This window comes from Colossoma macropomum, unplaced genomic scaffold, assembly GCF_904425465.1.
Source record: "Colossoma macropomum unplaced genomic scaffold, Colossoma_macropomum, whole genome shotgun sequence".
Classification (NCBI taxonomy): domain Eukaryota; kingdom Metazoa; phylum Chordata; class Actinopteri; order Characiformes; family Serrasalmidae; genus Colossoma; species Colossoma macropomum.
The window spans coordinates 31,160,197-31,263,551 of NW_023494795.1; the positions used below are offsets into that span (position 1 = coordinate 31,160,197).

The 103,355-nt window shown below is 38.2% G+C and overlaps 2 protein-coding genes across 4 annotated transcripts; one reads left to right on the plus strand and one right to left on the minus strand.

Moving 5' to 3' along the window:
* Positions 1-231: 231 nt before the first annotated feature.
* kif13bb (kinesin family member 13Bb) lies at positions 232-54,729 on the minus strand. Of its 3 annotated transcripts, none has more exons than XM_036582181.1 (43): positions 54,152-54,729; positions 53,964-54,057; positions 49,951-50,044; positions 40,135-40,147; positions 38,588-38,648; positions 38,061-38,153; positions 36,383-36,563; positions 34,848-34,935; positions 33,433-33,567; positions 32,022-32,134; positions 31,149-31,260; positions 30,508-30,720; positions 29,113-29,223; positions 28,478-28,612; positions 27,923-28,053; positions 27,023-27,109; positions 26,604-26,791; positions 25,733-25,946; positions 24,517-24,679; positions 23,551-23,697; positions 23,289-23,438; positions 21,566-21,688; positions 20,544-20,720; positions 19,294-19,451; positions 17,380-17,512; positions 16,601-16,723; positions 15,725-15,754; positions 15,445-15,544; positions 14,854-14,980; positions 14,708-14,763; positions 14,429-14,547; positions 14,070-14,246; positions 12,807-12,899; positions 11,570-11,719; positions 10,441-10,518; positions 10,288-10,341; positions 9,466-9,565; positions 7,900-8,000; positions 6,980-7,057; positions 6,342-6,404; positions 5,561-5,716; positions 1,483-2,770; positions 232-697 (listed from the first exon to the last, which is right to left on the minus strand). In XM_036582181.1, exons 2-43 carry the CDS (start codon positions 54,031-54,033, stop codon positions 459-461), a joined length of 6,222 nt encoding a protein of 2,073 aa, XP_036438074.1. In that variant the 5' UTR covers positions 54,034-54,057; positions 54,152-54,729; the 3' UTR covers positions 232-458. The 3 variants fall into 3 exon arrangements, with proteins under 3 accessions (XP_036438074.1, XP_036438073.1, XP_036438075.1); XM_036582180.1 differs by having other exon boundaries at positions 7,900-8,036; XM_036582182.1 differs by lacking the exon at positions 6,980-7,057 and having other exon boundaries at positions 7,900-8,036.
* A 4,451-nt stretch (positions 54,730-59,180) lies between these two features.
* Positions 59,181-93,939, plus strand: ints9 (integrator complex subunit 9). Its single transcript, XM_036582188.1, has 17 exons — positions 59,181-59,281; positions 61,015-61,142; positions 61,340-61,400; positions 61,514-61,576; positions 62,138-62,277; positions 63,708-63,794; positions 63,905-64,025; positions 65,733-65,867; positions 67,788-67,899; positions 68,437-68,617; positions 69,923-69,983; positions 71,742-71,913; positions 72,954-73,078; positions 74,229-74,396; positions 75,817-75,915; positions 78,807-78,944; positions 92,272-93,939. Exons 1-17 carry the CDS (start codon positions 59,273-59,275, stop codon positions 92,446-92,448), a joined length of 1,977 nt encoding a protein of 658 aa, XP_036438081.1. The 5' UTR covers positions 59,181-59,272; the 3' UTR covers positions 92,449-93,939.
* The last annotated feature ends 9,416 nt before the right edge of the window (positions 93,940-103,355 follow it).

Sequence of the window (103,355 nt, forward strand, 5' to 3'; positions counted from 1 at the left end):
CATGTTTGCACATACGCCACTACAACGGGTTCAAGCCTAATCCTAATCCATATCTGGGAAAACAGCCCATACAGTTTAACATACTGCACAAACCCCAAAAACAACATCCAGCGGTCATTCTGACTCCTGTAATAATCATGATCCATCTGAAACGTCCCTGAGATGAACCAAAAAGCTGATATGTAAATGATGCAAACAGCCATCATTTAAGGCACTTTCTGTAGTAATTGAGCAGTGCAGCAATATTTGACAAAAAACATTCATCATCAGGACAGAGCCGGCACACAAGGCACCACGGTTTGATATGTAATACCGCGCTAGTAGCTTGTTGCGTTTAACAGCGTATTACACCCATTCAGTGTAGTGACCTGCCAAACTCATGGGAAGCAGCATGTAGCCATTAAAACAGAAACAGTAGTGAGGACTGATGGAAAAAGCAGTTCTGTTCAGCTTTTTGTTCAGCTGTTCCAGGACTTCCTGTTTTCTCCTTTGCGTGCCCCTCCAGGACCCTCACCTTTGGCCAGCGCAGTCAGGGCTGCCAGGTTGGGGCTGGAGCCAGAGAGGTTCTGCTTGCGTTTCTGTCGTCGTCGTTTAGCCGTGCCTGAAGCACGAGAGACTCTGTCCGGCCTCACTAGAACACCATAGCCGGGGTTACAGTGGAAATAATGGCGGCCGCCCACTGAGCCATCGTTTTTACCTGATAAAGAGCGTGTCGTTAGCCAATGTACATAAAATAGTATTTGTCAATATTTCTTTTTTTGGGGGGGGACAACAACAAGTTGTTATTAAATGGTAAATAATTTACTCTAACGACATTTACTTTCTTGAAAGTTATTATCCATCTTAAAATTTGATTACCATTTTTTTAAATATGAAACATTCTTTATATACAAAAATAGAAAAATAGTTCATTATAAACATTAGTTTTGAAGAAAAAATACTGGATTATTACTGATATCAGTTGATACTCAAGGCATAAATATAGGTATCGGAATCAGAAAAGAAAAAGTGGTATGGTGCCATCTCTAATTAAAAACAGTGATTCCAAACTTTTGAATGGTGCTTGCCAACACATTAGTGGTAGTACACAGTCATATGCAAAAGTCTAAACACCCTCAGTCAAATTATACATTGACTTTCTAGGTGAAAATATGTTTTCATATCCTCTACAGAGAACACACTTAAATATGGCATTTATCTGCACATTGTAGTGCACAATGTCTATTTATTTGCTGGGTTCAATACATTGGAAAATAATAAAACAGAATATAAAATGTGTCTAACTTTTGCACAAGCCACATTTTACATTCTGAACATAATGAAAAAAAATAATTTGGCAAATAGACAGTAATTGTGCATTACAATGTACCGAAGTGTGTTCAACAAAACGCCATTTGACTGGAGGTGCTCAAACTTTTGCATACGACTGTGTATAAAAGGTGTTAAGGCATAGAAACGAGTAAAGAAAAGAAGCACACATACCTGCTGGGACATCGAGTTCCACACCGACCCAGATGCCGTCTGCAAAGTCAGTCGGCCCAATGTAGCGCACTGTGCCGTTTTTGTTGTTGCCTACTGTCACATATTCATCCTCCTTCAGCCAGTCGGGGATGGGACCTTCCTCATGGACTTCCTCCGTATCGGACAGGATCTCCAGCTTTTCCAAAGGGTCACTCAAACCTGACAGTGGATCGATGGTTTCTTTGACCTCTTCTTCCTCCACCTCATGAATGATCCCTTTAAAGGACTTCAGGCCTGAAGCCTTTACCTTCTGGATTTTGAATGGGTTTGATGCGGAGGTCTGGGTCTGAAGACTCTGCGCCAGTGGCTGAACTGGCTGCTCTTGCTTTACTGATGGTGCTGGTGATGGGTTTACTTCAGGACTGGGGCTTGGAGTCTTTATTTGGGCCAAGGATTCTGTGGCCCTGGTTTGGGCATCTGCATCAGGAGCTGAGGCTGGTGAGTCAGCCAGGAGTACCTGAGAAGCAGCTTGGTTAGATGGTTGCGCTACGGGGGGCAGGTCAGCCAGGAGTACCTGAGAAGCTGGTTGGTTAGATGGTGCTGCTACAGGGGGCAAGTCAGCTAGGAGTGCCTGAGAAGCAGGCTGGCTGGATGGTGGTGATATGGGGGGCAAGTCAGCTAGGAGTGCCTGAGAAGCAGGCTGGCTGGATGGTGGTGATATGGGGGGCAAGTCAGCTAGGAGTGCCTGAGAAGCAGGTTGGCTAGATGGTGGTGACACAGGTTTTTGTTGAGGCTCTTCGGAAGCAATGGAATCCTTGGTGTGAGCTGAAGGCTCATAAGGCTGATCAGATAGAGATGAAGATGTTATTTCTGATGGTGAAGTAGTTGTTTTTTCTGCAGAAGTGAGGATGGAAATAGTAGAGCTTTCTTGAGTAACAAACTTTGGGATTGCCTGGTCAGACATCTTGGCTATTTCAGATTGTTCCTCTTTAAGGCTGGCATGTTCTGCCCCATGCTGTGGAGTGATGTTGATCTTTACAGTGGCATCACTGCCTTTCTCTGGTTCCATTTCATCCGCAGTTTCAGGAGTTTCCTGTGGTTCTGGTGACTCCAAGCTGAACTCACATGGTAGATCTGTATTTGAGACCAGTGTTTCTGAGAGAGTTGCTGTGGAGATGCTGGTGGAGATGTAGCCGCTAGATGCAGTGCTAACAGGGCTGTGAGTGGAGTTTTCAGTCTCAGACTGAACGTGAGTGGAAACCTCCACAAACTCGGGCAGGTCATCTGTTTGACTTTCTGTGACTGGGGTCTGCACAATCAGAACAAAGAGGAGATTCAGTTAAGGGTGGGCAATATGGCAAAAACGTATCATCTTGATTTCTGAAGACAAGTACAATGATTTTTTATAATTCAACAATTGTAAACATAAAATAAATAAATGACAATAGAATAACAAGCAACTGCTCATTACTATGCAGCCTATGTAGTTACTAGTTGTTGCTTAGAGGTTCTCTAAAATCTGTCTTTTCTAAGCTACATGCAGTTGTTGAGTTCTAGAAGTATTAACCTGTCAAACTTATTTTCAGATTTACTATTTTATCATCATCATCATCTTCATCACATATAAAAACACGTGTAGGGTCACTGATGGCTTTGGATAGTACAACCCCATTTCCAAAAAAGTTGGGACACTGTGCCGAATGTAAATAAAAATAGAATGCAATGATATGCAAATCATGTAAACCATATTTTTAAAGGACAATACTACAAAGACAACATATCACATGTTGAAACTGAGAAATTTTATTGTTTTTTGAAAAATATATGGCCATTTTGAGTTTGATGCCAACAACACATTCCATAAAAATTTGGGACAGGGGCCTGTTCACCACTGTGTTTCATCACCTCTTCTTTTAACAACACTCTGTAAGCGTTTGGGAACTGAGGAGACCAACTGCTGTAGTTTTGAAAGTGAAATGTTTTCCTGTTCTGGTTTGATATAGGATTTCAGCTGCTCATCAGTTCAGGGTCTCCTTTGTCATATTTTCCATTTCACAATGCGCCAAATGTTTTCAGTGGGTGACAGGTCTGGACTGCAGGCAGGTCAGTTTAGCGCCCGGACTCTTTTAATACAGAGATGGATGCAGAATGTGGTTTATCATTGTCTTGCTGAAATAATCAAGGCCTGAAAAAGACGTCATCTGGATGGAAGCATATGTTGCCAAAACATGTATCTATTGTCCAGCATTAATGGTGCCTTCACAGATGTGCAGGTCACCCATACCATGTGCACTAATGCACCTCTATACCATCATGAATACTGGCTTTTCAACTGTGCAGGGATAACAAGCTGAGTGGTCTTTAGTCCGGAGGACGGAGTGTCCATGATTTCCAAAAAGAATTTCAAAGGTTCGTCGGACCACAAGACACGTTTTCCACTCAGTCCATTTTAAATGAGCTCAGGCCCAGAGAAGGTGGCAGCGTTTCTGGATCCTGTTTATGTACGGTTTCTTCTTTGTGTTTTAGAGTTTAAATTAGCATTTATGGATGCAGCGACGAACTGTGTTCACAGACAGTGGTTTTCAGAAATGTTCCTGAGCCCATGCAGTGATTTCCACTACAGAATCATGTCTGTTTTTAATGCAGTGCCATCTGAGGGCCCCAAAGATCATGGCCAGCAAATAATGGTTTTTGGCCTTGTCCATTGCATACAGAGATTTCTCCAGTTTCTTTGAATCTTTTAATGTTATTATGTACTGTAGGTGATGAAGAGCAAAAGTTATTTTTTATTTTACATTGAGAAATGTTATTCTTGAACTGTTGATCATGCAGTCTTTCACAGAGTGGTGACCCCCTCCCCATCTTTACTTCTGAAAGATTCAGCCTCTCTGGGATGCTCTTTTATACCCAATCATGTTACTGAGCTGTTGTCAATCAACCACCAGGTGTTTTTTTAGCATTACAAAAACAAAAACAATAAAATATCTCAGTTTAAACATTTGATATGTTGCCTTTGTACATATTTTCAATGAAATATAGGGGTTAAAGGATTAGCACATGAGTGTATTTTGTTTTTGTTTACATTTTGCACAGTGTCCCAACTTTTTTGTGTTGTAGACATTGTGACCCCTGGTTCCCATCACCACCACTGTAAAGATATGTGATACATAACAATGTAATGTCTCTACAATGAACCATTTTCACATTAAACCACTCAATGAAATTGTTTACATCTCAACAATTAAATTATGTTGATATTTGGAAAAATCAATGTTCGCCTTTAACCAACCTGATCTGTTCTGGTATCTACCTAACATTTTCCCCCATATGTTACACTACCACTCAAGATTTTGCAAACACTGGTCTGGTTTTTTGCTGTTTTTTTATTAAGTGATAACTTATACAGTGCAGATTGAAATGCTATTAGCTAGACACTAGAAGGTATTTTAAGATGTTTTGTTCTATATTTCAAGCTTGTTGGGAACATCCAACAGTTACTGTTCATAGTTATTTTTTAAAAAGTTATTTTTAAGAATTTTTTTATTAAAAGTTTAAAATATGAGGCATTCTTGATTTTAATTACTCGTTTATCTACATTCTTAATGTTATACAGCTTCCTCAGTCATTAATGAATCTTCTACAAATCTGTTTGTTCATTCTAGTCAAAACTATTGTTTTTTCACAGCTTCCTAATAATTATTGAAATATGTGAAACTGTAGAAACGTTATAATCATTTCATACATTTATCTGCAACTTTTTTGAAAACAGGGGTCCCAAAGTTTTGCACACTAGTGGAGATATAAGCAAACGTCTGTGGTCTAACTGGCCACTAAAAGCAAGTTGCATTTAGAAAACTAAAAGGAATTACATACCATTGACTGCAGAAACTGTCCTTTACTCCAACATTACAAAAGGGTAAATGTCAGTGACAAAGCGCAACCTCAGATTAAAATCGCTTTAGAAGTTCCTACATGTAATTATGACTTGATGGGATGTTCATGTACATTTCTTACATTGAGAACTCATAACAATTCTGAGGCAATCGTGAAATCAGCAAAAGTGAAGTTGCAGGAGATAGAATAAAAAAATAACTGTTACCTGGACATCAGGTGTCTTTTCTGTGCAGACATCTGACCCCTCAGTCACCTGCACTGTTGCTGAGTTTTGCTCCTTGTGTGAAGAAGATGATGAAGCAGAAAATACTGCAGTTTCCATGTTCTCGGCTGCGAACCGTTGTGAATTTTCCTCAGGAGCCTGTGGACACCAAACCAATTTAGAGCTGTCTATAATAACACACATTTCAATACTACATGTGTTTGTGACACCATTAACCCTTGTGTGGTTCTCTTGTTTCTGGTACTCAGTGGTCTGGTGGACCCACCGCATTGTTGTTTTTTTAAATCAATACAGCTGTAACAATTTATGTAAAAATACCAGATGTTTAAAATATTACAAGTGACCAGGGTAGGGTTCATTTTTAGCAGCTGTAGCCAATCAGCAGCTGCAGCCAGTCAGCAGCCTGTCTTTGTTGTCCACCCTCACACACACACACATACATATATACAAACACATACAGACACACACTAACAGCAGGCCATGTATGAGGAGAGCAACGTAAAGGGACACAGCACCTCCACACTTTTATTCCCTGTGGGTTCACCCAACACCACATGTGTAATATAAATGTGTGGGGGGTGAACAGTGTGAAGTCATAGAAAATGTGTTATTACATATGTTCTTCACAGAAAATGAGCAAAGGCCAAGGAATCTGGGTTTGAAATAATAATAAATCGCATAATTTCTTCTTTTGGTAAACACTAAAAATGGGTCCTACAGACCTGAACAGCACACAAGGATTGAAGTGACAGAATAAACGTACCAGTTTAGGAGTCCTGAGGTTTTCCTCTAGACTCGCAGACTGGACTATAATACGGGGAACATTCTGTGAAGGGTTTAGCAAAAGAGTTTGTTTACACATCATAATGCAACACTTTCATGAACTTCCTAAAATATCAACAGAATGTCAAATTACTCAAATTTGTCTCTCAAATTATGCTCCATCTCTTATGATTTCTCAACATATACCTGTAAAACCTGTGATCATTTCTGAAATCCACAATCAAATAAATAATTATAAACAAGGGTTTAACCCCTTAAACTGCAGGTTTTGTATTCAGCTCTTAATCTTATTAGACTTCTTATTTAGTGTCTATCACAAAACTAATAAGTTAGGTAATTATGAGGCAGAGAAATTATGTGGGTCTACATGTGCTTCCTTGCAGTTTAAGGGGCTAAAAAGATTGTTGAGCAGATTTACTAGACACTATTTATGTATTTTAGATTTTTTTTTTTTTACATTTTTTTCAGAATTTATCTTGAGGCCAGCAAAACAAATGCATGAAAAATTCCTTGTACTTAGCAGATAAAACTAATGGTACAATATTCTGATTTAGGTGCATCTTCAAAATTTCAAACAAAACAGCATTTTGATTTAAGTATTGTGAAGCCAACACCTACTGAACCTCCCCCAAACAGGTCAAACACTACTACTCTGCCCCTCTCAGGCTCCTCCTTATCCACCTCAGAGAACATCACCTGTAAAAGAACCACTATCACCTCTCCAAGCCAGAATATAGACCTTTTGATACTTATCTCCTTACAATGTACTATGAAACTAATATGAAAGTTCTACAGTTCTGAAAGTGAGAAACTGAACCACCCATGGTTCTTTGGAGTAACTCAGAAGAGCTTATGGGTGTTTATTTCCCGCAGAGTATGGACGTCTGGAGAGGCCAAGAGGTAGTTATAATTTTCTGGGTTGTTATCTTGAGATAACAAGTTAACTATCTTGTGATCTCATAATAATGTTATCTTGAGATAAAGAGTTAATTATCTTGTGATCTCAGGACAACAAAGTTGTTAAGACAAAGAGTTAATTATCTTGTGATCTCAAGACAACAAAGTTGTTATTTTAAGATAACAAGTTAACTATCTTGTGATCTCAAGATAACAATCTAGAAGATTACAGCAACAGCTCTTGGCCTCTCCAGACTTCTGTAACAGAGAGAAAGCACTTTTGAGATTCATGTGTGTGAAATTCTTTTCTGAACATAATGAAGAACAATTACATTAATCAGTATTGAAGATGTTAACTTTCTGGTACAGTATGTTTACTAGGATGCTTAAAACATATTGTCACAGTGGTAAAAACCTTCAAAAAGGTAGAAAATATCAGACTTTATAAGTTTAACATATGTTAATGTAAGAATCTACTAAAAGGTAGTTAGCAGTATTAATAGGTACTAAATCTGAATTTTAATTGAGGTCATTTCAGACTATTTCTGTTGGTCAATTCATCATGAAATGTTCACACAATGCAAAGGGCAGCTTACGTTTTCAAAGGTCTACAGTATGCAGTACATGTAAGGGAGCCTTACCTGCTGCTGTAAGAGAGGAGGGGCACTCAGGTCTTTCTTCTCTTCTTTTTTAGGGAACAGGGACTTTAGCATTTTGGGCATTGGTGTCACCAGAGCTTTAACTGGGGAGAAATAAGAAGCAGCCAGTCCTGAAAGTCCTGTGAGGATGGTGGGAAGAGTCAGAGAGTGGCAGAGAGCAGGGAGAGTTTGCAGAGAGAGTAAGAGAGCAGAGACCCGATTTAGGGAAAACCAAAAGAAGAAACCAACACAAAGATGCAAGAACATGACCAAAAAAGGACCCAGACAGACCACAGCAGAGAAACAGAGCACCATAAAACTGAAGATTTTATTACTGACCTGATAAAGCAATATCAAAGAGTAGAACAAACTTCCCCAAGTAAAAAAAAATCATTCCTACAACTGTCTCCTACCTCAAACACTCAAACATAAGCACTCAGCTACTTTTACACTTGAGCTACGAAGCTAATATTGCTAATACATAATGGAAGTTTATAATCTTCACACGCCTGCCTCAAACTGCCTGCCATTACTGTTGTTCAGTAATCTGTGAAAACCTGCTTTAATTGGCTTCTGACTCTGTGTGACACTGTTATCTATAACGAGTCTAGTAAGCTGGCACCTCACAATTTGATTTCAGGCAACATGCAATTATAAAACAATTCTTGATTTTTTTAAATCATACAGTATGGTGTTCACTGTATACGCCATTAATGAGGAGTGGTAGCTTAGCTTAAGTTGTTAAAGCTATAGACCATTTTCACAAAATAAGAAAAAAAGAACCTACATTTTCATACATTTTTATGTGACCGTTTTGTTTTTGCTTATAGAAATGTTGGATGAAATACTACATATATAAGATACACACACACACAGTCATTTGCAGAGGTTTGGTCAAATGACATGTTCTGCTGATTTTTAAGGGAAACACATCCTCAATAGAGAACACACTTCTGCACATTTTAATGTACTATTACTTTTTATTTACTGAATCTAACATTTTGGAAAAAAATAAAAAATAAAATGTGGCCTGTGCAAAAGTTTTATTTTATATTTTATGTTTTATTTTTTTCCAACATGTTAAACTCAACAAATAAACAGAAATTGTGCACTAAAATTGGCAGATAAATGCCATATTTAACTTTGTTTCCTGTAGAGGATGCATTAACTTATTTTCACAAAACAGATGTTCAAACTTTTGCATATGACTGTACAGCAGTGTTTTGTTAGTTTTCAATGCTGAGCCTGTATAAAAGTCCAACTATGGCATTTTATATTCGGGCGACAAACTTTCAGAATAAATCTTTCCCCCCAATTCTAATGTCTTAGTGCTGACAGATGGCTATAAACTAACTGTAGCTCCAGTGCAAAATTAAACATGCAAGCTTTGGACACTAACACCCATCTTGGCTGATCGTCTGCTTTTGTGTGGGATTAACCTCTACCATCTGAACACAAACCATAAAAATGAAGATAAAGTGAATTGGAAAAAAGTGCAGACAGGCACTGAAGTGCAGCCCTCAAGCTCAGTGAACAGGTTTATCGTGGGAGGTGGATAAAGTGGGTTACCTGGCTCTGGGTTCTGGCTTTGGGACAGTTCAGAATGAGATGTTGTGCTTTTTATAGATGGATGTGCTGCAGAAATATCCTGGTATTTCTCCCAAACACCCTGAAGGCAGAGACCATGAAGAATATCAAGAACATCAAGAGAATAAACTGCTATTTTTGAATATTTTGGTATGATTCAGAATCATTCATAAAGATAAACTGAATAAACAAATGTGACTGAATGGCTTATTTACACAGTTGTGGTATATATATATAGTAGAAACACACACCATACATTTATTTTTTATTTTATATTTGAAAATAGCCTGACAGTTTTAGATGCCAAACTAAACATCTAGATTGCTCAGGAAGATCCAGAAAAAGGTAAAATGATCCAACAAAAAACCATGAAGGAGCTCTTTGGTAGGGAATACTGTAATGAGTAGTGGAAAAAACAAGGCACTTTTGTAACCAAAAAGTGAAAATGCTTATTTTCCACATAGAAAATCTAAAAATAAGAGCAGGTGCCTCACACAAGCGCCCTTAAGAAGGCTTTGTTGCTGCTATGCTTAGCCTGAACATCCTTTAACACATCATGCACCCGTCCTTTTTTTAGATGTAATAAATAAAGCATTTTCATTTCTTGGTTAGATAAGTGCCTTGTGTTTTTCACATTATTCAGCTTGATGATTTTATTTTTGATGCATAGTTTATTGAAAATTATTACAAGTGATTATAAGTAACAATCCATTTGATCCATCAAGTTGATGCACTGTGATTTTTAGCTTCTAAAATTGCTAAGATGGGCTTCTTTCTTTTAAAAATTACTTCACAAAGTCTTACTTTATTGACACCAGGCTCATGGTTGAAGGAAAGATCTTGCTTGCTTCCAGACAGCTGGAGACAGTACAGAAGAGGTAAGATATTACTGTTGTGTTGGATGTGCCTAGTTAGACCCTTATAAATGATCCAGTTTTACAGATGGTAATCACTCACCCTGTGTACATTAGGGGAACTCAGACAGCGCCTGCGATTTTTCCCTTTGCTAGCAAGCTGTTCCTTCACAGTCACCTCCTGCACACATACACATACATACATGCATACATACATAAAGTGTGTTAAAACATGAAAAGGCTTGGACCTTTTTGCTGGTCTTCACTTGAAAAAGTCCTGTTTTCACCACAAATTCTTTTTATAGGGTAAGGATTTAGGTGTAGTACTACTTTTATTATTGCAGTTTATTACAGTAAAACAATTAAGTATTCAGACCTTAGATTTTTAAAAGGATTATGTTATGAAATATAACATTATTTTAAATAGTAAAACGGTTAATATATACAAAATCATTAATTACACGATTCTTTCATCAGTCCTATCAGTGAAAATAATACTTAATAATAATTAAGTATTTAAAAGGCTCCTGAGGAATAATAATAATTTTTTGCACTTTTTTCCAGCGTTGTTTTTAAAAGATTTTTAAACATTTTTTAAGTGAAGTTGAAAGATCTAGATTTATCATGAGTTTAGTTTAAAAGAAAAACATTATTCCTAAAATGCTATCCTACATTTACATGTTACTACCAAAACACAAAGTTTTAGACTGTAGGCAGAGCCTTATTTCAGCCACGCCCTTGCATTTCAGAGCAGGAAGTGAGACTGCATCCCTGTCCCTCATGGCCACATGGTGAGCAGTTAGATCTCATTGTTTTGAAGTAAATGTGTCCCAAAGTCTAAAATTCGGTGTGGAACATTAAAAACTTTCACTACCGAAACACAAATTTTCTGCAATTAAGTAATCATTTTTGTGTTTTAATAAAAATATCATGATTTTATGTGTGTACAGCTGTTCAAAGCTGTGTTTGCTAGTCCTGTACTGGCTAGCGTTTTTGAATTCTGCTCAAAATGAGCAAAAAAGTCACTACTGAAACATTTGGTAAAGTTTTGGTAGTGTTGTGCTTGTTTTGATAGTGACAAAATAGAATGTTCAATCATTTATTTAAACAAACTAAACATAATCAAGCAGCAGGATTTTAGTCTAAAGTCCAAGTCAGTTAAAAGTACGAAATATGTTTTGAACTCTGACTCTGAACCAGTTTGGTAGAATGATTCATATGAGTGCCCGTGCCTGTCTGAGTCGGTCCAGAGTGAGGATATTTTCCACAGCCAGAACACTGTGCAGGTACTTCTCTATGGCTGCCTCACTGTCCTCCGCTGGTTTTTCTGTGCTGGCCGCCAGCCTGGCCAGCATCTCAGTGTCCTCCGGACCCTGCATGTCCTACAAGAACAATAATTATTTATGCACCAAAATGCCAAATCATTACCGAAACTGAAATTCAGGACACACAGCTGAAAACTGAACCTGAAAGAAAGTTCATTAATATATAATTTGATGTTTTCTATATGCCTATGAATGACGTAATAATGCTGACGATACTTCAAATGTGATAACAGCCACGTTGGGCACGAGAGATGAGACAACTAATTTCATTTTAAACAGCTTCCTGAAATAATTTAATTATTTAAAGTTGTAAAATTATGAAAATATAATTTTTCATGGTTTCCAAAAAACATCTAAAGCTGACGAGTGCCTCCACTATAACAACAGAAAGCACCTCACTTTTTAAAGGGCTCTCGTCGAATTTTTTTTTTCTCACTTATTGTGAAAAAAAATATTATGTTGTATGTAAATGCGGTTAAAGTTTCAAAGCATAACTTCACATCCTAGTCCATGCAGTCCATACATGAAATCTAGGCTGCAAAAATAGCCAGTTCATCTCTGCTCAAGTAAAGAGTTCTAGCCTGAATGAGGCACAATGCAGGGCAACCAATCAGAACAGAGCTCATTTACATATATTAGCCTTAAAGATATAGTATCAAAACAGTCTGTTAAATTCTAAGGGATAAAGAGAGGATGAAAATGGTGATGTAAAATGAATTATGAAATGACTTTAATAAACCTTGTACCTTAAAACAAATTTGGTTCTTAAAAGTGTAAAAAACTCTTGACTAGCACTCTTTTAGAGAAGAAACAGGCATGAACCTCAGCATGTTTACATTAACAACTTTAAAAACAAGAGGGAAAAAATTTATTACCAAAAGATCCTGAGTTACTCAGTGTTATTCATGTGATTTCTATAAAGCAGAGTCTAAAAATAGAACTTGCTCTTATTACAGCAGTGTACCGTCAGCTGTCCTTTCTAACCAAGTTATCTGAGATAAATATAATTTAAAACTACCAAAATTGTCTCAGTGTCCTCACGTGGAGAATCAGTGCCCTCCAGCAGTTACAATAAACAAGCCCCTAAGGCACGTGTTAGTCACAGGACAGGAGCTCATAACAGAGAGAAATCAGAGAGCAGTACCCCTGGTATGTTGGAGACGACTTCGAAGGTGACCCCACAGCCAGGGATGGTGCTCCGCTGAGACATCCGTTTCAGCAAGCTTTTAGCAAATCCCTGCAGCAGAAAGCAAAATGTTACCACTCAAACATGCTAATTGAGAAGCCCTATCTGTATGGGTTTGTGATGGGTGTCTGAGAAGCTCTGCCCACACAGCTTCACAAATTGTCTGATGTATATTTTACGCTGAGATAGCCTCAATTATCATTACATTCATTGGCTATCATACATGTTTATCAAGCTAAATACTAGCTAGTCACCAGAAGCAAGCAACTGCCTGCTTTGCTCCACCCGAGCCTCTCAGAGATACAGTCTACAGTTCACTACAGTTCACAGTCTTCAAAAGATATTCAAACTCACGTTACCAACACATTATTTTCCAGTGGCCGCTGAACTGCACTCTTAAAAAAAAGATTGATTCTTTAAGGATTCTTCAGTAAAGATATTCTATATAGCACCCAAAAAGGGTTCTTCTGTTGTATACAAGCTTGATATTGTAATAATAGAAAAACCCTTTTGGATGCTATATTAAACCGTTTTCAAAAAGGTTCTCTATATAGCACACTCGCCATCAATCTGAAGAACCCCTTCATGATGCAAAGGGTTCTTTGAGTATTCATGGTTCTATATAGGACCATTTTCTTTACTACAGAGCCCTTAAAGAACCATCATTCAAATCCAGGAATTTCACCGAAGGGCAACAAGTTGGTTAATGATGTGACTGGAGGTGGCGAGTGTTACTACTATCTTTTTAAAGAGTGTACTGTATACTACATTGTTTTACCTGGGTCTGTTGTTGCTATTGGACTGTTTTGACAAATGAGCCCCTACAACGAAAAAGCCAAATATGAATCATTCCACCTTTTTTGCATTATCACTTATTTTGTTTTCTATTTTATTTTGTACAACCTTTTTTCATTAAAAGCCAAACTCATGGCATCAAACAATGCAATGCTATGCTTATATGATTTTTACAAAATTTGATTATTATACTGTTTTACGTTGCAAGGGCTCAATTGTTTGCCCAAACATGTGGAGCATGGTTGGTTGGTTTGTCAGTCAAACGGCCCCTTCCTGTCAAAGTAGGCGGTTCTTACCTATGGATGAAAGAGAGATGAAACATACCAAACTCTATAATGATAGACGCAAGTCTGGCTTGCTAGACTACAGGCAAACATGTGTAGGGCAAAGACCAGCATGATGTCCCTAGCTGACAATATGACTGACCTGTCGTGCGGTGAGGTTGACGCAGATGCGTTTGCGCAGGACTAGCTGCATCTGAGCTGGGTGGCTGAGGAGGACGACCACACGCACTGTGAGATACACACGCTGCTCCGGACCCCCACCACGACTCAGCTCAGCACACTCATGCACCGTACAGTCCCATGAAGCCTCCGCCTTCACCTGCACACAATGTAGCATGTAAACTGGATGTGTCATAGTATATAATTATGTTATTACACATAAATAATAATCATTTGTGTGTGGTAAACTGTTAAACAGCTACGATTAACAGCATATATTTTTTAGTAAATTGCAGAATGGTACAGTATGGCAAGTCTGTAATATTACGTTGGTCTGCTTACTGCTGTATCGTGCTGCTTTACAATCTGTAGCTCAAAGAAGTCGTCATCATCCTCTCCACTCAGAATTGCGTCCAAACCTCCAGCCAGCGGAACGGACACACCATCATAAAAATCATCAGCTGCGGATACACAACAGAAGAACAGGGTCTTAAAATAGGGGTCTGGACAGCCACAGCACTGCAGGGTTTAGTGTTTCCTTTTAACGCAAAGGACTGTATATTATGCATATGCACTAATGAACTACCACTTTAACTTGTTTGTAATTAAGCCTGAACCCACCACTAAGACCCAGGAAGAGGACAGGAATGTGTGTCTCCATTCCAGGCACAGGGACCCTGCAGGAAACAGATCATTAGCTATTCAGGAACGCTGAGTTCAGGTTCTGAGATGTATTTGCTCTACTGTATTTATATTGCAGCACTGACCACTGTGCAGGAGATCCAGGAATGCCGCTGCCAGCAGAGGGCACCAGCACTGCGTTCCTCTCCTCAGTCAGAGTCAAACGACACTCTAACAACTGAGACTCCCTCTCTACATCATCCTCAGACTTATCTACAGAGAGAGAGAGAGAGAGAGAACAGAGTAAGAGAAAGAGAACAGAGAGAGCAGAGAAGAGAAAGAAGGAGAGATGATATGTAAAGAAAGTTAGAGACGAGAGAGAGATGAAGAGAGGAGAGAAAAAGAAGGGAAGATTGGGGATAATGAGAGGAAAAAGAAAAAAATCAAGGAGAAGGATCAGGAACAAAAAAATCTGCATTCATCAGACAAACTTCAGTCTGCTGTTAATATCAACAGTTAACAATAGCCGTTTTAAAGAAATGGTTCACTAAAAACGAGTTTATGATAAATAAAAAAACATTGAATTTGAAAATATTTTAAGTGTTTTCTCTGTAAGTTCAATTAGAAAATCAACAAAAACAAGTAATCTGACTGGGACTGCTCACACTTCTGCATACGAGAGTCTAAATAAGCCTGACTTGACTGTGTTTCTCAGTGTTGAGTCTGTAATCACTTACCTGGTTTGGAGACGAGTTTCTGTAGATGCTGGTCCAGATACTCCTGTCTTTTAGTGAGAGCTGCCAGCCACTGACTTCTCAGTCGCTCCAAATCCTTCTCCTAGAGATATCAGAATCCAGAAAACATCAGAAAACATCCAGAACACACCCAGAAAACATCAGAGAACATCCAGAACACATGAGAAAACATCCAGAACACATCAGCATCACTATGAAATCCTTGCTTCACATGTAGACTAGAGTCATTCCATAAAGACATCATTCTCCACATTAACGTTACCTGATAGCTGTCCATTTCTTCATCTCCCACCTACATGGAAAGAATCAGAACATTGGTCAAAAACGCTTCTACAAAGAATATGTCTGGGTGAAATGTGTGTCTAATTTAGAATATGTAAACCTGTGCCGTTTTAGTTCATTTAGTTCACTTTTAAATCATACTTTTATTTTGCATCTATTTATCTATTATTTGCAATGTATGAATATGACGATATTTCTCCAGCATGTCCGTCTACTGCTTAAGGCTTCAGGCTTTTTAATGTGTTATTAATGATTCTTCTGATTGTCTCTATCCATCTTGCTGTATGTCCTCCTCCTGTTTTACCTTCAGCTGTTCCATTCATCACTGTTTTCCAATGAACCGATTCTTCTAAGAATATGTCCAAGATAAGAGATTCAGGTCAGTTATATGGGCTTTAAGTGTGAGGTGAGACTAGTGGTGGGCAATATGACGACTGTGACATTTTTCTGTCATGAAAAAGGTTTATGGTGGATCATTCTCAGCACTGCAGTAACACTGATGTGGTGGTGGTGTGTTACTGTGTGTTGCACTGGTCTGAGTGGATCAGACACAGCAGTGCTGCTGGAGTTTTTAAACACCTCAGTGTCACTGCTGGACTGAGAATAGTCCACCAACCAAAAATATCCAGTGGGCAGCGTCCTGTGACCACTGATGAAGGACTAGAGGATGACCAACACAAACTGCGCAGCAGCGGTGGTCATAATGTTATGCCTGATCGGTGTATATACAAAGTTTGGGAACCACTGCTCTACAGAAATAAATATAAATGACAGCGATTGAAACAGAAGTGTGTGTGTTGTGCTGAACATCTAGGCAGTGAGTGAAGAGGGTGATGAGTGTGAGATGGTGTCTCACCCTGGGAACCGGGCGGACCTCCACATTGCCCACAGACACATTGTGAACACAGTCCACCATGAGGGGCATGGTACCTGAGTCGTGCATCGAGCGCACCTCCACCTGGATACGCCGAGACTGACCCTGCGTACACACAAACAGAACATTCACAGTTGTGCACAAATTCGCACACAGACTAATTTACATGACAAAACGTTTGAAGCCATAAAGCCAAATTTGACATTTTTTAAAATATATTTTACATAAAATTTATATATTTAAAATTTTATATATATAAATTATCCAACAAGTAAATGCCATTCATTCATGCTTGGTATGCTTGTGACACAAAATGTTACATATAAAATATTTAAAAAGTAGAAATGGACAAATATCAGGACATTTAAGATAATTAGATAAGAGTTAGTATCAGTACTTGTATCTGCCAATACTTAGGGATCAGGTATTGGTATCAGAAGGACAACAAAGTGGTACTGGTGCATTCCTAATGCTAAGCAAGCCACAACTACCAGGATTTTGTCAATCCCATTCTGACTGGCTATCCTCCAGTTTGTTGTATGCGGTTCCGCACAACGTTTTCAATCTGTCTGATACTGAAACACAGTTATGTGAACAGTAAGCTCACTCTACACACCATGACTAGTGTTTTTGACCAAAATATAGTCACAGGAATGCATGAGAAAGTCACAGCATTACACCTATTATAACGTCTATCACTGGTTACCAGATTCAGAGTCAGGCTTGCGAGTGTGAACTACAGCAGAGTGGAGCACACACACCTGTTTGAGCTGGAAGACTCCTCCTGTGCGAACGTCTTTAGCAGGAACGACTTCCACAGGAACAAACTCTCCACCCTCATTCAGCTCCAGTATCTGCACCCACAGCTCCAGCTTCCTCATCACCTCACTCCACCTGGAACACCAGCAGCACAGTCACCCACATACAGATACACACAGGTTCTTTGACATCATCACTTACTCTAAACTGCAGGAAGTGCTACATAAATATGTTTATTACAGATTTTTTAGAATGATTCTATTATTGTACAAAGTTTTAATCATTTTTTGCTGTCAGTCACATAATAATAATGATAATAATGTTAATACTACTATGACATTTATATTATTATTCTTAACATAATATCAATATGACATATAGTTTCAAGTAATACAACCCCATTTCCAAAAAAGTTGTGATGCTGTGCAGAATGTAAATAAAAACTAAATGCAATGATGTGCAAATCATGTAAACCATATTTTTAAAGGAAAATACTACAAAGACAACTTATCAAATGTTGAAACTGAGAAATTGTATTGTTTTGTGAAAAATATTTCCCCATTTTGAATTTGATGCCAACAACACGCTCCAAAGAAGTGTTTCATCACCTTTTCTTTTAATAACACTCTGTAAGTGTTTAGGAACTGAGGAGACCAATTGCTGAAGTTTTGAAAGTGTAATGTTTTCCTGCTGTTGCTTAATATTAGATTTCAGCTGCTCAACAGTTCGGGGTCTCCTTGTTGTATTTTTCATTTCATAACGCGCCAAATGTTTTCAGTGGTGACAGATCTGGACTGCAGGCAGGTCAGTTTAGCACTCAGACTCTTAATACGGAGCAATCCTGCTGTAATACATGCAGAATGTGGTTTGACATTGTCTGCTGAAATGAGCAAGACCTTCCCTGAAAAAGACGTCGTCTTTATGGCAGCATGTTGCCAAAACATGTATATATCATTCAGCATTATTGGTGCCTTTACAGATGTGCACATCATGAATACTGGCTTTTGAACTGTGCAGGGATAACAAGCTCAGTGGTCTTTAGCCCGGAGGACACAGTGTCCATGATTTCCAAAAAAAATTTCAAATGTTGACTCGTTAGACAACAGGACACTTTTCCACTTCCACTCAGTCCATTTTAAATGAGCTCAGGCCCAGAGAAGGTGGCAGCATTTCTGGATCCTGTTTATATACGCTTTCTTCTTTGGGTTTTAGAGTTTTGACTTGCATTTGTGGATGCAGCGACAAACTGTGTTCACAGACAGTGGTTTTCAGAAGTGTTCCTGAGCCCATGCAGTGATTTCCACTACAGAATCATGTCTGTTTTTAATGCAGTGCCGTCTGAGGGCCTAAAGATCACGGCCAGCAAATACTGGTTTTTGACCTTGTCCCTTGCATACAGAGATTTCTCCAGATTCTCTGAATCTTTTAATGTTATTATGTATTGAAGATGATGAAAAGCAAAAATTCTTTGTTATTTTATGTTGAAAAACATTATTCTTGAATTGTTGCACTACTTTCCTGCGCAGTCTTTCACAGAGTGGTGACCCCCTCCCCATCTTTACTTCTGAAAGACTCCGCCTCTCTGAGATGTTTTTTTATACCCAATCATATTACTGACCTGTTGCCAATTAACTACCAGGTGTTTTTTTATGCTTCAAAAAACAATAACATTTCTTAGTTTCAACATTTGATATGTTGTCTTTGTACTATTTTCAATGAAATATAGGGATTTAATTGATTTGTATATCATTGCATTTTGTTTTTGTTTACATTTTGCACAGCATCCCAACTTTTTTGGAAATGGGGTTGTGGAATTGTCAATACAATGTTAACTAATTGTTGAATTATTAATAATAATAATTGTTATATAACAATTATTATTATAAACTCTCCTGCTCAGGGTCATAACTGTGTACCTCTCTCTGAGGGAGCGGGTTTTGGCCTGGATCACCCCCAAGTCCCACAGAGCCAGGTTTCGGCGGGGGTTGGCCAGTTTGTGCCCATAAACCTCTATAGCCACGGCTCCCTCAGCCAGGAACTCTATCAGATCTTCAGTTACCATCACCTCCAGATCCTAATGAGGCCAGGAGACACAGCTGCCCTGAGAACTTTACTTATAACAAACATTTTTACACCAATGACAGTTCTGGTGTTGCTACTATCTACTGACTGCTGGATCAATGTCAGTGCACTCAACTGTGCTTATGCACTGAACATTTTACTGTTAACACTCTGCATAAAGTTCATTTCTGTTTTTAATGCAAAAGTGAAAAATCAAGTTTGCTTCCTTAGTTAGCACTTTAGCTACAAGGCTAAGGCAGCTAACATGTAATGGAAGCTTAGTACTGTGCTAACTGTAAGCCCAAATAATTACACTCTCATTTCAAACCGTGTCTCATTGTCAATTTTTCTCTTACAGTCTTGTTTCTTTTGGTTTCTGACATTGTAAATGACTCATGGAACACTGCAGCTCCAGCGCTAAACCAAAGAAGCAATCTTCAAACACCAAATATTTGTGATATGAGACAAATTATGTAATAGTAATTTTTTACAAAGCTGTTGCTTTATAGCATTTATCAATTTGTCACATATTCCCAACGAAGGATGCAAAATTATGGAAAATCCTTTTGACCGATAACTGACCATCATTAGTCATGATTAAACATTAAGCCTAAAATCATGAACGCATCCCGTCAAAATATGAATTGTAACAGGTTCTGAAATCTGATGGTCTATGTAAAAATATCTGATATACACACATATGAGTGCACACATCAACTGAATTCTGTATTAATGCAACAAGATATTACAAAGTGTTCCTCCTATGGGCTGTGGAACATTTTATTTTTTGCTGCACACATAATGTTTTAGTTTTTTAGCTTATCTAGCAGAACCAGTTACCAGCAGTGCCCTTGTGCATACACTTGAGAAAATAAACACACCTATTCAAATAGGAACTGCTGTTCACTGGAAATAAAATAAAATTGTTCTTTTTTTTAACCGTATTGGTTAAACAATCGTTTATTTGTCAGTTAACAGTTAATCGGTTAATTATTTACATCTCTGTTACAAACATCAATATCCTTAGAAAAGCACGATAAAGCTCTGAATAATAGTACTGATACCAGGATGCTAAAAGCTGCTCTATTAGAGACGTTTTACTAACTTTACAGCTGTCGAACACCACCAGGCACTGGGGGTCTTTGCTGCTTGGAGTGGATGGGACGGACAGGTCCACCTCTGGGGCAATAAACACCGGCTCTGCTTGACCCCAGAAATGATACTGACAGAACACGAAGTTGGACAGATGCTGAGGCAGCCCGGTGGCCTGAGACACCTTTATCTGAACACACAACACAGAGAGAGAGAGAGAGAGAGAGAGAGAGAGAGAGAGAGAGAGAGAGAGAGAGAGAGAGAGAGAGAGCAACAGTCACACACTCAAAAAGCGTTTACTAACAACAAACATCGTTTCTTTATGAAACACAAATGACAACTTTGTGTCAGTTAATGAACATGACACACAGGGAATATGGTGACAATGAGAGATGCTTGACTAGGACAGCAGCCAGTATCCAATCATCAGCAGCGATATATAAGATTTCAGTAGTATGAATGTAAAGCAATGAGAACACAAAAGAAAGATGGGTTGACTGAAATTAATAGATAATAATTAATAGTTGATAAAAGCAAAAGAAAATCCACACTTCCAAAAATGTTATTGATCATCCAAAGTATGTTCAGTATCCAAGGTTTGCTTCTTTGGTTATGGCTAATACCCCACCAATTACCTTCCTCATATGCTAATACACACCAACTAGCACTCTCATTTGCATCAACTCTGGTTGAGATATTAGGTGCGCTCAAAAAAACTTACTTATTGCTGTATGATATACTTTTATCTACAAAAAGGCACTCGATGGCTGATACTACTGTCTTTTGTTCAACATGTATATGATACATTAGAGCAACAATAGCCTCGTAGCTCCAGTGCAAAAATAACGACGCAAACTTCAGACACCAAGCATGTCTTTGTGGATCGACTACATTTGGCATAACCAAATAATCATAATATAAAATATTGTACAATTTATTATTAGTATTGTAACTTCATGACATATATTTTATGCAGATAGAGCATTGATTTGTGTAAAACAGTGGTGCTTTGGTGATGGTGACGTAGTGTTTTACCCTGCAGGTTAGTTTGCGTTCATGTGTTTCTCCCTCGGGGCTGCGGTCAGTCTCCTCTCCTCCTGCTTCTGCCTCCAGCGTCCCACTCACCCTCTCTACCTCCACATGTAGACGCCCCGCCACCTGACCACACACACACACAGATACACAGAACTTACAGCATGATGCCAGCCTACAAACTGTACAAATTCCAAATGAGTACATCAGTTGTATATTTTGCTCATTTTATAACGCTTATTTTATTATGTTCTATTTTATTGTAAGGACCACTAACCATGTAAGATCTATGTGAGATCATGTAAGGCTATTTCTGCCTTTTAATCTATTCTTCTCCATTAGTCAGATCATTTCTCGGCAACGTTGCATATACAGGGTGATTCAAAAAGATTAATCCGATTTCAAAGCACCATATTTTTTCCAACCGTGAGGCACCTATCACCTACCAATTGACGGAGGGGGTCATAGAGTTTATGACTGTCACCGGAAGTTGGCTCCCTTCAGTCTGAGAGGAGATGGCGACCCCAGAGCAGAAAGCGTTTTGCGTTCTCTACTTCGCATTAAAAGAGCCGTGAGTGCAGTGACACCCAATGTGCTCAATCAAGTACGAGATGGATTTGACTATCGTGTTGATGTTGTCCATACAGCTGAATGACGTCATATTGAGCACTTGTAAAATTACATAATTACATGTTCACTTAAACCATTTACAATTTACTGCATTGCTCTGTAATAATTTAGAAGTGAAATAAATCATTTTGAAATTGGATGAATCTTTTTGAATCACCCTGTATTTGCGATTGCAGTATTTCATGTGATTAAAAGAGAGACAGCTTTCGCACAAGTCATGGTTGGCCACAGCTACGCTGTACATAGCAGAGTTTTCTTTCTCTAACAGCTTGTTCGCTACCCAGCTCACGTCTCCTGTCTCACTCACACTCAGGAGCTGCTCCCTGCCCGTCCCCCAACCATAAGGGTCAATAGCAAAATAAACCCGGTAAATAAATGCTGAAGAACACAAACCTAAAACTAACATGTAAACATTTTTTGAAAACGCTAAAATATGTGAAAAAAAAAAAATGTGTTCTAACAAAGATGAAAAATTGTGTATTTTTATTTTGCTTGTGTCACCAACTACTTAAAAAATACATAAAGAGAAACAGAGATTACTGGTAGCATTTTATTGTTACTCTGATTGGACAAAATTATAATTAGCTCTTACAGATCCAAACTGAGTTTTGAATGAGCTTGTGTGCTTGTTCGGAAAAAATTACAGGTCATCCAACAATTTGGGATACCTCATGCATCTTTTATAAGATATAGCAAACACAGTAACACACAGAAAGCTTTATTTCTACACGCTAATATGTTTTCTATGTGGACATGCAACTCTTCTGCCACAGATTTGAATGAGTGTAAGGGACCATCTTCAAATGTTATCAATGGATCGCCAGGGACACATTCAGCTCCATAGGGTAATCTTATTTAACACGGGCAATGCGGTCAGCCTTTATCATAAAGTGTTATTCTGTTGGAATTACACAACTGGAGTCAAAGATGCTGTGTTTTTGTGGCCTGATCCAAAAACAGCTAAAATACTGATTATTTTCAATTAAAAAAAGGCCGTTGTTAATTAACACCATTTCTGAGACTGCATAATCCAATTTCACAATGTGTTAAATTGCTCTTACTTTATGTTTTGTTTTGTTTTATTTTTTGCACTCACCTCCCCCTTCTGGTTGATGATGGGTACTGCATACTGGAGCTTAACGTCAAAGAACAGACAGGCCAGGAAGACGTTAGCTACACCAATCAGACTGTGGTTCTCCTGCTCATCAAAGAATGGATCAGCCCTCTTAAAGTAGGAACGCATCACCTGCAGGAAACAGAAACAGAGAGTGTAAGGATCTGGGTTCATTCCTACCCACACAGCCTTTGAAATTTATCCATGTTATTAGTGAACAGCAGAAAATGTAATGTCACTGTACAGGATTGTCCTCATCATAGTCCTTCCACTCCTGATAGAGCTCCCTCATGTCCACGAGTCTGTTCTCCATCTTTTCCATCGCCCAGATCTGCTTCCCTTTCCCTTTCCGTCTCACCTGAATGGCAGGCTCACTCAGCACAGCATCTCTCTGAACACAAACCACCAGAGCAACACCTTTTACATTCACTAAGTTACAAGATAACACCCCTCTGATATGTGTAATCTGTCAGAATCAAAAGGCTGTACATTACTGCATTAGCTTTGTGTAGCGTACTGCATCATTTTAATTAGATTTTGAACAGGCCAATAACTATATGTTTCTTATATTAATGAACATTCAGACTAATTCTGTCACGGTGGGCATTTCATATAAAAATGGAAAACATTGCAATGGTGTCTATATACATTACTGTGCAACAGGCACTGTTTAATCTGAGTAGTAAGTGTTTATTTGCCAAGGAAAGCACTAACATTAGAACAAACACAAATAACATTAATATAATAAGTAGTGATTTTATATATGTTGGTGTGTTTGTTTAACCATTTCCAAATTTCCTCTGAGGAAGCCTAGCATAAGTTGTAGTTTCCATACTGTACATGGTTTAATCAATATTTCTTTAATTAAATCAAGTGTGCTGGTGAATGATTTGAACAAATCCATGTAATGGCTGCAAGCATCCTGGATCTGGAACCAAATTTTGTTCTTCAAACTGACTCACAAGACATCATCTACTTTTTTAAAAGAAATACTTGCTACTTTTCACTGTTTTTATGTTTATTTCCATTCATTCTAATGATAAATAGTGATTTTACCAGCACAAACAAAATTACTGCAAAGAATGATTTTCACACATTTTTTGAGCGGAAATAAGCTTTGCCAAGATTTGCACGAAAATGTACCGTTTTAAAGATCCTAATAAAAAAAAAAACACCACACACTGAGCTGGCTGGTAGTGGCTGTGCTGACCTTGCGGTTGGCGTTGAGGTTTGCTGCGGGGATCTGCAGGGTGACAATGTATTCTGTTTTCTTGTTGAGCTCCTCAGCGATGAAGCTGGCCTCCTGCACCAGCAGGTTCGCTCTGACAATCTGTTCTCTGAGCTTTCTCAGACTGCGGGCCAACACCGCCTCTCTGACCCAGCAACACAACACACACCACATTAGACTCTATATACAACAATTCACAGGAACGCAGCAGAATATACATGCAGAAAAAACTTGATGTTATTTTTACATGTATGTGTCATTTAACTATTTACTTGTATACACTGCAGTTCAAAAGTTTAGTACAAATGTTTATTAATTATATTAACAACTGTTAATTTTACCATATCAAATCTTACCTGTACCATACCTTTTATAATTTTATTTCCAATTATAGCTCATACAGCACCAATTTAAATATGAGAAAGTAAACACATGTATTTTAGTTTTCATTTCTTAGATTTTATGAACAAAACGTTTTTAAATAATAGACAATATATTTCATTTATCTATTTACAATATTTTTTGTAGTCATCTTTCAAGAGATTTATTTTTAAAACGGTATTCTGGACATTATTTTTTTTCTTACTTAAGAATATTAATTTTATTATTACTTAATTCTGAAGTTCTGAATAGTCATTTTATTCTAGCTTTATTCTGGGTATTACTTTTATTATGACTTTATTCTGGTTAAACTGTATTGAAAGTTCAATCTGGATATTAATTTAATTAGAACTTCTTTCTGGATATTAATCTTATTAGAACTTCATTTTGTACATTAATCTCTTCAGAACTTCATTCTGGATATAAATGTTGTTAGACGTTCATTCTTTATGTGTCATTTTTATTTACAGCTTCATAGAGTTCCACTAATTATTTGAAACCACTGAGTTTGTACAGAAGGAGCATTTTCCTGCAGTTTAATACATTTATCTGCAATCAAATTGGTTTTATACTGTTGCAAACATAGATCACAAACTTTTCAAATGGTAATGTATGGCAGCCACCCTCCTCCTGAAGATTTACATCCTCGTAGAGTTTAGTTCCACCCCCAAACAAACAAACCTGATCCTCCTAATCACCATTTTCAGAAGGCAGATTTTCTGGATCAGGGTTAGATTAGGGCTGAGGCTGAACTCTACAGGAAGGCAGATCTCCAGTAGTGAGGTTAGTAATCCTGGTAGCAGATGCTGTAACAGACCTGTCATCACTAGCCTGGCGGAGGTGGCTCTCTGAGGTGTGGGAGGAGTTCAGAGGGATGACCCCACTGCCTCTCTGCATCATTCTTTCCGTGCCCAAGCTCCGGCGCAGGCGCTCTAACTCCTCCTCGTACTGAAGCCGCTGACGCTCCAGAGCAGAACGCTTCTCCTCCTCGTGCCTCCGCTCCAGGGACTGCAGCACACACTGCAGCGGGTCTGTCCGGGGATGGAGAGAGAGGGATTACAACAGAGATAGAGAAAAAACAAGAATGTGCCAGGGAATGGTGGCTATTACATTATATAAGCAATTCCAAGCTTCTGAAAGCTTTCAGGCTTCTTAATTCACTTGTGTAGTTGGGTAAATATAGTCCATGTAGTGCAGAGCAACTTAAAGGCTGAGCTTCAAAAAATGTGGACATTAATGATAAAATTCAACAATCATGACTGATGACAGGTCATGACCTTGAAATAGGTGTATTTTCTCAGTTATCAATCTTAAGACTTTATTAATAAGAATCTACTTTTACAAATTACTCAGTAAATAATATTAATTATTAAGTAACTCCCATGAATTATTCAGAATCTACTATGAACTATTCTGTAACTACTGTATTACTGTATATTCAGTAACTACTAATGAGAGCAAGTGCAGATTGAAGAGTAGACTCAAATACAGACCCTTTGAGTATGACCTCAAGCTTTCAAAAATCAGTAGTTACTGAAGTATCATGAAGTTGCAGAGCCTGGGATTTCCTGCAGTCATTCTTGTTAAAGTATATAAACTCTAAAGCTGAACAGAGGAACATTAACACATGCCATTCAGTTTACTCTCTTTCCTGTTAACTCCATAACCATAACTCCCAGCGCTCTCACCGTCGCTGCCCAAGGCCTTCATCATGACCTCAGTCTGGGCGTACTCGTAGTTGAAGCTGACCTCACTGGAGCCCTGACTCACTCTGTCCAGATCCACATCCAGCTGCTCCACACTCAGAGCAGCCTTCATCCCCCCACCCTCCTCTACCTCAGCTCCAGCACGAGACCGAGTTTTCGGCAGGTTTATTCTGGGAGAGGAACAAAGGAACGACACAGGACAGAAGAAACCAAATCAGAGAGATTTACTGGCTAACAGTAGTCGGCAAAAATCTGAGTATTTCTCTACCATATTTGTATGAGTTCTTTTAGACCATTCCTTCCTTCCTTCCTTCCTTCCTACCTACCTACCTACCTAAATCTTAACACAAACCAGTAGATGTGGAGTCTGGAGGTGTTTATGACAAAGTTTATGAACAAACCTGAAGAAGTGGTTGTTGCCCCACAGGATGCGGTCGCCATGGTGAAGCTGGACTGGAGCTGAGATAAGAGAGCCGTTCACACAGGTACTAAAAACACACACACACAAAAATACACACACACACATTTACATGTCTACTGCCTGTTTCACATAAACAGTCATTGTTTTACAATACATTTCATTGCTGTCGGAAAAAAAACCTCGTATCTCCAAAATGATAACTTTACAGGAGAAGGAAAAAACTTACTTTACTTTTAATGTAAGTCAATCGAACCAGACTTTTTCCAAGTCATTTTGGGTCGTTTCTTTTAGTCCAATCGTCATGAAATGTACACACAATATAAAGGACAACAGATATTTTCAAATTATGTCAAAAACTGAAAAATCCTACGTTCTGATGGAAAACAGATCAAATGATTTTTTTGAAAATTTTATTAGTGATGTGCAACGCTAATGTTATCGTTCTTATTTTTCCGCCAACAAAAATGCTTGCAAACTTGTACAGCTTTCAAGATATTAATACCGAACCAGCTTTGGAATGTTTGGACTGATCGGGTATGGCTGGCTTGTATGCAACTTTTTTAATTGGATGTACAGTTTCGACAACTTTTTTTCCACAGAAAAAATGGCATAATTTTGTGGCCAAAGGTTTGTACACAGCTCTTATGTCACCATGAAAGAAGTACACTAGCAACACCCTGGTAAGCACCTGGAACACCACAGCAACTACTTAGCAGCACCCTAGCAACCACCTGGGATACCGTAGCAACCATTTAGCAACAACCTTGCAACCACCTGGAATACCATAGCAATTGCCTAGCAACCACCTGGGAAACCATAGCAACCATATTGCAACACCATGGCAACCACTTGGAACAAGTGAGAGTGTATGTGTGATTACCGAGCATTTCTCTTTGGAGTGAGCACCACTCCTGACTCTGAAGTGATGTCAATGATGCAGTGTTGTGGATTAATAGCCATTCCACATAGTTGGATGTCCTGAGAGTCCGCTGAGCCCACCAAAGTGTGATCCTGCATGGATACACACACATTTAGTTATTTTGTTCTTGTTTGTACTCATTTATTGCTTTACACTATTAGGTCTCAGTTGTGGGTTCTATATTGAAAACAGTCACTTTTTCTGTAGACACTTGTCTTAATACCTAACAATCAAATGCAAGGGATCATTTTCATCAGTGTTTTATAAATAATACAGCTCTTAAAACTATACACCCAGTGCAGTGGGCTGCTATGTAGTGACATCATCATACAGTTTTATTAGACATAACACATAAAGATGTGGGGAAAAAGAGACTTTTATTTATTTTCTTTATTTTTTTAATATACACAATATATATAATTCCTGTTTCTGGTCCTGAGGACTAGCTTGTTTTTGTAACTGTTAAACAAAATACAAGTTAAAAATATGACCACATCCAGGATAATATTGGCACACCTTTAAGTAATAGACCAGTAGCTCATTGAGTGCTGGATCTGCGTTGAGGTTCACCAGGAAGCACTTATCCTCCACCATCCTGATACCAGATGACTGGAGAGAAATGCCCAAACTCTCCAGCTGCTTCTGTCTCTCCTGCAAAACATACAGTGATGCAGTTACTGCTAGTGATGACAAAATCATGGTGCAATTATCTATGAATTACTTCTCACTCTTAGCTCTTTCAAAGAAGTGGAGAAAAGTGCATATTTTCAATCCATATCACATTTTCGCTTGTCGGTAAAAAAAAGGAGATATTCTATTCTGATTTGACTTTGAATAAAAATTATTTTTGTAGTACAGTGTTTATGGAAAGAAGAAACATTCTTTATATTTTTGCCAAGTTTTTGTAATTTTCTGAACATCAAAACAAATCAAAGTGCTCAATCGAATCTGTCTACACCAATGGGTTTTAACTTGTGGGCCATGAATTACCTTTTACTGAAAGCAATCAGATAATAGTGTAATTAATTATGTAATTATGAAATAACAAATAATAATGTAATGTAAATCTAATGCATAGCCGAATGACTAGTATCTCTTCATATCTAACGGTTAACTTCTGCCTCACTTTGTGTTGTGTTTATGTGTTCTACCTGTGCAATCTCCTCTGTCTTCCTGAGTTTTTCCTCCCATGAGACCGTCATTTCCTTGATCAGTTTTTCAGACTCTTCCAGCCTCTCCTTCAGCTCTGGAGCCTTCATGGACTGAGAAAATGGTAGGCAGGTTAATGTAGGGACAACATGTAAAAACAAGAGTATGACTGGACACCTAAAGATTTTGCAGTAGATCATTCTCACAACTGAGACTTGCTGCAATACAGAGGCAAAGTCATAAAGGGCACACATTACATAAAAAACTGGTCTATAAACCAAAACACATAATTTATGCACCTAGTACGTCAAAATGCATTTGCCCATACACATGCATTTAAATGGCGTCACGCAAAATGAAAGTATTGGACAAAAATGGGTGGAGCTATTGTAAATAAAGCTGAAGTCTGGGCAACCAGCATGGAAAGTCTTAAAGCCAGGTGTAAATTAGCATCAACATCACAAAGGTGCATTGTCAGGAGACTTCCTTTAACAATGGAAGCAGTCATAGCAGCAACAATGATGATAATAATAATAATAGTAATAATAATAATAATAATACTCTTTATTTATCTGGCATTTTTCAATCCTGGTGGAAGCTCAAAATGCTGTACAGACAGGTGGTAACGTTTAACGGTAATGCAAGAAATTAAGGGTACTAATTAAAAATCATTCTAAAAAAATGGAGGAATGAAAAGAATGTCTACTAATTTACCAACAAAAAACACTCTTTTTACTCTCAAGATCAGATGTGTGTAAAAAAATGTAGCACAAAATTTGCCATAACGTGTAATGTAGCCGGAACATGTGCTCATAGTACATGTTATTGTTTCCAAAACTGTATTTTCTCAAACTTGAGTACAATTCTCTACTGAATGCTATTGAACTTTCATTTTCTCGTTTGTCCCGTCACAGCTCCGTTCCACTGCGCCTTTCAAACCCTGTGCCTCACTGTACAATAAGTAGGCGGTGCTGTGTGCAGTTTGTGTGATCAGTTACAGCTGTAGTAAATCCAATGCTACTTTCAGAAATATTGCAAGGGCATACAAATCCCATTTTCCTGTCTTTGTGTATGATTCACTGCACTGTGTGATCTTACCGTTCCTAGTCATAACTTTGTGGACAGAGGCCTTGGTCTTATTAGAAATAAACAGTGGCATCTTGTGTTTTTAGACAAGAGATCTCATAAGTAGAGCCTAAGTTTGAGCCCCAGTGAGATATATATAGTGGTCACAAACCCTCCAGTAAAGTTTAGTTCCAACCTGCATCTAAAATCCTGCCTCCCTTTCCCTAACTATGATGCAGCCATTCAAGGACTTCTGTTAATTAGATGAAGCAGGTGTGGCAGATTGCGGTTGGAACTAAACCAGTGACCACTGACTTAAATTAAAGGGTTACCTCAGCCTCAGTGAGCTGCTCTCGGAGTTTCTCCACCTCCTCCCTCAGCTCACGGATGATCCTGGCGTTCGGGTCCTCATTCACCACTGCATGATTTACAATACTCTTGGCTCGATCAGCGTAGCGCAGAGTGGACAGAGTCTCGTCATAGTTATCAGCGGCAGGACTGACCGTGGCCACCATGGCTGTGCGACTGTTACCACCCAGACTGTCCTGAAACACACGCCAAGGAAAACATTAGCTTGACTTTGGCGAGTGCCGCAGTGTCAGACACAGGACACGCTATAGGTTCACACTGATTAGGAATATTCAGATCTTCTAAATGTCTTAATACTAATGAAAATGGGGTTTAATCTGTGCTTTTAACAATAGTTTTGAAAAGGACACTGTCACATATTAATTACTGATTACATGCTCTTCATACCAAAGAAGATATCTGGATGAAACTGAGTGTTGACGATAAATACGCCTAAATGTTTAACACAAAGCTGCTTTATGATTACTTATCTGAAAAGTAACAGTGAAAAACTTTAAATTTAATTCAGTTTAAAAGAATAAAACTGTGATGGACATGTACAATATTGTGCAAAAGTGCGTAAGTAAAGCAGCGGTAGTTTTTGCATGTGGGAGTGTGGGAGAACCTTCAGTAGCCATGTGAGTACAGAGTCTCTATAAGGCACAAATTTACTCCGGTTCTTTCCAGCTCCCTGATCTGCCAGTGCTGAAATCACCAGACCTAGAGTAGTGAGAGACCTGAACACAAACACATCATCGTCATTAGTCATATCAGAAATAAATGCTCACACAGACCATCAATGTCCTATTTACCAGCTATCATGCAAAACAGGAATATTTGCTTGCATACTTTCGAACTTAAGAATCTTGAACACAACAATTTCTTCATACATTTTGCTATTTCCACCATTTCTATCAAAGATTTTGGAGAAAGTTTTTGCCCACCAGTTGTGTTCTTTTTTTAAGCAAGTAAAACAAGCATACATTATTTCACTCTGGCTTTTGGAAATATCATAGTACAGAGTCAGCTCTGACTAGCGTGGTCAATAATTTCTAGGTTACTGCTAGATTTGAATGTAGCCTTCGATACCATCAATATGAATGTTTTAATAGACACACTTGAAAACACGGTTGGTTTAGACAGACAAGTTCCTGTCCGTGTAAAGATGTGTTTCCAAACACAGAAAAGCGCAATATGGTGTCCCACAAGGCTCTGTTTCAGGGCCCTTACTGTTCTCCCTTTATTTACTTCTCACATAATTTGTAAAACACATAATGCACAAACACAATGAAAGACTGTGTTAAAAACATAAAAGCCTGGATGACTAACAACTTACTCTTGCTAAACTCAGAAGCACTGCTGTTGGGATTTAAGTCTCAAGAGTTTAAGTGCTCAAAATATGGTCACAGTCTTATTCAGTTTACACTGGCCATCATCATCATCATCACAGCTCAACAGCTGAAGTGCATGTTTGTTGTAGCTGAAGTGTTTTACTGACTTATTGATGTTGCTGCCCTCTTTCAGCCTGTCTCCGGCAGCTCCAGTTTTAGCTGCTCTCTCACTGCCTGCCAGGTCCACCAAACTCAGCTTACTGACCTTCTCCCCACTTGTCTACACACACAGAGAAAAGAACACACAATCATAACTTTCAGCAACACAAAATATTCCAGAGATACATACAAAATATAAAAAAATAAAAATATAGATGTAATAGGAGTATGGACAGGAGTATATGAGAGTATGAGAAGATATATGATACAGTATAGTATACTTAAGCAAACGAATATGATGTTGATTGAGCATTCTATTGCTTAATTTGCCTCTTTACCACAGTTCTGCAAATTAAAATAAAAAGGAGAGAAGCCCTAAACATTGCTTAATATTGAAAATTCCTTCCACCAAAAAAGTAGTACCCTTCTGCGTTACAGACAGAGCCATAAAACTGCCACAATACCAGGTTCGGTGTTTACCAGATAAACCTGGTTTTGTTTCAGCCAGTCTGTAAATAATTTCATTATATCTTATAGAAGGTACACTAAATGTCAAAAAGTATCCAAACAGCCCTTCTACCTAGTACATTCAGCTACTTTAAGGTCACCCATTGCTGACACAGGCATTCAATTACGCACACACAGCTTATTTAATCTCCACAGAAAAAGCATTGACCGAAGGCATGGGAAGCTCTGGAGCAGCCACACATGTGTCTAAGGACACCATGCCCAATGCCAGGCATTGGACAGAGGAGTATAAAGCCCCCCAACACTGAGCTGTGAAGCAGTGGAACTGCAGTCTCTGGAGGGATGGAGCTCCATCCAGTACCACTGGGATGAGCTGAACTGATCCAGAACTGATCATCCAACATCAGTGCTTGACCTCACTAATGCTCTTGTGGCTGAATGCAATCAAATCCTCACCGCAATGTTATAACATCTAGTGTAAAGCCTCCCCAGAAGAGTAGAGACTGTTACTGCAGCAAAGGAGAACAAACTCACCATTAATACCCTTGATTTCAGAAGAAATGCTGGAGGAGCAGGTGTCTACAAACTTTTGGACATAGAGTGTATCTAGTATATCCATGTTCTGTGTTTGTATGCGTTACAGTAGAAACTCACTAACAGTTATCTGCAGCCTTCAGCAAGTGGTTCCTCACCGACTGGTGCTCTGATAGTTACTTTTAAAAAACATACTGTTATATCAATTAACATCACGAGTAGAAAACTCAACCAATGAGACTGTGCCGTCAGAATTGACTGTTGTTTAAAGTATATTACTGAGTGATGTCTCATCTCACATCTCAAAACATACCAAACTATGTCAAAAAACTGGTTTTGAGCTTTTAATTTCATCTGTTTTTTCAGTGTCGCTGCATACATGCTGCTGAAAGATGAGTGAAGGAGTGTGCATCTCACCCCAGACTGCAGGTCTCGCAGTGTGTGTGTGAGGATGAGTTTGAAGACAGCGTGTGAGCGGCTGCTTTCCTCGTTCATGTTGGTGGCCGCCACAGTGCGGGATTTATTACCCTCAGACATCAATGACTCGATGTCCTGAAAATAAAGTATGGGAAATAAACAAAGGCTTGTCAGAAGAGAGTTTAATTAACTGTAATTATGACTATTTTAAAGGGACATTCTGGTCAAAATGAAAAATATAACCATCATTACATCTGTTGTAAACATGCCACAGTAGTCTCTAGAGTGAGATTTAAAAACTGCTTCAGGGTGGATTTTTGGCAGTGGGCTGGTTTTAGTATTTGGTTTCAATAGCTAGAAATCAATGTTACTGCTAGGAAACCAAATATCTTATTGCAGCATGACTGTAGTGGCTGTCTTTAAAGGGTCTGTATCCTCCATTTTTCTTGTACTGAGCTCCACTTATGACATTTGTGCGCTTTTATGTACAAAAAAGAGTCTTAATTCATTTTTTCATGGCAATTTTTCCAACCCCGATTCATCCCTATTTTGCAGGCTGTTTTTCGTTACTGTGCCTGTATGACTGACATACGTAAATGACCTCAGCTGTAATGACTACACACACATAGGCAAATGTATTGGTTTTTATGACATCTCAAAAACAATTAATTCAAAATGAGCTGTTTTTGCAGCTTAGTTTCCATTTATGGACTGTATTGGCTGGAAAGTGAACAGTATGTTTTGAAAGTTTAACAGTGTTTACATATTACATCACACATTTATTTCAAAGAAGGAGGAAAAATCAGTTTTCCATGATACGGGCCCTTTAAATAACCATCATACTGCACAGAATGGATTACTCAGACGAGAGAAATGACTCGTCAGACATGGAGGTTGGCTAGCTAAAAGCTATGGTTAGCAACCAAATCTATCTAGATACCTTACCTCAGCTTTCGTTCTCTTCTCTGACTGAAAGACTGAAAAACTCTGTTGTCTGTCCAACGCTGTATAAAGACAGAATCCATCTTTTCTTTATGACTGTCTTTAACAATCGAGGAAAGACTTACACTGATGCTACCTTGCATTATTTAGGCTATAGCTCATTGGTTAGGCTAGCAGTCAGGATTGGTTGAGCACCACAGGGAGCAACATTTATCACCCTTTACGGTTCAACAGTATTTGCATGATGTATTTGTGTAATGCATGCTGGGGATCGTAGTGAGAGAACATTGATGCCAAAAATCTGAAAACGATATAAAACTGTAAACTCCCTCAAACTGATGAGGCTGAGGGATACAATGCTGTGCTACAGAGTATTATATAACACAATAAATAACATACAGAACTCTAATTTTATACCAGAATGCCCCTTTAGTCAATTAACTGAGACAAAGCATGAAGCTGTTGTGCAGAACCTTATAGCTGGTCACAGCCAGACGGGACAGGCCATCAACATACGGACCCAACACCTTATGTTCTCTCACTCGCAATGCCTGAGAACTCCTGAGAAGAGAAGGTTTAAAGCAAAAGTACACTGAAAAAATGAATTACAGTTTACTTTCTTACCCAAATGTAGTCTCTAAATTCATCATCCTAACATGTTTAGTGTTTGAAGTTTGTCTCTGTAGTTTTGCACTGGAGCTACAAGGCTAATGTAGCTTACAAGCACTGGAACCTTACAGTCACCAATTAGTATTAAGCCTAAATCATCACTTTCTGGCCTCAAACTGTGTTTAGTTGTTAAATAATCTCTAATAGACCTGCTTCTGGAGTTTTGGGACAGTGGCTGTGTTTATATGCAATAATTTTTGCCAATCTGATTGAATACATTCCGATAATAAATTATGACTGAGGTGTTTAAGCTCACTCTACTCAACAATCTGATGGAAAATCTCCCTTTACATGCACACTACAAGTAATTGGATCCAAAATTACGTGCATGTGTAGAGAACCACTTAGTGTAGACGTTACCATGATAACAAGCATCACGTGAGTCCAGTCAGAGTGAGACGAGCAGCAGTAAGCAGTGCTTGAGTTTTTAATTCCTTTAAATACATACTCTCACATGTGCTTATTACAGAAGGGTGAGAGGAAGACATCATGTCCTGAGACACATAAACTGGACGCCCGTCCCACCGCCGTCTTTTAAATTTCAAAGCATAAACTTCGTCTCCTCTGCAGACCAGTTTCTGCTCCCGCCATGCTGAACATTCTAAACTTTCACTATGACGTGACGCACATGCGCCAAACATATTTACGCATTCTGATTGGGAATGTAATCAGATACAAGCGTTTACATGGATATTATTCTTCTATTTAACAGATTATTTACAGGATTACCCACCTCCTTCAATCGGATAGAAATTGTATTCCGAATGGCCTCAACTGGACTAATCTATTCCGACTGAGGTGTTTGCATGGACTTAATCTATTCCGACTGAGCTATTAGTCAGATTATTAAAGGATTATTAGGCTGCATGTAAACATGGCTACTGTACGACACACTACACACGGACAAATAGAATAAGGCTTTAACATGGCTGCTGCTACTGTTTAGCTCTCCATCATTTTTTAGATCTCTGTGGATAGCAGTGTGTCAGTAACATTTCTGATTATACAGGCTAAATGCTTCAGGTGCAAATATTTGTGCCCCAAAACAAAAACTATTTAAAAAACTATTGACTGAGTAGTAAAAGTTGTTTTTTCTCAAAAAAACACAAATATTTAAATAAATATGACTAACATCAATACAATAATTTCTCAGGAGAAATCTGAAACTAAATCTGTTCCTTAACTCAGCCTATATCAATAACTTTACTAAATGAGATTCTAGTTTTATGTTTTTTTCTATTTATTCTAATGCTATATAGTGTCTACAAGCAAAATATATATACTGCACAGATGCACACGTTAAAAAAGGCACAGTGAAATCCTCAGAGGCGTTTCTCACCCTTTAGGGTCCAACAGGTCTCGGACCTTCTCATTATAGATCTCCATGTAGGACACTTCCACAGTGAAGCTCTCTCCCTCCCTCAACTCTCGGGCACTTCGCTCGAACAGAGAGCTGCAGAGCCGTGGGATCAGACCAGGCTGCTCCGCCGAGCCCATCATAGTGTATGACTTCCCCGAGCCTGCGACCGCACAAAGAACAGCACAGTTGAACACACTCAAATGGCCATTAAGTGCTCGCAACTTCATTTTCCAGAGTCATCTCAGTGTTAAAATCAGCTTAAAGTCAAAGTTAGGTCAAAAATCTACTTCACACTAAATCACAATTTTCCTCTTATCTGAAACGAACTGAATATCTTTCATGTATCAAAGTAACTGGGGTACTTACAAAGTGTCATCCTAAAAACGTGTTTTTCTGTAGGTCTTAATTTTACTCTGTTATTATTGTGACAGCATATAATAATTAACGTATTAACTACTATAATTAATATAACGATTCTGTAATTACTGTTATTGTCTCTTTATTCCATCTTTTATTCTAGTTTGTTTCTTACAAACTTGTGAGCAAGCTACATGCCTGAATTTGGGTGCATTTTAAAAAACAGCAAATGCCATGTTTTGTTTATTATCTTGTTATTTTTTTTATTATGTAAGTTAACAAATTCTCTACAGAGAACACATTTTAACGTGCTGTTTACTACCAGAACCTAACTGGTAAAAAAAATAAAACAAAAGTTAAAATGTGGCCTGTGCAAAAGTAAGGGCATAATTTATATTTTATGTTTTATTTTTCCCAAATATTTTAAATTCAAGTAAGTAGAAACTGTACATAAAAATCTGCACAAAAAGGCACATTTAACCGCGTTCTCTGTAGAGCCCATGTTTCAAACACAAGACCCGCAGGCCAGATCAGGCCCACAAGACAATCCTATCTGGCCTGCAAAAGTTATTAATCTATTAATATTAGCCTGTTTCACAATGTGCTGCACTACAGCCCCCAGCATGCAGTGCAACGCAATGTGTGCTCTGACTCTCCTAACCCAAGTGAGCTCAGCAGCTCAGAAACTGAGCCCTAGAATTTTTTGAACTTGCAGCAAAGAAAATATGCCAGGTGTCTATTTCAAGCAAATAGGTGGTTTAAAAAGACCTACATCTTGGGGACAATTACATTATGTATATTTCAAATATTCATGTAAAATTTCAAGGTCTACTATAAGTGCCTATATTTTGTTGACAATTTGGCTATTTTGAATAAACAATGGTCAGTTTGGGTTTAGCAAAATATTAATAAAAAATGAAATAAAAACATAAGTGTTCTCTGGCCCATGGATTTGTTGAGATTTTTGTAATATGGCCCTTCTAGTGGTTGTTTCACACTCCTGCTATATCTTCAACAATCAACAAAACAGGTAATTTTGTAATTTGATGATTTTATTCAAACTTCGCCATATGACTGTATTATCATACGTTCCTTCCGTATTATGACGCATTTGCGAGAAAGATGTTATCAGGCAGGCCCTCTGAGCTTATATTATGATTGAAGCTTGTAGGAAAACAAAAATGTTGTCTTCTGACATGATGAATTTTGCTTAATATGAGCAGCAACTAACAACGTTTTGATTTCAAGTTGACTTAAAAGTAAAAATGTTACAAGAAAAAAAAAGGAAAAAAAGAAATACCAGTTTGTCCATAAGCGAATATGCAGGCATTATAGCCCTGGAATGCATTATCCAGAAGACTCTCCCCAAGGCACTGGAACACGACCTCCTGACCTGGGAGTGACAGAAACAGTACAATTCTGATTCTGCTCAAAGCAGAAATGGAGAAAGCGGTAATGGCTGTTCCAACTACATGCGCTTCTAAATTGTTTTAAATCTACTTACACTCTAAGTTAAAGCTTAATGTAGTCAGTTACATAAACAAATGACTAAATCGCAGCAGAGAATGAAACTGTAAGATCACACTGTGGGGGAAATGCTCTTGAATCCTCATGGCATTAGACTGGTTTTACAGGTTTTTCATGTGCTTTCTCTTAACAGTGATTATTCAGCACATTTCTCTGAATCGCTGCTGTTCTTCATGGTTCCTCATTAGGAGGAACATGCTGCAGAGGCCCTGTGTGTGTTGTGTTTGTGATGGAAGACTGGGTTTAAAGAAACTTGACTCAAAGCCCAAATACTGTTGTAAACTGCATGACAAATCATACCTGCAAATTTGGCTGCGTTCGCCTCATCCATAGACCAGAAGCAGTAATCATACGCAAACACCTGAGATGACAATAAGAGTAACATTGACAACAACAATAAGAACAATGAGAAAAAATTATAATAACATTAATATCCAAAATCTGTCGTAATTCAAAAGTGGAGATCACATCTCAAGGCAGTTAACTTGACTAAACAAGCAGTGCAAATGGACAATTACAGCATATTACTATACTGTAAATACTGTATATCACTTAACATGGCAAGTGATTCCAAACTTTGAAACGGCACAATATATAAAAACATTTTAAAAACGTCATGCATTATAAAGCCTTGTGTTCAATATGGAAGGTAAACAAGAAATATATATTTCAGACTTGGGGAGTGATTTACTATGAGGCGCTATTACTGATAGCCTACCGACACTTTGCGCCAGTCAGGGTGGCCAATTCAGCTGGTTATCTACTAAGAAAAAAGGTGCAACTTCCTAATTAACACACGACCAACCCAATATAAGCACACTTTTTTATCTCAAAGCCAGTTTCTGTCAGGTAGGAGAAAAAATAGGTTTTTATCCTGTTTCTGGTTCAAATTGTGAATCATTATTTATTATTAAGTGCCTTTATGTCATTTCCTGCTGACCACATATTCTGCCTTCTGTTTGGGTCTTTTTTTTTTTTCCCCAATTTAATCGTCTCCAATTCCACCCGCTAGTTAGGACTCCCCCAATCACACGATGCTATTAACGCTAGGAGGGTGAAGGCTAACACAGGCTTCCTCCGAGACCTGTGAAGCGCCACCGCATCTTTTCGAACTGCCGCTCACGCAACGTCACTGGACAGCCGAACGCGCTCGGAGGAAAGCGCCAACCGCCAGATCTGTTACGTCAGCTAACAGACGCCTGCGCTGACTAGTATCGCGTTGGGTGATGGGGGGAGAAGGAGGGGCCATCCTACCCACCCAGAGAGAGCGAGGCCAATTGTGCTCTCTCGGACCCCCGGCTACGGACGGCTGTAGCATCACCAGGGACCGAACTCGCGATCTCCTGATGATAGGGCCAACGCTTAGACGGTTGCGCCACTCGGGAGCCCCTGTTTGGGTCTTTAATCTTCTCAATGTCTGACTCATGATTTCTCTGATTGTATCCATCCGTCTAGCTGGTCATCCTCTTCCTCTTTTACCTTCCACCTTTCCAAGCATAATGGTCTTTTCCACTGTTCTGGTTCTTCTCAGAGTACCATCAAAATAAGAGCTTTAGTTTGGTTTTCTGCGCTTTGAGGGAGAAGTGAGGTTCGATTTGTCTGAGGATGCATTCATTTGTTTTCTTTGTCATCCAGGGGTCTCTCAAAGGTTTTTGCTAAGACCACATGAATCATTACGTTGGCATAACTACTTATTTTGTCAAACATATGACTTAGCTGTTGATAAATATGGTTTGTGATAGCACAAAGTGTCAGTAAGTCTTCCCCAAAGACTAAAAATCAAACCCTACACGCTTTACTACACCCTAATGCAAGCAAATGACAACAATAAAAACAAGAAAGCTTACCTTTGGTTGACTCCTGTATTCATAAAGAAAGAAAAGCATAAAACAATAATCAGCTATCATTAATAATAATAACAGAATGAATAATATTATCTTACAAAACACAAAAAGCAAAAAAGCCCTGTGAAGGAACTTAATTAACCCTGCAAAACTAAATACAACAACAGCAAGTTAGTTTATTTTACTGTGTTTAAATGCTGATTTTTATTGCATCATTTGTGCTGCATTGTTTGATATGAAAAATGCAGCAGCTGTCCATTTTAGCTCTTCATGGAGAGGTGTTAATTCACAGCAGGGAGTCCTTATCCCTCCCCTTTTGCCCCCTCATTGCTCACTAGCAGCTCGACGCAGGATCACTTTTCACACACAGGGAGGCAACATATCCTAGTTAATCTGATACCAGAGTTAAAGGGGAAAATATATTACTTGAATCTTTATCCTGCTGTACCCTGCACAGCCTGTCATGTCGTACATATGAGTATGCAGCAGCTTCCATTCTTCTACTCCCAATAGCATCCTTGCACATTTTGCACCAGTTAGAGTCAATTAGGTTGTGCTACAGCAACAAGATAAAACTTTTCTCTCTCACAAGCCTTTTCTGTCTCTCTCCTGCTATTGTACATGTACATACGTATGCCATTGTTTACTGTTTTCCTCTTTTTGTTTGTATACTTTTTTCACTGCAAAGCTCAATAAATAAATTCTTTAAACTTGGTAGACGTTTGATGGTCTGTCACCTGGGGGCGCTACAACTCAGTCATCTATAATTGGACTGGGTGATGTCTAAAAATAATTTGGACAATATTTTGATGTAAAAAAAAATCTGGTTTATGAATAACATACCCCCCCTAGAAAATGTACAGAAAATCACATATTAAATAAATAATTATAGAAACACACATTAAATGATATAATATTGAACAACATTAACATAACATTGAATGTTTTGAATTCTGTTGCTGCAAACACAAGCATTGTGCTTCTCGTTAAATGATGCACACAACAGTGACTTGTGTGCTAATAGCACGCTCTGCTGGAGAATCTCCAGACTGCTACATATGCCCTCAAAAAGTTAGCTCCAAAGCTATGTCCACAGTTTACATACTAGAAAAACTGGCTGTTTTGGATCATTTTGTGGAGTCGCACTGGAATTCAGCAATAGGTACCTGTGTAATACCAAGAACTATTAAAACTGTATTAATTTTAGCAATTTTATAAATATAATGACACATTTAAAGCATCAGGACACTTAAGCTGTACAGAAAATGACTCTGGAAAACCCCAAGTTTACTTTACTGGAGTGCTAATCCATTATTTTTACAGTAAAAGCAAATAAAACATTACTTGTAGTTGTATGCAAATGTTTCAACACAATTATGTTGAATTATGTTTTGTTGATTTTGTAAGTGAAAACATGTTAACACATCTTCTACAGAAAATACACTCAAATCTAACAATATATAACAGTACACAGCCGTATTAAACAGTAATTCAAAATGTTGGACCAAGTTATAAATAGTGTTTGGACCCAGATGATTGCCGCTGGCTGTTATATTTATTATTAAACTTGGGAGCACTATGATCAGACTGTCCCAAAATAAAGCCTGCAGTTTACCCCACTGCGTGCTGCCACTTTTTAAGTGTAAATACCGACCATAAATTATTTCAGCTCTTTTACCTCTGATAAAAATACAAATCCTGTCTCACTGAGCTAAAAGCTAAAACATTTGCAGTGCTTCAGTTACTAGACCTTCTGCACCGCCGTACAAGCTGGCACTGGGCGCTGGAGATTGTTAAAGAACATTCCAGAAATAGCTGGCACAGCTTCAGTCACCAGTGAGAAGGGCAGACTGACCACCTGAGACGGAAACAGTAACCTGGGGCAGCGAGGGAGCGAAATGATCAAGCTTAAAGTGGTGGTTCAGCTAAAAGTCACACTGACACAGTTCTCCCTTCTAACGCCACATGCAGCTGATCAGCCAAGACATGTTTGGCTCTTTAGTTCTGCACTGGAGGCTATTGTAGCTACCAAGCACTGGAAGCTTAAATCCCACCTAACTTCTGATAGCGAGCCTAAATCATCATTTGTCCTTATAACAAGCGTGTCTATGTGGTTTCTGACACTGTACGACATACTGCTACCTATAAACATGGACAAAAGCTTGTCACATAACTAAAAACATGCATTTTGCAAGCTCTCTTTGTTACTTAGAATTGAGCAGAATGTTTCTGTGACTTCAGGACTCATACATATGTAAATGACCTCTGTTCTGATTGGCTGCCCTGTATTGTGCTTTACTTTAAAAGCAGTCCAGGATGAAACACTTCTTATGACTTCAGTGTGAGTGGGTGGGGCTAAACTGCTGTAGGCTGAAAAGGCAGACACACTATATAGACAAAAGTATTAAAATACACCTTTCATTGAATTCAGGTGTCCCATTCAGTCCCATTGCCACAGGTGTATAAAATCAAGCACCCAGTCATGCAGTCTGCCTTTACAAACATTTGTGAAAGAATGGATTGTTCTAAAGAGCTCACTGAATTTGAGCATGGTACTGTAATAGGATGCCACTGTTGCAAAAGTCAGTTGTACATCCCTCCTACATCAACTGTGAGTAGTATTACTTAAAAACACTAAAAAGTGTTTAGGACTTCCTGGTTCCTAAAAAAAGTGTTTAGGAACCACAGCAACTCAGCCATGAATTGTCAGACCATATAAAGTCACAGAGCGGGTCGCCGAGTGCTGAGGCGCATAGTGCATAAATGTCACCAACGCTCTGCTGACTCAGTAACTGCAGAGTTGTAAACCTGCTCTGGCATCAACATCAGCACAAAAACTGTGCGCCGGGAGCTTCATGGTATGGGTTTCTGCTCAAGCACAATGTCAAGCGTTGCATGGAGTGGTGTAAAGCACACCGCCACTGGACTCTGGAGCAGTGGAAACGTATTCTGTGGATTGATTTGCATGCATATATGAAAATGCGTGAGCTTAAAACGCTCATTTTCCACATATAGAATAACTGAACTGGGGAGTCAATGGTATTTTCAGCAATGTTTATACTACATCAAACTTTTATTTAAAAAATAAATATGTTTTTAAGAACATGGGGTTGGTGGTGAGAGAGGATAACAGTGCATATTTGATTTTTGGCTGAACTATTCCTTTAAGGCATCTTTGTTCTCGTAGTGATTTCGTAACATTTGGCAAACATTATGATACCCTTAAAATTCCTGTAGTTGTAGGGCCTCGCAGTGTAATGACTCAAATACAGGCCAAATGCATGTTACACCCTGACTCTCTGAGTGTGATATGAAGAGTAAACTTTCGTCTACAGCTTTCATTACAAGCCTGTAAGACCTGTTTGTAGTTCCTCCACACGCACTGCAGCAGCAAGCAAGTCAGGGCAAAGAGATCAGTGGAAAAAAAGTGAGACATTACAGGTTTGACTGGGAAAACAGACTATTGATCAGAGAAGTGGTAAAACAGCAGAGGAGAAGGAAAAGAAAATCAATTGTTCTCCCCTACTGAAGAGCAGATGACAACAGTTTGGGAGATGTATATGATGAAAATATTAAGTCACAAACAGAGCACTGACAGAAAAAAGACTTTCATTAATAAACTGTTAGGGTAATTCTATTGATTTTTCAACATTTCTGCACAATTAAATGACTAAAGTGAAGAATTAAATGACTAGAGAGCCTTAGTGAGTCAGAATTGTTCACAGTGGCGGTGATAGCAACCAGACATCTGAGGAGTTTTATGCCTCTAAAAGCTCCCTCACAGCAAGTTACTGCAGGAAATATGCATTAAACATTGTTTCATGACAATTTTGAGAAGGTTTGGGCCTAAAACATATTGGGGAGAAAAATGCAGGGAATTTTAATGCAAAATGATCCCCAAAGTAAACTTGTTTTTCAGATTTATCACTAATTTTTATCAGAACTCTTCATAAGGTCATCATGTAATGCTTATTTGCCAACAAACATGACATATGCAGAGATGTTATCTGTACAAGTAAATAAGCAAATTCATTAATTAATTAAAATACTATAAATATATATATATATGCTTATTTTTAAATATAACAAATGAGTGTAATTGGAATTTTGGATGTTGACAGATTGGTTCTTCTTGTAACGTTAAAGGGCAAATATGCAACATTTTTCTTGAATTGTATTTTCTTCCCTGAGGTCCACTCATAACAATTATGTGAGCTTAATCACCAAAAAACAGCCCTAATTCACTTTTACATGACCATTTCCACTTTAACCACTAGAATTAAACAGGCTGCTTTTGTTACTGTGCCTTTAAGATATATTATATGTAAATGAGCTCTATTCTGACCGGCTGCTCTGTATTGCGTTTCATTCAGAAAGCAGTCCAGGGTGAAATATACCAGCATAAATGGGCAAGGCTAAACATCTATAGGCTGTAAAGCTATATATATGTAAATGACATTGTTTTTTGTGATGTCACAAAACAAAAAATTCAAAGCAGGCTGTTTTTGCAGCTTTGTTTCCATACATGGACTGGAGAATTAACAGTTTTGAAACTTTAACACTGTTTACACAAACACACACTGTTTAAAAGAGTGAGAAAAATGTGGTTTACAGTTTACAAAAAAGCTTAAAAAATCAATTGATCTTTTGAGTAAAAGACAGCGCACCTGCAGAAGCAGAGAAGCCGGGGGGGGGGAGGCCAGAGCCCCCGGGGGAACGTTACACACAGCTACATGAACAGACACACCTTTTGTAAAGAAGGAGCAAGAGAGAGCAAGAGGAGAGGGAGTGGAGTGAAGGAGCAGAGGAGAGGAGAGCAGGAAGCAGCTGAGCCTGAAAAACTTCACTGCCATCCAACTGGTTTCACTTTACATGCAATGCCTGATTACCAAGTGAGGAAACCTGACTTCAACAAATAAATTAACTGGTGGGTTTGCAGTAACTTAGCATATTAACGACTAAAACATTATAATATAACGAAAAACGATTAAACCGTATGTTCATAAAAAACTCTCGATTATGTTTGAATTGATTTTTACTGTATTTTACATCTTATTTTGAACATATTTGGCAACAACCTGTTTACACCCAAGTCTGCATATCTCTTAGAATTATAATGATTATTCTAATAAACAATAAACTATGTTTCTTATGACTGAAAAATCACAGTGACAATGCATGAATGAATGCATAAATAAATAAATAAATAAACAGTTTTTTGTCTGTTTGCATATGAAAGACTGTGCACAGAGACAAAGCATGAATGAATGAACACATAAGTAAATAAATAAGTAAATAAATAAGTAAATATAAATGTTTTCTGTATCTGCATATGAAAGACTATGTACGTTTATTTTGAGTGAAATTACATCATGCAGAAATGATTGGAGAAAAAAAACTCCCTTAGCAGCTACTGTTATGAACACGTTACTGTAATTATCGGTTTACAGTAAGTTCTTGAGGAGTTTTCTGCCTGAGATTTGATCTCTACTTTTCAAATATGAAGCACTGTGAATGTTAATTGTTTAACAATTTCACTCTGGATGTTAGTTTTAGTTCTACAGCTACTGTTCATCATTTCGCACACATCAAACATTTCTTCCCTTTTTGTAGCTTCCTATTAATTGCAGTTGTATGCAAAAGTTACATGCTTCATTGATTTGAAAATAAGTTAACACATCCTCTACAGAGAACACACTCAAACATGACATTTTTCTGCTAATTTAGTGCACAATTTCAGTGTTTTCTTCTAAATAAACCTGCTCAGGGTTTAGTATGTATTGCAAACTAACAAAAACAAAAAAAGACAAAAAAAAACAACTTTTTCTGACAGCAACGTCATGCTGCTGAGAGTTCATAACGAGACTAAGTGACAGACAGGTGGAGGGGGTCGTGTTAGCTAAGAGGGGAGACACAGACGTGCCTACTGACTGACATATGAAATGCTGGTGAAAGATGAAGGTTCTGTTTCAAAGTTAACAATCCAGTCTTTGTGGAGCTGTAGCACCACAAGCTCAGCTTCAGTAATGATTAAACACAGCTATTATCTATCATTAGCCCTGCACTGAAGACCGGCATAGTGTTAGCATACAGCATAACAGAGAGCACAAAACTCAATGCGACAAATCAAAATAATCAAGTTTGCAAAATTTTCCCCTTTTCTCAAATATAGATGATCAGTTAAGATACGTGTGATGTCTGAAGTTTGCTTCTGCAGTTTTGTACTGGAGCTACAAGGCTAATGTGGCTAACAAGTAATGAAAGCTTATACTCCACCAATTAGCATGATGCTAACTGCATGCCTGAATCATCACACACTCTATTCAAACCATGTGGAGTTGTTCAGGATCTCTAATAGATAAAGATGGAATTAACTCAGGCTTAAAGCTGCTACTGTTTTTAGCTATACAACATATTAGTGATGCATCAAAACGAATTTGTTTTTGGCAAATCTGAAATCCAGGACACACTGGAACGAAAACAAAAACTAAAAAGCACTGACAATAAACAGTTTATATAAAATAAACTTACTAAAATGATTACAGTATGTAGAATACAGTATGACCTATTTTATAATAATCATGATAAATATAATATTGTGATAAACAGTATGCTTTTCTGAGCATATTGTGGATATTGTCAGTATCGGGCATTACCAGGCCTGTTTAATTGAATTTAGTGCAGTACACTCTCAGAAAAAAGGTACTGAACAGTCACTGCGGCAGTACCTCTCTTGTCACTGGGGTGGTTGTATTGACTCCACACACCCCGTCTCGTCTCCAGGCTTTTTATTTTCACTGTTCTGTTTTAAAACATGAGGTTATGAAAAGAAAAAAAATAGCCACTTTTCACCTGGAAAAACATTTAGGTTCACAACTGGACCTTAAAACCACTGTTGTACCTTTGAGGCACATTTACATTGTCTGTACCTAGTCGAACGAAAAATGTACCTGCACAGAACCTTCATTTCTAACAGTGCACAGTCTGTGAAACGCTGAATATAAATCACTCAGAGTTTTGGATGGCAGTTTTTAAACATGGCACTACCAGTGTCATTGTTTGTAAGTGTCAAAATATTGCGATATGTCTCGTGAAAATGTCTAAGTATCGTGATATGTGTTTGCCACAACGCCCGCCCCTAGTATGAGCCATGAAAGAGAACAACTGGTCATCCAAGACAATGAATTATATTTTTTTTGTTATATATAACTCATTGTGAGTGTGTACGTCTGCCCTGTGATGGACATGCTACAGGTGCCCCAAAATATCATAATTATACTATAATTAAACATGACTCACACTAAACAGCCAGTTGCCTCTTAATTTCAATGGGTTCATGATTCATCTAACTCATTTTACATTAAAAATATAAAATGCCAGTTTGGCTCATTGAAGAGCAAATAACGTTTATATCATAAATTTCTCTAATAAAAAGCATAGCAAATGTGCTAGTATTTATTTAGCCAACATTTTGGACATTATTCATCAAGGAACACAGATCTGGTCACCTTTAATGACGTACAAACTACTCTGCGTCTGACTCATGAAACTTTCGTTTGACGTGGAAACAAGCACAGCTTTGAGCACAAATGAATCTGCCTTAGCGCGTGAAATCAAGGGCCAACGTACCAGCTGAGGTCACTGCTCCTCCTAATGAACTTGAAAAGTGTTAACTGGAAAGAATTAAATGTGAAATAAACAAAATGACTCAGTTTTAAGTCATTTTAGTTTAAGACTTAGTTTAAGACCTAAGATGGTAGAGTAATGTGATTTTGCAAAGTGATTATTTTTCAAAAATAACAAATTTAAACACTGTATAACTGGAGTGTATTAGATGCTTCTTCACTAGCTGTGTTCTGTATTGTTAGTTTTGTAGGTGGGGTCAGTAGTCTAAAACAAAAGCACCGTGCAAAATGTCTAAATGGACCATGGGACAGGTGCAGCATTTGTTTACACAATGTAAACATGCAACATTCTACTAGATTAGTTAACCACAAATCAAGTGTTTTTTTGACATGCAGGTTAAAAGCTAAATAAGCTTCATTCTGTGGTAGCTACATTATCCTTAAAGCTCCAGTCCAAGAAAAGCAATTTATCTTTCTTTTCCAGCTCAAGTCTCCAGGGTTACATTTGACCTTGCAGTGACTTTCCACTAGTTGCTATGACATCTGAAGGCCGAGGAGGAAGAATTTGGGCAAGCGGTGGGACGGGCAAAACCCGATAAATACCAGGACACAGACAGCATGGAGCCGAGCAGAGGCTGACATAAGTAGATAATGAGGTAAAATATTTAAGCTTTTCAGCTAAATATCTCCATTGTCTTGCGGATGGGATAAAAACCTCTCGCTCTCTCTTTCACTCTCTCATATACATACATAAAAGTACCTCTACTTGTACACTACAGGCCAAAAAATGGAAGCAACAGAGAGTGATATGCTTATAAACCTAGAACAGACAGGTTTGCCCCTAAATGTGTACAGCAACTGTATGTAGTTTAAGGGCCCATATCCTTTTTTTTACTTATAAATCTTGTGCAGTTTTATGTACCAAAAATGGTCATAACTAATTTTTACACGGCCATTTTCCAACCTCTCTTTGACCCTTAGAATTAAACAGGCTGTTTTTGTTTTTGAGCTCTGAGCCTACAGCTTTAATGGCAATAATGACAGCAGGAGATGAACTGATTGGTTATGCAACGGTATCTGCCGATTTTCAGCCCAAATACACAATCAGTGATCAGCCGATATTTCTCTAACTTAGCCCATCCTGAGAGCTGATCAGTGACAAAATATACATGAGCCATATTTCGCCTGAGGTGCCAAAATGTAACTTCGGCACCATTTACGGTGGAATGGGAAAATGCAGACCAGAAGCTGCTGAATAGGAAGCCAACCTCAGCCTCGTCATATCTATTTCACTAATAAAAACATTTTTCCTGTATATTACATATTTGGCCCCAATTATGCTGTAAACTTGCCGTGTAAACATGAGGAGCTGTAATAAACATGGTTTGTCTTCAAAGCTTTAAGGATTAGCTTCTGTTAGCATCAAAGCGCTAATCTTAGCTTAGCTTACGCTGCACTAGCATTATGACCTGCGGCTTTGGCAGGAAATGAAAATAAAAATTAATCACAGAACTACAAAAGCTATTTTAGCTTTTCAGCTACATTTAAAAACTCATCTGTGAAGCAGGAGGACCATTACGTCCTGTTAGCGTAGGCGCCGGCTATTTCAATGGTTACACTAACGTGAGGCATGCCAGAATGTAACTGCTGCACTATTGAAAGTGGACGAACATTTGAACAAGAAACTGGCAAAAAAGAAGCTGAATTCAGCTGTTCAAAGAGTTGAAAGCATGAAAGGAATTAAAAGGGAACAGTTACTCTGTTTCAGTTTGACAGGTGAGTAACATTAACTTATTTTCGCAGTTTTACAGAATTAGTAGGTCAGTATTGTTTTGTACCATTAAGTTTGTGGTTAGCTTTGCAGTGGCATTTTGCGGTGACAGCTTGCTAACTCACAACCTAGCTAAACGTTAGCTATATTACTTCCTGTGTTTTTGTTCGCTCTAATGCTAAATCATGACATTTAGTCTGTACGACATTTTCAAAGGGTTTTATGGTCAGGAGTATTGAAAATAGTGTCATTTGCCTTGACAATGCACTTCCATGAATTTGGGGACACAGCTACTGAAGGGACGGCTGTATTTGTTTCGCTGTTGAAATTCGCTTAAATGTGGCCTTCAATCAGTATCAGCTCAGATATCAAAATTAGTCTGAATGCACATACTCAGCAAAACACACACTCACACACCCCTACCTACTGTCCCCCTTTCCGAGGTTGCTGCTTGCAGGAAGCAGCACCGTCTGGTTCCCTTCCATCTCCACCACACATTTTGTCTTCAGGTCCTTCTCTGTGTTGGAGAACAAAATGCAGAAGCACTGAATAAACACTGATAATGCACACTCTGATTACAGACACACAGATGAACAAAAAGGGTTATTCTCATGAACGCAACACTACTGGGATTTTCAAAACAATTAAAATGACTAAAAATTATAATGTTTAAATATACAAAAATAAGATCTGTTTAAATATTTTAAAATATAATAATAATAATAATAATAATAATAAGTGATTTAATTTATCTTTAATTGATTTTTACTAACATTTTCCAACTTAAATGACCAAATTCCCATAGCAACACAATAAGATTAAAGATAAATGTGTAAACACTGTTTTTTAACAGCTTTTCTTTTCATAATCTGTAAACTTGTCATAGTGTTTTAAAGTTAACTACTAAAACATACATATTTTCCAAAATGCAGTATTTTGCATTTTTCTTACTAAGCATTTTGTTGTTTTAGTTCACTTTCTCACAGTTTACCAGGAAAACATTAAAGTCAACAGTTAAAAGCAACGCAAACCTGTTTTTTTAGTTAAACAAAGCAGTAATGATAATAAAGGTAAAAAAAAAAAAAACTTTCAAATTAAAAATGAACATTACGATGCTCCAATTTATCTACTAAATTATACTGTTCATAAACAAATATTATTTATATGCGTCATTTTTACGACACTCAAGCATTTATGGTCATGGTTTGAGGGAGTTTCTAGAGAATGACCCAAATGGTATAAGACTCCAGCTTCGTGGACATGGCTTAAGCCTAGTCTTGGACTAAGTGCACTATCAGTGGTGATGCTACAATATTTTTTTGGGCCAAATCTGGGTATTGGAAACTGCCCCTAAAGGTTTAGTCTTATTTTTTCAAGGACTATGTACAAAAACATTGCTGTTTTTCCTATCTGCATTCCCTATGTAGGAACATATGGAATTAGAATAAAATACACAATCAGTACAAACAAACCGCTGTTTTTGGAAGAAAACCTTGTATCTCCATTTTAGACGTTTTTCAGTTTTTGACATAATTTGAAAATACATGTTACCCTTTATATTGTATGTAAATTTCATGATGAATGGACTAAAAAAAATGACCTAAAATGATTTGGAAAAAAGTCTGGTTTCATTGACTTACATTAACAGCAAAGTAGGTTTTTTCCTTCTCCTGTAAAGTTACCATTTTGGAGATAAGAGGTTTTCTTCCGACAACAGCGAAATACAAAATAGGACAAAATAAGAAATTAAATCATTTTGATTTTGCCTTAAAAAGTCATGGGACCTTTAATTCTGACAGGCCATCTGACCAAACAACAAGACCAGTGCTGAAACAAGAATACATCTCAGTGCCAGCTGAATGAGTAATTCCTCTGAAATTAGCCCTGGCAGTCTTCCATTAAAGGGCCCATATCCTGCCTTTTTCTTGCATTTTATTTTTGTCCCCTGACATACAGTTATGATGTTCTTGTGGGTTTATGTACCCTTCAACCTCTCTTTGTCTCTTAGAATTACACAGGCTGATCTGGTTTTTAACCCTGACATATCGTCTCCTTGGAATTATAAAGTTCTATCTGACATTTTTGTCAAATTTGAGTTATCCACGTATTCTTATTCTGTAACAACTTCTTAACATTATGTAAGGTGTTTGTTTAAATTGTATGCATTTTTGACTCTTTATCCAAAAAACAAAAAGGCTATCTTCAAAGTCAAACTCTAACTTGGTTCTATAAGGTTCTATCTGTGAGCCAACCAGCACTTCAAATACACACAAGGTTCCACTTCTATATCATGTCACTGCACTGCTCAGTGACTGTGGGAAACGTTTATAAAACTTTCTGAAACATGAAAACATGACTGACTGTCTTCTTGCATTTTTTGCAAGTCTTATTGTCTTAAATGTCATAAATATTAAGCCTTAAAGGTAATTAAATTGTGAACATTTGAATTGATGGAGTCTTAAATACAACATATACATTAACTTCTTCATTCATCCCTCTTTTCTTTTTTCTCCTAAAATAAGACATTTTGGTGCATTAGAGTCACATTTCTGATGCAAAACAAAGCCTCATACTTTTATACTGACTTGAACTAATAGTTCCAACCAAAAACTGACCTCTGCACTGGACAAAATATTTAATACTGACCTTCATACTTAATCTATCAATCAATGCTTTTTTAAACAAGAAAAAGAAGATTTATCCTAAGACAAGAAATGTCATAATAAATAAATAACAGAAATAAATGTCATTAAAATGTCAGAAAAGGTATTAAATTTCATGTTCTAATAATGTTAACACTCTGTTAGAACACAATTATTTGTTTTAAAAGAAATTACGAGTAAACTGTTTCTCATTTTTGACAGTTGATGCCTCTTTTCACGTTTTGCCAGACAGAAGCTTTTAATTCCAAGCAGAAAGTGAGTTCTTAGGATTATAAGGTTCTATAGGCATTTGACCTGTTCCAAAAAAGTTTATTTACAAATTTGATTGGATTTTGATATTGCAGATTTAGAATAAACTTAGGATGTATGTCATTTTCATGCACGAAAGAGACGTGTTCCACATATCAGTAAATACATGAATAAGTAAATACATGAAAATGCATTCATCACAAAAACAGTAAATTCAAACTGGGCTTTTTTTTTTTGCACTTTAGTTTCCTTATATGGACTGTATGGACTGGGGGGTGAACAGTGCATTGTAACTTTAACAATGTTTATATACCACCTCAAACATTTTCTTCTTCAAAAGCAAAGAAAATTCCTTTTTTCATGATGTAGGCCTATTAAAAGCTTGGCAGTACAGACCATTCAGTCAACAACAATTCAGCAGGAAACTCTCCAGCTTGAGAGACACAACATGGAAAATGTGCAGCTCTTCCAAGCTGACAGGAAAGCACCAAAAATCACTTTCATTTTTGGAAGCTCTGCAGTGCGACCCTGTTCATGGGGTCTTCCAGGCTCTGAATACCATCTGCACCGTGCTAAAGACAACAGAGGCAGACAATAACTTACTTTTAAACACTTACATGTACATAAGTACAATTTTTGTACTTCACACAGAGTTTTTGACTTTAGTTTCATTCTGTCATGTAGATTCAGCTCCTGATCTACTTTACTCATCACTCCTCTCACTTTGGAGTTTTAGCATTTTATTTTAGACCAAAAGTATCAAAAAACTGAAATAAACTTCAGTTCCTAGGGCTGAAAGATGCTGGGCGTAATAAGAAGTTCCACTGCACTTCTATGACGACCTCAGTACTCCAGGAGGTTTCGTCAGAGTCAGGGAGCCCAAACCCATACTCAAGAAAAAGTGTTGCTACTTTAGTAAAATAATGACTCAAGTTAAAATAAAAGCACATGTCCAAACACAACTTGAGCAGACGTACAAAAATAGCAGCTCAGAAATGACCTAAAGGGAATTTCTGCATAATTAAATGGTTAAGATGTAAACAAAGTCATTCAGAGCGGTTTGGTGTGAAATGGACTGTTCTAGAGAACTGTTCACAGTGGTAAGAACTGTTCACAGTGGTAAGAACTGTTCACAGTGGTGGTGACAGGAACCAGATAGTCTTATTTTGAGATACTAAGTCATTATTTTGAGATACTAAGTCATTATTTTGAGATACTAATTCATTATTTTGAGGTCGCTAAGTCATTATTTTGAGATAGTAAGTCATTATTTTGAGGTACTAAGTCATTGTTTGGAGATAATAAGTCTTATTTTGAGATACTAAGTCATTATTTTGAGACACTAGGTCATTATTTTGAGGTACTAAGTCATTATAATGTACATATAATGTAAAATAAATAGCATAGCAATTCACTTAATAATGAAAAAATAATAATCAGTTTTAGATCAGATTTTTTACTTTAAATGTTAGAACTGGGCTTCCACAGTAAAGAGTGTTTTGGGGGGTGCTGGTGTTTTCTTACCTCTCCTGTTCATGGGTCTGACCCGAACAGCCACCTTCACATTAGAGTCATTCACACTGGGGTCATCCATGGTTCTGGAGGTTATTATAATCGCCTAAAATAGTGGGACAAGTCATATGTAATGTTTGAAAGCATAGCGACAATTTGAGTTCTAGACGTCGAACAAAGTGACTTCGCTCTTACTTTACCTGTTTCTTCCACACGAACCGATCAGCTGAACACGTTTCCTGCCATAGTCAACTGTCAACTCCTATTAAACAGCAGGATTAACCAATGGAGCTGCACCGCCTTCAACTTCACCGCCGCTACCGTTAATGTTCTTAATGTTGGCGGTTATTTACTTTAAAGACTCAGACCCCGCGAGGTTCTCCCGGAGTTCCTCCTTCCTTTACGAACACGAAAAGTGAAAAGGGCATAAAGAGAGAGAGAGAGAGAGAGAGAGAGCGAGAGAGAGAGAGAGAGAGAGAGAGAGAGAGCGAGAGAGAGAGAGATAGAGATAGACAGACAGGGTACAGATTTAGCTCCTTCTGCTAGCCAGTTCGGTTAGCTGTCCCCCAGGCAGGAAAAACAACAAACAAACAAACAAACTTCGCGTCAGGCGCCTTTTACACTGACTGTTTAAAAGGTAACGAACTTAATCTTGATCTGTACAGGTTCTTCAGAGCTCCTGCTGAAGAATGAGAAACTTCCACCTGTTTCCTTTCCAGCTCGCCATTTTTCACCCCCGCAGCTCCGGACTGAGGCAGGTGGAGGAGGATTAGCAAGGGATACGCCCACAAAGACACGCCCATTGTACACCCCGCCCACAAACTATGTGCATACCGTACGAACACGCCCTTAAACACGCCCTTTTGGCAGAATCCTTAGCTACTTTTTTCGTATATATATATATTTTTTATAGTAGTTTTCAATAATTTTCATCACAATAAAGTCACCCAGAAAAAAAGAAGAAAAAAAGAAAAAATACAATGGAGTTAAAAAAGTATCCAAAAAGAGAAACTTCACTTCCTAAACTGAAAGATGTTTGATGTTCTAAGTTGTTCCACTGCAGTTCTACATGAGAACACCAGCCATTTTTTGGTTCTATATAGAACCATGGACACTCAAAGACCCTTTGCTTGATTGAAGGGTTTTCTGCATCGCGAATGGAGAATGTGCTGTAGATGGCTCTATGTAGAACCTTTTTGAAAAGGGTTCTATACAGCACCAAAAAGCATTCTTCTACTATTATAAACTTGACATCATAACAATAGATTGTTTTTGGTGTTGTATAGAACACTTTTCATACAGGTTCTATATAGAACCATCTACAGCACATTCTCCATTCGCGATGCAGAAAACCCTTCAATCAAGCAAAGGGTCTTTGAGTGTCCATGGTTCTATATAGAACCATTTTCTCTACTAAAGAACCATTGAAAAAAATACCTTTTTTAAGTGTGTATCAGCTCAAAAATGACTCAAAAGGGGATCAGATGTCTTTAATTCCTGCGTAATTACGTGGTTAAGATGTAAACAAAGTCATTCGGAGTGGTTTGGTGTGAAATGGTTCACTGCAGAGAACAAAAGGAAGAGAAATATGAAAAATATGCAGTGGGGTTTAAAAGTCTGAGACCAGAAGTGATGCTTCAGTTTTGCATTCCATTCAAATTTAACAGAAAGATTTGTTAACTTTATTATCAGCAGTTTAAAATTTTGAGATGAATTTTTACATTTGTTTACATTTGAACAAAGATGAAAAAACTGTGCAGAATCTTGAATATTTTTCTTCCTTTTACTTGTCAAAACTTTTCTTGATTTTAAATTTTGCAAAATTCTTAAATGCTTAAATTCTTAAATGTTCTTTATTTTTAAATTAAATGCAAAAAATCCCAGGTATCCATTTTGATTTCAATTTTCAGTGTGGTCACTTGGATCCCAATATAGGTACACTGGGGTGTCACATGTAAATGAAGAGAGATGAAAAGAAGAGATTAAGAGAACTCAGTGCTTTACAGTTCCTTCTTTTTTCCTATTTAGCGTTCTTCAATCCTTTCGGAGCATGTACATAATAACAGGGCTAAAATGTCTGCAACTGTGACCAAAATATTAGCTTGCCAACAGCAACAGATAACTGCTTTATTGTTTGTTTGTTTGCTTGTTTGCTTAATAAGCAAGTTTATTTATTAATTGGCATTGCTACTTTTATCTTTACTTGATTTATTATATTTTTTAATGTATCTTAATCCAATAGGCCTTGGCGTTCTGTCATGTGAACGTGTCCACCTATCAAAAAAAAGTCTGCATTCCTGCATTAACCCATGTTAACATGGGTGACTCAGGTAAGTCCACTTTAGAGAGATTAATGGTTTGCATGATTTGCATGGATCAGTGGTTTTTGTTTGGCTCTTAAAAATGCTGTTGGTGCCTGATTTTTAATGAGCTGTTTTTTTCTTTTTTGTAATAAGCTTTTTCTATTTTGAATGTGGAAATTACGTGTGATGTTTCTTTAAGCCTCTGTGTTTATGAATGTGATATTTTCCACAGATAACACACACCTCACACCTACAGACCTACTGCACAGACATGTCCACTACAGAAACACACCCATTATGAGACGTGTTTACCACAGAGACAACAGGACACAGTGCAGAGACACACCCATCACAAATAATCTTCACATTATGTGCTTCATATTTAAGTGCATCTTTTACAAATCAGCTTCACAACTGATCAAAATAATGAAAAAGGCACGTCAGTTCTTCACAGTACACTGTGTCTCACTTTGGCAGACCTGCTCTTAGCAGTTCAGTTGGCTTTGACACTCATTTTTGTGTTCTGTTGACTTTCTGTGTATATTAATCAACATTGAGTAAACAACAAACACGCTTTTATCTTTAGTATCATATGTTACTAATTACTACATTACAGTACAGTATTACAATATTACTAACAAAGTAATAACATTGTTATCAGGGACGTGGCCATATTGTTATCAGGGGTGTGGCCATATTGTTATCAGGGGTGTGGCCATATTGTTATCAGGGGTGTGGTCATATTGTTATCAGGGGTGTGGCCATATTGTTATCAGGGGTGTGGTCATATTGTTATCAGGGGTGTGGCCATATTGTTATCAGGGGTGTGGTCATATTGTAATCAGGGGTGTGGTCATATTGTTATCAGGGGTGTGGTCATATTGTTATCAGGGGTGTGGCCATATTGTTATCAGGGGTGTGGCCATATTGTTATCAGGGGTGTGGTCATATTGTAATCAGGGGTGTGGCCATATTGTTATCAGGGGTGTGGCCATATTGTTATCAGGGATGTGGTCATATTGTAATCAGGGGTGTGGCCATATTGTTATCAGGGGTGTGGTCATATTGTTATCAGGGGCGTGGTCATATTGTTATCATGGACGTGGTCATATTGTTATCAGGGGCGTGGTAATATTTTTATCATGGACGTGGTCATACTCTTATTAGGGGTGTTGTCATACTCTTATCAGGGGTGTGGTCACGTTGTTATCAGGTACTTGAACACACAGTCCACTGAAGTCATGTGAATATGCTCATATCAGAAACACCAGGTCTAAGCTTTATTTTCTATGGGAAAATAAATGAGATTTTCAGAAATCTCTGCTATCACACCCTGCGGTTAACAAAATGGTTCCAAACTCAATATGTTTTATCCTATGTACATTTTTGCAACCACGGTCACTGGATCCTCAAAATTTTCAACGCACGTCTCTTGCTTTGCACACAGTGCAGATAATAACCAACCTAACTTTAATGTGCTGACAATTTCTAGCATTTACGCCTTCTGTGTTAATCAGCTGCTTGATGATTGAGCAGTGATGCCAACCAATCAGCACTCAGCAGCAGTAATGCCCACCAATCAGCACAGCACTCAGCAGCAGTAATGCCAACCAATCAGCACTCAGCAGCAGTAATGCCCACCAATCAGCACAGCACTCAGCAGCAGTAATGCCAACCAATCAGCACTCAGCAGCAGTAATGCAAACTAATTAGCACTCAGTAGCAGTAATGCAAACTAATTAGCACTCAGCAGCAGTAATGCCAACCAATCAGCACTCAGCAGCAGTAATGCAAACTAATTAGCACTCAGTAGCAGTAATGCCAACCAATCAGCACTCAGTAGCAGTAATGCCAACCAATCAGCACTCAGTAGCAGTAATGCAAACTAATTAGCACTCAGCAGCAGTAATGCCAACCAATCAGCACTCAGCAGCAGTAATGCAAACTAATTAGCACTCAGTAGCAGTAATGCCAACCAATCAGCACTCAGTAGCAGTAATGCCAACCAATCAGCACTCAGTAGCAGTAATGCAAACTAATTAGCACTCAGTAGCAGTAATGCCAACCAATCAGCACTCAGTAGCAGTAATGCCAACCAATCAGCACTCAGTAGCAGTATTGCCAACCAATCAGAGCTCAGCTGCAGTAATGCCAGCCAGTCAGAGCTCAGCAGCAGTAATGCCAGCCCAAAACTGAGTAGCAGTAATGTTAGCATTCTATTGGCCAAACCTGTAGAAAAATTGAAAGATAAAGGGATAAGTTTTCTTTCAATTTTTAACGGAATCATATTTCTACCACCCGGTGACCCAGAAGGATAAGTGGCTTAGAAAATGTGTGCGTATTTCTATTTTCCAAAAATAAAGAAGGGTCCCACACAAATGGTTAAAAAAAAATATTTTTTCATTTTTAGCCTTTTAGCTTTATTCACCCCTATTCACTGAGGACTCACTCTAATGTTTTGCACTCATGTTTTTGTTATAACAGGAGAAATGGAGGAGAAAAGGGCCGGGCTCCCCTCAAACCAGCTCTGGTATCAGATTGAATTTCAGAAAGAAATAATTAAAAAACATGAATGCAATTAGATGTGTTTGGTGTTTAATTGAATTTCATTTTCAGTTATGAATTTAGTTTCAAACAATTGTAAAAACAAGCTCTTCGAGTGCCGCATTCCATTTGCAACGATGCTCTCCTTTTGTATTATGTACAAATCCAGCGCACTCCTTTCCTTTACAGCAGTGTTTGTTTTGGTCTAATTTATTTTTGGTCCATTGCATTTTTATCCGTTATATCCGTTATATATATCATGTGATCTCAGTGTTGACCAAAATAATCGTGATAATGATTTTTGCTATAATCGATCAGCCCTAAGTGGAATCGCCCATCCCGCCATCTAAGTATTCCTCCCGAGCTCTAGGTGGCGGTGTCGCTCGCTGAGCGCTAATTCTCCTTCACTGACAAACTGCAGCCGAGGAAACAGAGGCAGCCTAAACATCAACTACAATCACCTCACAATAAAAAATGAAATTGGTGAGTTTATATACGCGGTTTATTTACAAAGCGCAGTTCTAACGGACGCAGACGCCACCCTGGGAGCCTCGTAAAGCTAAAATCCGAGGCTGAAGTTGGCTTCTTATTCGAATTGCCCGTTCCACCTTAAATTGTACAGCAGTTGCCTTTTGGCGCCTGATGCCAGAATGGAACTGCCGTACCATTTAAGGTGGAACGGGCAATTCGAATAAGAAGCCAACTTCAGCCTCGTCAGTGATAGAATAGCAGATTGCTTTCTCCTTTGAAGCAACAGCCCAACAATTTTCTACAAAATTCTACAGTTTTATAAAACGCAATTTTCCACTTTCCAGAGTCTTTAAAACGTACTGGTGTTTTTGATGAAGTTTAGCAAATTACGTGTGAACTGAACGAGAAAAAAAGTCACTGAATGAGAGAAAAATCACTAAATTAATGCAGATATATTCTCTAGAAGTTGTGTTGTTATTTTAAAGGGGAATACCACTATTTTTAAAAATAGTTTTGCGTGAATCAGTCATTGAGATGTAAACAGAGTCATTCAGAGTGGTTTGGTGTGAAATGCTCTGTTCTAGAGAAACTTACCAAGTCAGAATTGTTCACAGTGGTGGTGATAGGAACCAGACGTCCACTTATAAAAGCTACTTTACAGAAATATATGGTTATGAGTATGATGCCTGATCTCTGACACATTGTTTTACGATAGTTTTGAGATAATATTTCAGCCTAAAACATACTTGTAAAATCCATTCATGGTGGAGTGGTACACACATGATGTGTTAAGGCTGAATAATCTCCAAATAAAACTTTTATTTTCAGATTTAGCACTATTTTAGCATCATGAACATTACATATAAAACTCAGAAAACATGTGTAGGGTCACTGGTGGTTTTGGATAATAAATAATGTATTTGTGTTGTGAACATCGTAACCCCTGGTTCCCATCACCACCACTGTAAAGAAATCTTAGTCTGTAAGTTTATTTACAGGGTACTATTTCATGTCAAACCACATAAATGACTTCCATCTTAAACACTTGAAATGTTGAAAAATCAGCAGCGTTTCCTTTTAGAATTAATAAGCTAAAAAACATTAACAGTCTGTTAAATTCTAAAAGATTACAAGAGATATAAGAGGTGATCATATAAGAATGAGTGATTACTGTTTTTGACACATAGAACTACACAAACATTTTAAAAATGACCTTAGTGAAAAGTAGGGCTGAAAGATTAATCACTTTTATATTGAAATCACAATGTAGGACGGTGCAATTTTCAAATCACAAGAGCTGCAGTTTTGTCAAATTTTAGTGTGTCTTGTAAAAAAATGTTGTCTTACGTTTTAAAAGTGTAAATGTAACCTTATAATGCAGAGCTTGTGAACTGTCTGTAGAAATGTTAGACCAATCAGACACAACCAAAGCTCCATTTATTGTGACCACAATTTACTGGCAGTCTAGCACACTACATTCACACTACACACTACAAGCCTTAAGCCAGAAAAAAAGAGATATTCTGGTCTTCTTGGTAAAAAAAAAACAGACTTGAACCAAGTTAAATCACAGTCTCAAATTAGTCAGAAAAATTGAAATTAGATATTTTCCTCGAATCATTCAGTTCTACTTAAATGTGAACCGAATTAAATACAAGAATAATGTGGGATATGGACCTTATAAAAAAAGAAAATGCAGGATAGCTGCACATTAGCTTAACTAATGTGTGATCTTTGTTTTACAGTACTGTTTGTCAGGTCATCCAACGCTGCCTTGCAATGTCCTCAAGTTTAAATCCACCACAATCATGCTGGACTGTGGGCTGGACACCACGTCTGCGCTGTACTTTCTCCCTCTGCCTTTGGTGCACAGGTAAGTCCTGATCAAGACTACTCATTTTTGGATTGTTACTCATTTCATTTTGTCTGCTATTGTGAACCTTTTTATAGTGCCTTATAGGGCCAAGTTGGTGTGTTAGTGTGTTCAATGTGATCTTTAAAGTATAAACATATTTATGCAAGTTCTGCACATTTTGTACATTTTGTATTGACTTGTTTGGCATCTTTCAGTCCAAGACTGTCCAAACTCCCAGGATGGGTCTCTAAGGACGGTACAGTGAACCTTGAGAAAGTAGGTACTTTTTCTGGCTCTATTGAATTACTGCTGTAATAAATGTATGCTGGCTTAATGCGATGCTTAGCTGAACTGAATGCATGTTCATTGTTCTGTGTTGTCTGCTGAAGGAGCTAAAGGAATGCGCCGGTCGTGTTTTTGTGGACTCGCAGCCGGAGTTCTGTCTTCCTGAGGTGTGTATCTGAACCCACTGGTGTTTGGAGTTTAGGCTGTAAAGAAGGCAGATGGTTTTAGTTCACATTAGAATTTTATGAGATATGGCGGTGTAACCCATAACAAAAGAAATGTGTGTTTTATTTCTGTTTCCCCTTATTTCAAGCCAATACATCACTAATGTCGCACAAAAACCCTGCATCTACATTTTGCTGTTTTTTCACTTTTTGGCATGATTTGAAAACTCTGGTTATCTTTCACCTTGTATTGGAATTTCTTGATGAACAGATCAGTCAAAATGGTCCAAAAATGACTGATTAAAATTTGTCTTGTTTGTTCTTTTTTCTTGTAAAGTTACCATTTTAGAGATACCGGGTTTTGTTCTCACAATGTCAATAAATAAATTGTCTGAAAATTGTTTTAGGTGGGCTACAAGAGTACACTTACCTTAATTAGTTTGTTATGTAATAAGTTGTTTATTTTATGACTTACAGAACAATGCACACTCAAATTGATTCTTCTGCAGTACAGAGAAGTTTTTAGTGATCTTGTGTGATGTGAGTTTTTGTTTGTTTTCGCAGAGAGAGCTGCTTGACCTGTCTACTGTTGATGTTATCCTAATCTCTAACTATCACTGCATGATGGCTCTGCCCTACATCACTGAGCACACAGGCTTCTCAGGAACAGTCTACGCTACTGAACCCACCTTTCAGATCGGCAGGTAGGCGTTTCCCAGTGTTGTTCAGGTTTCTTTTATGCTGTTGTAGAGAGTTGCAGGTAGCTTCAACCAAAAAGTAAAAAATGAGCAGTCATTTATTTATATATATATATATATATATAAGAGCAAATAAAGAAATATATACAGCCAGTCATACTGCCACTCCTCTGTGAAACTGTATTGAATCCAGGTAAAAAATCCCGTTATAGCAGTGACATGTTGATGCTAATTTACAGCAGCATGCCTTAAATTTCTGGATAATTAAATGGTTACAATCTCACAGTAATTAGATCTAAAATCCTCTGTTCTACAGAGAATTCTCTACAGGAAAGAATGACATCTCTACAGAAGCTTACCAAGTCAGAATTGTTCACAGTGGTGGTGATGGGAACAATGGCTGAAGAGTGTAACATCCCTAAAAGCTCCTTCACAGAAACTTATTCAAAGAAACGGTTATGAATATGCTTCCTGATGCCTGAGACATTGTTTTATGATAGTTTTGCAGTAGTCATTTAAAGCTAAAATATATTTTTAAAACACATGTTGGGCAGAGATGTACATGCAGAGGATTTTAAGACAAAATAGGACCAAAGAAAACTCATATTTTTCAGTTTACCACTATTTAACCATTATTACTTATTACATCACATTACGTGTAAAAACTCTGAAGACACGTGTAGGTTTACTGTTGATTTTGGATCATAAATAAAATGTATATTTGTGTTGGAGACATAATGTCTCCTGGTTTCTGTCACCACCATTGTAAAGTAAATTTCCTTACAGTGAACCATTTCACATCAAACCACTCTGAATGGCATTGTTTACATACCAGCAACAGAATTATGCTGAGATTCTGAAAAATTGGTGGAGTTTCCCTTTAAATATTGAACTGTGATAAAGTACACATTTACCAATGAAGGTTCTTCAAGGGTTCTTCAGTAAAGAAAATGGTTCTATATAGAAGCACTCAAAGAACCCTTTCCATGATTAAAACACTCAAAGAACCCTTTTCATGATTAAAAGGTTATTTGCATCATGAAATAGTTCTTCAGATTGATGAAGAATGTGCTGTGGAAGGTTCTAAATAGAACATTTTTGAAAATGGTTCTATATAGCACCAAAAAGGGTTCTTCTGTTATAACAAGCTTGACATGATAACAATAGAAGAACCCTTTTTGGTGCTATATGGAACCCTTTTTAAAAAAGTTCTATACAGAACCATCCACAGCACATTCTTCATCAATCTGAAGAACGCTCTCACCATGCAAAGGGTTCTTTGAGTGTTCATGGTTCCGTATAGTACAATTTTCTTTTCTAAAGAACCTTTGAAGAACCATCACTAAATGTGTACAATAAAGTACCAGCTCTGTAATAATCAGCCGCTCGTTGAAAAGATAACGAAAGTCAGAAGTTTATTGGTTCTGTTTCGTCAGGCTGTTGATGGAGGAGCTGGTCACTTTCATGGAGAGAGTTCCAAAGGCTCAGTCTGCCACCTGCTGGAAGAACAAGGAAATACAAAGGTAAGGAAGCAGTGTGATTTGTCTTCTCATAGTGGGACAGTGATAGTTGTGCATTTTAGTTTGCTTTTGTTCTGTGTATACATTAATTATCTCTGTGTGAGTGTATTCAGGATGCTCCCTGGCCCGTTGAAGGATGCAGTGGACGTTTGGTCGTGGAAGAGGTGCTACAGCATGCAGGAGGTGAACTCTGCTCTCAGCAAAGTGCAGCTGGTGGGCTATTCGCAGAAAGTGGTATGTCTGCATTTGTGCAAATCTGTTTGATTTCTTATCTCTGTAGCTGTTTATAGTCAGAGTCCGCTTTGTCAGAAAACTCTTAAAAAAATAAGTTGTAGCAGCTTGTAGAACACGGTCAGACTGCACTGTAAAACCAAACTGCACATCTTAATAAAGTTAACGCAACTTAAATACCACAGAAAGCTGGAGTAACTTAATCTGAAAAATTCAAACTAACTCAAAAATAAATTGTTGAGATTGTAACTCAGTCATTTTGAGTAAGATAAATTTTTTAGCACATTTTGAGTTAAGGTATCTTTATTTGAATGTATTAGATTCACTATTTTTATTGAAGTTTACACACAAATACAAACAGGCCAATAATGGGTTGTTTTTAAAGATTGTTGAAAATTTATTGTGGCTGAATTGTACAGTTTACTCAGTTTACTTATATGTATACAACAATAAATATATGTTTTTTTCATACTTAGTTCAGGGAATTATTTATGGTCGAATAAGTTATTTAACTTAAGCCATTTAAGGCAATCGGTTTCTTTAAACCATTTGAGTTGACTCATCAGGTTTTACAGTGCAGCAGTGACACTGAAGTGTGTAAAAACTAGGGCTTTCAAACAATTAAAGTAATTAATCACAGTTAAGTGCGTTTGTCTTATTTGCTCTAATATGCCCCAAAAGAAAGATTTTTTTTTTTTCCATTTATGAGGCAGTGTGTTTTTTATAGCTACATGACTGAACAAAATAAGCTTCATTATTTAATAGCTTCAAAAATTTAACATGAAACTGAGTATAAAATCATGTTCAGACCGAAATCCAGTGAGAGCAAAAGTGTCGTGTTCCAACGCCTTCATAATTGTAGCCTCTCGCTCTCACACCATTATGTCGTGTCTTGTTTCTAAGAGAACTTGAGTTTTTCACTTTGCTGTGGGTTTTGAAGTTTGGTGCTTGTTGTTTTATTCAAATTGTGCTGTGAACACTGTCCAGTGTAGTCTGCTGAAAGTGTCCTCTAGTGCTAATATTACTGATGTTGCTGATATTGCTGATATTGCTGGTGACAGTGCTGAGTTTTACTTCTAAATGATACTTCAGACTCGATGTGTTTTGGTACTAAACAAATTCACGACGCTGCAGTAGCTGGAAACTTTTCTCAAAAGAGCCATCAATGGACCTCACCATTTTAAAGCTTCATTGAGAGGCAACAGTCTCAGAATCGTTGCAAGGTGCGTAAACAGTTAGGCTTCCGGCTGGAACTGCAGATGGTGTAAAGGGTTAAACTAGGAAAACGTGTTTGCAAAACTATCCGTTAATTGTTTTATGGCTATAACATGTTATTACTGTATTCAGTTTGACAACACTAGTAAAAACTCCAGCAACACCGCTGTGTCTGAGACACTCATACGATTACCACACACACTATCATATCAGAGTCACTGCTATGCTGAGAATGGATCATTACTCAAATAATATCTGGACAACAGCAGCTCTGTGGTCAGAAACTGACCAATGATGAATGAGGTTGGGGGGCTGATAAACTGTGCAGTAACAGATGGACCAGAGTCTGTAACTGTACACTGCTAAACAGCAGGTGGAGCACATAAAGTGGACAGTGAGTGGAAGTACACAAGGTGTTATAAATAGAATACATCTCATTCGCTACCACCTGGACTCTCTCCTTTACTCTCGCTCTTTTCTCTCTCTGCACTCTAGGAGCTGTTTGGTGCAGTCCAGGTCACTCCTCTTAGCTCTGGATACTCTCTGGGCAGTTCAAACTGGATCATCCAGTCTCACTATGAGAAGGTGTCCTACGTGTCTGGATCATCACTGTTGACCACCCACCCTCAGGTCAGCCAACTTATCAATCGGAAACATTGCAGACCTGCTGAGCATGCTTATATAATCAACACGATTTATTGCTGTAAAAAAGTTTTAATGCATTTGCTACAAAATATTTGGAGATACCTTAACTTAGAACTTGTTAAATGTAATTTTTGATGTAATTGTTTATTGACCAGTAAGTTACAGATATCATCAAACACTTGCTGCAGAGACATGCCTTATGCGAATATGCAACGGTAAATGACGATGCCAGCCTACTGCAACTTGTAGTCACGTTGCACAAACTCCATGTTATGTTACTGTAGTGGTTATAAACCAGTGTACTCTACACTCTTAAAAAGATGGTTTTTCAAGGGTTCTTTAGTATGGAAAATGGTTCTATATAGCACCAGAAAGGCTCACTCTGTTGTGACAGTGCCAAGCTTGTAACAATAGAGGAACCCTTTTTGATGCTAAATAGAACCCTTTTCAAAAAAGTTCTGTAGAACTTGTGTACAGCACATTTTTGAGTGTCTTTGAGTGTTCATGGTTCTATATAGAACCATTTTCTTTACCAAAGAACCTTTGAAGAACCATCTTGTGTGTAGTGTGTAGGGAGTAATAGAGTACAAATGAGCATATCTGTAAACTGGCCCTGCAGTGATTCCATTAGCCAAAACAACAATAAACATGTCAACCCTTGTGTGCACTGCTTTCCTTTTCTACCAGAGGTGGGTAGTGACTAATTCCATGTAGTCATTTACATGTATTAGGGCTGTGCAATATGGACATAAAATGCCGTGTTCAGTAAAGCTGTTGGATATCATGACGATATAAGAAATGATATCAGAACAACAAGCACATTTTTGTGAACTGGACGGCTGAACAAGGACACACTGTGTCACTGACGCGAAGCATTGCTCCTCTGAAGCATTGGAAGTTATTTGGGTGCGAATGGCGCCCCCTTGTGGTGCATTTGTAGCCTGTAAAACATGAGCGAGTTCCGTGAGGTGCAGCCAGCATTCCCTGAAGAGCTTTTTTAAGGCTGTAACTATGAATAAGTATGTATATTTTTATTTTTAACATAGGCCTACATAAATGAGTAAATGTATGTTTAATTCCATAAAAATGTTCCTTATGAAGATACAGGTTTGTCGCAACAGTAGGTGTTACTGCTACACATTTTAGCATACAGGCTATACTTTTTGCACACAGCACTGAGAGTGAGAATAGTCATCACGGTGTAGGCATTTTTATAGGCTAGTAGTTTAGCTAAAAGTTGTTCTTCAAGTGGGAATGCAGAGTTAAAGCCTGTGCAGATAAGCACTTGGTGGGCTTCTAATGCCCCCCTTAATATGTGTGTGTGTGTGTGTGTGTGTGTGTGTGTGTGTATGTATATGTATGTATATATATGTATGTATATATATATATACACACACACACCACACACACACAAAATATGAAGAAAGGAATCTACTTTTTGCGCAGTTCAATTTTAGTCATTAACATTTAGTTACACGTTGCTTTTTTGGAATTGAGCATTAATTTCATTCTCTTACATTGGTGACAGCATTTTTACTAAGCTTTCTTATTTTGTTTTAGACCAGAAGGTTCCAAAAAAGGAACCATAAGAATCTAGCACCTGACCTACTTAGGTTCCTGTGTAGAAAGAAACTCAGCAAGCAGATAGGGACTTAACTACTTATTGAACCAGTTTTACTTTTTCCCTGAGTCATTAATTCACTATAATGTCAGTGCAACTCAGCTGGCCGTATAGGACCTCTCCGTGTAATATAAAGGATGCAGCTTGTTCTTGTGTTTCATTATGACTTATGTTATGACACATGTTTCACATTGCAACAAAGCCTGAAATTCAGTTTGCGTGGCTGTAGTCTCATGCCTGGGCTGTCTGTTTCTGATATTAGAGTTTACTGTGTTGTTCTGCAGCCCATGGACCAGAGCTCCCTGAAGAACAGTGACGTCCTCATTCTGACAGGCCTGACCCAAATCCCCACTGCCAACCCAGATGGCATGCTGGGAGAATTCTGCAGCAACTTGGGTCAGTTGGTAATTTTCTTTCCTTATGAAGGTACATATCTTCATATCTTATGAAGATTTGGTCAAATATTATATTTACACTATTATTTTCACAGTTAATCCAAATGTAACTGATCAGCCAAGACATGTTTGGTGTATGAAATTTACTTAAAATAAGTATAAATCGTGCACTGAAATTGGCAGAAAAATGTCATATTTAAGTTTGTCTCCTGAACAGGGTGTGTTAACTTATTTTCACTCCAAAAATCAACAAAATATTTAATTTGACTGGAGGTGTTCAAACTTTTACATAGCTAAAAACAGAGGTAGTAGCCATCTTTCGGTCTGTAATTTGTCTGTACTTGTGTAAACAAGCAAACTTCAGACATCGAATGTGTCTTGGTTGATCGACTATGTTTGGTGTGACGGGACAATTGTGCAAATTTATGTTTCAGAACATTTTTAAATCTTGTATATCATTCTGACATTTTCATTTAATTTATGTAATTTTATCTGACCTGTAGTCTTTATCTGTTTATTCTCTCTATGTTTCTCTCAGCCATGACAATCCGGGCTGGGGGGAACGTGTTGGTGCCGTGTTATTCCTCTGGAGTAATCTATGACCTGCTGGAGTGTCTCTACCAGTTCATGGACTCAGCTAACCTGGGAACCACGCCTTTCTACTTCATCTCCCCCGTTGCCAACAGCTCCCTCGAATTTTCTCAGATATTTGCAGAGTGGTATGCAGGCTCATATGCAGCTATCAGTGCAGTCTTCAGTGTTATTTTCCTGATATGGGTGGGGTCAACAACTGGGGCTGCATGATATAGACAAAATACCATACTGTGATTAAACTGCTATATATTGTGATGTGCCTTGTTACACCCTCACTGGCCACATCATTAGGTCCACCTGTCTTGTATCTACATTCAATGTCCATTGTATCATGTCCACTTTGTTATTCTACAGTTACAGACTGTAGTCCTTCTGTTTCTATGGATAATTTATTAGCTCTGGAAAAGTGCACCTATATGGTAAGTGGAGAGTAAAATGGAGTGTAGACACAAGATAGGTGGATAATTTATTTAATAATAATTATTTTAAAAAAGAATTTTATATATATATATATATATATATATATATGTATATATATATATATATATATATATATGTGTGTATATATCAAAACATTTTATGTTATTCAGTACCAGATTTCACTGTTTAAGTCCCATGTGTCAAACACAAGACCCGCGGGCCAAAACAGGCCCATGGCACAATCTTATTCGGCCCGCGAAATTATTTTAACTTTCTATTATTTGCCCTTTTCACCCCAAGATGCACTACGGTCTCTAACATAGTGTGCGTCCTTCCCCCAGCAACAATCTGTGGGCCAGGGATTACACAAAAAGAAAACATGCCTTGTATCTACTTCAAGCCAATAAGCAGTTTTAAAATCTACCTAAAACAATTAATTTTCATTTAGAATTATTTTTGACTAAGCATTCAATGTCTATTTTGCTGTTGCAGTTTTGGCATATTTTGAATAATCAATGGCCCGTTGGGTCATGGCAAAATGGCAAAATTGAAATGAAAACACAGCTGGCCCACCGATTTGTTGAGATTTTTTAATATGGCCCTTTTAGTGGTTGGGTTTGATACCCCTGCTCTAAGTAGTCACTCTTAGCAGTAAACATGCTTATTTTTAAATCTAGACTGCTGATTTGCTGTCTAAATTACATTCCGTGTGCATGTTATCAACATCTGTGCTTACTGATTAGTCTGTAATCCTTTGCTCTAATTTCTGGTTTAAGCCACGCCCATTTTAGTTTGTAATTTTAAAGAACATCTTGAGAAAAGTAGCATCCAGGAATTTGAATTAAAGTCCAGGTGTCAATATTGGTATCGCATTTAAACATTTTTTATTTAAATGATTCATATTCATACATTACATTGCTGAGTATCATTTACTTCTTTTATCAGTTTGAGTAAGTTGAGTAAGTAACTTTTACTGTGAACTCAGAAAAATGTTTATTTGTTTCCTCAAGGTTGTGTCAGAATAAACAGTCCAAAGTTTACCTCCCTGAGCCTCCTTTCCCACACGCTGAGGTGAGTTATTATCGACCAATCTGATCAATAAGGTTGATTTTGGATGTTGTTAGAACCAGCATTATTGTCTCGCTGCTGCAGTCTCCATGAGATCATAGCACTAATAATAATGCAACACAATTATCTGTGAACACAGTGTTTTTTTCAATAGAGATGCCTGTGTGGAATTTCTGGACTGATAACGATACCCGATAATCAACTTCTTGTTGATGCCAGTACCTATATCAGTAACAAATCAATTTACATTTTGCATTTTACTACAAGTTTGCTATATAACACACACTGAGTTGCCAGTTTATTAGGTCCACCTGCATTATATCTGTACTCATTAACTATGTTATCAGACGTGCCATATTGGTGCACTTTATAGGTTTAAAAGTACAGAGATGATAGATTTTTATAACTTTTAGTTTACCATGTTGAAATTACAACATGTTTTAATACATAAACCCTCCTCCCAGAGTCAAGTCATTATAATGTTTGGGACATAGCAGTGGTATTTACAGTGAATTAGTCATGTTTAGTACTTGTGTTGCATATGATTTGCATGCAGCGACTGCTTGAGGTAACTCATAGACGTCACCAGGTGTTAAGTATCTTCTCCGGTGATGCTCTTTCTGGAGTTAGTCCCCTTAAGCTTTTTCTTCAGCCTAAGAAAGGATTTAAAAAAAACTCCTTTATTGCTTTGGCAGTATGCTTCGGGTCGTTGTCCTGCTGTAGTGTGAAGGGGGTTGGGGGTGAGGGGGAAGGGACGTGAATGTGTATATATATGTGTGTATGTATATAATTTATTTATTTACATTTGTTTATACAACGGTTAGTTCCGGCCACGCAAGCTTGAAGCTAAGCTCAAACCATCTGAACGTTTTTACTTCTTACTTTACTCACAAACAGAAAATGGATACTTTTAAGATCACATTTGACCGACAGCTGATTTGGTCAGACTCTGAAAATGAGACTACATTAAATTCTCATCGGCAGCTGTGACAGAAGAACACCTAAACAACCTGGAATTAGCCAGAAATGAGCCGAATACCATTCGCCAAACAAAATGGGCTGTAAGATTCTTTACAAACTGGCTGGAACAAAACAACATTAATATTGATCTAGCAAAAATTGACAAAACTGAGCTAAACTTGATATTGCAGGAGTTTTATGGCTCAGTCTGTATCTCAAAAGTCGATACTGTGCAGCGAGTGAGCGGAGTTCGTTACTCTGACATAGCAACAAGCTGCTTGCTAAGGAGCCATAATTTGGCGGAAGGAACTGCTAACATTAAAACATATTAAATACCACATTCATGGCCCAGTTTATTAATTTATTACTTTATTTATTTAACTGTTGTATAAAAGCAATAGAACATTTGAGGTTGTATCGCAAATTTCAGCCCACTCTTCTTTGCAGAATTGTTGTGATTTGGCTATATTGGAGGGTGTTCATGCACGAACTTCCTGTTTGAGATCCTGCCACATCATCTCAATGGAATTAACCCTAAACTTTAATTTTGTTTCTTTTGAGCCATTCAGAGGTGAACTTGCTTGTGTGTTTTGGGTCAGAGTCCTGCTGTATAACCCAATTGCGCTCGATCATTAGGTCATAAACTGATGAGTGGACAAGAAATTGGGAAGTGGGCAAATACTTTTTCACAGCACTGTATATGGGCATGCCACCAACAGCAAAATGTCATGTGACTTCAGAGGTCTGTGTGCTTTTTATTTTCTTTCTGTTTCACTCATTAACTCACTCTCGCACACGCAGCTGATCCAGACCAATAAACTGAAGCACTACCCAAGCGTCCACGGCGAGTTCAGCAGTGAGTTCAGGCAGCCCTGTGTGGTTTTCACTGGCCATCCGTCACTGCGCTTTGGAGATGTGGTTCACTTCATGGAGCTGTGGGGCAAATCCAGCCTCAACACCATCATCTTTACCGGTCAGGTTCACACAATTAACTCCACACCTTATCAGCAGGTTCTGCAGTACAGTAATGATGACAGAAATCTGGAAAGATTGCTTATTCTCTTGTAGATTCTCTTATAGTTTAGACAAATAGTTTTAATTTACACAATTTACCCCCATGGATTACTGGTTCCCAACCCTGAAGTCTGTCTCATAAAACGTTCAAAGTAGACAGGGTTCCTGACTCAGTGTTAACTTCACAAAACCAACCACAACTCTAAAATCTTTCTCTGTTAACCCAGGTTTAGACACTTAGGCTAATCTTTGTGAAAGTGTGGTCAGAAGCTTGGCTCTGATTGGTCCATGCAATGTTCATGATCTAAAATCCGGAATGTAAGAGGGAATTCCACATTTTCCAAACTGATTGCATAAAATTCAGTGGTTGAGATGTAAACAAAGTCATTCAGAGTAGTTTGGTGTGAAATGGTTCACTGTAGGAAACTTACTGGCTCGGATGTCTTTACAGTGGTGGTGATAGAAACCAGGGGTCACCATGACTACAAACACAAATATAGCCACTTTATTTACTATCCAAATCCACCAGTGAACCTACATGTGTCTTCTGATTATTATATGTAAGGTTGATGATGGTAAAATAGTGGAAAATATGGAAAAAAAATCCATGTTCTTTTGTGACTATTTTGCCTTACAACATTCTGCATGTACTCCTCGACCATGAATGTGTTTTAAAAGTATGCTTCTCAAAACCCTCATAAAACAATGTATTCAACATTCAACAGCATGAGAGTTCATGTTCTCTCTCTCTCTCTCTCTCTATATATATGTATATATATATATATATATATATATATATATATGTATATATATATATATATGTGTGTTCTAAAATTAAACTTATGATTAATCTAAATATCTCAACAAAAAAATTGGAAGGTTTTAGGTTTAAATAGATCATAATATAGTCCTTGTATCTAAGGTCTGGATACTTAAGTTTTTTTTTTTGTTTTTTTTTGTCTTTGCATAATGCTGAAATCTTTGTGCTGGTCTGCGCAGAGCCGGATTTCTCCTACCTGGACGCTCTGGCCCCCTACCAGCCTTTGGCCATGAAATGCGTGTACTGCCCCATCGACACACGCCTCAACTTCCACCAGGTGTCCAAACTTCTGAAGGAGGTTCAGGTACACGCTCTAATCCCTCTGCCATATGCTCTGAGCTTCTGACACTGAACATGAGGAATCCACCTCAAGGTCACCTCGAGTTACTCAACACTGCATATCCATTATTCCACTGACAGTTATAATTTAAGCATGTAAAAATGCATCAGAGGTGGCGATTGAGCTGCACTGATTTTAGAATGTTAGAATTGATTATAGTATTTTTTATTGAAGTACTTTCATATTTCATACATATTTTTCTGTGTTTTACATACAAAAAAAAATCACAAAAAGCTTGCTGTATTGTCTATATTCCATTAACATGTAAATAGTTCCTCCAATTACATTTTTGTAATTAGCGTATTTTTAAACATAATCCAGAATCATACCAGTGTAATCAAATTGAATTGCATCATGGTAAAATTTGAGATTTGGTGATTTGAGTGAATCCTTTGTTAAAGAACTGTAATTGAATCAAGTTGTTGGGAGGTCAGAGATTCAGTCCATTGTAACCTCTCTCTTGACTTCTATAACCGCTCTCTGTTTTATATATGGTCGTTTACAAAAGTTGGGGTGCCCCTGGTCAAATGACATTTTGTTGGTTTTCTGAGTGAAAATAAGTAAACACATCCTCTACAGAGAACACACTTCTGCACATATTAATGCATATAGGGAGAAAAATTAAATCAATAAATGAAACGTGGCCTTTGCAAGATGTGTGGCACATTTTTATAATTTATGTTTTAGTTTTTTCCAATACTTTAAACTTAACAAATAAACAGAAATTGTGCACTAAAATGACCATAAAATGTCACAATTAAGTTTGTTCCCTGTAGAAAATGTGTGAACTTAATTTCACATAGAAAATCAGCAAAACATGCAGACTTTTCAGGAGAAAAAGTCTAAGTTTTCTGTGTATTTTATTACATTTACTTACACTGAAAGTTAAGAATTTTTTATGATGAAACAATCAACAGAAATAGTCCAAAATTACTTATAAGTAAGTATAAGTAATTTTGGACTGTATCTGTTAGTCGTTTCATTATCAAATTTTAGTACAGCAAAAGCAGCAGTTGGTGTTTTCAAATTATGTAAAGAAAAAAAACAAAAAGGTTTGTATGTATTTATGTATACGTATCCATATGTGATTTTTTTCTATATGCATATGTTTCAGCCTCTCCATGTGGTGTGTCCTGAGCAGTACACTCAGCCTCCCCCGGCTCAGTCTCACCGGTCTGATCTAATGCTTGAGCTGCAGCCACCCCCCATGGCGTACCGCCGCTGTTCAGTGCTGGGACTGCCCTTCCGCCGCAGATATGAACGCATACAGCTGCAGCCTGAGGTAAAGCAGGACAATAAGGGTGGCAGTGTGTTTGGGCATGCACAGCTGGAGAATGTTACTGAGTTTACAAACTAGTTCCAAAAAAGTTGAGACAGGATGTGAAATGAAAAACAAATAGAAAGTAATAATTTGTAAATTTTGCTTGTCCTGTATTTTAACAAAACAATACAAAAACAAAATATTTTATGTTTTCCATTATCAGCATAAATATACAATCATTCTGAAATTCACACCTGCAACACATTCCAAAAATGTGGCCCTATGTTCAGACTGCAGGCAAATTGGATTTGTTTCTCAGGTCAGATCTTTTGAGATGACTCTCCGAACTGTTATTTGCAACTGATCAGATCGGATTTGTGTGTCCGGCCATCACTAGAATATATGTGTGGCTTGCTATGGTAACGACATAATCATTGTTTTCCGTGTTGCAAGGGATGCAAAAGACACTTCGAAATCTGATTTGAGCAGCCAGAGCATCTAGAGCGAGCATCTGTGAAAATAAGATTGGAATCAAAGTTGATACCAGAATTTTGTCCTTTTTTTGATGAATACCAGTTAGCAGTGTAACGATACATAGAACTCAAAATTCAAATCGGTACAGTGTGATGGCTTTCAAATTAGATTTTTTCATTTGTGTTGAAATTGTTAATAACTTTTATACAGTGTCAGAAACCATATCAACAAGTCTATTAGAGATTATTTAACAGCTCAAAGGGGTTTGAGGCAGAAGTGCTAATTTAGCCATTAAGGTATAAGAGTCCATTATTCATTAGCCACATTAGCCTTGTAGCTCCAGTGTAAAACTAAAGAAGCAAACTTAAGACACCAAACTTGGCTTATGGACTACATTTGGGGTAAGAAGAGAAAGTGGGTAAACTATTCCTGAAATATTCCTCCAAAGAAGCTACATTTTGCATATATTACTGTCACAAAATGTGGATTTAAAATGTGCTTTTTATTCAGATCTATGTTTAACAAATTCGTCTCGTGGAAGAATACTGCATCACAAGTCTTCATTAATTAACTACTAATAAACCTCTCTCTGAATCAGTGTGATGCCACAAATCTAGTCTCTCAGCTTGCTTTCCAACTATTTAATTAATAATTGACTATCAATTAATGTCAGTTTGCCTCAGTGTGACGCTTCATAAAGAAGAATGCGTCTAGTTGCACTGCCCAAGCCCAGAGCAGCACGTGGCACAACTGAGATCGGATCTGGCTGTAATTAAACTCAGGCTTATTCATGCAATGCTATCAATCTGAGGAAAGTATAAAATTCTAAAAGCAATTTGACATAAGTGAGATAAGCTGTGATAAGATCTGATTTCTTTAATAAAGCAGTGTAGGAGTGAAGAATCATGAATCATGAGCAAGTGCTAGTATCTAAACACACACTCTCTCTCTTTCTCTCTCATTACAGCTTGCCAAAGCTCTGGTGCCCTCTGAGATTAAACCTGGCATCTCCGTGGCAACCGTGTCAGCAATTTTGCAGTCCAAGGACAACAAGCATGTTCTCCAGGTTTGTGTCCAACAGTGATTAAAATCTTTGCATTAACAGAAAAAAGCATTTCTTTAAAAAAAAAAAGATTTCCCTTCCTTAAAGGGAAATATTTTTCAAAATTTCTGTAAAACTCAGCGGTTGAGATGTAAACAGTATCATTCGGAGTAGTTTGATGTGAAATGGTTAATTGCAAAGAAAGCTTACAGCTCTTTGCGTGTACTGCTCCACCATGAATGGATTTTAAAAATCTTGTTTTAGGCCAAAACCTTCACAAAACTATCATAAAACAATGTCTCATGCACTAGGCAGCATATTTATAACCATTTCATGCAATAACTTTCCTTTTAGAGGCTTTGTAGATAGTTCTGTGAGGTAGCTTTTATGCTGGTTTTACATGGTGAAACTTTCATGCAACTTGTTGTTAGCTGCATGCAGCATCGTTTCCGTGCAACTTGACAGTCACACAGAGTAATTCAAAAGAAAAGTTGCATGCAGCGCATCATCTGTTTGGTGTAATTTAAATATCTGCATCTGTAAATATTAATTTTTGAAAGCTGTCATTCCCAATCTTTTTTTCTTCTATGTCAGTATGCCTGTCTTGTCTATCTATCTAGTTCTTGAGTATATATGTGTGTTTTTATGTTAAGCCATCCAAAATTGACGTTTAAGAAGCCGTTGTGGGTACAGCCTACTTGATGTCTTGCTTATTCTGTTTTAGAAACACTAAGTTCATTGAGGAGTGTCTCCCCTTCTGTACTAATTTTCATCCTTTGGCTTTCCAAATAAATCTGAGCTTTGTGTAAAATTAGAAGAAGAGAAAATTAATCTAGCCTCGTAGAAGAATAAACGCCAGCACAAGCAGCCGTTTAAACTGCTGTCACTGTTAGCTGGCTAGTTAACACAGCTGGTTACAGAAATGTGAGCTTTGAGAAAAGTGTTTATTTCATGGTACAGATAACTGACCAAATGAGAAAATAGCAACGTAATAAACTGTCTTGTTTTATTTTCTTGTCCATTGTTCCGGTGAAATTTTAAAGTAGATTGTTCGATGTGATCACGTGTTGCATTAGTGCCATTTTGATTGGAGTTTCAAGTGAGTTGCACAATGCTTTACATTATCCAACTTCAATGCAATTCAGTTTCATGTAGGTTTCAAGCAACTAAAGGTGCATGAAAGTTTCACCATTTAAAGCCAGCCTTAAAGGCGCATCTGGTTCAACACCACTGTGAATGATTCTAACCCGTCAGGTTTCTCTGAAAAAGAAGCATCAAAGCATTCTCTAGCATTTCACACCAAACTATTCTGAATGACTTTCTTTACATGTTAATGGGTTAATCATGCAAAAAATGTTGATAAGTCAGTTCACACCCGACCTGCAGGCTTTTCTCTTTCTGTCAGATCACAGCTCGTGTATCAGTTTCTTAACTCAAAGTAATTAAAATGAGTTCTATTGGGTATTTTAGGGCCTCGTTATGTTGTATTATGTCTTATGTACTGCACAGCAAAGGATGGTTCAGCTGTCTGACCAAGCTGTCTTTATTTGTTCTGCTTTTGGTTTATTGTTTTATTTTATGTGATTTATTTTTAATCTTTGGCAAATAAGAGCTTGTCCTGGAATGCTAATGGTTGATCACTCAGCGCAGGTGTTTATACAGAATAATTTATGGAGGTAATATTGAATGGAGGATTTGAATCATATACCTTTTGGCTATCATTAATGCGCTGGTTTTTAATGAAATTAAAGCTCCCACTAAAGTGCTGAATAGATGTCATTGTTTAATTATTAAGTATCTAAGGTGGCATTGAGTGTTGTATTTGAGTTTCTACACTTTCATTTTCTGAGAAAGTGGTACAAAATGAGGGATAATGATCAGGTTATTACTGTGGGTTTGTTGTGGTCATCGTCTTATGTTTCAGCTATAAAGCCTCAGACAGACAGTCTGAAAACTGAAACTTTAATTGCAAAGTGTGTGTGTGTGAGTGAGTATGTGACCTACAGGAGTAGCCTACAATGTCAGCACCAACAAAATAGCCCAAACTCTGTAAAGTGCTTTTTTAGGTACTTACATACACTGTGTAAAGGTCAGGGACCATTATTTAATTTCCAGTGAAAACGACTGTTAAGGATGAGTTATTCATTTTATTGAGATATTTGAAGAGACATAATATAAACCACTTGCATTAAGTGGGAGAAAGTCAAATAAAAATAAGTGAAAAAAAACAGGACTCAAGATCTGGTAGACCACCAGAATCATCCCCATCAGATAAACAGCACTTAAAGCTTTCATCTTTGAGAGAGAGGAGAAAATCAAGCTGCTTCAGATCTGAAAACATCCACAGGTGTTTCTGTCCATCCTTCCACTGTGAGAAGACAACTCAGCGCTGTGGGTCTGAAAGGATGTGTAGCTGTCAAGAATCCTCACTGAGAAAAGGAGACGGACACATCAAACAAAGAAGCTGAACAATGGACTGACCACCCCAGAGTCCAGACCTCAGCATCACTGAGTGTGTTTGATTACTTCAGAAAATGATCAACCAGCTTCTAAGACTGAACTTTGGAGGTGTGTCTGCAGATTTCTTTGAGAAACTGAAAGTGAGTCTCCTGAAAAGAATGGAAGCTGTAATAAAGGAAAAGAGTGACACACTGAATACTGAAAAAAAATAGATTTAGTTGTTGAGGCTTCTGTGTAATTTTATTTTAAATGTGTTTTCTTTTTTCCATATGCTGAAAAATGAACAATTTGGACTTAATGGTCGTTTTGACAGGAAATTACTACATTAAGGGTGGTGTCCTTTTGCCCAGTACTGTGTAATACATATGTGACTTAAGACTCCAGGTCCTAACAGTGTATAAAAGGAAGTGTGTGTGTGTGTGTGTGTGTGTGTGTGTGTGTGTGTGTGTGTGTAGCCAGTACCCAAACCTACTCCGGTGCCCCCCAGTAAGAAGAGAAAGAGGCTGATGGAGGAGGTTCCAGAGCTGCTGAGCCCGAAGCCCCTGCTGAGTGGATCCATTCCACTGGAGGCTTTCCTGGCCTCACTGCACAAGGTACGTTCTTCAAGTTCCCAGTTTATTAGGTACACTTACCTTGTACTTCCCCTTATTGTACAGTTGCAGACTGTGGTCCATCTGTTGTACAGTTTATCAGCCCCCTCCACCCCATTCATCATTGGTCAGTTTCTGACCACAGAACTGCTGTTGTCTAGATATTATTTGAGTGGTGGTCATTTCTCAGCACATCTGTGATGTGTGTGTGGTGCTGGAACTGGCCACTTTATCAGAAAATATCATGACAATAGTAGATAATTCACTCTCATGTCCTTTGTCAAGTTTGGAATAGGTTCTCTTTAAATACTTTTTTTAATGCGCTCACAATCTTCAGACTCATCCAGTCATGGAAGGTGAGCAAAGTGCACACAAAGTGGTCTTTCGCACATTGCGTGCAATTACACATTTCTGCCAGAGAGGTCTCCAAATCCCCAAAACGGTGCACACACTGCAAAAAATGGCAGCATCAAGTGAAATGATCTTAAATCTGGTTGATATATCTATCTAATATTTCCCATTTGAGATGGTTGTGTCCTTATTAAAATATTATCTAGCTTATTTCTAGACACTTTTCAATCGTTTTAAGTAATTTTATTAAGTAAAATTATCTGCCACTGTAGTGAGATAATTTTACTTAATAAAATTACTTAAAACAAGTAAAACATGTCTAGAAATACGCTATATATTCTTAATTTCAATTTAGAACAATCTAAACAGGAGAAATATTAGATTTATTGACTACATTTAGGATAATTTTACTTGACAGGATACCATTTTTTGCAGTGTAGTATAGCTGTAAGCCATGCCTATTGCTCTGTGTTTAGTTTGTGCACACACACACACATACAACATGCAGTGCTGTTATTGTTATTGAATGTGTCTTGTGGGGAAACTGACATGAACATCTATGCCAGAGGTCGGCAACCCAAATGTTAAGAAGAGCCAATTTGTCCTTTCAATAAAAATCAAGCCACATTGGGAGCCACAACATTTTCTGTCCATGCATCATCAAACCATCTGGAGTGATTATGAACGTAAATAAGTCTGATCGTCTTTCAATTATTGATGTTCGTCTTAAATCTCTCTCTTTGTCTTTTCGTTAGCCACTAGCTAGGCGAGATTGTTGTCTGTGTTGCTATTGTGACCAGCAGTCTGCACACTGACCTTTCAGGGTTAAAGGATGAATCAGCAGTTATACATTATCTCCAGCATTTAAGACATTTTATTGTTAAACTGTGTTAGAACGACCAGCAGAGCTTTTTTTTACTGCAAAGGAGGATTATTTTCATTTTACCTTACATCAGATTTTGCTGTGGAGCTGCATCAGGGCAGTAAAAGAACTGCATGCAACTCCTGAGCCGTGTGTTGCCGACCCCTAATCTGTGCTATGACCTTTTAAGGCTGTCTGTTGAAATTTTGCGAAGTTACAGAGACGCTTAAACCCAAACTCAGTCGATGAACAAATCCCACTTGTAATATTACAACATCCTTCAGTAAAACTAACCCAGCTCAAGTAGGGCTTATGTTTTTGTCTCTCTTTTTCCTCTTTAATTCTCTCTGATACAAAATAATTATCGTACCTTGGTGAGATGAATCAGGTGTGTTACAGCAGGGAAGTGCAGTGCAGAACAAAAGAGTGGAGCCCTTGTTTCCTAGTGAATAGTTCTGTGTGAAACTAGTAAATTCTGGGTAATGAGATGGAGGGCGTACTATAAATCAAACTCTTTAATTGCAACCTTTCAATATCACCTTACTGCACAGGCAAAGGTCATGAGTTTGATTAATATATGATTAAATTGCGCAGGGCTATTGACTCGCTGAGTCGTAGTCTGCAGCAGTATAATTGCAATAAGACATTTCATCCATGTCCTACAGGCTTAATTAGAGGCTCTGGAGGACGCTGTAGGTCAGGAGCAGTCTGGCAGCAACGTATCACGTAGATCAGTCTGGAGAACGTCACGTAAATGGTGCTCTATGCGTCATATATTCAAGTTTATTTGGTGTATGTGGTGTAAAAATGCATCAATGTGAGGTTTTGCTCATTTTAAGTCATACTGTGTCCTAAACCACACTGACAAATCTGCACAACCTTAATGTAGACCTGGATGCGATTTGAGTGGGTTGAGACTATTTTTTGGGATGTATTTACAGAGAAGATTTGCATGACTATTGACTTCCAGTGTTAGCAACATTAGCTACGCAGCTCCAGTTTAAAACTAAAGAAAGCAAAATTTGGACACCAGACATGTCTTGGCTGATTAGCTGCATCTGGGCTAAGTGGAAAATGGTGCAAATTAGATTTTTCACCAAACCATTGCTTTAACTCAAAGATCTGTGTAATACCGCGCAGCTCATCTCTCAGTGGAAAATCCTGCTTAAAGTCCTTCGGAGCAGTTTTCCAGGCAAAATCAAACTGTTTCATTCTCCTCTGATCTGTTGTTATCACGCCCCCCTCCCCCTCCCCCCTCTTACTCCCTCAGTGTTGTAGTTTACTGAGAGAGGAGCTTTTGAGATGTGACATGTTCACTCAGGAGTGCGTTACAGACCCCTGTCCTAATGCAGAGCTCAGGCCCATCAGGACGACAGGAACTAGAGCAAAACTCTCTTAATGTCTCTCTCTTTCTCTCTTTCTCTCTCTCTCTCTCTCTCTCTCTCTCTCTCTCTCTCATTATCATCATACATAATCTCTCTTTTTATCTTTTTCTGTGTACTGCTCTCTCGCTCTTTGTTTGTCTTTTTCTCTCTCTCTTACTTGCACTCCTAATTTTGTCTCATTTTCTTTAGTCCTTTTTGACTCGCTTTCTCTCTTTTCTGTCTCTCTCGCTCTCTTTCTCTCTGTCACACTGCTCTCTCTGTCTCTCTTTCTCTTTCTGTCCCTCTATCGCGCTGTTCTCTTTCTCTCTCTCTCTCCCCTCTCTTCCCTTTTTCTTTGACTCTCCTTGTTTTCTCTCTCTTTCTCTCTCTCTCTCTCTCTCTCTCTCTCTCTCTCTCTCTCTCTCTCTCTCTCTCTCAATCTCCCTCTCTGTCGTGCAGTTCTCTCTCTCCCTCTCTCCCCCTCTAATCCTGGCAGTCGTCCACAGTCAGATAGCGTATCGATCACACACTAATTAAACTGGAAGCCGAAAGCTGTTGTGTTTTCTCGGGTGATTTTTGGGGGAGGCAGCGTGTCTCCTGTTCTGCCCTGCGCCCGGCTCAAGAGGAATCCACACACTTTTAATTAGCTTGTACCTCAAGAGGTGCTGTATGTTTTTAGTGTTTGTAGCATCATACCTTTACTTCCTATGAGAAGAACACTCTGTGAGCAGTGTGGGGTTCTAGCTTTAGTCAACGAGGCTGTTTTTGAGGTGGTTTCTGTCATAATGCAGTGGTTAGAACATCACACCTCTGCCTGCAGCGTTCAGCTCCAGCCCTAATCCTCCACTCTTAATGGAGTCATTCGGCCAGAAATCAAGTGAGCTTCGTTTTAATACCGGAGCTATGGAGCTATCTAATGTAGCTTATTAGCATCAGTTAGCATTGTGCAAGCTGCATGCCTGTATCATCACACAATTGCCTCAAACTTGTTCATGTGGTTTATGCATACTGTTATCTATAAAATTGACAAAATCCATGCATTAGGATGTTGAGTACTAAAAACCAACATACTTTAATCCATGTTATGGGTAACACTGAGTCACACAGAGTCAGAAACCACTTATCAAGTCTATTAGAGATACTGAACATCACCCAGTTTGAGGTCAGTGAATGATGATTTAAATGTGCAGTTTATGTGATGCTCTTTGGTTTCAGTACCCTTATACTAGCCATTTAGGGCCCTGAAACACACCAGTCTCTGTCAGACAGTTGATGAGTGTTGGTTTGTGTGGTGTGTCCTGCAACATTGGCTCTAGACCAGGGGTGTCAAACTCGACCACTAAAAGGGCCATTTTAAAAAATCCGTGGGCCAGAGAATGACCATGTATCATTTAATTTTTAAGTAACATGTTGCTGTAAACCAAACTGACCATTGTTTATTCGAAATACGCACCAACTTCAACAGTAAAATGTAAGCACTTTTAGTAGACCTTGAAATATTACATGAATACTTGAAATATTTAAACTTTAAATGTACCCAGGAGCTCAGTCTTTTATATCTACCTATTTGCTTGAACTAGACACCTGGCATCCTTTTTTTGCTGCAAGTTTATTAAGACTTGGGCTCAGTTTCTGAGCTGCTGAGCTGACGTTAGGTGTTTATATTGGTTGAACTGCAGCTGAAATGTAGCTAGTTGTGCTATGACTGGTGTGGAACTGAGGTATTACTGCCGTCCCATAGATTGTTGTTTGGGTAGGAGAGTTAGAGCGTACGTTACAGTGCATGCTGGGGACTGTAGTGCAGTGCATTGTGAAACGAGGTAACATTAGTAGTAAACTAAAATACTTCTGCGGGCTGGAGAGAACTATGTGGGCAAGTGTTTGACACATGGGCTCTAGTCAGCTCTAGTCAGCGCTGTTTTGGCTGGTTGACGTTGAATTTGCTTTGCCTGTGATAGTTGTGAATCAGCTCACAATGAAAGGTAGTAAAGCAAGAAAACTCCATTGTTAAGAGCAGAACTGCTGGATATTTCAAAACCAGTGCAGCATCACTACAGATGGGCATTTTAACTACTTTTTTAACTACGTTTAACTACTTTTTACTTCTAATGTCTGAATTTTTTAATTCAGACTTTTTGAACATCATATTCCCAGTTATAGCTGTCATGCTAAAAACATTAGACTTAGTTACATAGCATAAACATAAACATTACTCAGCACTGCCCTCTAAACATGTTAGAGCAGCAAGTTAGAATTCCCAAGATGTGTCTCAATAAATGCCTTTACTGCTTTCTTCTATTTACATTTTGTCTACATTTACAATTAACAGTTTGCTTGATGTGGAAGAGTGTGACTGAAATCTGTACAAAATGACTGCAGTCAGTTTCAATAATTGCAACCTTCTATTTATTTCACAGTTTAATGTACAGATATTCCATTTTAAGTAGTTTCATAACCCGCCTAGCACTGAGCTAACGTGTACTTGCACATTCTCACATTTGAAGCTTATAAGACATTCAATCATTTTATTCTTTACTTTGCATGTTGCAGTTTTATAAACTGCAGCTCCTGCTAAGGCGAGTGTTTTTGAGCAGACGTGTTAAGTACGAGCGTGTCGGCCGTCTGCTGTACACTCTTAGCAAAAGGGTTCTTTGGCTTGTGACTACAGTGGAACCCTTTTTGGTTCTGTACCTACTCTTAAAAAAGATGGTTCTTGAAGGGTTCTTTAGTAAAGAAAATGATTCTCTATAGAACCATGAACACCTTTGCATGATTAAAGGATTCTTTGCATTATGAAAGGGTTTTTCAGACTGAGGGAGAATGTGCTGTATATGGTTCTAAATAGAACCCTTTATAGCATATAGCATCAAAAAGAGTACTTCTCTTGATAGAAGCTTGACATCATAACTATGCTATATAGAAGACCCACTTCAGAAAGGTTCTATTTAGAACCATATACAGCATGTTCTCCATCAATCTGAAGAACCCATTCATCGTGCAAAGAACCCTTTAATCGTGCAAAGGTTTCTTTGAGTGTTCATGGTTTTTAGAATCATTTTCTTTATTAAAGAACCCTCAGAACCATCTTTTTAAGAGTGTAGTATTTACAATGTGTTGTACATTCTCACAACGAAAGAGAGCAAAGCAAGAAAACTGCACTGTCCAGAGAACAGCCTGATTTATTGCCAGTGAAAGTAGTAGTTAATGACATTTTAACTACTTTTATTATAGATAGACAGACAGATCACTTTATTAATCCTAGATTAATATTGTAGTTATTATTATTACATTGCTATTGCAGCAGTACATTGTACAGTAAAGAGCAAAACAAGAGCAAAAGTATTGCTGTAGGCTATTTACACATACATAAATAGAAAGTAAAGATCAATAATAAAATAAAACAACAACAATAAAAAATAAAAAAGTAGTAAAATCGCATAAACACTATGCAGTTGACAATGCAGTGGTGCATGCCCCCTCCAGTGAATGAACCGAGTGACCATGTGCTGTAAATGATAACCTATGTTAACAGTTGTGCAGTATGAAATATTTATGGATGTATAAACAAAGTGACAGTGCAATGTGCAATATGTAGAGAGATAGAGATATATATGTAATGTAATGTCCAGCTGGTATTCATATGCCTGAACTTTTAAACAAGTTATATTTGAATATTGTTCATCCAAAGAGAAAATATTTAATATTGTTATGAATAAATACAGACCCACATGAGCTCTGAAGATGCTCTGATAACACACTAACATAAAGCATAAGACACTCAATCATATGCAAAAGTTTGAACACCCCCAGTCAAATGACGTGTTTTGTCATTGTGGATATTTTTTGTTTTTGGGGAGTTCGGATTGTGCAGATTTTCACAAGAGACGAGAGGTGATGGTGAGCTGACGAAAGACTATTGTCAGAAGCCCTTAGTTGGTTCTAGTTCCTCCTCGTTGAGCCTCGCAGCTCCAGTGTAAAACTAAAGAAGCAAACTTTGGCCACCAGACATGTCTTGGCTGATCGACTGCAGCTGGGTTAAGGGGGAAAATTGTGTAAATTAGATTTGTCTCTTTCTCTTTAAGTAACACACACTCTCCCAGTCAAATGTTTGCGCCTGTTCTTTTTTAGGGCGAGTCAGTGACTGAAGAAACATGCACAGAATGTGTTTTGCATTTGAAATCAATTAAACATACCTAAAAGTGTCAGATACTGCTGTGTTTCCCAGCCAGGCATAATAACGAGTTTGGAGTGAGGCCCATATTTAGCACAGGTTTGGAGGCAGCCAGCATTTCTAGCCCTCATTAATGCTGCACATCAGAAACAATAAGCAGGGTTCTCTCGCAGCGCACAGCGTTTCTTACAGCTTCCCTCCTCCTGTTCTCTCTCTCTCTGGTCTTGTTTAATGAATCTGCGTGTGCTCCACCTCCTCTGCTTCACTTCAAAGAACCGCAGAGGCCCAGGGGGGAGGAGAGCCGTAACGTTCAGATCCCACTGCAGCTCCGCTTCTTCTCCCACACACACAATACCAGAGATCTGACTTCTGTTCCAATACTGAATTTACCCTGACTACACCACAAAAACGTAATTAATTATACTTAGTTTCAGCTTTCATTCAGTGCCGACAGATTAGAGTCGGCTCTCGGCTGCTCTCGTCAGCTCTTGTCGGCTCTCGTCGGCTCTCGTCGGTATAGCATGTTAAATCTATGATGGCCATGATGGGTGTGAATCGGTGCACAGTGAAGAAAAACTGCACTGTTGACTCAAAAACTCCGACTGTTGAGGAGAATAGCTTGTATATATATATGTATATATATATATATATATATATATATATATATGTGTGTGTGTGTGTGTGTATATATGTGTATATGGCATGAAATATAATACGTACTTACATACTTTTATTTTTTTCCAGAATATGTTAGATTCCGCAAATAAACAGTAATTGTGTATTAAAAAGTGTGTTCTCTGTAGAGGACGTGTTAACTTGTTGTCACTTTGACAGGTTAGAGTCTACAGTTCCATCTTTTTTCAGTTTGTTTTATTGTCAACCATAGACCTGTCACAATTATTACATAATCACCTGTTCGCAATTATTTCAGCAAACATGTAACTGACTACAATCATTTCCCTCAGTTGGTGTCTTTCACAATCCTATGTTTACATCCCAGCAAGATGAATGTGATTGGGTCTGTTTAAGTGATGGCATAAATGGGATTTTAAGAGATCAAAGCAGATGAAAGAATAGACGGGGAAAAAGATTAGATGTATTTTGGGTCACAGCATTCTGGTGCCAGATCAGCAGCTTGCAGTTTTTCACCACAGTGCGGGAAAACATTCAAAACAGTGTAACCTTGTTTGTGCTAGTGACAGGCTGGACTCCAAAACAATGTATCTAAAGTATCACATCAATCCAACCAGTTTAGAATTCGAGTTTTGCGTTTGACATCACTCTCACGGTTTGGTCAGTTTGTTTTTGTCACTCCCTGCTGTTTGTATTCAAAATGTAAGTTAACACTGAATTGTGCCGTCTCCATTTTCTGCTTCATTTGGCACTGTAAATGATGATAATGATTCACTGACAGTAAATGACAGAAATACCTTGGCTACATTGTAAATGAGGGTCACTCTCGATGTACTCTGAATATAAATGAAGGTGAAATATATATTTTTTACAAGCATTTTCCTGTCACACGTGTCAGGAGTTTTGTAGTTCAATTGTAGTTTAATCTGTACAGTTATATTGCCCAGTGAAATGTTCTACAAAACCTGCTGTATTCACAGTTGCTGTGCCTGTATGGTTGCATAACTTTTCAAAAAAGTTCCAGCCTTAAGTGCTTTTTAATCAAATATTTCCTAATGGCGTAGGTCTGCACTTTCCTTTTCTGTTGGCAATGCTGAGATTTGCCTGTGGATTGTTGCTCAAAAGTTAAAAACATTTAAACTTTGTGACCCTGTGTTCTGGCCCTGCATCTTCCTTGCGCATCCCATTTAAAAATAGTGTGTTTGAAAGCACAGTGATACATTTTCCACATTCAGTGTGAAAGCAGTTTAACAGACACATGCACTCACAAATGTGCTGTAGAAAGAGAATCATATCTCTCTCTCAAGTCTCACATCAGTATTTCCATTCATTTCTTTTGTTTTAGTCATTTAAAGCTAATGGAACAGAATGGAAGCCTTTTAGGCATAACAGGAGATTCTTAAAGGGGAGTCATACAAATTCTCAGAATTTCTGCATAATTAAGTGGTTGAGATGTAAACAGTCATTCGGATTAGTTTGATCTGAAATGCTCCGTTCTAGAGAAACTTACAGTTAGAGTCAGAATTGTTCACAGTGGTGAGGAATCAGACGTTTGGAGATCTGAATGCACCTAAAAGCTTCCTTGCAGCAAGTTATTACATAAAATAATAGATAGATTGCAGATGCCTGAGACACTGAGTGCGTTTACATGCACTCAATACTCCGATCATAATCGGATTTCTGCAGTTATCTGATAATTTAAATGGTCATGTAAACAGCACACTCTGATTTCTTAGATCAGAGTAACATCTAGAAATCCGATTAAGAAATCTGATAAAGAACCTGGATTTTAGCTCAGTAATCAGATTTCTCAGTACACGTAAACTCTTACTCTGATTTCTTTCGGATTTCTCAGTCTGTGCATGAGTGAAAGCTGACCGTGATACCGGAAATAAGCAAGCTTTTGAAGTGACACTGAAAACAACTACATGCTTGACGAAATGAAGGATTTAAATATTCTTTATCTTCTAGATAATGTATGTTCATATTTTCAGGTAAAGTGGTGCGATGCTTAAAAAAAGCTGCGGTATGAAGTTTGAGTTTTACATTACATCTATGTCACATCTTTTTCTGTGAGTTTATTGGCTGGCTGCAAATGAGAACTCCGATTACTGCCTGACTCATATAGACCAGGAGTTTTCACATTATCTGATTACTCAAGTGCATGTATATGCGTTGATCAGATTACAGACAAAATCTGACTTTCTGCAGTTTTTCGGGTTATCAAGTGCAAGTGCACTGTTTAACAGTAGTTTTGAGAGAAGATTTTGACCTAAAACCCTTTTTTTTTAATCTTTCCATGGCAAAGAGGTAAATGCAGGGCGTTATGAAGCAAAATAGTCCCTAGAGAAAAAGAAAAAGTCACATAAAAGAATAAACCAAAATTAGACAAATAAACACCCACAGCTTGGTGAGGCAGTACATGATAAGACGTAATGAGACTACAGTACAACAAGGCCTTAACATACAAGACACAATGTATTACTTTGAATTTAGAAACAATCTGACACAGCCAGGAAAACTTGCAGGTTGGGTGTCCACTGACTTTTTAAAATTTCTGCATGATTAAGCTGTTAAGATGTAAACAAAGTCATTCAGAGTGGTTTGGTGTGAAATGTTCCATTCTAGAGAAACTCGAGTCAGAATTGTTCACAGTGGTGGTGACAGGAACCAGAAGTCCACCTCTAAAAGCTTAGATGCAGATGTCTGAGACATTGTTTTACAATAGATTTGAGAAGGTTTTGGCCTAAAACATAATTTTTAAAAAATCTATGCATGGCAGAGAGGTGCCTGCAGTGTGTTATAAGGCAAAATAGTCCCCAGAAAAAAAGAAAAATAAATCACATAATATAAAAGAATAAACCAAAAGTAGACAAATAAACAGACTGAGACTACAATATAAGCCCTAAAACACAAGAAACAATAGAACGCCATCCATCCATCCATCATCTAAACCGCTTATCCTTCTGGGTCGCGGTGGGGTGCTGGAGCCTATCCCAGCTGTCATTGGGCGGAAGGCAGGATACACCCTGGACAGGTCGCCAGTCCATCGCAGGATGGGTGATGCAATAGAACGCATTTCCAACAATTAATTACTTTGAATTAAGAAACAATCTGTGGCAGCTAGAAAAGCCTGCAGGTTGGGGGTCACCTGACCTTAATATTTCTGCAGAATTAAATGGTTAAGATGTAAATAAAGTTATTCAGAGTGGTTTGGTGTGAAATGTTTGAGAGACTTAGAATTATTCACAGTGGTGGTGATAGGAACCAGACGTCTGAAGAGTTTGATTACATGAAATGGTTATGAATACGCTGCTTGATGTCTGCAACAGTTTTTTATAACAGGATCGCCCTAAAACGTATTATTTTTTTAATACAGTAATAGTGGAGGGACACATGCAGGTCGTTATAAGGCAAACCAGTCCCCAAAGAAAACATTTACTTCAGATTTATCACTATTTTACCATCATCAACATTATACAAGAATTGTGTAGGTTCCCTGGTGGTTTTGGATAGTAAATAAAATATCTATATTTGTGTTTGTAGTCATGGTGACTCCTGGGTCCTATCACCACCACTGTAAAGAGATCTGAGTCTCTACAATCAACCATTTCACACCAAACCACTCTGAATCACTCTGCTTACATCTCAACGATTAAATTATATTAAGTCTTGAAAAATTGGTGTAGTTCTAATGTAAAACATTACAAATAAACAGCTTTACCCATCAGCCTCCATTTGTACACCCTTTGCACACGTCCACTTGAACTCTAAATGCCCTCTCTGAGCAGCAAGTGTCCTGCAGAGGGGATTATGGGTAATTTGAGCACCTCTGGAACTGCAGAGGTCATCAACAACCGTGCTAAAAGTGCCAGTTAAAGCCAGCCGCACCCGCGACTAATCATAACCCGCATGGCTGCAGTGATTTTAGTAATAATAGTAATAACCTTTATTTACATAAGGCTCAAGTGCTGTACAAGCAAATCAAGGCAAATACTGCACAAGGCATTGAGAGAGAAAAACTAAAGATTGCAGAACAGTTTTAATAAAAAACTCCATATATGAGGCTTCACTAGAGTCTAATGAAGTTTTAATGAAATGTTGTAACTCAACACAAAAGCTGTTAGTATTACTACACTGACTGAAGAGCTAAAATATTAAGAAACAGGAATAAGAAATATGAACTAAAAATAAAACTGAAGATACCTAAAACACATAAATGGAATAAATCGTTAGACAAACAACACAAACATTTTTGTACTCAAGCTAAATCTTAATTTAAAGCTAAAAGGTATGTTTTAGCCTAAACATGTTAGGCTTTGGATTAATTGGGAAATTGTTTCAGGATCTGCAGATGTTATCTGTTCTAGATTTGGAAGATCATAACATTTACATTTGCATTTAACAGATGCTCTTAGACAGAGCAAACTGCAAAACTTCTTCAGTAAACTCAGTGTATCTCAGCTAATGCAAATAATTTAGTCCAAACGTCCACCTATAAGATACTGCCAGAAACAAGACTCAGTGCTGATACCTGCAGTCAGGCCCAAAAATATGTGTGTGTTGACAAAGTAAAAAATGAAATAAGTGAAGATGGAATAAGTGAAGATTTGACATTCAAACCCGGTGAACGGTGCAGGAATTACAACCATTGTAATATATAACCCCCCATTTTTGGGGGCTCAAAAGTAACTGGACAAACTATCATAAATGTTTTTGTTTTGGCTCTAAATGACCTTAAAGCCCCACTTACATCACAGAATGTCTGTATGTGTATGTTCCAGCCTGTGATCTTAGATCTGCAGATACTGACCTTCTGTAAACACCTTCCATAAAATACAGAAAACATGGAGAGACTCTCTGTTATTTTGCTTCTAAAACATGGAGCTCAGTTCACCTTTTATTAGACAGTCAAGCTCAGAGCTCACATTTAGGAAGCATTTAAAAACACATCTCTTTAATTTAGTGTTCAATTAAAATTCTACGTCTCTTTGGTATTTTTGTTCAACTTGATCTGTCATCGTTTTGTCTATTACTGTAAAATATTATCACCTGTCCATAAAGCACTCTGAGCTGGCACTGATATGAAAATTGCTCTATAAATAAAGATAATAATATTATTATTATTGTTATTATTATTATTATTATTATTATGCCTAAAGTTCTGGTTTTCTTCACCAGAGAAAGAATTCCACCATTTTGTTCTGTGGTCTCCCAGGCCTTTTGGTGTTTGTGCATTCTTTCTTTCTAAGAATGTACCAGCTATTTGATTTGGCCACATCTAATGTTTTTGCACTCTCTCCAATTGGTTTGTTTAGGTTTTCAGCCTAATATTGGCTTATTCATTGGCAGTGAAGCCTTTTGGACTTCATATTGAGAGTTAACAGCAACACATTCCAAATGCAACACAACACTTGAAATCGGCTCTAGACCTTTTTATCAGCTAACTTGAGCCCCCTTTCTTCTTCAAAAAGGTTGTAATTCCTACACCGTTCACCTGATTTGGATGTAAGTACCCTCAAATTAAAGCTGAAAGTCTGCACTTTGCGTTCACATTTAATAATATTTTTAATTCCAATGAGCTAACAGTGCCAACAACCCAATATTTATGGACCTGACTGTAGATACAAAATTGTTTAAGTGCTTGAAGACTTAGGGACTCAGAGTGGAAGTGGAAGAAGAGTCTTGATGTTTGTCTTCCATGCGTCTTGAAGGATGGCGGGTCAAGCTACTTCAAGCTCAAAAGGCTCTATGTATGGACCGAGTTTTGACAGGGAGCATCAGTGTTTTAAAATCTGATGCAGCTACAGGAAGCCAGGGAAACAGCAACGGAGTGACGAGTGAATAACACCGACCACCTCTTTAGTCTTAACTGTTCTTTTTCTGCTGAGCCGCCACTGTGCTGTATGATTTATTGTTCTTGTTTATTGTGTTGTTTTTTGTGGTCAGAGTGGCATCACGGAGGTGAAGGTAGAGGAGACGCCGGACGGACACATACTGCACCTGCAGGCAGAGGACGCGCTTATCCAGCTGGAAGAGGACGCCACACACATCGTCTGCGACAACAATGAACCCCTCCGCGCCACCCTGAGAGACCTGGTGATCCGCTTCCTCCAGAAACTATGACCTCCACCCTTTCAGCTGGACTCAGAGACTCAGTAATCTGTTAGCACTAAATACTGAGACACAATTGAAGCCACAGTTTCAGTGCACTTGTGGTTTAAGCTACGAAAGGTCAGCAGGTTTGAGGCTTAGTGGACAGTAGGCCTGTACGATATGAACAAAATTCTGTATTATCATTATATGGTTAGAGATTTCAACTGTGATTATACAATCCTGTTCAAAAGTCCCTTCATTTAATTTCTAGTCTAAACTGTCATTGAGTATGTTATACATTTTTCAGCATCAGGAAAAAGCAAAAAACATATTTAACTGAAAATCACAGTATATCAAAAGTATAATCTCAGATCTTTGAGTGTTCAGTTTGTCAGTCTTTACCTTTATTCCAGCTTCCATTCTTTTCAGGAGACTCACTTTCAGTTTCTCAAAGAAATCTGCAGACACAGCCCCAAAGTTCAGTCTTAGACGTTGGTTGATCATTTTCTGAAGCAATCCAAACACATGTAGTGATGTTTAGGCCGGGACTCTGGGGTGGTCAGTCCACTGTTCAGCTTCTTTGTTTGATGTGTCTCCTTTTCTCAGTAAGGCTTCTTGACAGCTCCCTGGTCAAGGAACACTCCAGCCGATCCCAGAGGTGTTGGATGGAGCTCCAACACTGCAGAGAACACAGTTCCACTGCTCCACAGCCCAATGCTTGGGGGCTTTATACCCCTCTAGCCCACGTTTGGCACTGGGCATGGTGACTGTAGGCTCATGTGCGGCTGATCCAGAGGGTCCCATTCTGTTGATCTCTGCTTTTTTGTGGTGTCTTTAATGGGTGCACCTTAAAGTAGCCAAATTCACTGATTAGAAGAACTGTATGGATCCTTTTGGACATCTAATGTACTTTTACAATAGATCGAAACACAATGATGAACGCTTGGACAAAATTGGCCTTCATTATTTTCACCAAAATTATTTACATTTGTTGAATTACCTGGATCCCTTGATTAATCAAAACTCACAGAAACTAATCTGGAGCTGTGATTGGTCAGGATGCTCAGAGAAACACTTGTGACTGGTTAGATGCTCATTTGCATGTTGCATTCCTCTGTGATGTCAGTATTGCTAATATTGTGATTATGATAAATCATGCTGGCCTGCTGTACACATCAAGACGTACACGTCTCGGTTGCATTAAGTCCTCATTGGTGTACGTTACTGTCTTTCATGCTTAAAATTGCCACAATGTGGATGAAGGTATATTTTTTTATCATTAAAACAAGCAGGAATTCACATGTGGAAAAGATTCAGAAAGCATTGTGTTAACAGAACAGAACAGAATGGTGTTGTGGTTCGCTCCTTTGTATAATAGCTTTTGGATTGTTTTTGTAATAAATATTATTTAGAAATGTGTTTTCTGTTATGTTGAAAGAGGATAATGGACATAATGAGCTGCCCATGTTGTTAAAGTGACTAGAGATGCACTGATTGTGAAATTTTATGGCCGATTCAGATTTCTTTACAGCCATGGCTGATTTGTTTTGGCCATTTTTTTTATTTATTAATTTTACACGCAAAGCTCATACTGTGTGGACAAGATAAACACACAAAAACACACTAGCACATTTCCAGCACTTTCTATTAGCCAAAGTCACAATATAAATAACATTATTTACTCCTTAATGGGCCAAACTGGCATTTTAGTTTCTTAAATGAAAAATGAGTTTCCTGTTTAAATAACATGAATAAAACAACACAGTACACTGAAAGTAAGAGGCGACTGACTGTACAGCACAATGAGTTGCCTGCGATTATGCTGCAACGTTTTGGTTCAGGTGTAGCAGCAGTATTAAGATATGGCCTGAAAAACTGCTATTAATTGTGCCAGTGCTGTCTACGTTTTTATATTTATCTATCATTATGAAAACCATTTCCAACTTGTTCTTCTTCATTGCAGTTGGCTGTGATAAAATTTTGGCACCAGGGGTCAGGATTGAGCAGTCCAGTAATCCCTGCCAGCACTCACAGATTTTGATTGATTTTGTGCAACTGCTGTTAGTTAAATGCTTTGTTTTCTGAGGAATGTGCTCGGTGATGATGAAATACTTGGGGACGGTGCTCATAGCTGTGCACTTCAGTGGTTAAAACACACTGGGGAGATTTTTCCTCAGTGTGTGTTGGTGCTCAATAATTAGTGTTTCACAAATTTACAGCTAGTTTATAAAGAAATATATAAATAAGATAAAAGATAAAAAAAAAGTTACCACCCTAGTAATACACCCTCGTCATATATACCAGGACCAGAAACTGGATTCGAGGTCCAGACATGGTGACCTTTATACACACTCACCAAGCCCATTAAACGGCTGTACATCTACTCATTCATGCAATTATCTACACACCCAATCGTATAGCAGCAGTGCAGCACATAAAATCATGCAGATACAAGCCAGCAGCTTCAGGTAATGTTCACATCAGCCATCAGACTGTTAAAAATGACTGTTAGTGCCAGACGTGCTGTTTAAGTACTTCTATAACTGCTGATCTCCTGGGATTTTCAGACACAGCAGTCTCTAGAGTTACTTAGATGGGTGCAACAAAGAAAAAGCATCCAGTTAGTGGCAGTACAGAAATGCCTTGTTGATGCAGTAACTCACCACTCTGTAGAATTACGGTGAGCAGGAAAGCATCTTGGAATGCACAACACATGGAACCTTGAGGTGGATGGGCTACAACAGCAGAAGACCACATCAGGTTCCACTTCTATCAGCCAAGAACAGAAAGCTCAGGCTGCAGTGGACACAGGCTCACCAAAGCTGGACAACAAAAGACTGGAAAAACATAGCCTGGTCTGATAAATCTGGATTTCTGCTGAGCCACAAAGGTGGTAGTCTCAGAATTTGGCACCAACAGCATGAATCCATGGACTCAACCTGCCTTGTGTCATCAGTCCAGGCTGGTGGAGGTGGTGTAATGGTGATGTTACAGTTTGTGAAATTTCTGCCCTGCTAGATCTGCCTCGGTCAACTGTAAGTGCTATTATTGTGAAATGCAAGTGTCTATGAGCAACAGCAGCTTAGCCACAAAGTGATGGACCACACAGCTCTCCAAGTGGAGCTACCGAGTGCAAAACCATGTAGTGCCTGTTCTCTGTTGTATCACTCACTACAGAATTCCAAACTGTCTCCAGAAGCAACATCAGCACAAGAACTGTACAAGAACTCAGGAACTTCATGAAATGCATTTCTGTGGTGAGAAACTGTTCACAAGCCTAAGATCACTATGCGCAATGCAAAGCGTGGGCTGAAGTGGTGTAAATTACGCCACCACTGGACTCGTAAAGCAGTGGAAATGTTCTCTGGAGAGATGAATTATGCTTCACTATCTGGCAGTCTGATGGATGAATCTGGGTTTGGTGGATGCCAGGAGAACAATACCTACCTGAATGCATAGCGCCAAGAGTAAAGTTTGGTGGAGGAGGGATAATGGTCTGGGGCTGTTTTTCAGGGTTTAGGTTTAGCCCCTTAGTTCCAGTAATGCTACAGCATACAAACACATTTTTGGCTATTATATGCTTCCAACTTTGTGGCAACGATTTTAGGAGGGCTCTTTCCTGTTCCAGCATGACTGTGTCCCTGTGCACAAAGCGAGCTCCATAAGGATATGGTTTGATGAGTCTGGTGTGGAGGAACTCCAGTGGCCTGCCCAGAGCCTTCAGCCTCACTGAACACCTTTAGGATGAATTGGAATGTCTTGTCCAATATCAGTGCCTGACCTCACAAATACTCTTTTGACTGAGCGCGCACAAAGTCTTGTGGAAAGCCTTCTCAGAAGATAGGAAGCCATTGTAGCAAATTAATCAAATTATTTGATCAGATTAAGCAAATTATTCAAAACCCTGTTCGGTACCATCTTCTAGCCTAAACCTTCTTACCGGTCAACATGTGGTCAATGCTGTGTTCTTACAAATGGCTTTGTCATAAAACAGCTTATCCCCTTATCACTGCATTTCTGATGCATTTACAGAGATTTTCTTTCCATCTCGACTCTGTTATCAAATGGCTTTTTGAGGACGTCTTGGAGATAAAGCTCAGGAAAAGTTGTTTTCTCTCTTCTATTCAGTTTGGGTTTATTCTCCAAAAGGCCTAGATAATCTTCCAATATAGTTGCATAACTAGATGCTGCTCTTTTGAGATTCCATCTCTGAGGATGATCTTTCTTTGTAGATCTCTTCTACACTACTGTGATGTTGTTCATTTCAGAGAAAAGCTAAAAGATGCCTGTAGTGACTGTGATCTCTTTCTCTCCAAACTCTTGTAAAGAAGTCTGCCCTGTTCTGTTGATGACTAAAACTTTACTGGAGCTGGATTCTATTCTGATTTTCTTTCCTGTAGAGGTAACAAGATCAGTAATTTTAACCCAGTATGCACCTGCAGTGTGTATATTTTAATAGTTTGGCAGTATTAATTATGAATACATCTTAATCCAGTATGAATCTGCAGTGTGTGTAGTGTTTGCAGTTTAACGGTAGTAATGGTGGTGGAAATTTAATTCAGGATGAATCTGCAGCATATGTGGGAGCTCGCAGCTTGTATGATCTGCGTAGAAATTGACCAATAGAATGGGATGTTCTGGAGCAGCCTCACATGAGCCCAAAGTCACCATTCCCAATGCCAAGCATTGGCTAGATGGGTATAAAGCCCCCCCAGCATTGGGCTGTGGAGCAGTGGAGCTTCATCCAATACCTTTGGGATGAGTTGAAGTGATCCAGAACCATTGAACATCAGTACCTGACCTCACTAACGCTCTTGTGGCTGAATACAATCACATCTTCACAGCAATGTTCCAACCTCTAGTGTAAAGCCTCCCTTCGTATTAGTATGAGGATATGCACAGGATATGAGTATATGATTTTGTACAACATTACACAACCTTCAGCTCCAGTAGTGCTAAAGACAACAAAGCACTCCTGTTTCTATTAGACCGCCGTTTTGGAAGAAGCAGAACATTCTTTGAAAAGGCGGCAACTTATTACTGAAGTTTATAGCAGCTCTGCCAATCATTCAAACACGTTTATGTGGACCAGCAGCTCAGCAGCAGTCCAGCTGCTCGTGGTTTGGGACTTTCCTCAGTAATGCAGCCCCATGCCCCACACCCTTCTGGGCTAGGATATCAGCAGAGCTTGTGTAGCGGTGAGTTTGTCCACCCTGGTCAGGAGAAGAGGGGGTTGAAACAGTATAGATTTGGCAGTAAATGCGTGTTGGATGCGAGCCCTGGGTGAACAGAGGTGAAGAGTGTTACAGTACACGGTGCGGCTGAGCTGTAACCTGAACCTTTTTAGTCTCTCTCAGCCTGGCTGTTGCTGAGGGATGCTGGGAAAAGCACCTCTCCCCATCAGTGAGGTCACTGGATCTAGATCCAGCTCTCCAGGGACGGAAGGGTGCTCAACAGTGAACATAAACAAGGCACGTAAACACAGACGGCGCCTTACCAACCTGAAAAAAAGATTTAAAACACACCCCGAAGACCAAAATTTAGAAGTAAGATGTGTTTGTAAAATTATTTCACAATTAAAAGGGCCCATATCTTGGAAAAAGGACTCAAATAAAGGAGTTTGGTTCCCCTTTTTTCCAAAATATTCCACTGGTTTGCAGTGATGTACTCTTATTCCTATACAGGGGTGGAGAACTCGAGACTTGCAGGGCCGGATTCCAGAACGGTTCAGTGATGAAAACACCCAAGCAGATAATACCTCATCATTCAGTAAGCAGTTTAGCAGGTTTAGGCAGAATGTCACTGTGATTCATTTGATGTGGCAGATGAAATGTTTTTGTTCCTGAGATTGTAGTAACAGATTTTATTTCCCCACAGGACTCCGCAGTATGACGATATATCTGTGGGGAACCATGACTATTAGAGCTAGGCCTTCAGTTCAAGCCATAAATGTCAAAACTTTGGTAAATTATGAGGAAAAATCCACCTCTACTATAATGCTAACTTCAGCTAGCGCCCTTCGAAGAGTCTAGTTGATTCGCATGAACATGTTTTACTTGAATCTTGTGACAGATTAGCATGTATTATACTTTGTAGCCGTTTCACAGTGACTCTTTGGCCCAATCCCATTTCTTATTTTTACCCCTATGCCTTGTTTTTAAGTGTCACCTTGTAGTGGTTGAAATCTTCCCCTATGAAAAGGGACAAACCAAACAAAAAAAAGGGGACGGGGTGACAATTATCTTTTATTGCCCACCTCTAATTCTTTCGGTGATATAAAGCTTAAGTCCTATTCGCCAGCTTCTTGTCCGAATTGTTCCGGTTCCACCTTAAATAGTGCAACAGTTCTGACACCAGAGGTGCCAGAATGTAACTGCTGCACCACTTAAGGTGGACAGGAAATTTTACCTTGCTGAGACATCAGCATAATACTAGCAATTCATTAGGCTTGTTATGGAGAAAAGGATCATAATACACTGAAACGACATTAAACTAAGATGATGCGATGGTTATTGTCATTTTTTAACTGTGAAAATACTCACATGTGGGTTTCTTTGGTCATGTGTGCAGCCATCTTGCCGGTTTTTCTTTTGTTCTCATAACACTGTTTGGAGTGTGTCTCTGAGAAACCTCCATTTGGAGGCCATGTAGCCCTAACACTTCACCCTACCCCTCTATTTCAACCTAAAGGCTAAGTGGTAGGGGCGAGGGGTGAAATGGGATTGGGCCTTTCAGTAGACAGGCTGGTCGCTGTTTTCCAATTTCTAACAACCTACTGCTCAAATCCACAGTCCGTGACGTACTTACAACTTTTAGAAGTATCTAGAGGGACACTGTTCTCATGAAACTGGCCCCGTCTAGTGGAAATGAAAACGTGTTGGAAAGTGGAAGTGTCCTGTGTGGTTTGACAAATAAAAAACATTCTTTTTGGAAATCATGATCCTTTGGGCTAAAGAGGAGAGGGACCATCTGATGTATTATCAGCGCACAGTTGAAATCCAGCATTCATGATGGTACGAGGGGGGCATTAGGTTTTGGAGAAACATATTGCTGCTGTTGGAAACAAAACCTTATCTTACCAAAAAGGTAACTTTACAGGAGAAGGAAAACATTCTTAACTTTTAATGGAAGTACATGGAGAATTTTTTTCCAAGTAATTTTGGACCATTTCTGTTGGTCTGTTCAATACGAAATTTTCATACAACATAAAGGACAACTGGCTGTTTAAAATTGTCAAAAAAAATGAAAAACAGCAAAATGGAGATACAAGGTTGTGCCCCAACAGCAACAATAAGCTGCCATCCAGACGTCTTTTTCAGGGCAGGCGAAACCACATTCTGCACGTTTCACAACAGCATAAACTTACATTAAAAGGTAGGAGTGTTTTTGTCTTCTCCTATAAAGTTACCATATTGGAGATGCTTGTTTTTTCTTTGGAAAGCAACGATTTGACATACTGCCACAGAATTCCACAGATGTCTGAACATTTCTGCAGAATTCAGTGGTTGAGATGTAAACCAAGTCATCCAGAGTGTTTTGATGTGAAATGGTTCACTGTACAAAAATATGAGACTCAGATTTCTTTACAGTGGTGGTGACAGGAACCAGTTGTCGCCATGACTACAACACAATTGTAGCCATTCTTATTTACTATCCAAAACCTCCAGTGAACGTACACAGGTCTTCTGAGTTTTATATGGAATGTTGATGATGGTAAAATAGTCCTTTGGTATCCCTCTTTCCTTGAATGGATGACTGGGGTAAAATGTTACATCTGTCCTAGTACAAGGTCTCAGTAATCAGGCAGTGTATTCATAACCATTTTATGTAACAATGTTCTATGAGGGAGCTTTTAGAGGATGTCTGGTTCCTATCACCACCACTGTGTACAACTCCACTCTGAATGACTTTCTTTCCATCTTAACCATTTCAGTTATGCAGAAATGCCCTGTGGAATTCCCCTTTAAGTCCACGTTGGACTTGTGCTGCCCTGTCAGCAGCTACAGACCCAGAATTCAGACAAGTTTACAGTGAGTAGCAGTGGAAGTGGGGAGGGGAGCTCAACAACTGTGGAGCTTACAGTGCGAGGCTGTTTATCACCTATAGACACGCCTGTGGCTGAACTCCAACTTCTCAAATCTGTTCTGGATGAAGGAAAGCAGCTGTGCCACTGTCGCTTCAGGGGAAAAAGAGAGGTTTGGCAGTCGTACCCTTCCACACAAGAACATCCTCGCCTGTAATACAGCAACACTGATTTACAAGCAGACACCAGGAGGAGTTTAACGGGTTAAATTTCACTAATTAAACCCAGACTGTCACAAAGAAGAGTTACGGAGACCATGGCACGTCCTGCTTTATTAGTGTTAAGGAGGGTCACACTAATGGTACAGTCTGTCAGTCAGAGATTTCTGTGCTTCTGCTTCAGTGCCTCGCACCCAAACTCCATGCACTAGTGGCAATAATGAACAACGGTGAGGAAAAAATAATAATCATAAAATAATAAAACAGTTAAACCCAAACTCAACAAATTTATACATACACAGTCTGAGTCAACGTTGGGCATGTAAAAAAGTTTCCATAAAAAGGCAAACATGACCGTTAATCTTATGGTTCATCCAATTTGAAACAGAGATAGTATATATATATATAATTTAAAAAAAAAGGGACTAATGGACTTACAATGAAGAAACTTTGCACTTTTGGACCTCCAATATTTTAGGGCAGTTAGACAAAATCAGCATTTGTAAAGCAGATGTGTGTTAATGTTTAACGTTGCAGGGAGGCATTTTTGTCAGTTCAATCAAGGGCAAAATTTAAAAGGAAAAAGTACCGTTTTTTTAAAGACAGTAGGTTCGAGGTTGTGCCTAAATGCTTCCGATGAGTTACTATCTGCAGTCTAATATTCAGTATGAATTGTGCTAATTGGACAACAGAAGCTTTCTCACCACGTAATATCTGACCAAAGCATAAAAATACATCAGACGACAGATAAAGGACCCTTAAAGAACCCCAGTTTCATTTTTACAGGTTCAATTTTCTGTTTAAGACCTCTGAAGACCTTCAACAGTGTTGAGACTCTCCCATCACGCTGCTTTACGAAAAATCTCAACCACAAACTCCCTTATAAAACAACTCCACAGACCCTGAACATCAGCATTCATGTTAATGTGTTAATGGGATAGCTCCGCCCACACATGCTAAGGCAGCGTTCAGACAACTTCTTTTTAAACTCTCTCAAGCGCACTTCATGTTGTTGTGGATGGACCTCGCTGCTCTAGTCTGCTCAGGGTGGTTCACGTTCTAATCCGTTAAAAAACGGTAACCTTTTCTTCAGAGTGTTTCAGGTGTCATCCACAACTGACCAATCAGCACTGAGGACGCCTCTCTTCACTCAACCAACATGGAAAGCTAGTTTTGGTTTTCCAAAAACTCATCATAAAACGCTGTTTCAGGCAGTGAATTCATAACCATTTCATGTAATAACTTTGTGTGAGGGAGCTTTAAGAGGAGGACGTCTGGTTCCTATCACCACCACTGTGAACAATTCCATTGTGAATGACTGGGAGCTGTACAACACCCCGCACAAAGAGTGCTACAAGCTAAACGTAAAAAAAACAAACAAACATTCTATTCATGTTTCAAAATGTTTGTGCCTGTATCTGTCCTGTAGAGGTGGGCAATAGGATGATGCTTAATTGTTATTGTGACTATTTCACAATATTCTTTGTGAGCATATTGTGGACGCTGTCAGTACTTAAAGAACACTACCTACAGACTTCATTACAAAACATACATAATTAGTCCTGTTTAATTACATTTAGTGCAGTTTGAATAAAACAGTTTGAAAACAATGCATTTCGAAACACTGAATAAAAATCACTGTTAAGTTGTAGGTTAAGTTATTTTTATGTGCAGCACTACAGGTTCTATTTTGTCTGTTTCAGCTTATTAAATCTCAGAAAAACAATATCGTGATGCATACTGTGCATCATGAAAATGTCCAAGTATCGTGATATGATATTTTTGCCATATCGCCCACCTCTACTTTCACATCCTCTTAAATCACTGTTGTTTTTGTCAATCAAATGTGTTAATTCTCTCTCCAAGAAGTGCCCTCTTTCTAGGCCAGAAACATGCTTTACGCGGATATACGAATGTGAAAGATTTGACTAGGCCTCACAATTATTACATATTCCTTTATGTTATTCTTTATATATGTTATCATATCTCCTGTGAAATGTGTTTATTTGATGTTATCCAAAAGGTGTTATTTGATAACACCTTTAGACGGCGGTGGTGTGCCGTTTATTTGACGCTTGTTAATAACACCTTTAGAGGGCAGCAGTGAGTATTGTCTGTTTATATGAGCTCTTTCAAAAAAAATGGCAAAAACTGTTCATCACACTTATTTGGCAATTAATTGCAAGCTAAAGTTTCACGATCCTGGCAGTCCTAGTTTCGTGCTACACAAAGACAGCTGCATTCTGAGTGCTGCAGGAAGGGGCGCCACGCTGATTCTCTATTATCTACATGCTTGGCTGTTGTTTCTATTAGTGTAACAGTAGATTCTGTTCACAAACGCTCTGATTTGTCTTCCCGTTTTAGTTCTAAGTATTTTAACCTCCACATATGTGTAAGAACACATGTTGAGTTTGTGCAGAAGGACTGCGTGTTTTAATGTCTTGGCTGGGTGGTATGTGTGTTAGCATACTTGCGTTGAGTATGTTTCTGGCCTAAAGTTCACCAGGGAGCAACAAACCACCTTGACTGAAAAGCGCTCCCCTAGCCGGCTCAGTGTGCTTCATGTTCTAAAACTGCCCATTTAAGATGGGGAAAAAAGACGTTAACTGTTGTGCCGAGCCCCCATGAAAGAGTGCCAATTGTGTTTGCCAGTCAAATGTGTTCACCCACCTCCTTAAAGGCCAGTCATATGCAAA

Bases quoted from the DNA above. Each gene is read 5' to 3' on its own strand.
- kif13bb (XM_036582180.1), bottom strand. From the start codon at position 54,033: ATGGATGACCCCAGTGTGAATGACTCTAATGTGAAGGTGGCTGTTCGG. The intron at 23,698-24,516 runs GTCAGCACAGCC...GTTTGTGTTCAG, and splicing joins ACCTCAACGCCAACCGCAAG to AGAGATGCTGTGCTGAGTGA. The intron at 16,724-17,379 runs GTGTGTGTGCTC...GTGTGTACGCAG, and splicing joins GAGTCTTCCAGCTCAAACAG to GGTCAGTCTCGGCGTATCCA.
- ints9 (XM_036582188.1), top strand. The intron at 63,795-63,904 runs GTAAGGAAGCAG...GAGTGTATTCAG, and splicing joins AAGAACAAGGAAATACAAAG to GATGCTCCCTGGCCCGTTGA. The intron at 67,900-68,436 runs GTCAGTTGGTAA...TGTTTCTCTCAG, and splicing joins AGAATTCTGCAGCAACTTGG to CCATGACAATCCGGGCTGGG.